Source organism: Geotrypetes seraphini, chromosome 1 (genome assembly GCF_902459505.1).
Source record: "Geotrypetes seraphini chromosome 1, aGeoSer1.1, whole genome shotgun sequence".
Classification (NCBI taxonomy): domain Eukaryota; kingdom Metazoa; phylum Chordata; class Amphibia; order Gymnophiona; family Dermophiidae; genus Geotrypetes; species Geotrypetes seraphini.
The window spans coordinates 205,242,753-205,386,931 of NC_047084.1; the positions used below are offsets into that span (position 1 = coordinate 205,242,753).

Genomic DNA, 144,179 nt, shown 5'->3' on the forward strand with positions numbered 1-144,179 from the left:
GAATATTATAAGCAGTCTTTGAGGTGTAATTTAATGTAGTGCACTGATGTGAAATGAGCTAAACTAATGGAAGTACAGGTTTTATCCTCAATTGAATAGTCATTAAAACATAGAATATTAGACTCAATGGGAAGCCAACACATTCAAAGACTCGTACTGTTTCAGGATATAATAACAACAAAAAGTTTAAATCCCTATTCCCCTCCTGCTTTCAGGACGATTACTGATTATGTAGGCAGCCAAAGAAAAATAAAATCAACCTTAAAATCTCATTTACTTATACTACTACTACTATTAATTATTTCTATAGTATTACCAGACACACGCAGCGCTGCACAGTCACAAAGAAGAAGAAAACAGTCCTTGCTCGAAAGAGCTTACAATCTAAACAGCCAAGACAGACAAACAGGATGTCATGGATACAGTTAAGGGGAACGGTTAATCAGCTGGCTGGGTTGGAGGGCAGAGGAGTAGGGTTAAGGAATGAAGGCTATATCAAAAAGGTGGGTTTTCAGTCTGCTTTTAAACAAGGGAAGGGGCTTGACGGACAAACTTGGGTAATTTATTCCAGGCATAGGGGGCAGTTAGATGAAAGGAACAAAGTCTGGAATTGGCAGTGGAGGAGAAGGGTAAAGCTAAGAGTGGTTTATCTGAGGAACTGAGTTCTCTGGGAGATGTATGAGAGAGAAGTGAGGAGAGATATTAAGGGGCAGCAGAATGAGCATACTTGTAGGTCAGCAATAAAATATTGAACTTTATGCGATGGCAGATAGGGAGCCAGTGAAGTGACTTAAGGAGAGGGGTGACATGAGCATAGCGAGGTTGGTAGAAGATGAGTCGTGCAGCAAATTTTTGCACAGTTTGCAAGAAGAAGATGCAACATTGCAGGATAGCAATTGGAAGTAGATTGCAGTAATCTAAGCGTGAGATTACGAGAGGTTGAACAAGGTCTGGGCAGTGTGCTTAGAGAGGAAGGGGCGAATTTTGGTGATATTGAAGAGATAGAAGCAACAGGTCTTAGCAGCTTGTTGGATGTGCGTAGAAAATGAGAGGTCGGAATCGAAGACCACTCCAAGGTTACGAGCAAAGGAGATTGGAACAATTACAGTATTATTTATTGAGATGGAGAAAGGAGGAGCAGAGGGTTTAGGAGGAAATAGGAGCAGCTCAGTCTTGGCCATATTTAGTTTCAGGACATACTTATCTGCCTAAACATAGGCATGGGGAATGGGGTAGATCTTGGGTGGGATCTGGTACAAGCTGATGTTTGGGGAGGAAAAGATCCCATGCCTTGGTGGCAGGGCCGCCATCAGAAATTTCTGGGCCTCTTACTGAGCAATCCTATTGGGCCCCCACGCACCTCTTCCCCCCCCCCGACCCCCCCTTCTTCCAGGGGCCGAATACATACATACTTTTCTCTGTCGCCGCACTCTTTGACCAAAAGATTTGTAAGCCTGCAACCACTTCAAGGTAGACTCTTTCAGCAGGGCCCTAACTTAACCTAAACTAATCTATACCTATCTATTCTAAACTAGCATATGTCTAATACTGAACTAATAACAAACTAACAAACATCTGCATAATAAATAACTAATAAATAATAGTGCTAGTAGCTATAATTCACTTTTGAATGTAAAATCTCAGTTAAGAATTTCTTTTGACCTTTGTAGGCCAGAAGTAGATCACAATTGCACAATATTTTTTGTAACAAGTATTAAATGTGTTTTTATAAATACTGTAAGCTTAATAAATATATCAGAAAAAACTACACATCTGAGCGCATATCTGAACATACACATCTGTATGATCCCATCCTCCTCTGCTTGCCTATAGCTGCATCATGCATGTTAAAAATGTACGATATGTTGATATGTGCACCTTCCTTCCTTCCCATCCATCCTCCTCAGCCTGTCCTTACACATCCACAGCTGCATGTTAATGATGATGTATATGTTATGATGATAAATAAGTGCATATGAGCACATCATTAACATGCAGCTATGGATGAATATAAAAAAGAAACAATATTCTTTACAATTGTCAATTTATAAATCAGCGTCTTCTCCCCATTCTCTCTTCCCCATTTCCCTTCAGCGTCCTCAGCCCACTCTCTCTCCACTTTCCTTCAGCACACGCACATAAAAACAAGCAAGTAATTTATATAATTTTCATTCTATTCATTCATAGAAATTAAAGTCTAAATAATGCCAGTCACATAACAAAACATGATTTTACAAAAATAATTCCCTGCACAGTCAAGCCTTCAAGGATTACTAGATGTCTTTCAGCAGTTCCCCTCCCTCCCCCCCCCCTTACCTTTGCGGCCAAGTCAAAATGATTTACCAACAATAAAATTTTAAAAACACAAAGCACGCTGTACGCAGAGAAAATGTTAATTATCATTTATATTCCGCGGGTTTTCAGAGGTCAAGGCAGATGACTTTATGCAATGTCACCTCAATAACAATTATACAAAAATAGACAAATATTCCCCCTCCCTTTTTACTAAAACGCGATAGCGGTTTTTAGCGCAGGGAGCTGCGCTGAATGCCCCACGCTGCTCTCAACGCTCATAGGCTCCCTGCGCTAAAAAACGCTATTGCGGTTTAGTAAAAGGGGGCCATAGTGCAAAATATAGACAGCATATATAAATTCTCAAAGCAGACACATTTTGATCACTAAATTGAAAATAAAACCATTTTTCCTACCTTTGGTAATTTCATCAGTGTCTGGTTGCACTTTATTCTTCTGACTGTGCATCCAATATTTCTTCCCTTCTTTCAGCCTCCTGTATGCTTCCTCTCCTCCAGACCTCATTCCCTCCCCAAACTTTTTCTTTGTTTCACCCTGCCCCTTCTTTCTTTTTCTCTCTCTCCATACCCCCTTTCTTTCTGTATGTCTGTCTTTCTCTCTCTCTCTTTCCGTGCCCCATTTTTCTTTGTTTCACCCTGCCCCCTTTCTTTCTTTCTGGCTTCCTGTCCCCCCTTTCTTTCTTCTCCCTGTCCTCCCCTATGCCACCACCATTGGGAAAATGCTGCCACCGCCACTGGGGAATAGGCTGCCACTGCCACCATCGGGAACAGGCCGGCGCTGAGTTCGCCATGTTTCTCTTCCCCGCGGGGCCGACCAACTCTCGCCTCCCGACGTCAATTCTAAAGTCGGAGAGGACGTTCTAGGCCAGCCAGGCAGTGATTGGATGGCCCAGAACATCTTCTCCGACGTCAGAATTGACGCGAGTGGCGAGAGTTGGCCGGCCCCACAGGGAAAAGCAGGGAGAACTTGGCGCCAGCCTGTTCCCGATGGCGGCGGTGGCACTCAAGTGGCTAAAGAGCCGCAGTTTGCCGGCCTAGGGAGAACACTGGAGGGTGGCCATCTGTGCACCCCCTTGGGACGTTAACCTGGGGCGGGGTGGACCGCCCCCCCCACCCTGGTATGCCACTATCTGTACCTCACTCCCTCCCTATGACCAAAAATTCTCCTTTCTTCTATTCCACGTGTACACAACCATCTCTTTCCCTCCCTTCCTCTCTCCCAAGTCCATGTCTTCTGTGTCCAAAAACCCATTCCCTCCCCCACCTCAGCATCTCTTTCCCTCCCTTCCTCTCTCCCAAGTCCATGCCTTCTGTGTCCAAAAACCCATTCCCTCCCCCACCTCAGCATCTCTTTCCCTTCCTTCCTCTCTCCCAAGTCCATGCCTTCTGTGTCCACAAACCCATTCCCTCCCCCACCTCAGCATCTCTTTCCCTCCCTTCCTCTCTCCCAAGTCCATGCCTTCTGTGTCCAAAAACCCATTCCCTCCCCCACCTCAGCATCTCTTTCCCTCCCTTCCTCTCTCCCAAGTCCATGCCTTCTGTGTACAAAAACCCATTCCCTCCCCCACCTCAGCATCTCTTTCCCTCCCTTCCTCTCTCCCAAGTCCATGCCTTCTGTGTCCAAAAACCCATTCCCTCCCCCACCTCAGCATCTCTTTCCCTCCCTTCCTCTCTTCCAAGTTCATGCCTTGTGTCCAAAACGCACTCCCTCCCCCCTGTTGTGTTCCGCGTTTGCCTCCCAGCCCATCTTTGCAACTTTCTCAGCAAAACGAAGCTCAAGCCGTGAGGCTCGTCTTCTGTTCCTGCCTGCCTGCCACGCACAAATAGCCGACCGGAAGTATTCTCCGATGTTAGCGCTGACGTCGGAGGGCAGGCTTTGCTTAAGCCCTCCCTCCGACGTCAGCGCTGACATCGGGGAACACTTGCGATTGGCTATATGTGAGCGGCAGGGCAGGCAGGAACAGAAGACGAGCCTCGCGGTTCGAGATGTATTGAATTCCGCGGGTCCCCCGTCCAGCTCTCTCCTGTCCACTTGGGGCGGACCGCCCCTCCCCCTAGACTGTGGCCTAGGAACCTGGGGGAGCCCGGGCCCCCTGTCAGCTCCGGGCCCCTGAATGCAGGACTGGTGGTACTGCCCTGATGGCGGCCCTGCTTGGTGGGGGGGAGGGGGGATGGGGGTTGTAATGGTCAAACCCCAAGGAGAGTCACCAGTGTCAAAGTTAGCAAAGACTGGAATTTTGGACTGAGTTGAAAGTTTTTAAAAGGTGTTTTCAAGTGGCAAGAGATTGTGTGGAATGATGGTCTGGCACAGCTGTTTAGTGCTGAACTGAAGCTTCAGAGTAGAGAATGACATGGGGACAAATTTTTACTTGTCCCCGTAGGAATTCATTTTTCTGTCCCATCCCTGTAAATTATTTTCCCCGGAATGCCCATGCATGATTTACATAAAAGTACAATCATTGGGCATGCATATCTTTTACACATGTATATTTATTTATTTGGTTAGTTTTATATTACATTACATTAGGGATTTCTATTCCGTCATTACCTTGCAGTTCAAGGCAGATTACAAAAGAATTATCCAAGATGTATTACAACAAGAACTTACAAAAAAAAAAAAAAATTGGTCATTTTCAAAAAGAGTGAGAAATGGGTAAGGTTATTTGTTTGGGGTAGTTGGCTTTAGTGAGAGGTGGAGTTTGAGACTTGTGGTATTATTTCTTTTTTCAGAGTTTTCTTGAAGAGTATGGTCTTTATTTCTTTTCTAAAAGACTTGTATGGAGGGAATGGAGGGATGCCGTCAGTAGATTGGTGATTTGGTTGTCTAGTTTGGCTGCTTGAGTGGCCAGGAGGCCATCATATAGTTTTTTCTGTTTGACCTCCTTAATTGGGGGGTATGAGAATGGGGTGTGAGTTTTCCTATGTCTGGTTGCGGTGTTGTGGATGAGGCAGTTATTCAGGTAGTTTGGACTGTCTCCGTATAAAGTCTTAAATAGTAGGCAGTAGAATTTAAATTGTATTCTTGCTGGGATCGGAAGCCAGTGCGATTGGAGATATGCTTCTGTAATGTGATCATGTTTCTTTAATGAGTAGATGAATCTTAGTGCTGAGTTTTGGATAGTTTGTAGTTGTTTTGTTATGGTTGTAGAGCATGAGAGGTAGAGGTTATTACAGTAGTCAAGTAGGCCTAGTATTAAGGACTGAACTATGAGCTGGAATTGAGTTTTCTCGAAGAATTTCCGAACTTGTCTTAAGTTTCTCATGACTAAGAATGACTTTTGTATTGTTTTATTGATTTGCGGTTGCATGGTGCAGCATCTGTCGATAATTATTCCTAGCAGTTTTAGGGTGGTTTGTATGGGGTGGTTGATTGCATTGATTTCAATGTTGATTTCAATGTTATGGTTGGTATTTTGTTGTTTTCTAGGAGGATGAATTTCGTTTTATCTGGGTTCAATTTCAGTTTGTGATCTTTCATCCAGGTTGCTATTGATTTTAGTGTTTGGTATATTGTGTTCGTCATGGAGAGTTTAGGTTGATCGAAGGGTATGAGAATGGTAATGTCATCGGCATAGCTGTAGAAGGTTATGCCTTGTTTGTCCAGGTGAGAGCTGAGGGAGGCTGTATAGAGATTGAAGAGAGTCGGGGATAGAGGGGTTTGACCAAGGTTCAGATTTTTGTTTGTCTGATTTTACTCTATAGGTTCTTGATTTAAGGAATCCTTCAAACCATGTGTATACTTTATCTGTGATACCTATTGTATCCAGGATTTGTAGTAGAATGTTATGGTCCACCAAGTCGAATGCAGCGGTAAGGTATGAGCATCATTTTTTTTCCTGTGCTGAGATGTTGTCTGGCTGTGTCCAAGAGAGATCCTAGTAGTGTTTCCATGCCAAATTTGTTCCTGAAGCCGGATTGTGTGGGATGGAGTATGTTATTGGTAATTGGAGTTCTAGGTAATTGGAGAGGAATTTGGCAACTAGTCCTTCTATTATTTTGACATAGAGTGGAATGGAGGCAATGGGTCTGTAGTTGGCTGTTTGGTCTATCGGTCCTTTGGGGTCTTTGAGGATCTGGGTGATGATGATTTTGCTGAGGTTGGTAGGGTAGTGGCCGTTTATTAGCGAGATTTGTATCCAGTTTAGAAGAAGAGCGCGGAATTTTGTGCTGGATGTTTTTAGGAGATATGGTGGACAGTTGTTGAGGTCACAAGATGCATGGCTGTATTTTTTGTAGTATTTGTTGAATTCGGGCCATTGTATGTTGGGGAATTGAGACCATATTCTATCTGCTGCAGTAGAATCTCTATCTATGGGGAGAATTGTGAATTCGTTAGGATGGGTAGAGGTGTCATTGAGGGTAGCTCTTGCATTGGTAATTTTATTTTGGAAGTGTTCTGTTAATAGAGTGGCTGAGAGGGGGGTAGTATTGTTAGTGGTCAGGTAGGGTTTGGTGTCGGTTAGGGTTTTTAGAATTTGGAATAGTTTTTTGGTTTCTTGGGTTTCAGTGCCTATTAGGTTGGTGTAGTGTGCTTTTCTCTTGTCCTTTAATTGTGATTTGTATTGTTTGTTGATTTTTTTCCAGGCGGATTTTGTATGATCCGAGTTCGATTTTCTCCATTTTCTCTCTAGTCGTCTACATTGTCTTTTGAGTTGTAGCAGTTCGGAGTCAAACCATTTATCTGATCTCCTGCTGGGTCTGGATTTGGTTTGCAGTGGGGCTAAATCATCAAGGGTGTTGGAGCAAAGTCTTTCCCAATGTAAGATGAAGTCCTCGGGGTTGTTTTCTAGAATAGTTTCATCTATTTTTGACCAGAATATGGAGGGTTCGATGTGTTTTCGTGAGGTGTATGTTACTTTATTGAGTTTTGGTATAGTTTTTTTTTGTTGTTTTTGGTACAGTTGATGTTGAAAGTGTAGGTGTAGTGGTCTGACCAGATGGATCTGGACCATGTTCCGTTAGATGTATGAATTTCTGTTAAGGATGATTGGTGGGTCATGAAGGCTGCAATATCAAGTTGGTGGCCTTTTTCATGAGTTGTTTGTGGGCTAAAGATTGACATACTTGGAGGGGCATAATAGAAAAAACATCTAAGTCCGATTTTGGCCTAGGCCCTAAACGCCGAAAGTACAAGCAGGAAAAATGTCCATTCAAAAAAAAAACATCCAAAAGGTTTTTTTTGAAAATGGCCTGCCTCTACGTTCAGCTGTTTAAACGCCCAGACCATCACAACGTTTACACTTACCACATATAATCAATGAAAAAAAAGCTTAAGTCCCAATTCCCAACACAAGAGCTTTTAGGCGAAGAAGGAGCCAGTCCTTCTAAAAGCTGGATTCTGTAACCGGTGTCTGCCAAAAAGAACACCGGTTACAGAATCCACCCCCCCCCCCCCGCGCAACAATCGCGGCAGGAGAGATGGCTCATCTACTCTGCTGCGATCTACCCCCCAACACGTCTGGGCAGGAGGGAGCCCAATCCCTCCTGTCCCGGAGACTGGCACCCTCCCCGACATGATTTGGGCAGGAGGGAGCCCAAGCCCTCCTGCCCCGGTGATACCCCCTACCCCCCACCCCCTCAAAAATATGGGCAGGAGGGATCTCAGGCCCTCCAGACCTCATGCACCCCCACAATCGCCCCCTCGAACCCACGCTCAGCCCCCCAAACCCCGCGGATATGTGTACAGTGATGTTGGATATACAGAGAGTCAAGTTTAGCATACAGTTTGGTCATTTTAACTTAAAATACGGTTATTTCCATTTTCAGTTAAGAGTGGATCTAATTCAGTGTACATTAGAATACATATGGTTGGAAAGGAGTGATTGGATTTAGGGGAAGAGGTGAGTTTTTATTGCTTTCCTGAAGTTCAAAAGCCCTTTGAGCGATCTGATGTGAGGAGGAAGTTGATTCCAATAGCTTGGTAGGAAATGGGAGTAAGAATGACATCTGGCACTCTGGAGTTGGAAGGCATGACCAGGGATTTATTTTCAGACGTGTTTCCTCTTGGGAGTGGAGTGGTCTGGGACATATGGAGAAAGTTTGGTTGATATACAGCTAAGTGCCATGTTGTGTAAGGACTTGTATGTTATTACTAGGCCCTTGAAAATACATTTGGTAATGGATAGCCAACAGATTGATGATAGTGCTTCTGAGACGAGGTCACGGGCGTGGAGTCTTCCGTGTTTTGTATGCATTGTAGGTGCTGGAGATTGTTTACTGCCAGCCTGTTGAATAGTGCATTACAGTAGTACATGCAGGACAGGAGAAAGGCATAGAGAAGTTAGGTGGTCAGTTTTGGAGAAGTAGCTTCTTATTTTCCAGAGCTGTCGAAGATAGTAGAATGAGGAGGAGAGTACCTGAGAGATGTGACAGGAGAGTGAAAGGTTTGCGTCAAGTATTCCTAAGCTGTAGTTAGGGTAGTGGTTTCCCAGATGAGAGGGACGGGTGTAGATGCAGTGCTCTTTGTGGATCCAAAAGAGTTCTGTTTTTGAGGTGTTTAATTGCAATTTATTTATAGACATCCAGATATTGATTTCTGTTAGACAGTTAAGGAGTTTCGCAATCTGGGAGTCACGTCTCTTTCCTAAAGGGAGGCATAGCTGGATGTCATCAACGAAGGACTGGATCCGAATTTGGTGTTTGTGCACTATATCTAGGGTTTAAGGTAGAGGTTGAATAAAAGAGGGGACAGTAGGGCTCCCTGTGGCACCCCTGCGATCATTCAATTTTATAAAAGTCTTTTTACACTGATAAGCAGGCTTTATATACTGCAAAAATTTAATAAAATTACTTCATAATAAATTATCTTAACCTCCCTTTTACTAAGCTGCAGTAGAGGTTTCTACTATGGCCCGAAGCACCCTAAATGCACTGATGCTGCTCCAATGCTCATAGAATACTATGAGCATCTGAGCAGTATCAGAGATTTAGCGGCCCGGGCCACGGTAGAAACTTCTACAATGGCTTACTAAAAGAGGGCCTTAATTTGTTCTTATTAATATACTTATCAGACTTATTTCTTAGTTTTTTAAGTAGTCTAGATATTTTCCAATAAATCATGCCTTAAAACTATAAACATTGGCATTTCAGAATTTTTATTGTAGGTACTGTATCTAGAGAGCTGTCAGTATTTGTTCTTTATGTTGCATCTCACAGCACTGTAAGCGAATGCCCTGACACCTTCTTAATAGAAACTCATGATTCTGACAAGATTTTGACATGTTGCATGGCACCTTTTGACCTTGTCACTTTCTCTTTAGAGTCACCGTGGAACAGTGCAGTCTCGTTACAGATGTTGTATAACATCGAACATCCTTGTTTTAAAATTTAATGGGTTTATCCTTTGAAGGCTTCCCTGGCAGAGTTCAGACAAAGTTAAATGTTGAATGATACAAAGCAAAAGAATGAAAATACAATTGCCTGCTTACATTGAAGGGAATTCAGTAAATGGTGCTTAAATTTGTGTAAGTTGTGAGGGAGACTGAGCTGGAGAAAGAGTTAAGAAAAGGAGGCCAACTATCCAAACACTGGAGTGGTTAAAGAATGTGATGAAGAATCAGCTTTCACAAGAAATAAATTTTGATTTGAGTAAGACTGGGGTTGATTCAATGTTTGAAGAGAACTAATAAATGAAAAAGTTGTTTATTATGTAAATAACTAAAAAAATTAGATGATTCTGAGAAAGTCAATAAAGAAGACAGACTGAAGGAGGATTTTATGCCTATGACTGAAGTGTGAAGTTGGCCTGTAAATGTGAGAGGGCCCCGATTCTGAGGCTTTTCCTACCCTGATCTGTGAAGTACATGACACCAGTTTGGACAGTGGGCTTTTTCTGAGAAATGCAATCTCACTCTCTTTTTCCAAGACAAAATGACAGATCAAGATCCAATAGGGATTCACAGACCCTCCACTTGGAACCCCCCGGGCAATTTGGACCCCCACTTAAATGGCATTATTCTATAACATTACACCTAAATTCTGAGAATGCCCCTGATCCACCCACTCTTCCCCCTTTGGAGTTGCGTGCCACAAAATTTAGGCACACATGTTATAGAATATGACACAGTGCAGATCCCCGTGTAACTCCTAATGACTACCAATAACATTGGGACTCATACATTGGCCATTCTCATTTATAATTCACCCACTTTATTGCAGCTTTATTTAACATTATTTCCAATATTAACTTTCATAACATTCTTGTGAATGGAACAATACCTCCAAATTTTAACCTTTCTTGGGATTTACCTTCAAGAGTTAATCAGTGTCGAAACTAGCTCCCTTATCCCCCAATACTTTCTCTTATGACTTCCTGTGATTTACGGTGTCGTCAAGCCACCTGAACTCGTGGTGGTGCCACCCACGAGTATATATTTACAACTCATATCATAGGTATTCCACTCCAATCCATCTCTGACAAATGCTCTGCCCTTAGGTCCCCCACCACCAAGCTGCGACCGACACCCACTAATCCCAAACCGATCCCCCCAACCTTTCTCATAACTCACCACTCCCCCAACCTTAACCACCACTTTGAGTGGGAGGGAGGGAAAAGCTCAAATCCCTCCCAACTCTCCTCACCTGTTCTCTCACCATGCCACTTTGTTTGCCCGCCAAGTTTCTTAACTTCCTTCACCTCTTCATCTTCTCTCCCTTTCTTTTCCCCCAATCCCTTACTTCCAACCACCACCAGTCTTTTCCTTTTCCCCTGTTGCTACCTAACCTCACCCCTCCCCATTCCTTCCCCTTCCCATCTTTTAACCCTTTATGCCTTGCTTTGATGTCACCCAATGTTATTAGCCACCCAATTTAAACTGTGTGGCATTTTTTAAACACCAATTAGGGGCTGTTAACACCTCATTAACTACCATACACTGTATATATAGGATGAGATTTTTGTGCTAAAAAAGTGGCCCAAAAATGGGGATCTCATCCTATTCGGGTCATCACCCAGTGATCACCCGACCCTCTTCCGGACTTGTTACGGGCCTCTGCCGGCCTACCGTATGACCTGGAAGGCCGGGACAGGAGGGATCCCTCCCTTCTTGGCCAATTCTAACAATTTTTTATCCCCCTTCCCGGCGTACCTTTTTTCATCTTTTCTTGAATCCCTGGCTGGTCCAGCATTGTATAGGCAGGAGCGAACTTTCCGCGCTCCTGCCCTGTGCTGAGTCCCTCCCTCCCTGGATGGCTGCCTCAGATCTCACGGCCAGGGGCGCACCTGGCATGCAGGATTGAGCTTTACGAGATCCCGCCTGCCCCTGCACCGCTCCATGAATGGCTGCCGCCAGTTCTCATGGCCATTCAGGGAGCAGATGATCATCATTGAGTGAAGAAGATGGACAAAAGAGTACGGAATAGTAAGAGTTGTTAGATAATGGAAAGGCGTATCCTGTAGGCCTTAAAAATGTCAGTAATTTGAATAGTATTTGCTGTTCAATAGGCAGCTAGTGATGGTTTTGGAATAGCGGGGATACAAATTCTGGGCATGGCGTAACAATCTAATAGCTGACTTACTCTTGGTAGAACTCTGCAAGTGCAGAATTTGTGCATAATTCTTCACACCCTCGAGTTACATAGAATTCTGCGCATACTGTGCAAAATTCAGTGCAGACATGGGCAGTAGAAAAGAAAGTGACCTGCTGCACTAGGTTTGGTGAAACTTGCTATTGGAGCTATCGTAAATCAGGACTCCAAATGGGATCACATCAGCATCAGATTGGGATTCCACACTCTCTCTCTGGCCCTCCACTGACATCATTGCCTAATTGTGGCAGTCAGCATGGAACCCAGTCAGTGAATGTTCACAGACCCTGCCTCCTCTTCCTGACAGGGCTTCTTATAAGATTTGAAATCTATTCACTATATTGGAATCTGTGAGCACACAGAGCCCTCTGCAGACTGCTGCTACTGTTGCCTCCACTGCTGCTACTACAGCTGCTATAGTCACAGTTTGGATAAGTAGGGTAAGGAAGAAGTCAGTGAAAGAGGAGAGCTGCTATTTTGCTTTCATCACTATCTGAGGTAATGTAAATTTTTAAATGCTAAATTCAGGATCATATTGGATAAAAGTTTGGGAAGCAATGCATTAAATCATAATTGGGCGAACAGCTACAAAACTTAAACTGTGATTATGAAGTTTGTAAGAAACCCTGTGAGAATGTAAAAAAAAAAAAAGACGTAGAAAGTTTTCAAATATGATATGTGTACATATAAATTTAAAAGCAGTAAATTTCACAGAGCTGAAACAGACTATGATGAAGGATCCATTTATTCAAGGAGCAAAGAGAAACTTCATAGCATGCAAATCTGCATCTTTTCATCATTCAACAGAATGTTCAAGTAGGCTGGAGACTCGAACATCGAGGCCAAAACAATTGCCAGCATGGATTCTCTTTCCCACATGATTGGGCTAGAGACTCCGTTCTGTGAATTCAAATAACAGATGAGGAAAAGCCATGTAAAAACAAATGTTTATTGACAGAGCTTCCACAGTCTGGGAAGAGCAAGCCCTCGGAATTTCAGTGCTCTTCAAAGAGAGAAAACAAGGCAAACAGATTATACCCTAAGTGACATCATTTGTAATAATTATCATGCTTTAGAATACAATGGTATCCATGATCCAATAAACCTCTTTGAATTTCCCGGTTGGACGTCAGACGTGATGACGTCATCTGTTCTGCAGTTACCAGTGGAGGCATTCTGTCGGGTTCAGCGCCATTTTCTCCTATTCCAATCTGGCAGGTGTTTGAACAAGTTGGACTACAGCTTTCAGCAGTTGGTTCCTGAGGAAGGGGGTCTGTTGTACCCTTGAAACGGAGATCCATTGGACGGACATACGTGGATTAGCCATTTGGCTGCCTAGAGACTTTAACCATAGAGAACTAAGTACTCTTTTCAACTGTTGGCTTATACTCCCAGCCCTTGCCGTGTTGGTTGATTTTGGTCACTCTTACACCCTCGGATGAGGGGTAGAGACACTGTATGTCACTAGTTGATTATTTTTTTGCATGTTTGCACAATTTTTGGTGCACTTATACACTTGTATTCACTTGCGGGTGAGCCTGAGAATGTTTCACAGTTTATGCTCGTTTGGGCACATTGATGTGACAGCTGGAGCATTAGGGGTTGTTTAATCCCCATTGCTCGCTGTGTGACTGAGGACTCCCCGCTTATCACTATTAATCTACACTACATATACTGACTGATACATTTTGTTCCTTCTCGTGGCTACAGTGTCTCTCCCCCACATCCTTTTTGTACGGTTAGGAAAGATTGGTCTTTTTCTTAGAATACAAAGGCACAGTTGATCACATGACTTCCTTTCCAAAAATGCCTTACGTCAATGTTAACATTAAACGTTCATTCTGTTAAGTTTTTAAACCCAGCAGGTGGCAGTGTTTCACTTTTCTTCCTAAATCAGTTTTGATCTTTAACCTTTCCAAGTATCAATCATGTCAGTTACAAAGCCCTACTTCCTGCAGACATATCTTAACTTCTGTATGACCTTCAAAGTGTAGCATTGTATTTTCTAGTCTATAAGAAACAGATTCTCTGTAAAACACCCAAATTTCCTGTTCCTCTGAGAACCTTATCCCCATGGATGTATATGAACAATGGTACATAAATCTAAGTCTCTTAAGAGTCACAAAATCAACCTTCTGAACTTCCTAGCATTAGCTGAAATGTAGAATCAGCAATTTAAACCTTTCAATCCTTAATTACAATTGCCTCAAACTGTGTCACTATAGATCCATCTGAGTCCCAAATCTTTAATAGACACCTTATTTTAATTCATTCTCAACCTCAATTTTCTGAGACACCTTATCCATCGCACCTGTAAATTTCAGAAATTCCTCAAGAAAAAACATTAGGGCAAGAAGATGTATCATATAGAATATTTGAGAATTAAACCAATTCGTCATCTACATCTTCCTTTTTCTTAGACCTCAGGATCCACTCACCAAACAGAAGAAAAGGCTGGTATCAAACACATAGTCACTATGGAGCATCTCGGGGGGGGAGGATTGCCATCTCTCCTGCCGCAATCGTTGCTGGGGTGTGTGTGTGGATTCTGTAACCGTTGTTCTTTTTGACAGACACCGGTTACAGAATTCGTCTAAAAGGTTTGGTTTTGGGCGTTTGGGACTTAGGCTGTTTTTTGGTTGGTAATGTGTTGTAAGTGTAGACGTAGTGGTGGTCTGGGCGTTTAAACAGCTGAATGTAGAGGTAGGCCATTCTCAAAAAAACCCCTCATTTTGGATGTTTTTTTTTTGAGAATGGACATTTTCTCTGCTTCTACTTTCAGCGTTTAGGGCCTAGGCCAAAAGGGGACTTAGCCATTTTTTTTTTATTATGCCCCTCCACGTCTTCAAGGATTGACCATGGATGTAAGCTTAAATGGAAAATGATCACCTGTAATCAATTTGCCATAACCAACAAGCTCTAAAGATGAACAAAAGGTGTCAGCTCCTGGGCTTTTATTGACATCCATTATATATGATCCATTTAAAACTCTTATAGGATTCTATCTTTCTTTTGGACACTGCATTTGAAAGTTTCCAATGCTCAACACTAATAGCGTGCATATGATTTACATACTATTACTACTGAACATTAGAAAATTATTTTTCATTGCTGTTCCTGTGGTATTCTCCTGCGTCATACAGAACAGTGCAAGAGCATCGGCCTATTAGATAGTTAAGTGCTAAATATCAAAACTAGAGAGTGACACAGTAACCGTTACTGTGAGAAATCCACAGTTACCACGGGAATTTCCATGGTAACAGGGAAATGTTGCCAATTTTGCCCGGTATTATCATGCCAATGGTTGACCATTCCATGGTAGTGCTGTGGCAACGGGGACTGCTGTCACAGTAATAGCGCAGCAATGGGGACGCAAGGCACCCTCCCCAAGCATACCTTTTAATGTCCTCAGTGGTCTAGTGGATTCTTCAGGAGCAGGAACGCGCCCAACTGCCCCTGCCAATCGGAAGATTCTGAAAATGGCTGCTGAGATTTTATTGGGCAGCCTCATAAGACTATAATCAAATATTTTTTAAACGGATAAGTTTTTAAGACTTTCCTAAACAATGGATAGCTCTGTATATACAGTAACTGATATTTTGAAGAGATTGTTCCAAATAAAAAGGGCTTGACAGATAAAACTAGCAGGACTAACTTTAGAACTGAAACCTTTGGGAGTTGGAAAAAGAAGCATAGACAGCGATATTTACAAGAAGGTTACTGAATCAATTTGTTCAAATAAAGAAGAGTCAAACCATATAAGATCTTAAATCTATTACTCAGACCTTAAATTGAATCTGGGTTTTTATTAACCCCCCCCCAAAAAAAAACCCCAACCCAGTGTAATCTCAGCAGTAGATGCAAGAAAAATCAGATGAGCTTCTGTGTACTGAATGATTTGGATATTCTAATATAGAATTTCTGACAACCTGCATATATTATCTCCCCCCCCCCCCCGATATTCAGCCAGTGGCGGTCAGCATATTTTAAAGTGCTGATTGTTGCCAATAAATTATCACTGATATTCAGTGCAAGGCCATTTCCAAGCACCGGAACTGAATATTACTGAATAATTATGGGCGATTTGGCTGCCTGGAGTTGTGCAGACCCGACTGAATAACGGAGTCGCCTGCATATGTTTGTTTGTTTTTAGGCAAATTAAAAAAATCCTCCTATTCTCCCCCCCCTCCAAACTTGTCACCTTTGCTCTCCCCTTACTGGCCTCCCCAAACATACTCCTCTGGCCTCCCCCATCAGACCGCGACAAGTTCCCTGAAGATTCCACCCCACCCCCAACTACCTAGGTCAAATTTTAAGAAAATCCCTGACTCCCCCCAAACATGTCTCCTGTGATTTCCCCCTTCCAACCCTTCGAACATGCACTCCCTGTCTTCTCCCCCATTCCCTACTTTCTAGGTAGGTCTTCCCTACCTAAGTACCTGGTGGTCCAGAGGGCAGGAGTACAGCCTCCTTACTCCTGCCCCTTGCAACAGCTCTGCAAAATGAGAGGTTGCAGAAACCCTTTTGCAGACGCCCTGTGGACCACCAGGTACCTAAGGAAGACCTATCTAGAAAGAAAGAGGTGGGGGAATTTTCGGGTGGCTTGTCGTGGTCTGAGGGGAGGGGACAGGGGTGCACGTTTGGGGGGTCAGAAGGGGAAGAGCAAAGGGGCATGTTCGTGGGAGTCGGGTTTTTTAAAAAATTAAAATGAAAACTTATTCAGCCGGTCATCAGGTTGGCCGGTGAGCCCGATATTAAATGGGAGATAGCAGGCTATCTCCCACTGAATATCAGCATATAAACCGGTCAAATGGGACTTAGGGCTAGATTCATCAACCTGCCCGATCGGGCCCGATCCAGGCAGGTCCGATGAATTCTGAAAGATAAAATATGCAGATGGGGGCGATCGGAGGAATGCCCCCATCTGCCTGCACGGATCGCTGTTGTACGATCCACGAGTATGTGCAGACCATCTGTAGATGGTATGCGCATGCACGTCCAAGATGTGAACCTTTTTTTTAAACTTTAAACTTTTTAGTTTTTAGCCCTACGAGCCCGTGGTTTTAACCCGCTTTAAACCCGTGGCTTAAAACCACAGGCTTGCAGGGCAGGGATTGGCAGGAGAGATTCGGGGAAGATCGAGGCAGAGCAGGGAAGCATTCGTGGGGAAGATTGGGACACAGCAGGGTGGTATGCGGGGCGAGCAGCAGGAGACAAAAGAAGCAGAGCAGAGCAGGACAGCATTCGGGGTGAGCAGGCAGGAGAGATTGCAGAGCGGGGCAGAGAGCAGGGCTTCCAGTCAGAAAGATGTTTTTGACTGGTCCCCAGCAGTTGCTTCTTCAGTTGATTGGCCAGCACAGTTGTGAATCACGTCCCTGCCTACTTTGCATGCATTTCACCTCATTTGCATGCACAGATTTCAAGCAGATCGCAGGAGAGGTAAGTGAATCAGGCAGGAAGGAAATTTGCTCGTAAAGGGATCGCAAACCGATCGGTATACGATCGGTTTGCTTTGTGACTCTAGCAATAGGGGAAATTCATAAGTGAGCACCTCCTTTTAGATGTCCTAATACCATGCTGTGAGCGGCGTTTGGGTACCTAGATTTCATTATAGAATACTATTATTATACAGTACCTTCAATTTAGGTGCTCATAGTTACACCTGTCATAAACTGGTGCAACTGCAGGTTCCTAACTGTGGCAAGAGCACATGCAACTTATTGTGTTCTGTAAGTTGCACATGGTAAGTGGTAGCCTCACCTATGCATTAATGCACTACTCATATACTACTTATGTGTGTCCTTACAGAATAGTGTTCCGTTGTGTTGCTTCCACTTCCAAGTGCAGCTATTCCACCTGATTTTCAATGGGACTTAGGCGGCTAGCAATGGTTCCTGGACGGCTAAGTCTCATTTGGCCAGCTATTCACCGATATTCAGCGAGACATAGCTGACTGTCTCCCAATGAATATCTGTCTAGCTGGTCACTGCCAGCTTTCATCAGCGGGCTACGTAAGACATGCAGCCAGATAAACCCATCTGGATCAAAGTTTGGCACCTCACACTTGGCCATCAAAGTCAATTTTCATTGGCTGGATGGCTAATGGCCAAAGATAGACCTGCTTTTTAGGTGGGTTTATCTGGCTGCATGCCTTACGTAGCCAGCTGATGAAAGCTGGCAGTGACCAGCTAGCCAGATATTCAGCTATGTCTCGCTGAATATCGGTGAATAGCTGGCCGAATGAGACTTAGCCAACCGGGAGCCATTGCTAGCCGCCTAAGTCCCATTGAATATCAGGTGGAATAGCTGCACTTGGAAGGGTGCTTGGCTTAAGGTGTCCAATACCCTTGGACAGCCCTATAAAGCTCTGGCCAAAACAAGCAGTGTTCTACAGTCTGTGCATAGCACTAAGCTGGTCTAAAACCCAAGAGGGATATTTTTTCTCTGTGAAATGCAAAATACTTTTGCAGATTTTGCCCTGTTTATGCCCCGACTATACCACACAAATAGTCATCACCTAAATTAGATGTCATATTGCTAGTCATAATTTGCAGTACAATGTGTTGAGTTATCTTGGGAAACCTCCTGGTGCCCCTCCCCCCCCTTAGTTTTCTAGTAAGAATTCTGGAACTTCTCCCAGTAATCCAAATACAAAGAATTTGCTCAAGAATATATTCAGTATTGTTGCATTATCATTTAACAAAGACCATGCCTATATATACACTGAATGGATCATTCAACATTTGTGTTCTGCTTGTTAAAAAGCAGATGTTATCAATGGCTACTTTTTTGCCAGGAACTATAATTATAACTTCCATCTGTTGTGATTCTACAAGTGTATGGTAGGCTTTTCAGGTTTTCTCTAAGCAGTTAATGTATGCAATAGCCTTTTGCTGAAAGAAAAGGAATTGTAATTGCTTTGCTATTTTATATGTAAAATATATAAAAAAGATTTTCTATAATAAGTACAAAAGCCTTTATGTTAGGGTAAAATGTTTATTTAAATACTACACCACAAAATTTACTTATATTGATTCTTACTTCAGGATGTATTATAAGTGCCAAGAACGCCTTTCTATAAATACAGTATTGATCTTAGTTACAATGTACAAAACACAAACTATGGTTCTCTGGGAATACTGTGACTTATCACAAAAAAACAGATGAGCCAACACAATAAACTAGAACAAAATATACTGTAGAATGACTGTAGATACTACCAGGAATAGTTCATCTTCACAGTAAAAAGAAGTTTTATGCCAATCCCAGTTGATTTTATTTAATTAAAAAGCTGAAAAGAAAAGAAAAAAAAAACACCAGTAAATTTTTGGCCTTATAACTTATTTCTAAATAGGGATTTAAGTATGTAAATGATCTTTTACTCCACAATTTGAGAAGCGGTAACTTCTTTCAAAAATATACAGTATGCAACACAAATATGAAACTAAGAATAAACCTAGCATCTTTTCTTCTCATCCACTTTTCTCTGCTATAGAGTTTCTGTTTCTGTCAGCTGGAATGATCGTGTTCATAAATGAAAGAAGAGCCTTGGTAAATTAGGCCCTTAATTGCTCTAAAATGCTATATGCAAACAAAAAGAGGGAAATAATAAAAGGGATAGAAAGAGGTAAAAAGAGTAAAGAGGTAAATAAAAGAATACAATTTTTCAAGCATAAATATTTCTGCATCTAAGTGGAAATTTTGACACATGTGTATATGTGTATGTGTGTGTGTGGGGGGGGGGGGGGAAGTAGTTATTAAGTTAGGAATAATGTATGTAAAATACCCTGTCTCTGCAATCAAGCATCTCTTTCTTCTCACTAGCCTCTCTGGCCTGGGTTTCCTTCTCACAGCCTTTCTTCTCTACTTATTGTTCCAGCATCCATGTCCTGCTGTGAATAGGCTGTTTAAGTCCGACCCTGCCAGGGCCTTCCCTCTGCAGTGTCATCTATAAGAAGTGATGAGGCAGAGGGAAAGCCCTGATGGGGCCAGCTGCAAGCAGCCCATTCACAATGCTGCCACAGTTGGCTGGCTGCCATCACTGCTGCTTCCTTGGGAGGCCCACAGGTATGTCTGATCTCATGGGGAGGGGTGGAGGGTCAATTGGAGAGAAAAAGGTCAGACCCATGTAGGGTGCGCAGTTGCGCAGAATTACACCAGGAGTAAGTATAGCAATATAGCAAGTGCTGCTGTCCAGAAAATTATCAGTGATGATTTTCTTCTGTTGTAGGTCTGTTCAAGTACATATCTTGTTGCATTGAATCTTACGAGGGGCCGCTGAAAAGTTCTCAGCCCAGCCAAGAAGAGAATGATGTGGAACCATGAAACTTACAAATTATTCCACACTTTTCTTAACATAGTAAAAGACAGCAGATAAAGACCCGAATGGTCCATCCAGTCTGCCTAACCGTACCCTCTCTTTAAATTACTGATTTAATGTAAATTGTCCTTTTTCCTAGATATTTCTGGGCCAGAAACCCAGAGTTCTGCCCGGTACTGTGCTTAGGTTCCATCTATTGAAGTCTCGGTCAAAACTCACTCCAGCCCAACTAAACCATCCCAGCTGTTGAAGCCCTTCCCATCCCATCCTCAACCGAATGGCCACATACAGGACACAGACCATGCAAGTCTGCCCAGTACTGGCTTTAGTTCTTCAATATATACCATTATTTTCTGATTAGAGATCCTCTGTGTTCCTCCCATGCTTTTTTGAACTCTATAATTAACATAAAAGGAATCTAATTATAATAGAACAAGGCAGCAGCAGCATGAATAACAAAGAGGACCAAAGCTTTCCTCAATGAAAAATGAATTGTCATGTGAAGGACATGGTTTGGGATGATGCAATTTGTTAGTTGCGGTTACAACTAGAGCTGTATCAAATATTCATATTTTATTTGGTCCCAAATATGTCCTGAATACATCATTCGTGTTTGGCCAAATGGTGATTTAAATTCAAATATAAATAATCCGGGGCTCTAATGTGTTCATTCCTACTGAAATAAACACTTGATCTCTGATTTCACATTGCGTCTTATATTATTTGTCATGTTAAAGCTCAACGCTCATTATTTGTATTCGATATTTGAATTTGGCTGAATAATATATTTTATTATTCATATTTGACTGAACAGTAAAATATGCTATTCGGTACAGCTCTAGTTTACAGCATGACCATTTGATGAATGATCTAAATTTCTTCACCAAATCCAGAAACCATCTGTAAAAGTGACCATACATTTGTCTGCAGCTTTCTTATAATCAAAGGATTCTGCTTTTGCTCTTAAAAGTCTGGCTTAAAGATACTTCATAGTAATATCTTTCTAAGTACAAAGATCTGTAATGTGATATGAGTATATCAGGCTATCTTGATATTCAGTAAGCAAATGTGTTCTCTATAAAAATGACATTGCAGGGTCAATATTCAGCCTGTGGTGGTAAGCAGCTTGTAAACTGCTCACAGTCCCAAACTGCCCAAACTGTGTTAATCCCAGATATTCAATGCTAGGGGAATGTCTAATCTCTGGCACTGAATATCTGAATTAGTGCACCAAGGCAAAATCTAACTGCATACCAGCCAATATTCAGACCGGTGAGCTATTAGCTTGGCAGATAAAGTTAGGGCAGCCTTTCAGCTGTTCTGTCTTTATCCACTCACTTAACCAGTTTGTGGACTGAATATCCCTGTTTTGGTGGTCAGAAGGGATATGCAGCAGCACTATCTGTTTAAGGGTAGCCGAATACCTGGGAATGGTCAGCTCAGCAGGGTTAAACTTCTATGTATTTACAAACTTAAAATGACATACAATCTCTCTTTAGTCCTTAACAGAATATAATTAATTCTACTTGGGAATACTTAATTTAATAAATTTTAGATTCAACATTACCTGTATGGATATCCATGATATTTTGAGCGAAATATAGACAACAGAAAGCTGAAGAAGAAGACCACCAGCCCAAGTCCCACTAGGCAGATTACTGAAAAGTAAAAGGAAAGTGTTGTTACTCGTGAAATTAGCCTAGTGTGTGTGGGAAACTGATGTCATGTATACAAATAAAGGCACTCTAGAGCAGTGGTCCCCAACCTTGTCCTGGAGGACCACCAGGCCAATCGAGTTTTCAGGCTAGCCCTAATGAATATGCATGGAGCAGATTAGCATGCCTGTCACTGCCATTATATGCAAATCTCTCTCATGCATATTCATTAGGGCTAGCCTGAAAACCCGATTGGCCTGGTGGTCCTCCAGGACACGGTTGGGGACCACTGCTCTAGAGAATATGCCCTAATGAAGCTAGCCCTAATGAATATGAATGAGAGAGATTTGCATATAATGGAAGTGGTAGGCATGCAAATCTTCTCCATGCATATTCATTAGGGCTATCCTGAAAACCTGATTGGCCTGGTGGGCCACCTGGACAGGGTTGGGAACCACTGCTCTAGAGAACAAACATACCTAATCACTGGTCCCAAGCTGATAAACCTACTGTTATCTACTGTTAAATGATACAGATTTTCAGGAACACAACAGTAAATATGACACTTTTCAGGGATGATTCTATAAAGGGCGTCTAAAGTTAGGTGCCTAACTCAATTGACAAAATACCCTTAATAGCCTCAATAATTGGTAAAAAAACAAAAAAAATAAAAAAATAATTGGGCAATAGGCGCCTATTCGATTCTATAAAAAATAGGCTCCTATCACATGGTGCTTAGTGGTGTCTAATGCCTAAGTAGGCGTTTTTATGGACGAAGTGTGACTTAGGTGCCACTAAGTGTAATTTTCCACAAAATTAGGAACCTGAAATGTAGACCTTTAGGGCTCCTTTGACAAAGCCACAATAGAGGTTTCTACCACGTGCCCGTGAGGTGAATGCTCCAATGATTACAGTACTCCCCCGAAATTCACGGGGGTTCCGTTCCAGGAACACCCCGCAAATTTTGAAAAACCGCAAATGCGGTTTAGGAGCAGATCGGAGGCAGGAGAGGGCTGCAGGTGCTGAAAATCGGGTGTGGGATCATTCTTAGTATTTTCTGACCACCTCTTCCGGGAACTAAAGTCAGTCTATACCAATCAGGAGCTGCTTTGACACGCTATCTGGCGCATCAAAGCAGCTCCTGATTGGTGTAGCCTGACTTTAGTTCCCGGAAGAGGCGGTCAGAAAATACAGCAGAAGGACTGAGTCTGCGATTTGTGAACCGCGAATTTGCGGGGGTTTACTGTATAGGAATTCTATGAGCTTTGGAGCATTTACCTCGCTGATGTGCAGCAGAAACCTCTCCCACAGCTTTATAAAAGCCAGCGTTATTTAGCAGAACAATAAAAACAAGCACTAGTGAGCACTAAGGTCTAATACAGGTAAGCAAAGACAAGCCCGGCGTTACTTAGTAAAAAACCCACACTTCACTTTCCTGATACTTTCATTCCCATTGGGGTTTAGCTAGCTAGTAATCACAGAATAACCTGTTCAGGGGTGTCTAACCTGCGGCCCCGTGAAGTATTTTGTGCAGCCCCGTTTGAGGGCGATACATTGTTTTCCTCTGCTGCCTCCGGTTGTTTACCGTCTTGCCGGCTCCCTCCTCTGTCTTGCTGCAGCATTTGTATGGCCCCAGAAAATTTTTTTTCAGCCAATGTGGCCCAGGGAAGCCAAAAGGTTGGACACCCCTGCTGTAGATGGAAGTGATGACTTCCCCTTCAGTGGCGGGTGACAAAGTAGCAAGCCTGATCAACAGAGATAGAACTTCGAGGTTATACTTCCAAGGTGGTCTCTCTTCTGTCTAACTGGCTGATCTTTGCATGTCCATATATACTGTTTGTTATCAGTCATGTCCTTCAAGATATGGGTGACTAAGTTTTTGCCAGGTTACGCCTGGCTGGGCCTCCGCGTGAGCGGATCACCGGACTTGATGGACCCAGGGTCTGATCCGGAGATGGCAGTTCTTATGCTCTGATAGCACAGAAAATATGAACTGGCTGGGAGCTTTTCTTGTAGTTCTAGGCTCATTCATAGAGATGTCCCCTGTGCTATTTATAGATACCCCTAATAGTCTGGAACTGACTAAATAACAGGCCTTCTCCAAGGTCTCCTTCATTCTTCATGGCTGATTCTTAGATGAGTTATTGAACATACTGTTCCATCAGGGTCACATTCACTACCCTTTTCTGATGTAAAGCAAGCTACTAGTCTTTAGCATAGAGAATCTATATATCATAGGACTACACCACAACTTGATCTGATCAAATTCTGTATACAAACAATAAATTTTGACAGGGGATATACCCGTTACATATGTTCTTCTAGCAAATAAATCATTAACATGTTTTTTATTCCAAGATGAATGTCTATGATTTATCCTGTGGTATAGCTAATAGTACATTTTCATATATGTTGAAAGGAGTGTAATGTTGATAGAAAATCACTTGGGGGACAAGTCTATAACTCCAGTTAAGTATGCTGATGCTATTTTAGACTACTAGTTTAAACCCAAAATGGCCTGTCAAAATTTACGCTTGACTACGGGCATGCCTTGAGCTTGCACGATGTTATGGGGGAGGAATGCAGTCGGCTTCAATCCTGCACTCAAGCCCACTGTAGACAAAACCTGGGGCGAGCTTACTCTCAAGGGAATGGTCCCTGAGCCTCCAAACTGTTAATGCAAGCCGGCCACACAAGAATCATGCAAAGCATGTGCCTGCGGGCTACAGACCTCTGCCCTCAGAGTCTGTATCTTCTCACAGTTAGAGATGTCTCAGGGGAACTGAGAGCCTCTGCAGCACCACAAGATTCGTTTAAGGGAGAAAACCCCGAGAAACAAAGAAATTAAATGCAAGCAGAACAGAGAAGCTCCTACAATTTCGTTGTAGAGAACAAGACTGAGGAAATCTAGCACAGCTCAGAATGAGAGAAGGAGGAGCAGAAAAATATGTAAATTAAGCTATCTATAGAATTTGTAATAAAAGAGGGACCGCTACCTTACCCTTGAAGCTCACACCGACTTGCTGGTCAGAACTTGCTGTTCAGAAAAAGCTTCTCAACATTGTGGAAATTAAGAACTATCAGAAAATACTTCGATGCTGTCTCATTCTGCTTACTGGTGCAATCCTCCATTCTAAGCTCACTCGACTACTGTAACATCATTTATCTGGGGTCTTTCAAAAAAAAAAAAAAAAAATCACTCAAACTCCGAATCATCCAAAACTCGGCAATCCGATTGATCTTTAGGTTAAAAATCTGGGAACACCTAACTCCCTACTACCAAAAACTCCACTGGCTGCCCCTCGAAGCGAGAGTGGTATTCAAATTTGCCTATCTCTGTTTCAAATCCATTCTAGGTTCGGCCCCCTTGTACTTGGTTCCCCACTTCAACCTAGAATGTCTATCCAGACCCACTCGCAGAGCCCATCTATTCAACCACCCAACCCTGCCATTACAAAAGATACCTGAACAGAACACTTGCCTTCCAAGCAGGTCGATGGAACGATTGGTTGGGTAGCATTTTCACGCACTCCTCTTCCTACCTAAGTTTCAGAAAACTTATAAAAACAAATTTGTTCAACCAATTTGTAACCAAGTCCTCTTAAACATAGAAACATAGAAAATGACGGCAGAAAAGGGCCAAAGCCCATCAAGTTTGCCCACACTAATGACCCACCCCCCTAACTTTACCCTCCTAGATATCCCATAGCCCATCAAGTCTGCCCGCTCTGATTGCCCTCCCCCAATTTACCCTCTTAGAGATCCCACATGTGCATCCCATTTTTTCTTAAAATCTGGCACGCTACTGGCTTCAATCACCTGCATTGGAAGTTCATTCCAATGATCAACCACTCTTTCGGTGAAGAAATACTTTCTTAAGCCCTTCCTCTCCATCTCCAACCGAATTGTTCCCAAGTTCTCTCATGCCTCACCTCTGTATCATGCTCTCCTATATTTTGATGATCTTACATTGTACCTACATTCGCTGATTGTCCAGCTCTTCTTTGTTGTAAACCGTCTTGAACTACCACGGCTTTGGCGGTATATAAGAATAAAATTATTATTATTAAATACCCACTGTTGCAAAAGAAATTAAATACTAGCTAGCTTAAATTTACCTTTAGGTATACTGAGAGTGGTGAAGATATAAGGCCCCCTTTTATCAAGCCGTGTTAGGGTTTTTTATCTTCAGCTGTGGTGGTAAAAGCTCTGATGTTCATAGGAATTCTATGCGCATCGGAGCTTTTACCGCCACGGCCAGCGATAAAAACCCTAACGCAGCTTGATAAAAAGGAGCCTAAGTTAGGAGAAAAAGTCCTTCACTCATAGTACAACATGAAGAAAGAAACTCCTTGCTTTGGAAAAGACTGCCTTCATTATCTTTAAATAAAGAGAAAAGGAGTTCCTGTTGAATATTTATTTGTCAGCTTTTCCCCGTTCTTTGCTTTTACTTATGTTCAGTCCTGAAGAATGTGAACAAACTCATTGTCACTGGCAGGAACATGAAGGAGATCTAATAGGCAATTAAAAATACAGTTCTAATTTTGAGAGGCATTAAGAATGCTCTTGGCTCATCAACTTTTCTTTAAAAGGAAAATTAGCTAATTAGCCTATTTAAAAGAAATGTCCAAATTTTCCATAAAGTGTAGTGCACTAACCGTCCGCATACTAAATGAAAATAATTTGGAGTCCAATTTTCACAGTGACAGTGAATTCTAAGGTATCATTTTTTTTTTTTTTGCATATTAATTCATGCTTCTTACTCCAACCTCAAGGTGTAAAAATAAATAAAAATGTATAACTCAGTAAATGGGTACCGATTGCAGACGGAGAAATGCTCCCAGGTCTTCGCTAGGAAGGTCTGGGGGTCTTTCCTGTGGGTCCATGAAGGGGTTGGTGGTGCCTGTTCAGGGAGGGAGAGGGAATGCTGCCTTTTCTTGTTGGGGGGCGTTTAAGGTATTTTTTTTATTAAAAACAAAAGAAAAAAATTAACATTCAATCATTGCAGGGAGTGTGCAGATGGTGAGGGAATCTTCTGGTTTTGGGGGAGAGGGATGCTGGGCTGATGGCAGTGGTGGCAGAAGCATAGAAGGAGCACTAGTTGGAGGGAAAGTGATAGGAATAGTACTTCGAGGGAAACTCAGATATAAACTGAGACCCCCTGAAGCAATCTGAATAATTGGAGTTCGGATAATCGGCGTTCCACTGTACTAAACCCATTCTGATAGCATTCTTATAAAAGCTGGCTAGAAAACAGAAATCCAGTACTTGTAAAGGCAGACAATCGGCAAATCAGCAAATCCCAAGTCGGGCTCCAGGAACAGAGTGTGGATATACAACAAATAAGATTAGCAACAATCCCACTGTATTCCTGGACTAGTGGGACATGACAGAGCAGTCTGGAGAGTCAGAGTCGGAGAGATGAGCCTGCTGCCAAAACAGAGGAACCAAAAGCAACATCCTGCTTGGCCACCTGTAAAACTTGGTGAATGTATGCAAAGAGGACCAGGTAACAGCAGAATGAGCCCTCACTGTGAGGGGGGACTTCTTTCCAGCCGCTATGTAAGCAGAGGAAATGGCCATACAGATCCATCTGGAAATGGTAGCCTTGGAAGCAATCCTATCCATGCGGGAAGGACCTTCCAGAACAAAGAGATGGTCAGAGAGATGAAAATCGTTCATAACTTTCAGGTACAGCAACAGGATCTTGCGCATGCTTAAGGACCGCAGCACCCGGTCCTGCTCCCTTAAACTGGAGGAGGCAAAAGCAGGAAGCCGGACTTCCTGATTAACGTGGAAAGCTGAGACTACTTTCAGAAGAAAGGAGGGAATAGTGCACAGCACCATGCCAGAATCTGTAATGCGCAGAAAGGGATCACGGCAGGAAAAAGTCTGAAGCTCCGAAGCCCTGCGGGCCATCGGAAAAATAGTCTTGATTGTAAGATCAATTAAGGATGCTTGCTCCAGAGGCTCATATGACGGAGCCGCAGAGCAGAGAATTAGATTCCAAAATGTGACAGGGGAGCAGCAGGGGCCAAAGCCTCAGGGCGCCCCACAGAAACTCGACGACATCCATATGAGAGGCTAAGGAGCATCTCAGGGAATTAGGGCCCCTATAAGAAAGACTAGTAATCTGGACTCAGAGAGAAGCCACCGCCAGGCCTTTCGTTAGGCCATCCTAAAGGAACATGAAACTCTGAAGGGAAGTTGTTAAACCTCCCTTGGAGAAGAGTTCACCTTCCAGTCACTGTAAACTTAACAAGTTTATGGGCACACTCAAAAACTCCAAAGATGTTTGAAAAAACAAGTTTCAAAGTCTTTCTGTTTTATGCAAGAAATGTCTTCATTTGGTAAAAGTTAAAACTGCCACCACTGAGTTACTTAGCTCTGTTTATTGTCTTTGGGGGTCCCATAAACTTGTTAAGTTTGCCCATAAACTTGTTAAGTTTGCAGTGACTGGAACGTGAACTCTTCTCCAAGGGAGGTTTAACAGCCTTCCCTTCAGAGTTTCATATTTCTGAGCAGTTTTTCAAGCCTAATGGGGACACTTCTCAATCACTCCTTTTCTTCTATTGAAGCCAGTTTGTTTTACTATATCCAATCCTCTTTCTGGTTTCCATTTTGTTTGTTACACTTCACCCTGTACCTTTCATCCTAAAGGAACTGCAGAATATGAGGAACCGACTGGAAAGACAGATCCTCATGCTTCTGGATGTATCATACCTGATAGCATCTCCAAGCCCTCGCGTAGGCCACCACTATGGACTTCTTGCTGTGGAGAAGAATAACAACAACAGCAGAATAGCCCCTGATAATTAAGGCCGTATACTCAATAGCCAGGCCATAAGACCAAAGCAGTCCAAATCCTGCAGCACAATTGGGCCCTATATGAGAAGGTGGAAGGGAACAGTTGGCCCTTATCCCGGACACACCTCCACAGAGCCACACATCCTGCGCACAAACCCACATGCGGATGAACCTGGGTTGAGACAGCTCCCAAGGGTAGGGTCCCTGAGCCCCAATCCAAAAGTACAGGCTGTCCAGAGGTTGAACTGTCAGGCAGCCAACCCTCTGGAAACAAACTTTCCCCAAAGTCTGTAATATCCTGCAGCCAGAGCTGTGCCCACAGGGAACCTCTGCAGCACAAGGGTATAATTTGCAAACAAAAAGACTGAATTTAATGAAAATAAACACAAGCAGAAAAGACAAGTTGTTACGATCTGGCTTGTAGGAAAGAAACTGGATTCCTGGGGGGCAGTCCTGATGTAAGACGGGAGGGGGGTCAAGACTCTATGCAATGAGTCTTCCTACAAGCTCTGGCTAGTATGGGAAAATAACTCACTAGTCCAGGAATAGAGTGAGATTTTACAAGGAAGGGAAAATACTTGAAATACCTTTATGTAAACCGCTTTGAATGTGGTTGTAAAAACTACAAAAATGCGGTATACAAATCCCAATCCCTTTGCCCACTATTTTGCAGGTAGTAGAGACTTGTGCATTAAACCTGCACTAACTGGTTAGTATGAGGTCATGCTGATTTACATAGATATGGCAGCTCTGTCCCCAGAGACTTGCCCCATCTGTGAAAAAATATTTTAGCATATAGTTTGTGTGCTCACATTCAAAAATTATCACAGTACAATTCAGCGTGCTTTGCAGTACTCCTTGACTTCTCCCAATCAATTTCCTCCTGGACTGCTATTTCTCTTCCCCTGCTAATGGGTTCTGAGCTAGAAACCCCTGACTTTTCAATCTTTCTCTGAATAACACTCACAAAATAAAGTCCACAAAACACAATCTCTTGGTAATTGGTTGAAACCCTTAAGAACAAAAGAATAGCCTTTCTGGGTCAGACCAATGGTCCATCAAGCCCAGTAGCCTGTTCTCACGGTGGCCAATCCAGGTCCCTAGTACCTGGCCAAAATCCAAGGAGTAACAATATTCCATGCTACCGATCAGGGTAAGTAGTGACTTCCCCCATGTCTTTCTCAATAACAGACTATGGACATTTCCTCCCGGAAATTGTCCAAACTTTTCTTAAAATCAGCTACGCTATCCGCTCTTACCACAACCTCTGGCAACGTGTTCCAGAGCTTAACTATTCTCTGAGTAAAAAAAATATTACCCTGTAACTTCATCGAGTGTCTCCTAGTCTTTGTAATTTTTGATGGAGTGAAAACTCAATTCACTTATATCCGTTCTACTCCACTCGGGATTTTGTAGCCTTCAATCATATTTCCCCTCTCTTTTCCAAGCTGAAGAGCCCTAATGTTTTTAGTCTTTTCTCATACGAGAGGAGTTCCATCCCCTTTATAATCTTGGTCACTCTTCTTTGGACCTTTTACCAGCGCCGCTATATCTTTCGTGAGATAAGGAGACCTGAATTGCATGCAGGTGAGGTTGCACCATGGAGCGATACAGGGACATTATAACATTCTTAGTCTTGTTAACCATCCTTTTTTAAATAATTCCTTGCATCCTGTTTGCTTTTCTGGCCGCCACCACACATTGGGTGGAAGGTTTCATCGTATTGTCTACAATGACATCCAGATCCTTTTCTTGGGTGCTATCCCCAAGGTGGACCCTAGCATCCGGTAACTGTGATTTGGGTTATTCTTCCCAATGTGCATCCCTTTGCATTTGTCCATATTAAATTTAATCAGCCACTTGGTAATCAATCTTCCAATTTCCTAAGGTCTGCCTGCAATTTTTCACAATCCGTATGCATTTTGACAACTTTGAGCAGTTTAGTGCTATCTGCATATTTAATCACCCCACTCGCCATTCCAATTTCCACATAATTTATAAATAGCACCAATCCTAGTACTGATCCCTGTGGCACTCCACTGTGGCACTGTTTACTCTCCTCCATTGAGAAAAATGACCATTTAACCCTGTTTTCTATCCAATAACCAATTCCTAATCCACAACTGAACTTTTCCATCTATCCCATGACTTTACTTTTTTCAGGAGCCTCTCAGAGGAACTTTATCAAAAGCTTTCTGAAAATCTAGATCAACTGGCTCACCTTTATCCACATGTTTATTCACACCTTCAAAGAAGTCAAGCAAATTGGTGAGGCAAGATCTTCCTCGGCTGAATCCATGCTGACCCTGTCTCATTAAATCATGTTTGTCTACGTGTTCCACAATTTTCATTTTTATAATTGTTTCCACCATTTTGCCCGGCACTGAAGTCAGGCTCACCAGTCTGTAATTTCTCAGATCTCCTCTGGAACCCTTTTAAAAAATCATCGTAACATCAGACGCCCTCCAAGCTTAAGGTATTACAGATGATTTTAGCGACAAGTTACAGATCACTAACAGCAGGTCAGCAATTTCATGTTTGAATTCTTTTAGTATCCTGGGATGTATACCATCCGGTCCAGGTGATTTATCACTTTTTAACTTCTCGATTTGGCTTAGTACATCTTCCAGATTCACCAAGATTTCTTTCAGCCCTCTGTATTATCACCCTTGAAAACCATTTCCAGTTCAGGTAGATCTCTTACATCTTCCGTAAAGACCGAAGCAAAGACCGCTATGGCTTTACCCTCCCTGAGAGCCCCTTTTGCTCCTTGATCATCCAACAGTCCCATGGATTCCCTCACTAGTTTTCTGCTTTTGATGTACCTAAAAAAATTGTTATGAGATTTTGCCTTTTTGGCAAGTTTTTCTTCATTTTCTTTATCAATGCTTTGCACCTAACTTGCCAGTGCTTGTCTCTTCTTATTTCCTTAATTTAGATCCTTTTTCCATACTTGAAAGGATTTTTTTTGGGCTCTAATAGCCTCTTTCACTTCACCTTTTAACCATGCTAGCTCTCGTTTCCTCTTCTTTCCACCTTTGCTGATACGTGGAATACATCTGGTCTGGGTTTCCACGATGCTATTTTTAAATAACATCTACGCCTGATTTATAGTCCTAGCCTTTGCAACTGATCCTTTTAGCTTCTTTTTAAGCTAAAAGGATTTTCATTTTATCATGATCGCCCTTTTGAACATTCAATGTCTCTACAGTAGATTTCTTTTGTGATGTCACTCCTGGTATCAGCTCAAATTTGATCACATTATGATCACTGTTTCCCAGCAGACCCAACACAGTTAACTCCTTTGAACAATACACCCTTGGCTGATCTCTTGACATCCTGCCTTCACGACTCCCTCATTGTGTGCTTTCGTTTCGTCGTTGAGGCCTGTCCTTGGCTTCCGATTCAGTGTCTTCACTATACCACCCCCCAGGCTACTACAGGAACCTGGTTGTTGCTCTAGTAGGACTGACCAAAACATCTGAAGCTATCATACAGGCAGGTATGTACTGTTTCATTCATACCTTTGGGGAGGGGGGGTTCAATGACCACTGGGGGAGCATGGGAGGTCATGCTTACATTCCTCCAGTGGTCAGTGTAGGCACCTTTTCGGTACTTATTTGTTGTTAAAACAGACCTAGCCTCAAACATCCAAATTGTGTCCTTGACATATTCTTTAATGTTTATGGCAGAAAAACATCCAAGTCGTACACCTACCCTTACCATGCCTCTAACACATTCCTTTGATATTTAGATGAACTGCATATGAACAGCATAGATATTTGTCTACAAAACAGGTTTCAAAATAGCGAACTGGAAGGGTTTGGAAAAAAACATGTTCATATGCCCCTTTATGCCACTTTTTGGACATTTTTCTTTTTTTGAAAATGAGCTCCATAGCAATTGCAAACAATTTCAAATGTGTTACTCGTGTTTCTCATTTATGGAATTTGCTACTGCTGACAATCCAAAATAAGTGAGTGTCTAAAATATATATTTGAATCAATATTAGAATGAATTTTGTTTAATACCCAGTCTGAACAAGCAGGTCAAGATAGGTTACAAAATTAGTAGCATGTGTAAGCTTGAAATCTTTTGGCGGCTCTCAGAGCCCTGCAACCCTTTACATGAAAAAGATTGGAGGCTACTGCTTTAAGTAATGCTGATGAATTAATTCTGACAACTTCTGAGTATATGTTCAACAACCAATTCAGTATTAGTAAGCGCTAAGATGCATGTTGCTACGTTGGAACAAATAAAGGATTTGTTGGCTAGTTCCAATTAGGCTGTACCACAAAAACAAATGCAAAATATGTTTACACAGTCATTTGATAATACATTTTTTTTCAGATTTCAGCAATAAAATATAAATTAAAAGTGCTAATTAGTTCACTTTCACAGAATGGGTATAGACAAGCATATTTAAAAGAATTTGTGGTGTGAAGTTGAAATAACCAAACTAATGTGATCTTTTTGCTAAATAACAGTAATTGAAAATATTTCATTTTAAATATGATTTTAGCAGAACAACTTACTTCTTCTTTTTCCAACATCTCCTTTGGAGGTTGCAGCTTCATTAAGAAGAACCATTCCCATAGTGATAGCAGCATCTATAGTTGTTGTCAAGGAAACAGGAGCAACATAGATCCCTTAGATTAGCTATAATGTACACGGCTATGGATGTGAATGTTTGGTCCTGCTTGTTGATAATATCCTGTGGTATCCATTAAAGCAGTGGTTCTAAACCCTGTCTTGGAGGACCACCAGCCAGTTGGGTTTTCAGGATAGCCCTAATTGAATATGCATGAGAGAGATTTGCATATAATAGAGGTGACAGACATGCAAATCTGCCCCATGCATATTCATTAGGGCCACCCTGAAAATCTGAGTGGCTGGTGGTTCTCCAGGTCAGGGTTGGGAACTGCTGTCTTAGAAAGTCACAGTAGAGCATTTCAACCCAAGGTTTTCATTTTCTATGAACCAAATGTGTCAAAAAACACTGTTTTCCATGATAAAGAGTTGGCATTTGTAGAATAGTGCTTATGCAATTCTTTTGCATTTACATGTTTATGTGCACATGCATGTATGTATATGCCATCAGGGCTTTTTTTCAGTCAGAATGCACTAGTACAGAGTACTGGCACTTTTTTCCTTCCAAATATGTCCCATCCACCCCATTACATTTGTGACTCAAAATCTCCCAGCTTTTTCTTTTCTACTGGTGCACCAACAAGTCTTAAACATGTGATCCTCAGAATCAGAAGAAGCCACCTTCCAGGTACACCTGTTCTGATTTATATGGCTGTATACACTTCTCCCTCGTCATTCGTGGGGGATACGGGCAGAGCCGGATCACGAATGGTGAAAAATTGCGATTATCCGGCTCTGACCCACCCCCACCTCCCTGCCACCTTCCCGGCCTTACCTGGTGGTCTAGAGGGCTTTCGGGGCAGGAGCAATCTTCCTACGCTCCTGCCCCGTGTAGATTGCCATGAGGAAATGGCTGTAGGGAGTTCCCGACGTAGTCTCAAGAGACTACGGGAACTCCCAGCAGCCATTTCTTCATGGCGATCTGCACGGGGCAGGAGCGTAGGAAGATCGCTCCTGCCCCGAAAGCCCTCTAGACCATCAGGTAAGGCCGGGAAGGCGGCAGGGAAGGAAAAAATATGGGGTTTTTAAAAGTTTAGACTGTTTTTTTTATTTTTCCCCTCCCCAGAAAAAAATCACGATTATCTGAAACCGCAAATGGAGAAACCGCGAATGGGGAGGGGCAAGTGTACACTGAATCAGCTGAAAAAAAAATGCAAGCTCTGGGTAGCCTGAAAAACCTACTAAAGATTATCCAAAGTACATGTACATAACTAATTTTATTGTGTCTATTATTTTATGTCTAAATCATTACACTTCAACTGTTTTTCTAGTTGCATGTTAGTTTTCTTTATTGCATATTTTAGCAACTGTTGTCTTTTCATTTCATTTAACTTTACTGCTGATTCTGTGGTAATGCAGTGACTGACTGAATCACATTTTATACAGTCAGATCATGTTCTTTATCTCTACTTTGAAATTTATTCATTGAAGTTTAGATTTCACATAATTATTTTTCCATTCAGCCACTGCCCTTGACATAGCATTTTAAAAAAGTTCCACAGTTCACTTGAAAGATGAATTAATAAAGTATAACTCACTACAAACTACCTTTCATGCACTTTCAATAACCTAAGGTAGAACTACTTTTTAAATTTAATTTTTATAATATATAATCAGAAAAAAGAAACATTGTGATGATTGAAATACAGAAACTATTATCTCATTAACAGAGAATAAAGGAAAATTCCAAGCCAACAATTTGTCCACAATTTTAAGAGATTCAATACAAAGAAACTTTATAGAGGAAATTTAATTATAATAAAGACATGTCCTTCTAGTCCTTCAGCCTCAATAGATTCTGGAACAGTAACTTACCCCCTCCTTTACAAAGCCACGTTAGCGTTTTTAGCGCCGGCCACCACAGTAACAGCTCCGATGCTCATAGAATTTCTACGAGCATCCGAGTTGTTACTGCCGCAGCCGGCACTAAAAATGCTAGCGTGGCTTTGTAAAGGAGAGAGTTAGAGCCTTAATTCTTCTCTGGCCACTAAAAATTCACACTGGCTTTTAGTAAACCGCGGTAGAATTTATGGATGTTTGGGAACCATTCACTAAATACTGTAAGGATTGATCTCTTTAGATGTACCTTTAAACATACACATCCAGGGTGTGAGGTACATTTTAGAATTGGTTTAAGGGGTATGTATTGATTGTTCTTGAAGATATTTACTGATTTAATATTCTATGTAAGTGTATTAACTATTGTGCACTTCTGTAGTTTAAAAATTGAATAAAGACTTAAAAAAAAGAAGTTTCTACCAAATGCCAGCAAGATAAATGCTCTGACACTCATAGTGTGTCCCGGCTCGAGAAAGTTTGAGACACTGATCTATTCTATGGGATTTGTAGATTCGAGAATGTAACTGCATATTTAATTTTGATGTTTTGGCTGACAGTGGAATATCAAGTAAAATATAATTTTGTTCTGACTCCCCTTTTGTACTGTATGGGGTTCATAATTAAAAGAGAAAAACCGGCCTAAGTTGGCCAAAAACGTCCAAGTGCCGATAATAAAAACGGGTTTTGGATATATTTCTAAACGACCTAGGCCTTCATAGTGCTGCTGAACAACCAAAGCTAAACGGGGCATTTCAGGAGGAGTTGTCGAGGGAGGGAGTTGGCGGGACGTGGGCTGGTTTAGACTTAGTCGTACAGCATGTATAACCGAAAGTTTTACAACAGAGCCTAGACAGAACTTGTAAAACATGGTCTAAGTCATAAAAACCCACCTAAAGTCACCAGATAAGCACTGCAAACACATAAATCAGACCCCCACACACTACCCCAGTGATCATCAACCCCCCCAACCCCAGAAAAATCATAATCACACCTTTAAAATTCAGCCTCCAGACCATCATCACCTGGCAGTCTGGCATAGGAAAGCCTAGTCGTCCAGCACAGAGGCGGCTTAAGCCATCTTGGGGGTGGGTTAGGGACTCATGGAGAGGAGGACCCATGCCCATAAGCCCCTGCATTGATACTTAAACATGTGCACTCCTCTATACACCCCCAAACCCTTTTTTACTGGCATATAAGTGGCTCCTGCAGCCATAAGGGCTATTGGGGTGGTAGATAAATGGGTCTAGGGGATTCTGGAGGTGGTTTGCGGGGCTCACCATGACCTATAAGGGAGCTGTAGTGAGGAGAAGACATGGCAGCCTTTTTGTGAAGTTCACAGCAGTGCCCTGTAAGGTACTCCACTATTTAGGTGCCAGGTCTGGGTGTTCAGTCCATCACTTTGCAGACCCCTCCCACGTCCAACAGGGCTTGTTCTAGGTGTTTTTGACTTGGACGAAAATGTGGTATAAAAATGGACGATTTAATGACTTGGACGATCAGATCGGCAGGACGTATAATTAGACGATTTTCGAAACAAAAAAAATTTTGGATATATTTTTCGAAAATATGTCCTAGGCTGTTTTTTACTTTGGGCGACTTGAGACTTAGATGAAATGGACTTAGATGTTCCTTTCGATTATGCACCTCTGTGTCTGTCATAATTAGATTGTAAGCTCTTCTGAACAGGGACATTCTCTTAAATGTACAATGTGCACAGCTGTGTGTGCCTGGTACCATTGTAGAAATAATAAATTGTTGTTGTTGTGTATTTAAGTTTACATCAACTTCTTCCTGTATACTTGCAGAACTGTATTGTACCATATGCACCTGCTAGGCAATTGTGCTCTGCAGGTCACTTTTCAACATGAAACAATAAGAAAAGTGTTTTTTTTTTCTTGTGCTGGACCTGTGGCGTGGAACAAACTTCCAGTGTCTGGACCAATTTAAGAAACTGTTGAAGCAGCATCTTTTTTGTCAGATGAAATATGCCTCCTGATCTGATTGACTTTTATGGCATTTACTGATATTAAGATCAGCTTCTGCTAGGCGCTCTTCTGTTTCTATACGCAACGGTGTGCAGAGTTACAAAAAGACAGTCCCTGCTCAAACAGCTTACAATCTAAACAGACAAGACAAACAAACAGGATGTCATGGATACAGTTAATGGGAATGGTTAACCTTTTGGCTGGGTTGGAGGGCAGTGGGGAGTGAGGTTATGGATTGAAGGCTATATCAAAAAGGTAGATTTTCAGTCTGCTTTTAAACAAGATAAGGGAAGGGGCTTGGTGGACAAACTCGGGTAATTTATTCCAGGCATAGGGGGCAGCTAGATGAAAGGAATGAAATCTGGAATTGGCAGTGGAGGAGAAGGGTACAGCTAAGAGCAGCTTATCTGAGGAACAGAGCTCTCTGGGAGATGTATAAGGAGAGAGAAGAGAGGATTGATACTGAGGGGCAGCAGAATGAACACACTTGTAGGTCAGCAATAGGAGCTTGAACTGTATACAAAGGAGATAAGAAGCTAGTGAAGTGATTTAAGGAGAGGAGTGACATGGGTGTAGCAAGGTTGGTAGAAGATGAATTGTGCAGCAGAGTTTTGCACAGATTGCAGGGGGGAGAGGCAGAATTGCAGTAATCTAAGCATGAGGCTACAAGAAGATGGACAAGGGTCAGGGTAGTGGGCTTAGAGAAGAAGGGGCAGATTTTGGTGATGTTGTAGAGTTAGAAGCCACACTGTCTATGGAAATACCGTTTGTTCAATCAATTAATCACAAACTGACTGAGAACAAACTCAAAAGAGTTCTTATTACACTCAAGACCTCAAAACACCCAAGATACTATTTATGTTTATTTTTCGTGCCCTTACTGGGGTGAAGTGTTCATCATCGGTCTTGTGCAGGGTTTATTTAACATTTTTATAATTTTTAATTGTGGTGGACATCCCCCTTGTCTTTTCATGGAAGTAATCAGCCATAGTCTGGGGAGAGAGAGAAGAAGGGGTTGGAGGTAGGGGTGCTTTGATGAGGGAGTTCAGTGTGGCAAAGAGACGATGGGGGTTGGAAGAAAGGGAGCTAGTTGGATGTAGTAGTCTTGCTTGACCCATGTAAGCAGAATTAAAGGAGGTCAGCATAAATTTAAAGTGAAGAAAGTCAGTACATGTGTGAGATTTGAGCCAAAGGCACTCAGCACAGAGGGTACAGGAATGTAAGTAACGGATACTGGGAGTGAGCCAAGATAGAAGTTTGGTACGCCAGACAGAATGAGGAACAGATGGAGTAAGGGTGTCCAGAGCAGAGGAGATAATAGAGTTGTACGACGAGACACACTTGGGTAACACAGTGGAGGCAAGGAGAGGTGAAACTGTGGTTGAGAGAATGGAAGGATTGAGGGCTTGTAGATTTTGAAACCTGTTGGAGGTGACTGGGCATGGCTGAGGGGGAGGGGGAGTAATTGTGAAGGTTATCAGATGATGATCTGAGATGGGGAGCAGTGATGTAGAGAAGTTAGAGAGAGAACAGTTGAAGAAAAAGACAAGACCAAGGCACTGGCCAACCCGGTGAGTGGGGGTAGTGCAGCATAAATGGAGGTCAAATGAGGAGGTTAAGGCAAGAAACTTAGAAGCACACGTGTCAGTCAAAGCATACGTGTCAGTCAAAATGAAAGTTAAAATCCCCAAGAATGAGGGAGGAAGAAGATGAATCAAGGGAAGCCCAAAAGCCAGGAGTCAAATTCAGTGAGAAAGGAGGAAAGGGACTTGATGGGGGGACAATGAATGACTGCTTTCCATAGAGGTAGAGGAGTGAATAGGCAGATGGAGTAGACTTCACATGAAGAAAGACTGTGGGATTGAGGAGGGAGAAGAGATTAGAATCTGCCTCTGACTGGCTGACTGTAGCCCCTCCCAAGCTAGCTCTCAGGAAGGACACCAGATTCAACCCTCTATCCCCCATCTCTCTTGTAGTCTTCTTCTAGGCTCTCCCCCGCTGCCTCTGACTGGCTGACTGTAGCCCTTCCTAAGCAAACTCTTAGGATGGATGCTAGATTCATCTCTTTAAATAATAATAAACTATAAACTTTTGCAGGCTTTGCATACCCAGCCTAAGAAGCCCCTATTCTCCTCGGGAAGCGGATCTATTCAGTTGGCTGCAACAGTTGGTTATGCTCCCCTTCAAATTTCTGTAACTAAGGAGAAGATACAAGTGAAGTACCCTCCGATAAAGTGAGCTAACCTATCACCACCTAACTTAATTGCCCCTACCATCACATAACTTAATTGGCGATAAAATGATACAGTTATTGACCGAATTGTTTAAAACCAATTAAAAACTAATTTTAAAAATGTAGGCGCCTGCAAAAACTAATTTAAAAAATGTTGGTGCCTGCATAGCTGCCGGGGCCATCCTCAAACAAAAGAGATAGCCTAGTCAGAGAAACATGTGCCATCAGAAAGGAAAGAAGCAAAAGTAAAGTTTTAAGTAGTACTTAGAGGGCTGACAAATACTATAAAAAGTTCTGAAGAGCTAACTGAGGCCAGGATTCACTAACCTGCCTAATCCAGGTCCGATCCTGGCAGGTCCGATCAATTCAGAAACCAAAAATATGCAGATGGGGCGATTGGAGGAACGCCCCCATCTGCCTGCATGGATCGCGCATGCGCAATCCACGCACATGCGCAGACTATAGGAGCAGCAATCTTTTATTTTTTAACTTTTTTGTTCTTGCGGCAGAACTTCGGGGAGACTGAACCAAACGCCGCCGCCGCCGCCACCACTGACCCCAACCCACGAGGCTCCCAGAAAGCTGCTCCTGCTCTTGACACTGCCTCACTAATAATAAAAAGATAAATGGAGCCCGTGGTTTTAACCCGCTTAGAGCCCGCGGGTTAAAACCACGGGCTTGCACTGTGGGGAAGGGTGGGAGAGTCCAGGCAGGCAGGAAATCATGGCAGTTCGGGGCAGGCAGCAGTTTGGGCAGGCAGGAGAAGAGCATCAGAAAGATGAGCAGCGGGAGATAAGAAGCAGGGCTGAGCAGGGCAGCATTCAGGGTGAGCAGGCAGGAGAGATTGCAGGGCAGAGAGCAGGGTTTCCAATCGGAAAGACATTTTCAAATGGTCCTCAGCAGTCGCTTCTTCAGGTGATTGGCCAGCCCAGTCAGATCAGAGATTTGGTGTAGTAATCGGGTCGCTGTCCAATTTGCATGCACATTTGCATACACAGATTCGAAGGGGATCGCAGGAGAGGTAAGTGAAACAGGCCGGATGGAAATTTGATAGTAAAGGGGTCGCAAACTGATTGGTACACGATCGGTTTGCTTTGTGAATCTAGCCCTGAGACCCTTTGTGCAGACTTCAAACCCAGTGAGGCTGCAGCAGTTTCTATGGTGTGCTCAGGCTATCACACCTTCTCAAATTACTTTCAGTATAGTACTACTTCTTCAATTGGTCCAAGAAACATATTCCTGCCACCTGACTTTATGAATGTATCATTAACCCTCTCTTCCTACATTCCCTAGCTGTCTTTCACACTACTAGTTTTCCTAAATGTCACAATAGCAGGGGATCAAACAGTTTCTGCTAAGCATTGATCTTGACCCTAGAGCAGCACTAATGATACTGCCAGGTACCCCTACGAACGTATCAAAAGTGACTTTGTGGCTCTGGGAGAGAAGGTGAAGCAGCAGGTGTGCAGGTGGTATTCTCGTCTATCCTCCCTGTCGAGGGTAAGGGCCAGGTCAGAGAAGCACACATCCTGGAGATGAATGTGTGGCTACATGGATGGTATCATTGAAAGCGTTTTGACTTCCTGGACCATGGGATGATTTTCCAAGGGCTGTGAACAGGGATGGTATACATCTATCAAAGAAGGGAAGAAGTGTCTTCGGTGGCAGGCTGGCTAATCTACTGAAGAGGGCTTTAAATTAGAAGTGATGATGCAGGGTGATCTAAGCTCTCGGATTAGTATAAACCCTCAGGTAAGTAAATCACTGAATACCTCTACATGGATGGGAAAAGGGGGCAATGTCTGGAAAGCAATATATACTAATACTCGAAGTATGGGAAATAAGATTATTATCATCATTGGTCCCTTTGTGCCTTTTGGGAACATAATCAAAGTATGCTTAGAAAGCAGCAGACAGTAGGAATTTTAAAAAAATACAACTTACATGAGCATGAATATTTTCTGTGCACTTGCAACTTTTGTGAGTCTTTAACTGCAAAAAGCATGCAGTTTAGTCATACATTTCTGAAGACAGTTTAGAGCATGTAAAAGATATATGACTTTTATTTTAGAGGGACATATTTTCTGTAAAAGCATGGTCTGCGGTTTACCCAATCATCAATAAAAAGGATACTCAATAATAGTATAATATGTGATTCTGCAACAAACTGAGCCTGACTGCTTCCATGTATGTAGCTCTGCAAAAAAAAAAAAAAAAAAAATCAAAGATTAATGACTAATATCAACAAAAGAATGGTTTGTTAGCTTTCTAAGCCCTCCTCCCCTTTTATCAAGCTGTGCAAGAGGTTTTTAGTGTGGGCCAGTAAGGTAAGTAAGGGAATTCTATGAGCATTGTATTTTCTGTGCCGGCTCACGCTAAAAACCTCTAGCGCAGCTTGATAAAAGGAGCCCTAAAATAGCAATTGAGAAACATGAAAACAGTAAATTACTCTATGTAAACAAAATAAAACAGTAACAAAAGTTATAGAAGATAATTTTATAAGGAGCTGTGTTGTTTCAGGCTGTGTAAATTCATGCAGGTATTTGAGTCATTTATTCAACTATGTGAATAAAAACACACATAAATTTGGCTATTATTCTGGAGACTGCCTGCAAACGGGTCTTCCTGTTGCCGATTTTTTTGACCCTGCGTTTGTTTTCAGCAAAGTGTCCCCTGAAGAAGGCATCTTATAAACGCTGAAACTGGGATCCTTGTTGGGACCTTTTTGTTTCAAATAAAGACTTGATTATTGGTTGAAAAGACATTCCCCTTGCCTTTTCTTGTTGTTCTGTTTATATATTGTTGCCAACAGACTAAAACCAATCACTCGCCAAAAGCCTCCAAATTACAAAATCATGAAAATTGTAATAAACTAAAAAAATATGTGACAATGAATTTGTCAACCATCCAGTATTAAAAATAATTATCTCGAGAAGGTTAAAAGAAGCATTTATCTTTTTGAGTGAAGATCTCAAAGGGCACATGATTCACACATGGCTTTGTCAGGGGATCAACCAGTGCTTCAAACTAGAGAATGACACGGGGAAGAAATCTGTCCCCGTCACCGGACCACCGTCCCCTTCACCACCCCGTCCCCTCTGTGTGTGTGTGTGTGTGTGTATATGTGTGTGTGTCTGTTAGGGGAGGGTTGAGTTAATTGACCCCTTAACCTTTGTGTCGGGGGGTAAGGATCATGTGTAAAACACTTATAACATGCATAATGATTAGAGGAAAGAAGGTAATGCATTACAGTTGATATAAATGTGCAAAATATTTGCATATTTGGGAAAATTGCAATTTTTACCAAAAATTGTAATTTTTTACCATTTGTGATAAGTATTACAATTTATCATAGATTTTATCATTTAATTGCTGAACAAATTTAAAAATATTTTTACTAACTTGATGGCACTGGCAAAATCTTTCATAAACAAGATCCTAATTAAGTACTGTAAAAGATGAAAAGAGGCTTATTTTTCATTATACAACTAAAAGTCAAATATTGCTGAGTTATTGCTGCAATGGGATCATACTTCAGCACTTCCTTGTATTGTTGAGACATTATGAACAACATTAGATGTAACATAATAAATAATACTACAAATGCCACTACACAAGAGAAATATTTAAAACTGAAATGTCATAGAGCAGAAAACTGCATCCTGTCCTCCTTTCTCTCGGCTATCTTTGCCTATCTTAAACTCTCCTTTCACATAACTTTTTAGAACTAAATTTTTATGAGAATATTTTTTATGAATATTAGGATAACAGGAGGAATGATAAGATAGATGTAAATTATATAAAATGGAAATCAGGGAAATTTGTCTCTCTAAGATGGCTGAAAAGCTTACATGGCAGGCTGGTTGTTTTTCAAACAACCTATGCGTGGATATCGTTTTGAAACTCTGGAAGAGCATTCTTTCGCCTTTACCCGAGCCATTCAGCAACTGAACAAAAACAGTGTCTTGGATGGAATGATGAAGCTTCCTGGATGTTGGGACTCGGTCATTGCAAAGCAGGGAGACTATATTGAAGGATTGCAAAGAAATACTTGAAAACAAAAAACATGTAATTAAAAAAAAAAAAAAAAAATAGTGTGCTTTATTTTTGAAATGATCCTTGTATATAAGGCATCAAGTCAGAGGTAAAGTGGAGATCTACTTCCTCCTTTCCTTTGGGGGAGTTGGCTGCTGTGAAGCTTGAAGTCCAATCTAAAAGAGACACCTCCCCTCACTGTGCACGCCCCTTCCTTTCCCTCTACCTCTTTAACTTTCCCGGCGCAAGCAGCAACTCCAACCTGCTGCTTGCACCGGCCTTGGCTCTCCCTCTGACATCACTTTCTTATTCCGCAACCCAAAGTGACATCAGAGGGAGAGCCGAGGACAGCTTGAGCAGCAGGCTGGAGCTGCTGCTCATGCCATCCAGTACTGGAGGAGGAGAGGTGCCTAGGGCTTGTGCAATCCAGTACTGGGAGGGAAGGGAAGGTGCAAATGCGGGGTGGGAAGGAATGGGGGGTGTAGAGGAGGAGAAGTGCGGCTCTTTAGCCACTTGAGTGCCACCGCCGCCATCGGGAACAGGCTGGCGCCAAGTTCTCCCTGCTTTTCCCTGTGGGGCCGGCCAACTCTCGCCACTCGCGTCAATTCTGACGACGGAGAGGATGTTCTGGGCCATCCAATCGCTGCCTGGCTGGCCTAGAACGTCCTCTCCGACGTTAGAATTCACGTCGGGAGGCGAGAGTTGGTCGGCCCCGTGGGGAAGAGAAACAGGGCGAACTCAGCGCCGACCTGTTCCCGATGGTGGCAGTGGCAGCCTATTCCCCAGTGGCGGTGGCAGCATTTTCCCAATGGTGGTGGCATAGGGGAGGGCAGGGAGAAGAAAGAAAGGGGGGACAGGAAGCCAGAAAGAAAGAAAGGGGGCAGGGTGAAACAAAGAAAAATGGGGCACGGAAAGAGAGAGAGAGAAAGACAGACATACAGAACGAAAGAGGGTGTGGAGAGAGAAAGAAGGGGGCAGGGTGAGAGAGAGAAAACCAGACATACAGAAAGAAAGGGGGTATGGAGAGAGAGAAAAAGAAAGAAGGGGCAGGGTGAAACAAAGAAAAAGTTGGGGGAGAGAATGAGGTCTGGAGGAGAAGAAGCATACAAGAGGCTGAAAGAAGGGAAGAAATATTGGATGCACAGTCAGAAGAAGAAAGTGCAACCAGGGACTCATGAAATCACCAGACAACAAAGGTAGGAAAAATTATTTTATTTTCAATTTAGTGATCAAAATGTGTCCGTTTTGAGAATTTATATCTGCTGTCTATATTTTGCACTATGCTCCCTTTTATTAAACCGCAATAGCGTTTTTTAGCGCAGACAGCCTATGAGGGTCGAGAGCAGCGCGGAGCATTCAGTACAGCTCCTTGCGCTAAAAACTGCTATCGCGGTTTAGTAAATGGGATGGGGTGTATTTGTCTATTTTTGTATGGTTGTTACTGAGGTGACATTTCATAGAGTCATCTGCCTTGACCTCTTTGAAAAAACCCCGGAATATAAATGATAATTAACATTTTCTTTGCGTACAGTGTGCTTTGTGGTTTGTTTTTTTTAATTTTATTGTTGGTAGATCGTTTTGACTTGGTCATTTTAAAAGTAGCTCGCAAGCCCAAAAAGTGTGGGCACCCCTACCCTATTGTATGTATGCAAGAAAAAGTTCCATCATAGAGGAATATGTTGCTGAGCATTATTTAATTAGCAACTATGCCAGAAAGGAAGACATTGGAATATGTTTGGTGATTTGGAATAAAGAACATTTTTATGGAACCTTCTAGAGCCTGTCAGTTTATTGAGGCATAAACAGTGAGATCCCAGAGATCAGATAGACTGGGAAGGAAGGCCTACAAAGAAGTAGGAGTCCACTATTCTGCAGCCAGAAACCTCTAAGCAGCCTTTCTCTTAACAGTAAGTTCTCTCTCAATCAGAGTTGTCCAGCACAATACCGATAAGACTAGTGAAGAGAGGTAAATACATCCCACCCAGGGGGCACCACATCACACTGTATATGTGTACATTGGGAGAGTGAGGCAGCGATGCACCAGTAATTGTAAGGCTAAGAAATACAACTCCTATTCTCCTAGATAACAGAATTTCAGCTGAGGTAGTCTACCTTCTCTAATCATGGTACATGGGCTTGTCATGCCACTGGGGCTTGCACACATCTGTGATGCTGAAAGCTATGCCATTGGTAGTTTCACTACTAGCAGGGCCTCCCAAGGCAAACAGGTTTCAGCGGAGAGATGTCAGGCTAACAATGTACCACCCATTTGGGCAGCAGCAGATGGGCAGTGCTGGAGGTGGAGGAACGCGTTTGATGCAACAATGGTAACATTGAATTTATCCTGCACAGAAGGCCCAGCAATCTACTTAAGTATTCTGCCATGAAAACTTAATGATTTTCATCAAGTTGCTAGGATGCAAACACGAGTTGATAGCACCTAATAAACAGTCCGCCTTAACATTTTCCACCCTTGTGATGCACAGCATTGAGTTTGCCATGAGAAGGGTCTCAGCCCAGACCAAGGAAGTAGGCTCTCCATCCTTGGAGTCTAGCATAGGTGGTCAACATACTCCACTCGATGGTCCAAAGGAAACCCCCTGAGGATGTGGTGGAGATAGACTCACCAATCCAGATTCTGGAACAGATTCTCCAGCAGGGACTGAAATATGGTTTCTGTCTTGGTATCAAAGTGTATGCGTAGGAACTTCATCTCCTGGGAAGAGGGAGCATCAGGTGACTCTACATAATTTCATATTGAAATTGAGATGTCATATAGGGGTGTGCTCTATTCAGTGGTTTACTAAAGGTTCTGCCAAATGTGGAGCCTTTTGTGAAATACATTAAGGATTTGCAGAAGCAAATGTTTTACTGGCACACATAGAAACATAGAATATGATGGCAGAAAAGGGCCGTCGGTCCAACAAGTCTGCCCACTTGAAGAACCCTCCCTCTAAGAATTTCCCGGAGCGAACCTACATGTTTATCCCATCGTCCCTTGAAGTCGAGTGCATTACTGGCCTCAACTCCTGACGTGGAAGACCATTCCATCGATCAACCACTCTTCGGTGAAGAGGTATTTCCTGATGACACCATGAAATCTCCCACCCTTGAGTTTGAGCGGATACCCTCTGGTTGCTGTGGGCCCCGTAAGGAAGAAGATATCTTCCTCCACCTCAATACAGCCTGTAAGATATTTGAATGTTTCTATTGTGTCACCCCTTTCTCTGTGTTCTTCGAGAGAATATAACTGCAGCCTGCTTAGACGTTCTTCATATGGGAGATCCTTAAATCCTGAGACCATCTTAGTGACTATAAGCTGAAACGACTCTATTCTCTTCACATCCTTTTGATAATGTGGCCTCCAAAACTGAACACAGTATTCCAGATGAGGTCTCACCATCAACCTGTACAACGGCATTATGACTTCAGGCTTACGGCTGATAAAACTTCTCCGGATGCAACCTAGCATTTGTCTAGCCTTGGCTGAAGCTTTCTCCACCTAATTGGCAGTTTTCATATCTTCACTAATGATTACACCCAAGTCTCATTCTGCGATGGTTCTTGTTAAGTTTTCACCATTCAGGGTGTATGTTCTGCAGGGGTTATTGCTACCAAGGTGCATCACCTTACACTTTTTGGCATTAAAACTCAGTTGCCAAATATTAGACAATTGTTCCAGTAAAAGTAGGTCCTGCTTCATAGTGTCTGGCACGGTTGCGCTGCCAACAATGTTGCATAGTTTAGCTGTGAGTTCGTAATAGCAGTGTTATGATAAATTACTGAGGTCCTTTTTCTCTGCTTTATAGGTTGATTTGATTTAATTGTTCCCCCCACAGCAGATTTGATTTAATTGTTCTCCCCACAGCAAAAGAGAGAGGGTTTGTTTTGGTATGTGATTGACTACTACACTATCCTATATAGTATTTTACTTTATGTAACTAATTAACATACCATTTTGTAATAATAAGTAGCTATTCTAATGATTTAGAGTTCTACTGGAAATAAATATTAATAAAAAGGTTTTATTACTTGGTAGCTACATTTCAAACTTCTCTGGAGAGCTGGTAAACATCTACATCACCATAAACTTAGAAAGAATAGAACCTTTGTACAATACTATATGAAACTGGAAAAGGGTATTATCAAGATTTTTATAGATGATTAGGGATCTCAGTTCTTTGGCTTCCTCAGATTTTATAATATCTATTTTTGGACTCAAAGTGTTATAACATTTCTTTAACTATTATTATAACCAAGGGATTTGGTAAGAAAAAAGAGTGATACTTCAGTGATACTTCCTTTTCAGAGGAAGTTTGGAGAGCAGAAGTTTTGAAATAAAAGAAAATTTGTGGGATTATTGACAAAATTTGTATCATATTTATTAAAAAGCAAAGCATAGCTATCAATTTGTTAAAGACTAATATTAATTTGCCTTTGTTAAACCTTTGCTGCTATAACCCTAAAACATTAAAATGTAAGTACAGGCACTCGTCGACTTACGACCTATTCATGTTACGAATGTTTGACTTTACAACACGTTTACTACAGTTTCCCCCTCCAGCTGTTAGCAGCCCCAGTCTCCCGCACTCCCAAGTCTCACTACGCAGCAGTAATAATATAAAGAGGAGGAGGTGCCACAACGAATGTTCACCATAAAGGGATTGTGCTGTGCTTGACTTAGAAAGTAAGAAAATGTTGATAAAATATTACTTTAAGATGATTACAATCTCATTAACCAGTCTAATACAGTATTCTTACCTTAGTCTAACATAGGCCGACTTACGTCCCGATCAACTTATGACCTGTCAGTTGGAACCAATTACGGTCGTAAGTCGACGAGTACCTTGTACTAGATTGGTTAAGGATTCTTAAATTAGTTTGATGTAACTGAATTGTACCTGGATTAGTGTTGAGGCCCTTTGGTTAACAGTGACCCTAGCCACAAAATGGTGACAAAGGTCCCAGCTAGTAGACTTCTAACGTAAAAGTGAAATACTTTGAGGGGCATAATCAAACATACGTCTAAGTCCGATTTGTACATATGATGATAAACGCCCAAAGTTGGCACTGGGAAAATGTCCATTCTCGAAAGGTAAATCGCTATATATCCAAAATATATATTTTTTTCAATCGTCTATCTGGATGTCCAGGAGGTTGATCATCCAGACTGCCAGTACATCTATCTTTATAGCAGATTTTTGACCAAAATTTTGGCCAAGTCCCAAACGTCCAGAACAGTGTTCAAGTTCAGATTCATTTGTCTTTTGAGACTCAAGAGTGTTCTAGCATGCTCTACTGTGTGTGTGTGGGGGGGGGGGGTGGCCTATGTGATCTTTTTTCATGAGACACTTAAGGTCCCTTTTACTCTTCTAATGCATAAAGGAACTGGGTCCTAGGTTTGAATATACTCTGCCTCCTCCACTGTTGCCTGCCACTCCTTCAAGCCAGAGCCCACCTAAGCCACTGATTTAGTGCACTCCTGCTAGATATAGTACCCAACACCCACACAGCTCAGATCTAACACCAGTACTGCAACTACACTTCTATGATCACAAGCTCCCCTATTACCATATATTCACATATACAGTACACACATTCATTCAGAGGTATCTAATATAATAAAATGCTAGGCCGCGCATGCGCACTAAAAAACGTGTTCCCTGATCCTGTCGCGAAAACACGACTGCGCATGCGCGCCCCTGGCTCTCACTGTGCACTATGCTCAAGCTGCCGCCACGGCTCCTCTCTCGAACTGCAGCAGGATCGAGAGAGGAGCTGCTGCGGGGGCTTTCAGGACAGAATATGGTTACCATGTTTCTTTACGCAGCCCCGGTTGTTTACTTGGATTCAATGTCAGCATTAGGGTTCGCCGGCCGCCAGCCGTGAGAGCCGGGTGAGGAAGGCCGCCGCAGCCTCGCGGCTAGGTAGGGGGACAACAATCGCGCTTATGCTCAAACCGCCGCTATGACTCCTCTCTCGAACCGCACCAGGATCGAGAAAGGAGCTGCGGCGGGGGCTTGAGCATAAGCGCCATTGTTGTCCCCCTACCTAGCCGCGAGGCTGCGGCGGCCTTCCTCACCCGGCTCACATTGAATCCAAGTAAACAACCGGAGCTGCCTACAGAAACAAAGTTTCACGGTGCTTGGCCCGCCAAACAATTCCTGCCGTTGCCGAAATTTGCCCCACCGTTCCTTCCCTTCTTCCATCAGGTACAGTTCAGCTCCGCCTATGTTAAAAGGAGCTGCTTTGAAATTGGAGCCCTGCCGCCACCGTAACACGTTCCCTCTGCCGCGGTCCCATATGTCAGAGAAGGGGCAGGACCAAGGCAGAGGGGAACGTGCTACGGCAGTGGCAGGCCTCCGATTTCGACGCGGCTCCTTTTAACATTGGTGGATTCACTGCACCTGATGGAGGGAGGGAGGGAAAGGTGGTTGTGCGCTGTTGAGCCCCTCTTTGCCCTCAGACCCTCTCCTAACTGCTCCCCTCCTGTCTCAGACCACTGGGGGGAGGTGCCTGTCTTCAGCTGCAGGGATGGAGGGAGGGAAGAAGAAAGAAGGGGCCCTGGCAAGCAAATTATCAAAAGCCAACCATAGCCTGGGACCCCTACATGGTATGAATAATGACCAGACAACAAAAGGTAAGAAAAATAATTTTATTTTCTGTTTTGTGATTACAATATGTCAGATTTGAAATGTGTCTTGAGGGAGGCTGCCGCGGCGGCTTTGGACAGAGGGCCACCATTTTCGTGGGAGCCGCCCTTCGGAGAGGCTTGGGATGCGGGGACGGATGCGGGAGGGACTGCCGCTGCGAAGGGCTTTGGTGGGGGAGCCAGCCAGACCGCGAGTGTGGGGACGTTGTAAGCGTGGATTGGTCAAGGAGCCGCCGCTGCCGAGGCTTTGAAATTGCTCTCCCACCGTCACTCCCTCCCGCCCCGGCTCTGCCTCTGCCCCTGCCCAGGTTCAAAAGCAGGAGAGGCGGTCATCTAGCACCCGTTAATCTAACGGGCTTAAACACTAGTAGCTATATAAAAACATATCTATGGGCAAACAAAGAACAAGAAGGTAGACATAAGAAATTCCATGTCAAAGGGCCATCAAACACGGAATATTGTTTCCAACATGACCAATCCAGGTAACTAGGAAGTACTTGATAGATCCCAAGAAATAGGCTGATTTCTTGCAGTTCTCTCCGAAGGATGAGTAGTAGCATTCTGAGATCTGATATACCTCTTTTAAACCTTTCTTTGTTAGATGTCTTGACCACATCCTCAGGCAATAAATTCCATATCTTGATTGTAAATAGGATAAAAAAATACTTCTTCAATTTCTTTTAAATCATGGTGTATTTTCTACATTTGTTACAGTTTGTTCCACTCTGTTTATAATGTTGCATACCCTATGGTATCCGTTTTCAGCCATCACTTGTCCAAACTGGAGTCTTAATCTGTTCAAACTTTTTTCACAAGGAAGTTATCCCAGTACCTTTATAGTTTTGATACTCTTTTATTTACTTTGTCCAATTCTGCCATGGTTTTTTTTTCATTTTTATTGGAATTTTATCATAAAGAACAATATAACTGCATTATACATCACAGAACACATAGCCAATATACAAATCCATAGAATGTAATCTACTATAATAAAACGCTAAGGGTGCATGCGCATTCCTACCTGCGTGTTCCGTGATCCGTATGTCTGTGGCAGGCAGGAGTGCACAAGCGTGCTTAGCTGTGCCAGTGGCCGGCAGAGAAATTGTAAAGCGCAGGCCTCCCTGCTCTCCAGCAATCAGTGGGTCCATGATCCGTAGCTCCGTGAAGTACACCGAACATGTGGCATTTTCTGCGTGGCGATTTCCCCAGCGACGGCTGTGTTTTCTGTGCGGTGGTTTCCACTGATGAAAAAGGAGACTGCGGCGGTGGAGGTTTTCACGCCTCATTTTCCCCATCTTATAAAAGGAGCCTACAGCGAGCCTTGCCCCAGCTGCCTCCGAAAGCAAGGGACACTTTGCAGATAAGAGGGGAGGAAGCCGAAGAAGTCAGCTGTTTTCCTGGAATCTTTCCCTTGCCGGCGTGTAGCATCGAAGGCACCGACATTGAAGAAAATGTATTCACAGCCCTAGCAACTGCCGTGTGAGGAGCACACAAGGCAAGCAAAAATAATTGCCGGCTTCCACAAGCAAACCCCTGACAATTACTGATTTAGAAGGTTGGGTTTTTTTGTTTTTTTTACAGCAGTTTGCTAGGCAGGAAAAAATACTTGCGGTTTGTTTTGGGTGAAGGGTGTGTGCTGGGGAAGCTGTGAACTATTGTGCATTGATTTAGGTAAAGGGCAGGGGTGGGTGTGCCCAGGGAGCAATCTTGCTTTCCATTGGGGGGGGGTAAGGGGGTGATTTCTTGGGAACAAGAAACAATATTGCTACTGTTGGACAAGGGGGATCAGGGAAGGGGTGTTGCTGGACAAGGGGGGAGGTAAAAGGAAGGGAGAAGGGCTACTGCTGGACAGGGCGAGCAGGGAAGGGGTGTGATTTCTTGCTTTGCTTTAGGGGGAGGGGTATGATTGGTTGGGGACAGGTAGCATATTGGACAGAGGAAGCAGGGAAGAGAGAAGGAGTACTACTGGACAGGGGGGAGTTAAAAGTAAGGGAGAAAGGCTACTGTTGGACAGGGCGAGCAGGGAAGGGGTGCTGCTGAACATGGGGGAGAGACAGAAAGAAAGAAAGACAGACAGACGGGGTCAGGGAGAAAGAAAGAAAGAAATGCCTAAGTCTACACATCTATTCTAGCACCTGTTAATGTAACAGGCTAAAAAACTAGTACTAAGATAATACTACAATCCTATAACCACCCAACTCATTATCTTCCTCAAAGAACAGAAGAAAATAAAGAAAAAAATCAACTACCCTCTTCCCCATAAGCAATCTTGCCAAAGGACAAGTGAAGGAACTGTTGAAGCTTACCAGCACATAACTAGTACTTATATGTATTTGAATACTCAATCCATGCCCAATAAGCGAAATGCAAACATTAGAGAGAAGGAGTAGCCAAACATCCCCACCAAAGATGAAATAAAATACCAACTGCTCCATATCCCCATCAACATCTGTCGGAACCTAGAGAATTCACTTTAAATATATGAAGCAAGATGAGATGCCAGCAAAACAAGACTTTCACATTGGTCTGAATACTCATAGCTACTGAAAACTTGTAGATACCCATTAGAATATCCTTACATTGCATTTCAGTGTAAACCATGCCTAGGTCCTGCTCCCAAGTCACCATTCAAAACCCTTTGAAGATAAGTAATGCATATATAGATGATATTAAGCTATTAGCACCTTGATGCATCAGCCACAATGTTTCCCACTTATATATTGGCCTGCTCCATATCATAGTCCAATCCTTTTGACTTAATATGACTTCTAAGTCCGAGTTTAGATATTTTGTGAAGAACATCCAAAAATTGGGTAGAGAAAATTGTCATTTCTGAAACCACAAAACGACTGTCTTTTTCTGAAAATTGCCTTTCTAGACATGCTCGCTTTTAGTGCATCTATCTTTTATGACCATTTTTGAAAAAAAAAAAATGTTCTCATAAGAAACACACAAAACAAGCCATTAGGATGTAGGAGAGGCCAACATTTTTAGTAGAATGGTCACACAGACAACCTAGCAGAGCAGTGGGGCACCTTAGGAGGCACTGCAGTGAACTTTCACATCAAAAGGTCCCAGGTACACATCTCACCATAATCCTCTTATGGTATATGGTGAGCTCTCCAAAAACCTACTGGACACAACTGCAAGCATAACTCCTAGATATACCATGACCCGCCCGTGATCATCCCACATTCACTCCCCCTAGATCAGGGATCTCAAAGTCCCTCCTTGAGGGCCGCAATCCAGTTGGGTTTTCAGGATTTTAAGAACATAAGAATTGCCATCTCCGGACCCTGGGTCCATCAAGTCCGGTGATCCCTCATGCGGAGGCCATAGTTTTAGTCCCCATATCACTGTATGCTTCTCAAGGGAGATGTGCATCTAATTTACCCTTACCCGTATCACTCTATGCCACTCTTAAGGAGGTGTGCATCTAGTTTACCCTTAAATCCTAGAACGGTGGATTCTGCAATTACTTCCTCTGAATATGCAGTGAAAGCAGTGCATGCACACAGATCTTATGCATATTCATTGGGGGAATCCTGAAAACCCGACTGGATTGTGGCCCTCAAGGAGGGACTTTGAGATCCCTGCCCTAGAGGTTGTGTACAGTAGAAATTTCATGTGCAATCTGTAGTAGTGTGCATAACTACTAATTGATACCAATTGCCATCAACTGATACCAATAATTGGCTGTTAGCACCAGTTAACAGATAATTATTAAACTAAGTTATGCATGTAACTGACCTTTTTCTGTAAATTATGCATGCTAAGCATAAAGTCGGGCACCAAGATTTATTGAATTTGGGGGTTAGAGTGCAGTAAAGCAGCATGAACTAATCTTGGTACAGTCCTTATTCATTCTCTGTCCATAACCTGCTTACTTCTTGCCCCACATCTTGGCAGGCAGTTAACATAGGATTTTTTTTTTTTAGCACTGGCTCTTTTTAATGCACAGTAGCTGTTGCCATAAGCCCCAACTAACAGCATTTGTTTAAGTAAACAGGTCTCTTAATGTTATGCTACACGTTTTGTGGCACAAATATAAAACAGTAGCTGAACAACAGCAAAGATCATGTAAATTCATAACAATAAAATCACTATCAAAATTGTGAATATAAATAAGTTTGTTTCTTAATTATGAAAGAGGCCATGTTTCCAAAATATTTCATTATATAACCCCAGAAGTACATAATTCTTAAATCTAGAAACTGTTGCAAAAAAAAAAAAAATAAAAAAGACTTACTACTTGTCCATTCTGGGGGTTTTTATGGGCATATGGAGGTCCACGGATATGATTCCACATCTGTCCAGATGTCATAGCAAATACAACACACTAAAAGACAAAATACATTCGCTATTTAACAAGTATTGTGTCAACAATATTGACAACTATAGGGCCAAGTTACACACGATCTGCTATAAATGTTTTATAATGAATGCAATGAAGGAGGCTAATTTTAAAATAAGCACTTACCATTGGAAGTCAAAAATCTAAAGCAGACCCTTGGAAAATTTACTAGGGCTGTGTGATTAAGGGCTCCTTTTATCATGCAGTGGAAGAGCCTTTTGCTGCGGTCCGGCGAGGTAAATGCTCCAACGCTCACAGAAACTGAATTAACTTTATAGTGCATATTGCAACTGTGGTTCATCTTGAGTCTTGGAGGATTCAAACTGGGAATACAGCTACACACTTTTGGAATATTATTTTGATGTGCAAGGTGTGATTTGCTTAGGCCTGCTTTTTTGTTGCTGAAGATAAAATCTAATCATTGGAATGAAGAAGATGATTTCTCCCCCACCACCTCATTTTTACTAAGCTACAATAGAGGCTTCTACCATGGCCTGAAGCTGCTCTGATGCTCATAGAATTCCTATGTTATCACATCAAGTAGAATTTCCAGTTTGATAATGATCTTCTAGTCATTTAATAAGGAAATACCTTGATACCCGATCCTCAGAGGGTTAAATTACCCAATGGTTCAAGTGGACAAATTTCACTGAACCCGATCTTCATAGGATCAAACGTACTTTTTTTTGTCTTTTTATATATAATTTTTTTATCCAATTTATCTTATCCACAAGTCATAAATGTAAGATTTTTACTTAGCTTTTATAATTTTAAAGGGGAGCGCCTCCACCAACATGTCCATGTTTCACACGCTTTCCTCAGGGTCGAGGCTCCCTAATAAATTAACGCACTTAGTAGAATTTGCTCCATTCGATATAATGGTTCCAGTTATAAGCGGTGAATGGCCTTGACTCCGCAGTGAAGGGAGGGAACGCGCACGCCGCCGCCGCTACCCAAGCATCTCCCTCCCTCCTGATCGCCGCCTGAGCTCGATCGCTGCCGCCTGAGCATCTCTGCTACTGGGGAAGGTGGGGTGGGGAGGAACAGACGCTGAAGGGAATTGGGGAAGGTGGGGTAGGGAGGAACAGACGCTGAAGGGAACTGGGGAAGGTGGGGGGTGGAGTAACAGATACTGAAGGGAACTGAGGAAGGTGGGCTAGAGAGGAACAGATGCTGAAGGGAACTGGGGAAGGTGGGGTGTGGAGGAACAGACGCTGAAGGGAAATAGGGAAGAGAGAGATTCCAGATTATGGGGGGAGCGGAGAGAAGAAGATGGGTGGCAGACCAATTGGGGTGGGGGTGGAGGGAGAGGCACAGTAACAGAGCATAAGGAAGAGACAGAGAAGGCAGACAGTGGATGGAAGGAATTGAATGACGAGAAGATGAGGAAAGCAGAAACCAGACAACAAAGATAGAAAAAAAAATTATATTTATTTTATATTTTCTTTTTTGGCTTTAGGATAAAGTAGTATATTAGTTGTGTTGATAAAAATTTATAAACAAAGCCCTGCCAGCTGAACATCTCTTTCTCTAGTTCAGCAGCCAGAACTTTGATTTATAATTGATTTATAAGGAAGGAATAAGCTAAATATTGCAGTATTGAGGCTTGTACGGATGCTACGGGGACGGAGCGGGGACAGTGGTCGTGGGGACAGAGTTGGTGGTTGCGGGGACGGGGACGAATCTTTTCCCCGTGTCATTCTCTAAGTTGAGTATCTCTGCTATAAGTATAGCTGATGCTGGCCGGCAGTCTCTATGTATATTCCTCACCATATGTGCAGTAATGCTGAATGTCTTTAAGTGCTACAGCTGGCATTTATAAAAAGAAAAAAGAAAAACTATTGGCCTCCTCAGCTGAATACTGATCCAACTGTGTTGGAGGTTGTTTTTTTTCTGTGGTCTCATTTTATCGGTTTCTTTTACGGTTGTACATTAGTTTTGAGATCTGTGAAAAGCTATTCATAAATTTAATAAAATGAAAATGAAAAATGAAACTGACATACCAGTGCTGCCATAGCCCAGCCGGTCTTGTTGTAAATAAATTCCAAGTTATTTCTTCTCAGGTACAGTAATCCACCAACAAGAGATACTAGCAGGGCTAAGGCAATTGTGCCCGAGTAATTTGGAGGTCTGAATACCCTAATCTATTGAATAATAAAAAGAAAGAAAAGAGTGATTAGCTTGAATTTTATTTACCCGCTAATTTATTTATTTACCTTAAACTCAATCTTTTCTAGAGGCAATTCAGGAAGTGTTACATTCAGGTATGTTAAGTATTCCACTGTCCCTTAACATAGAAATATGATGGTAGATAAAGGCCAAATGGTCCTTCCAGTCTGCCTATCCGCAGCACCCACTATCTCCTCCTCTCCCTGAGAGATCCCACGTGCCTGCCTCCAGAAACTTCTTATGGAGCCATAACAGATGTCATCCTAATCTGAGGTCATGATATAATGAAGTCCAGACAGATATATCTTTGCTGGTCAAATGGCCTTCTTGGAGACCATCCCAAGGAAACTACGGTATTCATTTTGCCTCTGCTCCTTACCTGGATCTGCACTGCAGTTTCTTGGTTCCTGTCCAGTACCTTAGCCTCTCGATAAAATCGAAGTAAAAAATGTCTTGGACTTCCGAAATATTTAAAAAATGAACATTATTTAAGTAATGTGGACTCAGCTCCGTACATTTTACTTTCCTTACATTACATTACAATAGTGATTTCTATTCTGCCGTTACCTTGAAAACAAGGCAGATTACATAAAGGATCTATCTGGCCATTTCCAGAGGAATTATAGAATAGTTAGATTGGTTCGTAGAGAATAGTTAGATTGGTTTGTAGAGATGAGGTGGTTCTTGTGGCGTTAGGTTGTTTTAGAGAGTAGAGAGGCGTTAGGTTGGTTTCGATTGTTGGGTATCAGGTTTTTTTTTTTTAATAGTATGTTTTTTATTTATTTTCTAAATGTTCTGTAGTCAGGAGTCATTGGTGGTCTAATCTCGCTGCTTGTGTGGCCAGGAGGCCATTATATAGTTTTTTCCGTTTGATTTCTCTGATTGGGGGATATGTGAATGGAGCATGGGTTCTCCTTTGTCTGGTTGAGGTGGTTCAGATTAGACAGTTGTTTAGGTATATTGGGCTGTTGCCATTCATGGTTTTAAATAGAAGACAGTAGAACTTGAATTGTATTCTTGCTTAAATTGGTAGCCAGTGTGAGTGGAGGTATGCCTCGGTGATGTGGTCATGTTTCCTCAAAGAGTAGATGAGTCTCAGGGCTGTGTTCTGGACTGTTTGCAGTTGTTTAATCATGGTCGCGGGGCAGGGGAGATAGAGAATGTTACAATAGTCTAGAAGACCCAGCATTAGGGCTTGGACAAGGATCTGGAATTGAGTTTTGTCGAAGAATTTTCGCACTTGTCTTAGGTTTCTCATGATTGCAAAAGATTTCTGTATTATTTTATTGATTTGTGGTTGCATAGTACAGCATATGTCAATCGTCATTCCCAGTAGTTTTAGAATGGTTTGCATGGGGATTATGGTTGAGTTGATTACTAGGTTTGTAATGGATGGTATCTTATCATTTTCTAGGAGAATGAATTTTGTTTTGTCTGAGTTTAGTTTCCTGATGAAGCAACAGAGGATTGCTCTCTGTGCTTGGGCTTTAGGACCGATTTTAATGCCTGAAGCTTGGTAATCATATTTTGCTTATTGGCCAACCCCCGAAGCAGGCGTTGTACGCTGAAACACAGTCCATGTTAGGTCAACAAAGACAAGCCCCTGTTCATTGAGGTCCTCTTTGCTGCATTATTCAAGTAATACAGACTCAGCTCCGTACCTTTCAGTAAAAAGTGCTTTTTCTCCAAGGGGCTAATATTCATACCACAGGATAAAGCCCAGCTACCTCCCGCAGTTGGCAGTGAATCTTTAAATTCAAAGCCAGGGTTGAATCCAGCCATTGGCATTGAACTTCCAGTTTAAGTGCAGGTGCCATAGACATAGCCAGCAAAACTGATATTCATTGACTTGCTGGCTAAGTCATAGGGGCCAAAGATAAACCTGCTATTTAGGTGGGCTTATCTGGCCACTCAATTTAGGTGGTCAGCCAATGAATATTGGTGTTGACTGGCTATGACACGCAGATGATACCAAAATCTGCAATAGAGTAGACATCCCGGTTGGTGTGAATAACATGAAGAAAGACCTAGCAAAACTAGAAGAATGGACTGAAATTTGGCAGCTAAAATTTAATGCTAAGAAATGCAAAGTCAGGAATTTAGGCTGCAAAATCCTGAAGGAATGGAAAATTTAGGGAGTAAAGAACTATGTGCACAACAGAAAAGCGGGACTTGGGTGTGATTGTATGTGATGATATTAAGGTGGCCAAACAGGTTGAAAAGGTGAAGGTGAAAGCTAAAAGGATGCTAGGGTGCATAGGAAGAGGTATGGTCAGTAGGAAAAATGAGGTATTGATGCCCCTGTATAAGACTCTGGTAAGTACTAATTTAGAATATTGTGTACAATTCTGGAGACTGCACCTTCAAAAAGATATAAAAAAAAGATGGAGTCGGTCCATAGGAAGGCTACTAAAATAGTGTATGGTCTTCATCATAAGGCATATGGGAACAGACTTAAAGATCTCAATATGTATACTTTGGAGGAAAGGAGGGAGAGGGGAGATATGATAGAAATGTTTAAATAACTATGTGGCATAAATGCACATGAGTCGAATCTCTTTTTGAAATGAAGTTCTGGAATGAGAGGGCATTGGATAAAGTTAAGAGGTGATAGGCTCTGAAGTAATCTAAGGAAATACTTTTTTACAGAAAGGGTGGTAGATGCATGGAACAGTCTCCCGGAAGAGGTGGTGGAGACAAAGATTATTTCTGAATTCAAGAAAACGTGGGATAGATCAATATAAAGGTCATCTTTTCCTTATAATGACTGGGGTAGCCATCCATATGATCACTCGAAATTGGAAGAACTGTGATCGTTTAAATTTTTCGTTCAAACTAGCGCAAATCTTTGCTCTAGTTATAGACTTGAAAGAATGAATGCTGAGAATTTGGGGCATGGTAATATACTTAAATTGATATGGGGCCCATTGGCATCTTATGTTACCTCATTATAATTAATTGTTGACTTTGAGTCAGTTTTTTGTTTACTTTGGTACATATCCAGGAAAGGGTGGGAGGGGGTTATTTATGTCATAAATTGATTTTTGAATATTCGCACTTGGGATGGGTGGGAAGATATCATTATTCAGAATAGGGTAAGGTTTTTATGGTAATATATGTTTTTGTGTTTTATTGAATGATTATTGGGTGGGTGGGTGGGGGAAAATGGTTGATTATGAACATGTGAAAGTTGAATGTGCTTTTATTGTATCATTATATGTTGCATTTGCTGTATTGCATTGTTGAAGTTTTTAAAATCAATAAAGAATTAAAAAAAAAGAAAATGTGAGATAGGCACATGGGATCTCTTAAAAGAGAGGAAGAAATAATGATTACTGTGGATGGGCAGACTGGATGGGCCAACTATCTCCCGCTGAATATTAGTGGTTAGCCAGCTTAGCATTATTTAGCTGGCAAGGGGGCCATTCCAAGCTTACTAAAATACCACTGAATATTGGGTGGCATGTATTTAATCTAGATCAAGATGAGTTTTTACCTACTTCTAGCCACTCATTCCTAAAGCCACTTTTGCTGCTCCTAGAGAAGATATGATGGTTCCAGAAAGACATATTGAGGGTTTCTACACAACTGCAAGTCCTTATTTGTCCACACACATATCACTCAGGTATACTCAAAGTGGGGTTTATTATTAATTGAAATTATAAGAATGCTTTGAGATGGATAATCTGAATCGGGCAGATTAATTTATAGTTGCCCCTTCTCAGGCTTTTGGTGAGTCAGCCTGGTTCTAGCTGGCAGAAAGCATCATTATGGGTCTATACTAGGACCAGTAAATAGTGATGAATTCTACCACAGAACTTTCCTATTGGGCTACTGAATTTAACTGGAAAGAGCAAAAAAAAAAACCAAAAATCCAAAATCCAGTCAGTTTTGATGGGGTTTTGCTGCTCACATAAAGGATAAGTGGGCATGACTTGATCCCCTGGCTAATGTGGATGTGCTGCTCATGCTGTATGCTTGCATTGAAAAACACCTAGTGGTGTGAAATCAGGACTGCAGGAGAAAGGTTTCTGGACAAAGAGAACAACAGAGGGCCCTTCAATAGACAACAAGTTCTGGCTGAGCCAGCAGAAGACAAGGGGGAAAATATGCTCCTAACTTCAGGGGATGGTATTTGGGGATATTCTAAATGGAATGCTACTTTGAATCACCCGTGAACAAATCCAGTTTGTCTCTTGTGGAAAGAGCATGAACCACCAACTTTTTTCATGAGTAACTCTGGGGCCTAAGTAAGGTTTATGGTTTATTGAAATGTATTATACTGCTAGGATTACTCAGGTCACAGTGGTTCACAATATAATAAAATAAATAAAACATAAAAGAACCCCATAGTCAATATTTAGCTGGCGGGGATCAGCCATGGGCTGAATTAAGTCTGTATATTCAATGATAGGCCATGTCCATGCACTAACAATGAATATCTAGGTCTGACCAGAAATGTTTTGGCTGCTTGAGTTTATGTAGCTCCTGCTTAGTATTAAGCTGGGCCTGCATCTGGAGATCATTCTTTCGTCTGGCTCTTCCCCTCCCAATTTCAATCTCCCTTCTTACTCACCCTAACAAGGTCTGAGCCCCACAGCATGCCTGAACCCCCCTTCAACATGTAGACCTAAAATGGGCCTTCAACATATAGACCAATCAGGGCCTTAGGTCCCTCCCTGGTGTATCCCAGGATGCATCAGGAAAGGGAAGGCCCACAATTCTGTGAAGGCGGGCCTGCTGGCCGAAGGGAGTAAGCATTCCTCCAGCTGGCCTACAAAAAATAGGTACTGCTGGGGGTCCAGGTGGGCTTGTGGGGGGAGGGTCAGAGTGGAGGCATGTCTTCAGGCGAGGGGGGGTTCTGGCAGGAGGAATTGGGCGTCCATTCTGCCAGTGATCTTCAGGAGGTGATGGGTTTCCGGCAAGAGGGAGTGGGCATCCTGCCGGGGGATGTCTGGGGGGGTGGGTGACAGGAGGGAGTGGGCATCCCTCCTGCCAGTGGATATCTCATGGGGGTGGGGGGGGGGCAGAAGAAGAAATTAGGCACTCCTTCTGCCATGGATATTTGGAGGTGGAGTGGCTCCGGAGGGAGGGCATCTCTCCTGCCGGTCGACGTTGCAGGGGGGATGGGTTCACTGCTGTGGCTGCTAAACTGATCGCTGCAGGGAGATTCCCTTGCGACGATCAGCTCAGCGGCAACGCGATTCTCTAACTGGCGCCTGTGATATGGACACTGGTTAGAGAACTGGGGACAGACATGATTCTATATAGGATGCCTGTATGATTCTCAAAAGCTGCTTAGGCGGCTGCTCAGACCGGGCCTAAATGTCAGCTAGTAACCACTGAAAGTGACGGACTGGGTCAGGAAATGGTTGTGGAAAGCAATAGAGGGTGGTGGTCAATGGAGATCACTCTGAAGAAAGGGATGTTACCAGTGATGTGCTGCAAGTTTCAGTTCCTGAGTCTGATCTTTTTAACATTTTTGTAAACAATATTACTGAAGGGTTGTCAGGTAAGATTTGCCTCTTTGCACATGACACCAAAATCTGCAATAGAGATGTGGATGGTGTAAATAACATGAGGAAGGATCTAGCGCAGCTTGAGGAATGGTCTGGAATTTGGCAGCTAAGATTTAATGCTAAGAAATGCAAGGTCATGATTTGGGCTGCAAAAACCCGAGGGAATAGTACGGTTTAGGGGGTGAAGAACTTGTATGCACGAAAGATGTGATAGTATGTGATGATCTTAAGGAGGCCAAATAGGCTGAAAAGGTGACAGCAAAAGTTAGAAGGATGCTTGAGTGCATAGGGAGAGGAATGGCCAGTAGGAAAAAAAAATGAGGTATTGATGCCCCTGTATAAGAATCTGGTGAGAACTCATTTAAAATATTGATTACAATTCTGGAGACCATACCTTCAAAAAGATGTAAACAGGATAGAGTCAGTCCAGAAGTAGGCTACTAAAATGGTTGATTGTATTCATCAAAAGGCGTATGGGAACAGATTTAAAGATCTCAATATACATTATAACCTTGGTTTACGAGCATAATTTATTCCGAAAACATGCTTGTAATCGAAAACACTCGTATATTAAAGTGAATTTCCCCATAAGAAATAATGGAAATTCAGACAATTCGTTCCACAATCCAAAAACTTTAATACAAAATACTATACGTTCTTGTATTGCAAGACCTCGCTCATATAGAACAGTCACTACAATCCGGAGCGTCAGAGAGAAGAACCATCAACTAAGTGTATACTGTATGTACTCGTATTGCAAGACTTTGCTTGTTTAGAACAGTCACTACACTCTTGCAGTGTCAGAGAAGAACAATCGATTCAGTTGTGATGATGTGATGCGTGTATACTATATGTACTTGTATTGCAAGACCTTTCTTGTATATCAAGTTAAAATTTAATAAAATGTTTTGCTTGTCTTGCATAACACTTGCATACCAAGTTACTTGCAATCCAAGGTTTTACTGTATATACTTTAGAGGAAAAGCGGGAGAGGGGATATATGATAGAGATGTTTAAATAACTATGTGGCATAAATGTGCATGAGGCGAGTCTCTTTCAACTGAAAGGAAGCTCTGGAATTAGGGAGCATAGGATGAAGGTGAAAGGGGATAGATTCAGAAGTAAACTCAGAAAATACTTTTTCATAGAAAGGGTGGTAGATGCTTATAACTGTTCCCACACCCTCACCCCTGGTGAAGGTAGTGGAAACAAAAAGTGTATCTGAATTCAAGAAAGCTTGGGATAAGTACATTGAATCTCTAAAAGAGAGGAGGAGATAGTGGATGGCATGGTTAGGTAGACTAGGAAGGCCATATAGTCTTTATCTGCCTTCATTTTTCTCTATTTCCATTAGCATGTGGCCATTTAAAAAATTAATACGGGAGCACTTTACACCTCCTGTCTAGAATGCAGTAAGGGCTCCCATTTTAGGTCTACATTATTTAGTTACAATAGTTCGTACTAATGTGAGTGTGCTAGCTAATTAGCACAATCATACCCATTCTCCACTCCTGACATGCCCCCTCCAAACAAAAATGATAAAAAAATAATTACCTCACAGTTGGCAAAAGTATTGCAGATGGCAATACTAATGTGGATTTTTTTATGTTTAAATCTGTTTTTATTAACAAGAACAAACCACACACCAACAAATGCAAAATGGCAGACAAGAATTTAAATTAAACAAGACAGGGACTTTTTAATGCATCTCATGATAGGCAATTAGGACCATATTCTATAAATGGTGCCTTAAGTTATAAGCCTAACTTAATTGGTAAAGCCATTTAAAAACAATTTTAAAATCATTAAAAAAATGTAGGCACCTCCGGCACCTAGAAAAATGGCACCTTCATTGTGTCTATGGAGGTGCCTTAGAATGCCTAAGGTCAAAGTAGGTGCATCTGTAGATGCGATTCTCATCAAAGATAGGTGCCGGAAATGTAGGCCTAAATTTCCGGCGCCTACCTTTGACAAAAGCTGCAATTCTGTAAACAGCGCCGTTTTTTAGGTGACTGCCAATAAGAATCCAGTGCTTAACAAAGCTTAGAAAAAGGGCCCATTGTGAGATTTAACAAAGAAAGTGAAGATTAGTTTATGCTCACATCAATTATAGTAGAATATTACATACATGCACATCTGTTCTATCTGCAATCCATTTAGCTAGCTGCTCTGCTGCAAAACCAATGCGCTGAAGGTCAAAGGTGTCTGCTCTCTTGGGTTTCCCTTTAGCTGGGAAATGCATGAATGTTGGAGCAGAGTTCATATTCAGCTAGAAGAAAACAGATAAACCACCATTATGTTATAATAATCTCAAAACTATATTGTATACAAAGTTATCAAGTTTTGCAAACAGAAAGTAAAATATAAAACTTAGAGCAGCATAGAAATCCAAGAGGACTAGTTAGACACAGACCTCTCAAATTTAACTCTCTCATTCAGGAAACCACATTTTGGAATTGTTTTACAATATCAGGCCTCCATTGGGTTAATAATAAGTAGGACTGTACATCGATTAAAATTTTTAATCACACGATGAATCACAATTGTACACTGCAATATATATGCGTATTCCAGTCGGGTTTTCAGGATTTCCCCAATGAATATGCATGAGATCTATTTGCATGCACTGCAAACCCAACTGGAATACGGCTCTCGAGGACCGGAGTTCCCTACCCCTGAGATAGAGGATTACTATACAGGTCCTGGACCTGATGGGCCGCCGCGTGATCGTACTGCTGGGCATGATGGACCTCTGGTCTGATCCAGCAGAGGCACTGCTTATGTTCTTATGTTATGTTAACTCTAACCAACCGGTGTTCATAGATAAACTTTTGATCCCTTATTCATCATCAAGGACCCTACGACCAAATAATCAAAATCTACTCTCCATACCATCAATACGGGAACTATTTTACAATACTACTCGCAAATCCATCTTTTCAGTTACCGTCCTCTCTCTGTGGAATGCGCTCCCATTAGACGTTCGATTAGAGAACTCGCCTGAAAAATTTAAATCCAAACTTAAAATCTTCCTTTTTAAAGATGCCTTTACTATTTAGTATCAGCTGCAGTCTCTCAGTTTCTTGATTCATGTGAAGCTATGAAACATCTAATACTTCTTTTGAAATGATTCCCCTCCCAATGTTTTTCCCACTTCCCATTTCCAGTCCTTTTTTATTAATTTTACTTTGATGTATTTTAAATATCCTTGCCCTCCCCTACTCTCCTTCCGTCTCATGTACGTTAATCTGAATCTGTCTAGTATTTTTTTAATATGATAAAATATTGCTTTTATTTACTTATTTTAACTGTCCCTCATAATCTTTTTATATTGTACACCATCTAGACCAGTGGTCTCAAACTCAAACCCTTTGCAGGGCCACATTTTGGATTTGTAGGTACTTGGAGGGCCGCAGAAAGAATGGTTAATTTCTTCTTATTAAAGAAATGACAATTTTGCATGAGATAAAACACTTTATAGTTTATAAATCTTTCCTTTTGGCTAAGTTTTAATAATAATATTGTAATTTATAGGTAAAGAGACATATGATCAAAACAATTTTATTTTACTTTTGTGATTATGATAAACATACCGAGGGCCTCAAAATAGGACCTGGTGGGCCGCATGTGGCCCCCGGGCCGCAAGTTTGAGACCACTGATCTAGACATTTGTTTTGATATATGGTATATCAACAATAAAGAAACTTGGAACTTGGAACGCTCTGCCGGAGGCTGTTATAGGGGAAAACACCCTCCGGGGATTCAAGACAAAGTTAGACAAGTTCCTGCTGAACCAGAACGTATGCCGGTAAGGCTAGACTCAGGTAGGGCACTGGTTTTTGACCTAAGGGCCGCCGCGGGAGTGGACTGTTGGGCACAATGAACACTGGTCTGACCCAGCAGTGGCAATTCTTATGTTATGTTCTTATGTACCAGGACATTTGAAAAAAATATCCAATTGTGTGGGAAAAACAAATTGAACTGAAAAGAAAAATCGATTCTATAGACCAAATTGACTCCACCCCTGGAAAACCTCTAAAATAGCCAGTTTTGCATTAGGTATTAACTGATCATTTTCAGAGGCAGTAACCAGTTACCATATTTTTCGCTCCGTAAGAGGTGCCTGACCACCCTAGATTTAGAGGAGGAAAACAAGAAATAAAACATTCTGAACCAAATTCTCCTTGCCAGGCTCTGCAACCAACCCCGCACTCCTTTCCAGGCTCTGCACCCTGTCCTCCCTCCCTGCCAGGCTCTGTACCCTGTCCCCCCTCTGGTGGTCTAGTGATAGGTCAGGACAGAGCACAGAGACAGGGCAGGCAAGGACAGGGCACAGGGCAGGCATAATTAGTGACAGGCAGGCAGGCCTAGTGGCAGGCAGGCAGGCCTAGTGGCCTAGTTACAGAAAGGCAGGCCTAGTGGCAGGCAGGGAGGGCCTCCCACCCCAAGGCAAGCAGGCAGGCAGGGCCCACCACCCCCAGGCAGGGCCCACCACCCCGAGGCAAGCAGGCAGGGTCAACCCCCCACCCCCAGTATCTTATTTTAGTTCCTCCGGTGACCCGGCAGTCCTGCACTTCCATCCGGCTGACTCCTAAGCTAGCTAAAACAGCGTCAGAGTGGCACAAAAGGCAGACGTGAGCTTTTCGCGTGCCTGCATTGTCCCACACCGCTCCGTGAATGGCTGCCATCAGATTTTGTGAATCAGATAGGCACGCGAAAAGCTCGCGTCTACCTTTTGCGCTGCTCTGACGCTGCTGCAGCTAGTTCGGAAGTCAGCCGGAGGGAAGGGCAGGACCGCTGGAGGAACTAAAATAAGTTAGGGGGGGGTTTGAGTATTCACTCCCTAAGACACACCCTTATTTCCACCCACTTTTTTGGGGGAAAAAAGTGCGTCTTCTGGAGCGAAAAATACGGTAAGTGCCACTGAATATGACTGATTAGTCTTGATTATGTAATTTAACTGCAGCATTTCTGGCCACTTAAACCACTTTGAATATTGACCCCTAAATGTAAAATTAATAAACACCTAAGAATAGACAAATTAAAATATAATACAGACCATTCTAGGAGGTTCACAAACTTTTTCTCACAGCTGTAAATATGAACATTTTTATAATTACTAACTTTATACTGTACAATAACTGTCATAACATTGGACAAATCTACAAAACCAATGAAATTCAACAATTTAAATATTTTCAAGAGCATAACCTATAATTATTACCTGTTGAAAAACATCTGCCCCTTCATCATAGTCCACTACCGTGAAGAAGAGTTTGTTAGAAAAGGCAGATGAATAACGCCATGAGTTAGCCAGCACCTGATATTCTTCATTAGCTTGTCTATTAAGTACAAGGAGTTAAGTACACATTAGTATGTATAGTTAATAAAGTAAAGCCAATAAAAACAGAGTTATGGTCAAATTTGTTCCTACCTGATAATTTCCTTTCTTTAATTCCTGCTAGACCAGTCCAGACTAGTAGGTTACTCCCCCCCACCCTCTTTCCCTGAAAATCAGCAGATGGTGGCAGAGAACACTGAAATACAGGGCTCCTTTTACGAAGGTGCGCTAGCGTTTTTAGCGCACGCACACGATTAGTGAGCGCTATAGCACGCGCTAGCTGAAAAACTACCACCTGCTTAAAAGGAGGTGGTAGCGACTAGTGTGCGTGGCATTTTAGCGTGTGCTAAGCGCGCTAAAACCGCTAGCACACCCTTGTAAAAGGAGACCACAGTGACATCACTGTCAATATTTATTTATTTAATTTTCTATACTGTTCTCCCAGGAGAGCTCAGAACGGTTTACATGAATTTATTCAGGTGCTTAAGCATTTTTCCCTGTCTGTTCCGGTGGGCTCACAATCTATCTAATGTGCCTGGGGCAATGGGGGATTAAGTGACTTGCCCAGGGTCACAAGGAGCAGCGAACCCACAACCCCAGGGTGCTGAGGCTGTAGCTTTTAACCATTGTGCCAGTAGCTTTTAACCATTGTGCCACACTCTCCCCTATAAATATTGGTTCTGACTAGGCAACAGTGAAACGCAGAGTTCAAAACAACTGAATAAAGAAGTCTATAATGAAATATGTGAGAGTGGGGAGGGCCCTCAGTTTTTACAACTCACAACTGAACAAGAGCGAGCTCCTTACAACAGAGTTGTCACATAATAAACCAAGAGGGAGTAAAATTGTGAAACATACCTGGGCCCTTACCTGTGAAATGTGTAGATGTGTGCTATTACACAATTATAAGTGCAAAGAATCAAAAATATATAATTATAGTAATACTGTTGACCAGTCAAAAAAGGAAACAGCGTCCAAATCACATCACTGCACAAAACAGTGCTTGTTCCAGCGATTTGCTTTCAGTTAAGAGATGATAGGCTCTGGAGTAATCTAAGGAAATACATTTTTTTACAGAAAGAGTGGTAGATGCATGGAATAGTCTCCCAGAAGAGGTGGTGGAGACAGAGACTGTGTCTGAATTCAAAAAGGCCTGGGATAGGCATGCGGGATCTCTCAGAGAGAGAAAGAGATAATGGTTACTGCGGATGGGCAGACTAGATGGGCCATTTGTTTGATACTTAATCTCCTTTACCCTCTCCTCTCTCCCTTTCCCCTTCCTCCTCTCTCCTCTCTTTTTCTCTCCCATTCCTCTCCCTCCTACCTGTCCACCTCCTATTTCTCCCTCCTTTTTCTCTCCCCTCTTACCTCTCTTTACAGTCACCTTGAGCCTGTGTGGGTATGAGCGACATACAAATGGAAGATTAGATTAGATCAGATTAGATCATGTTTCTATGTATGTACCTAGAGGACTTACAATCAAAGTTTCTATCTAAAGCAATGAACGGCTAAGTGATTTGCCCAAGAACATAAGAACAGTCATACTGGGTCAGACCAATAGTCCATCTAGCCCAGATTCCTGTTTCCAAAAGCGACCAATGTAGGGCACAGTACATACTACCAATCGGGAGAAAGCAGTCTCAATAGTAAACTATGGATTTTTCCTCTAGAAATATAAGAATAGCCTTAAAGGGTCAGACCAGTGGCCAATCCAGATCATGAGTACCTGGCAAAACCCAAAATAGTCGCAATATTCCATGCTACCAATCTAGGGCAAGCAGTGGCTTCCCCCATGTAACATAAGTGTGTGGCGCGGTGGTTGGATCTACAGCTTCAGCACTCTGGGGTTGTGGGTTCAAACCCCACATTGCTCTTTGTGACCCTGGGTAAGTCACTCAGTCCTCCGTAGCCCCAGGTACGCTAGATAGATTGTGAGCCAACCAGGACAGATAGGGAAAATGCTTGAGTACCTGACTGTAAAAATCACTTAGATAAACCTTGATAAGTGGTATATAAATTCCTAATAAACTTAATAACATAGTAAATGGCGGCAGATAAAGACCCAAGTGGTCCATCCAGTCTTCCCAACCATACATGCTCCATAAATTTATTTAGTTTAAATGATCCTTTTTCTTAGATATTTCTGGGCCAGAAACTCAGAGCCCTGCCCAAAGTGTGCTTAGGTTCTATCTACTGGAGTCTCCATCAAAGCTCACTCCAGCCCATCTTAACCATCCCAGCCATCAAAACCCTCCCTAGTCTGTCCTCAACTGAATGTCCATATAAGGGACACAGGCTGTCTGTCTCAATAACAGACTATGGACTTTTCCTCCAGGAAATTTTCCAAACCTTTCTTAAAACCAGCTATATAACAGCTCGTACCACATCCTCTGACAATACATTCTAGCGCTTAACTATTCTCTGACTGAAAAAATTATTTCCTCCTATTGGTTTTAAAAATATTTCCCTGAAACTTCATTGAGTGTCTCCTAGTCTTCGTAATTTTTGACAGAGTAAAAAATCAATCCACCTCTACCCATTCTACACTACTCAGGATTTTATAGACTTCAATCATATCTCCCCCTCAGCCATCTCTTTTTCAAGCTGAAGAGCCCCAACTTTTTAAATCTTTCCACATATGGGTGTAGTTCCAACCCCTTTATCATCTTGGTCACTCTTCTTTGAACCTTTACTAGTTCCACTATGTCTGTTTTTAGATAAGGCAACCAGAATTGAACACAGTACTCAAGGTGAGGTTGCAACTTGGAACAATACCAAGGCATTATAAGATTCTTAGTCTTGTTAACTCCTTTTTTATAATAATTCTTAGTAGTGCTGCCCGATTCACGATTCAAATTGGTTCACCGATTTACTTCGGGAGAATCAATTTGAATCGATTAAAAAAAAAAAAAAAATCGGCCTCCCAATTCGGTAACTGACCCTCCCCTCTCGCCCCCTAAAGCAGGAGCGGCAGTGCTGCCTCTTGCTGGCCGGCCACTGCCACTCCTGCTTTAGAGGGCGAGGGGGGAGGGTCAGTCGGGAAGTGCTGGTGCCCGGCTTCCCCCTTGGCCTCCCGCACATCCATTTACCTCATTTAAGCAGCCTGAAGGCCTGCCTGTCCCTCCTGAAGGCCTGAACCAGCACTCCCCCCAAGGACTGCACCCCCCCTCCCCGGAAGGCCTGCGTGTTCCCCCTGACCTACCGCGCATCCATTTACCTCATTTCAGCAACCTGCAGAGAGGATCGCTTGTGCTAGTGATCTCTGCAAGCTGCTATAGGCCTTCGGAGCTGTTTCCTCTACTGTGATCCTGCCTCTGACATCAGAGGAGGGGCGGGACCGCAGCAGAGGGAAGACAGCTCCCAAGACCTATAACAGCTTGCAGAGATCACTAGCACAAGCGATCCTCTCTGCAGGTTGCTGAAATGAGGTAAATGGATGCACGGTAGGTCAGGGGGAACACGCAGGCCTTCAGGGGGGACAGGCCTTCACGGGTGGTGGCACATGCTTTCAGGGATGGTGGCACAGGCCTTCAGGGAGGACAGGCAGGCCTTCAGGGGGAGTGGTGCATTCCTTCAGGGAGGGACAGACCTTCAGGGGATGGGGCCCCGGTGTAGAAGTACATGGAGGGAGGGAGGGAAGGGGGGGGTTCAAAGAAATGTGCATATACTGGACTTTGGGGGGGAAGAAATAATGGGTCTAAAAACAGAGGAGAGGGAAAGATATGGTAGACAATGGGATTTAGGGAGGGAAGGAACAGAAAGGGAGAGAAGTTGGACACAAGGGATGGTGTGGAGGGGGAGATAGAGATACTGGATAGGAGGGTAGTTGGGAAAAGAAAGGGAGAGATGGTGGACCCTGGGGTGGTGGGGAAAGAGGGAGAGATGCTGGATGAAAGGATAGTTGAGAAAAGGTGGATCTGTGGATGGAGATGAAAAAAAGGAAAGATGCCAGACCTCCACAGTAGGGAAGGGAAATGGAAGGGGAGGACAGAGATAGAAGATAGATGGTTAGCACGAAGAAAGAAGGAAAACCCTGGCAAGCAAATTATCAGAATACAACCAGAGCCTGGGACCAACAAGATTTGAATAATGACCAGACAACAAAAGGTAGAAAAAATTATTTTATTTTCTGTTTTGTGATTACAATATGTCAGATTTGAAACATGTATCCTGCTAGAGCTGCAAACGTGAGCTAGGATTTAACAGAGAGAGGAAAAGTCTTTTTTGTTTGTTTATACAACAGCGCCAGTGTGGTTAAGAGAAGGCAAAGGGGGTGAAGAGGCTATAAAAGGGTGAAGAGGATATAAAATAAACCCACCCGAATGTTTGAAAAAACAACAACACCCAATTGGGCAGGAAAATTGAATCGAAAAATCGATTCAATAGGCTGAATCAAATCAAAATTTTTTTTCCTGAATCGGGCAGCACTAATTCTTAGCATCATGTTTGGTTTTTGGCCGCCGCCACACATTGAGCGGAAGGTTTCAGCGTATTATCTACAATGACACCCAGATCTTTTTCTTGGGTGCTAACCCTCAACATTAACCATAGCATCTAGTATCTATGATTTGGGTTATTCTTCCCAATGTATATAACTTAGCATTTGTCCACATTAAAGTTAATCTACCATTTGGACACCAAACCTTTCTTAAATCCAGCTATGCTATCTACTGTAACCACATCCTCTGGCAATGAATTCCAGATCTTAACAATAGTTTAAGTAAAAAAAAATCTCCTCCTATTTCTTTTAACAGTATTCCAATATAATTTCATTGAGTGTTCTCTGGTTTTTGTACTTTATAAAAGGGTTAATAATCAATTCACTCTTACCCTGTTCTACACTATTCAGGATTATGCAGACCTTGATCATGTCCCCCCTCAATTTTCTCTTTTCCAAGATGAAAAGCACTAACATCTTTTGTCTTTCATCATATGAGAGGAGTTCCATCCTCTTTATCATTTTGGTTGCTCTAATTTGAACCTTTTCTAATTCTGTATTTTTTTTCAGATATGGCAACCAGAACTGTGCATAATAATATAGTTGAAGATGCACCATGAAGTTCTAAAGAAGCATTAAAATATTCCTGCACTTATTTACTCCCTTTACTAGCATCCTGATATCTTCCTACTTTTTCAATCAGGGTGAGTGAAAGCCCAAATGATCAATCCATCAAATAAACAGTCTATGACTCAATATTTCCCAGGAACAATGAGAGAAAGTTCTCTTGGGACTGTAAACACTTGTTTACTACTCTTATATCCATGCAACTAGTTGGCTGATTATGTAGATTATGGTCTTTTATGTAGATTTAGTTCACAAGTTCACCCAGAGAATAAGGTCAGACACCTTACTCAGAAGAAAGCTGTCACTTAGGATGTAAGGATACACCTGACTGTCCAAGCATGGAGTCTAAAAGGAGAAATTCATCATCCTCACAGAGCACTTAAAGGTTCTTTACCTTCTACTCCTTTTTCCCTTTGGACTGTGATTCTTAGTTTATGAATCCACTTCCATGTCCAATTCCTGACTCTCTTTTTCTCACCTATCTCCATGGGTGTTTCATGTTATTCACTGGAGTGTTCTCATCTCATTTCATTTTTTTCTTTCCCCTGGGTAAGCTTCACATTCCAGGTCCTTTCTCTAGATCAGGTCCTTTATGAGTTCTACTTTCAGCTCTCAGGGTTCCTTAGAATAGTTACACCTAAAGGGAGGCCCTACATTCCTTGAGATAATGGACTTTCAGTAACTCTTTTGGCCCAAGGCTGGTGTATTGGACAAGAGCGTGGGGATTTGAGGTCTCTAGAAAGAGTTGAGACTTTTTTTCTGTACCTTCTAGGGCAGGGGTGTCCAACTTTTTGGCTTCACTGGGCCGCATTGGCCGAAAAAAATGTTTCTGAGGCCGCACAAACTTTCAAATGCTACAGCAAGACACAGGAGGAAGCCAGCAAGATGCTAAACACCCGGGGGCAGCAGAGGAAAACACTGCATTGCCCTTGACCGGGGCCGCACAAAATACTTCACGGTGCCACATGCGGCCCTCGGGCCGCAGGTTGGACACCCCTGTTCTAGGGATACCCTATCTCCCTTATCACATACCTCACCTCTTAAGATCCTCAACCTCCCACATTCTTTCAGAATCTTATCCTCTGTGGCAGAATACATAAAAAAACAATGTCATCCTAAAAATGTTTCATATTGACAAAGGGGAAAAAAGGACTCAGCTTGCCAAGACCAGGCTGCCAATTCAACACCGATACCTTCTATGGACCTGACCATACTGGAACTGGCTTGGCTTTTTCTGATGCTTGCCATTGATGAGTGGATTGCATCCTGGCTTGGCATGACACTTAAGCTCCAATGGCATCAATGTTGTCTATAGTGTAGCCCCTGCTCATTCTGCAGACCCATTTCCTGTTTGTTGTCTGTGCCTTTATGCCAATAATTGGTTCACTGTCAAGAGTTGGCACCAACAGAGACAGAGCTCCTCTGATGTCCTGGGAAGCTCACCCATGTGCTTGAAGGGACTCCGTTCCTCAGCACTCTCGCCTTGAGTCTGGACAGGAAGCACTGGAAGGAGGCCTAAGACTCCAGTTGGCCCAGGTGCCTAAGGACCCTCCTATGGGAGGGGCCTTAAGCATCTGAGCAAATCAGAGCCTTGGGCCCCTCCCCAGTGCATCCCAGAATGTTATGATCACTATTTCCCAGTGCACCCAACACAGTTACCTCTCATACTATGACATGCATTCCACTAAGGATTAAATATAAAATAGCTGCCCTTCTTGTGGGCTCCTAGACCAAGCTGATTACAAGCTATTCAATAAAAATGTAAATGCAGTATCACTTTAAAAAATAAAATCTGGCAGGAAAGGACTGCATTGCAGATGTTTAGCAAATATATATTCCAAACTTCAACAGGTTTGTGGGTTGCTTTTTATATTATATATTCATTTTGGTATGTTCTCTTCCTTTTTAAATAAACCTCATATTGTTTTCTCAAGAGAGAGGTTATTTTGCTAAGAGAGAAAGTCATGTTTCATATTTAAAGAGCGTCATAACCTTACCTGCATACAGAGCATTGTCTTTGAGGCTGGAGAGCAGTGAACATTACTAACATTGAATAATTGCGAGGTGGTGCCTTCACAAACCTTCTGAATTTATCTCCATTCATACGAATAACAGAGCGCCTTGAACTCCATTCCATCAGTTGTTCCACCTTTTCAGCTAAAAGATTCTGTATACAACAAACAGAAGCAAGATGTAGATTCCAAGTCAAATCAAAAATTAATATTAATATGCTAAAACTAATTGCAAATAGGGTTAAGAAATTATTAATTAATGCTCGGCATGATGGCAAATTACGAACTGGTGTTTAAGCATGAATGAATATAACCTGCACAGAGCAGCAAATGCATGCTTCACTTTGTTAGGCAGACTAGATGGTCCATGCAGGTTTTTATCTGCCATCAATTACTATGCTTGGTAGCTTTTAGGCAACTAAGGGCTAGATTCACAAAGGGCACGGATCGAATCCGATCCGTGTCCGGGGAGCTGATTCACGAATCGCCCTCATGCAAATGAGGGTGATTGGAATCACACCCCCATCCGACTGTCGGGGTCGCTCTCTAGTGATCCCGATGCATGCGCAGACCATCTGTAGGTACACGATCGGTTTGCTTAGTGAATCTAGCCCTTAGGGGTCCTTTTACTGAGCTGTAGTAAGAACTAGTGCCCGCTTACTGCAGCTTAAAAGGGCTTACCTCAGGACATGCTTAGGTGTCCTGTGGTAATTCCCAAATCTACATGTGCTACTTCCGTGTTAAAAATTATTTTTTATTTATTGTTTGAGGGGACATGTCTGGGAAGGACAGGGGGCATTTCTACACTAATCAGTTAGCACATCTATGTTAAAGCATGCAGATTAGCGCAGGATTACCATATGAGCCCTTACCACCAATAAAATGGGTGGTGGTAAGTGCTCACATGATAATTGTTTTTAATGGCTGTGCCATTAATTGAAAAAAAAAAAGAAAATTGACCATTTTAGTGCTGTGGGAACAATGGCTTTAGCAAACAGGAAAAACCCATGTAAAGTACACTAAGGCAGCTTAGTTAAAAAAAGACCTAGTTCCTTCTAAGCCAGGGGTCTCAAAATCCCTCCTTGAGGGCCGCAATCCAGTCAGGTTTTCAGGATTTCCCCAATGAATATGCATGAGATCTATGTGCATGCACTGCTTTTGATGCATATTCATTGGGGAAATCCTGAAAACCCGACTGAATTGCAGCCCTCAAAAAGGGACTTTGAGATCCCTGTTCTAAGCTGAGCAGGAGTCCTCTAACCACATTGCTGCCAGTGAAGGGTATTCCTTCAGTATTGTATTTTCAATTGCTAGGGACACGCATGCCCTTAAGAATCAAGGAGAGATTGACAATCCCTCACTATTGACAATATGAAAGAGCACTCCTCGGTGGCAACAATGCAATTGGAGGACTCCCGCTCAGCTTAGAAGGAACAGTGAAGGAGAGAAAGGAGCAAAGAAACAGTGAGAAAAGAGAGGACCAAGGACTGAGAGATAACCTGTAATTCAGGGAGAAAAAGGATGGAGAAGGAAGGACCATGGATAAGAAGAAGAGTTATGGTGATAGAAAGAGAGCCCATGTTGGAAAGAGAAACAGGGCTGGTTATTAGGAAGAGGTTGAGAAGACACTAGTTAGGAGAGAAGGAGAGAAGATCCAGAATGGAAAAAGGAGGAAGGGGGAGTAGACAAGTAATGGGAAGATATAGGGAGAGAGAGAGAGCAAGGAAAGGAAGAGAAGATTTAGGACCAGGGAAAGAGAGACAGAGAGTGTGGGAGGAATAACCTAGATCAGGGAGGGGAAAAATCCTAGGGGGTAAAAAAGAGAAGGTTTAGAAATAGAATAAATAAAGTAGGATAAAGAGCCGCAACAGAGTGATAAGAGAAGTCAGAAAAAGCAAGAACAGGAGGAACAGACAAGGATGAAAACAAAAAGTGAGAGAATCAACGAAAGAGAGCAGAAACATTAAAGGGAGCACTAAAATATGCATTCTCAAGGCAAGAGACAAAGGAGAAGGAAGAAGTACACCTAAGAGGTGGGAGGCACAAAAAAAGAACAACAAGGCTGTCCTTATTTTATCTGGTTAGTTATATGGGTACAGGGCTGAATATCACCGGTATCCAAATAAATGCTAACGTCCTATTTATACTCAGATTTTCAGTACCAGTATCCAGACATCGCATGGCATAAAAACGGAAAATCCAGGCATGAAACAGCCTGTCATGGCCAGTTTAAAAGCACACTGACCACATGCCACAGACAAAAAAAGAAAACATGCTGATATCATCTGAAATTCTTTAGTGACAATTAGCGAAAGCCTTTGCCTAGTTTTCTAATATAAATTTCAAATACCCTTAACTTCAGCAATTTTGGAAATTTCAAACTGAACTTTATCAACAGTTTTCAATTATTGCACAATGACGATTATTTTAAAGCCAACATAGCCGGATATTGGGAAACGTTTTCAACTACTCAGTTAAACTTCATTGGCTAGGATAATGCCACTGTGCAATGCTAATCCTCACCTTATTTTATCCTCATCTCACTTGTTTTAAACTTTGGGTGACCAATTAGTATTCCCATACAACTCACATATTGAAAGATTAGGCTCTTACCTTTGCTAATCTTCTTTCTTGTAAATCCACACTTTATTCCGGGACCAGTGGGTTATTTCCGTCCACCTGCCAGGACTTTGTAGGAAGCCTCAAACTTCAGAGACGTAAATCCCTCCCACTCATACCTCATCACTGTCACTGGTTTTGTAAACATCAATCAGTAGCAAAGCAGCCAGAAACATCTGTAGAGGACAATAACAATAGAGAGGGAACGGGGACACTCCCTGACAAGCAAGTGTATTCTGATCACAATTAGAAATGCAAAACAGCAACAAGTAAACATAATTGAATCAGGATAGCAAATAGTAGTAACGTGAACAATAATAATAGTGCTATAAGTAGAAACAGCATGCACTGACAGAAGGAGGTGCCCTAACTAGGGACCACCCAAAACTGAGTGTGAAACCCAAACAGATGGCACTCTATAAAGGCTGGTCAGAAAATAGAAATCCAGTTTATCAGTACTTGAAAAGCAGACAATCGGTGAATCAGGAAAATATAGGATGAGTTCCCAGAATAAAGTGTGGATTTACAAGAAAGAAGATTAGCAAAAGTAAGAGCCTAATTTTTCGTTCTTGTACAATCTCACTTTATTCTTGGACCAGTGGAACATAACAGAGCAGTCCTGGAGAATCAAGGTAGGACTGAGGAACCCGCTGCCAAAACAGAGGCACCAAAAGCATTATCCTGCTTGGCCACCAAATCGAGCCTGTAAACTTGTTGAATGTATGCAAAGAAAACATCTCTGGTAGAATGAGCCCACACTGCGAGGGGGGAGGGGTTCTTTCAGGCCATAACGTAAGCCGCAGAAACGGCCATATGGATCCAGCTACAAATGATGGTCTTAGAAGCAGGCCTACCCTTGCCAGCAGGATCCGCTAGAACAGACAGGTGATCAGAGAGAAGAAACTCGGCGACATCCAGATACCACATCAAAAATCTGATGTTTGGGCAGACTGGATCGACCATTCAGGTCTTTATCTGCCGTCACTTGCTATGTTACTATAAGCCAGAGCGGAGAACCAGATTAAGATTACAAGCGGGACAGGGTAGGTGCAGTGGAGGTCTAAGACTCAGAGCACCCCACAGGAAACGAGTCCCATCCCAATGAGCTGTCAATGAGCCCCTCAAAGAGGGGAACAGGATCAAACGCAGGCCAGCCTAAAGGACCACAAGGAAAAACAGAAGGAGTGCCACCGAGTGGTTAGGAGAGCAAAGAGGGAATATGAAGAGAGACTAGCGAGAGAGGCAAAAAATTTCAAATCATTCTTCAGGTACGTAAAGGGAAAGCAACCAGCGAGGGAGGAAGTGGGGCCCTTGGATGATGGGGATAGAAAGGGAGTAGTGAGGGAGGAAAAAGAAATAGCTGACAAGTTAAACATCAGTCTTCACGAGGGAGGACACATCCAACATTCCGGAACCAGAGGAAATAGAAAATGGAGATCAAGATAGCAAGCTGATCCAACTAGAGGTGAGCCAGGAGGATGTCCTCAGGCAGATAGACAAGCTAAAGAGCGACAAGTCGCCAGGTCCAGACAGCATCCACCCAAGGGTGCTCAAGGAATTGAGGAATGAAATAGCAGAGACACTTCAGCAAATATGCAACCTATCCCTAAAAACTGGAGAGATCCCGGAGGACTGGAAAATAGCTAATGTCACACCCATCTTCAAGAAGGGTTCAAGGGGCGACCCGGGAAACTACAGGCTGGTGAGCCTCACATCGGTCCCGGGAAAGATGATGGAGGCACTGATTAAGGACGGCATCTGTGATCATATCGAAAAAAATGGACAGCTAAGGTCGAGCCAGCATGGGTTCAGCAAGGGTAGGTCGTGCCTCACAAACTTGTTATACTTCTTTGAGAGGGTAAACAGCCAGGTGGACAAAGGTGAACCCATAGACATAATTTACCTAGACTTCCAGAAAGCCTTCGATAAGGTACCACATGAGCGATTGCTCAGGAAACTATGGAATCATGGGGTGCGAGGGGAGGTCCACCGATGGATCAAAAACTGGCTGTCAGACAGGAAGCAGAGGGTTGGTGTAAAGGGCCACTACTCGGACTGGCAAGGGGTCACGAGCGGGGTTCCTCAAGGGTCAGTGCTGGGACCGCTCCTGTTTAACATATTCATCGACGATCTGGAGGCGGGAACAAAATGTGAGGTCATCAAATTCGCAGATGATACCAAACTATTCAGCAGGGTTGAAACCACGGTAGATTGCGAGGATCTCCAAAGGGATCTTACGACACTGGAAGAATGGGCGAAAAAGTGGCAAATGAGCTTCAACGTGGGGAAATGCAAGGTCATGCATATAGGGAGAAGGAACCCGATGTTCACTTACAAAATGGGGGGAACAATGCTAGGGGTCAGTAAGCTGGAAAGAGACCTGGGAGTGATGGTAGACACGACATTGAAGGCGTCAGCACAGTGCGCCACAGCCTCGAGGAAAGCAAACCAAATGCTAGGTATCATTAAGAAGGGTATCTCGACCAGAACGAAGGAAGTCATCCTGCCACTGTACCGGGCTATGGTGCGCCCCCATCTGGAATACTGTGTACAGTACTGGTCACCGTACCTCAAAAAGGACATGGCAATGCTTGAGGGAGTCCAGAGAAGAGCAACTAAACTGATTAAGGGTATGGAAAACCTTACATACACTGACAGACTGAAAAGGTTGGGGCTGTTCTCCCTGGAGAAGCGGAGACTCAGAGGAGATATGATAGAGACCTTCAAGATCCTGAGGGGCATCGAAAAGGTTGACAAGGACAGATTTTTCAATTTGAAAGAAACCACAAGAACAAGGGGACACTCGATGAAATTGAAGGGGGACAGGTTTAGAACAAACGCAAGGAAATTTTTTTTCACACAGAGGGTGGTGGACACATGGAACACCCTTCCGGAAGCCGTGATAGGAAATAGCACAGTACAGGGTTTCAAGGAAGACCTGGATAGGTTCCTGGAGGACAAAGGGATTGAGGGGTACAGATAAGAGCAGTGGAAGGTTTAGAGATAAGTGTAGAGGTAGGTATAAAATTAGTCAGGGACTGCTGCTCAGGCAATATGCCTGATGGGCCGCCGCGTGAGCGGACCGCTGGGCAGGATGGACCTCTGGTCTGCCCCGGCGGAGGCGACTACTTATGTTCTTATGTTCTTACATGAAAGACAAGCAATCTGCACCCGGCGCAAAGCTACCACTAGGCTCTTCATCAGACCATCTTGCAGAAACTCCAGGACACGAGGAATCAATGAAACAAACGGGACTACCTGATTCAGGGTGCACCAGACATGGCAACAACTCCAAGCTTTCACATAGGCTGCCCCTGTGGACTTCCATTTCCTGTGAAGCAATGTGTCAATCACTGCCAAAGAATAGCTCCAGCTAATCAAGGCTGCACACTCAAGAGCCATGCCATAAGACCAAAGTGATCCAAATCCTACAGCACAGGAGGTGAGAATAACAAGGTAGGCGGAGTCCCTGATCCTGCTGAAGATGAACCAAGTCAACATACCACGTCCTCCTTGGCTAGTCGGGTATAACCAAGAACACCAGACCTCTGTGGGCCACTATCCGCCTTAACAGATGCCCTATCATGGGCCATGGAGGGAAGAGATAAAGGAAACCTTCCTGTGACCAGGGCTGAACCAGAGCATCCAGGTCTGCGCTACCGGCCTTGGAACAGCAAATGAAGAATCAATCTGCTTTCCTGTTGCCCTGAGACCGAAAGCGGGATACCCCCACTGATCTACTATGCAATCTAACGCTCTTTGAGACAGGGACCACTCTTTGTGGTTCAGCATCAGATGACTGAGAAATTCTGCTTGAATGTTGTCCACTCCCACCACATGCACAACTGACAGCACCATAAGGTGTTTGTCCACTCCACAGAAGAGAAGCTGCACCTCCATGCTCAGGGAGGGACTCCTCGTGCCCCGCTGCCGATTGACGTAAACCACTGCCATGGCATTGTCTGAGAAGACATGGATGGCCCAATGAGGGAGACAACCCTCAAAGTGGAGAAGAGCCAGCCAAAACGCCTGAAGCACCAATTGACCACTTGTGCTCTGAGGGTGCCCACTGGCACTGAACATAGACAGTCATACACACCGCTCCCCAGCCTTTGAGACTTGCATCTGTAGACAGAGTCACCCAATCTGAGATCTGGAGGAGAAAGCCCCTGGAAAGCGAGAAGGGTTGCAGCCACCATGCAAGACTGCTCCTCGCCACAGTCCTCCAGGGCAGGGGTGCATTTAATGGGTCCCACTGGGAATTCCAGCATGAAAGCAGAGCATCCTGCAGCGGACACAGACAGGCACTGACCCAAGGGACCATATAGATTGTTGCCATCATGGTCCCCAGAACCTGGAGGTACTGCCATGCCATTGCGACCGAAGTAGAAACATAGAAACATAGAAAAATGACGGCAGAAAAGGGCCATAGCCCATCTAGTCTGCCCACACTAAAGATCCCCTTCCCCTTGCCTATTCCGATGACTCTCCCCCCACTATTACCCTCTTATCAATCCCATATGCGCATCCCATTTATTCTTAAAATCTGGCATGCTGCTGGCCTTGACAACCTGCACAGGAAGTCTATTCCAATGATCAACCACTCTTTCGGTGAAGAAATACTTCCTGAAGTCGCCATGAAATTTCCTGCCCCTGATTTTTAGCGGATGCCCCCTTGTGGCCGAGGGTCCTTTAAGAAAGAAAATATCATCATCATCCTCGATACGACCGGTGATATACTTAAATGTCTCAATCATGTCTCCCCTCTCCCTACATTCCTCGAGAGAGTACAGCCGCAATTTATTCAGCCTCTCTTCGTATGAGAGATCCTTGAGCCCTGAGACCATCCTGGTGGCCATACGCTGAACCGACTCGACTCTCAGTACATCTTTACGGTAGTGTGGCCTCCAGAATTGCACACAGTGTTCCAGATGAGGTCTTACCATGGTTCTGTACAATGGCATAATGACCTCGGGCTTCCGGCTGACGAATCTTCTACGGATACAGCCCAACATTTGTCTAGCCTTGGATGAAGCCTTCTCCACTTGATTGGCAGCTTTCAGGTCTTCACTAATAATTACTCCTAAATCGCACTCTGCTGTGGTCCTTGCTAAGGTCTCACCATTTAGGGTGTAATTTCTGCACGGATTTCTGCTGCCAAGGTGCATGACCTTACATTTCTTAGCGTTAAAGTTAAGTTGCCAAGTCGAGAACCAGTGTTCCAACAAGAGTAAGTCTTGTGCCATACCGTCGGGCAAAGTGCTATTACCTACTATGTTACACAGTTTGGCGTCATCTGCAAATAATGTTATTTTACCTTGAAGCCCCTGAGCCAGGTCTCCTACGAACATGTTGAAAAGGATCGGGCCCATCACTGAGCCCTGCGGCACTCCACTGGCTACTACCGATGTTTTGGAGAGGGTGCCATTAACCACCACCCTCTGAAGTCTACCACTTAGCCAGTCATTGACCCATGCAGTTAGTGTTTCTCCTAATCCCAGTGATTTCATCTTGCTTAATAACCTACGGTGTGGAACGCTATTAAAAGCTTTACTGAAGTCCAAGTACACGATGTCTAAGGACTCTCCCAAATCCAGTTTTCTGGTGACCCAATCAAAGAAACTAATTAGATTGGATTGGCAGGACCTACCCTTGGTAAATCCGTGTTGGTGGGGATCCCGTAGATTCTCTTTGCTCAGAATCATATCTATTTCATGTTTAATTAGTGTCTCCATGAGTTTACACACTATCGATGTGAGACTCACCGGTCTGTAATTTGCAGCTTCTGTCCTGCAACCCTTTTTGTGCAGTGGAATGACGTTGGCCGTTTTCCAGTCTAAGGGTACTCTTCTCGTACTTAGGGAGAGATTGAAGAGCACGGATAATGGTTCTGCTAGGACAGCACACAACTCTTTGAGCACCCTGGGGTGTAGATTGTCCGGTCCCATGGCCTTGTTCACCTTGAGTTTTGATAATCCATGGTAGACATCGCTGGGTGTAAATTTGAAATTCCGGTACGGGTCGTCCGAGCTTTGCCTTTTCCTCAACTGTGGACCGGACCCCGGTGCCTCGCAGGTGAAGACTGAGCAGAAGTATTCATTTAGAAGTTCTGCTTTATCGGAATCTGATTCAACATAATTCCTTTCTGGTTTTCTAAGGCGTACTATCCCGTCTGTGTTTCTTTTTCTGTCGCTAACATACCTGAAGAAAGATTTGTCTTCTTTCTCAATGTTCTTTGCTAGATTTTCCTCTATTCGAAGTTTGGCCTCTCTGACTGTCGTTTTTACCGCTTTAGATCTGGCTATATACTCTGCTTTAGCCTCCCTTGTCCCATATTGTTTGTAGGAAATAAATGCCTTTTTCTTACTTTTGACGAGGTTCGAGATCTCCGTAGTGAACCATTGGGGTCTGTTGTTTCTTCGTTGTTTGCTCACTGTTTTTATGTAGCGATTCTTTGCTTCGTGTAGGGTAGATTTCAGGGTTGACAACATTGCCTCCACATCCTTGGTTTCAGCTTGGTTTTGCAGTGCCCTGTGGACGAAATCTGCCATAAGTTTGAAGTCAGTGCCCCGGAAGTTGAGTACCTTTGTTGACATGTACGATCTAGTGTGACCTTTCCTGAGGTTGAACCATACCATGTTGTGGTCGCTAGAGGCTAGCGTATTGCCTACCGAGACTTCCGAAACGCTCTCTCCGTTTGTGAGTACTAGGTCCAGTATCGCCCGATTCCTTGTGGGTTCTAATACCATTTGTTTAAGTTGTGCCCCCTTTATGGATGTTAATAGCCTTCTGCTGCTGCTGGTTGTAGCAGAAAGTGTGTTCCAATCTACATCGGGCATGTTGAAGTCCCCTAACAGTACAGTGTCCCCTCGTAAAGTGATGTTCTCTATGTCCTCGATTAATTCCAAGTCCTTGTCTTCCAGTTGTCTTGGAGGCCTGTATACTACACCGAGGTACAGGCATTTTTCGGTACCTCTGGTCAGGTTCACCCAGAGGGATTCTCCGGTGTACTTGACATCTGTGATTCTGGTAGTTTTGATGTCTTCTTTAGTGTATAGCACCACCCCCCCTCCTAACTTGCCCTCTCTGTCTTGACGAAGTAAGTTGTAACCCCATATAACCATATCCCACTCATGAGAGTCCGTGAACCATGTTTCGGAAATCGCCACCACGTCAAGCTCAGCGTTCAGTATTTCCGTCTCCAGTTCCAGAATTGTGTTGCCTAAACTGTGTGCATTAACATACATAGCCCTCCATACTTTACGTTTGCTAAGCCCCGTCTGAGTTATTGTGACTCCTAAAGAATTGTTTGCGATGTGGGTACTTACCTCGGACTCAGAAGTGGAGTCATGACTAACCTCCTCAGGATAGTTACTTATTGCTCTAGTAAGTGAATGGATACCTTCCCCCAACTTACCTAGTTTAAAGCCCTACGAAGTAGGCGGGCTAGTCGATGTCCGAAGACATTCTTACCTCTGCTGGTCAGGTGTAGAATCCGAAGTTCATCTCCCTGCACCCTCCGTGTAGCCACTCGTTAGTCCTCTGGATACGCTCCTCTCTGGCTCTTCCCTTGCCTCTAACTGGGAGGATCGAGGAGAAGACCACCTGCGCTACCGTCCGCCTCAGCTTCTCAGCCAGGGCTCCAAAGTCTTTGGGTATGTCCTCCGGGGTGTTCCTGGCAGTGTCGTTCGTTCCGACGTGGATGAGAAGCATGGGGAAATGGTCTTTGGGTTTGAGAAGTCTATCTAGGCAGGCGGTGATATCTCGGATCCTGGCTCCAGGCAGACAGCAAACCTCCCTTGATTACATATCTGGTCTGCAAACTGGTCCCTCGGTGCCCCTCAGCATGGAGTCTCCAATGACTATTACCCTGCGCTTCTTAGGGGGTAGTGGATCAGATGTCCCCGGAACTGGAGTCGTGTGTTGGGCATCTTCCTGATTCTCGTCAGCCGTTCCTTCCTGTAAGATCTGGAATCTTCCTCAGGGTGAGTTGTGGGGTTGATGTGAAGCTACCCTGTGTACGAGAAAAAGAAGAAGATGAAACTAAATAAGGGGGGGTCTTCTACGCTTGCCTGTGGAGGAGGTTACTAGCTGCCAGGAGTCGGCATCTCCAGCCATCTCCTGTACCCCAATCATTGGTTTCAAAGCTGAAGGTTTGGGCGTCTCGAGGATGGACTTGTCATGCGCCTGCACAGTGATGTGGGACAGCTCCTGGATGACCTCATCGATGAATGCCTCATCCTCTCGGATGCTTCTCAAGCGTTTCACCTCCTCTCTCTAATCTAATCTAATCTAAACCTTAAGTTTATATACCGCATCATCTCAATGAGAATGGAGCTCGACACGGTTTACAAGAACTTAAAATAGTGGGTAGAGAAGAAGAAAAAGGATTACATGAACTTATGTGTAGAAGGGGGGAGAGAAAGGGGGGAAGGATAGAGCTACAATTTGCTGAAAAGCCAGGTTTTCAGTTGTTTGCGGAATAACTGAAGGGAGCTCAGGTTCCGCAGCGGGGTGGTGAGGTCGTTCCAAAGACCTGTGATTTTGAAGAGAAGGGATTTTCCCAGTTTGCCTGAATAGTGGTTGCCGCGTGGAGAGGGGAAGGCTAGTTTAAGCCTTTGGGCAGTTCTGGAGGAGTCGGGACTGGAGGAGTTGAAAGACAGTGGGATAAGAGGAGGCAGGATTCCGTGAATGATCTTGAAAGCCATAGTTCCTGCATGATGTCACCGTCCAGCTGGCCCACCTCCTCTGTCTGCGTAGAGACTGTGGTGTACTGCTGGGGGATGGCCTCGGTCTGCACAGTGACCTTTGTCCACCATCTCGAGTCCTCCTCTGTCTGAGCGCAGGCCATGGCCACCCCCTTCAACCCCTCGGTGAAAGGAATGCTGGTCTTGATGGTAGTCCGTGACAACTTGTCAAAGCTCTCCTGATGGGTCACAGGCAAAAACATTTTGTTCTTTCCCATGTGAAAGCGAACTCCCAGGTATTCCAAATTCTGCATCGGTTCGAGGTGACTCTTCCTGAAGCTGATTGCCCAGCCCAAGCTCTGCAGTAACTGTACCACCTGATGAATAGCCTGACGCTCCTCGGACAGCAAAGGAACTCTGATCAACCAGTTGTCTAGAAGCAGATGAACCAGGACACCCAGAGTGGGAAGATGGGCCACCACCACCACTATCACTTTGGTGAAGGTCCTGGGTTCCATTGCCATTCTAGAGGGCATCACTGCAAACTGGAAATGTTGCCCCAAGATGTGGAGCCACAGATACTTCCAGTGGTATGGGAAAATGGGAATGTGCAGATATGCCTCCGTCAGATCCAGGGAGGCTAGAAACTCCCTCGGTGCCACCAATGCTATCACTGAGCGCATCATCTCCATGCAAAAGCAAAGCACTTTAAGTGCCACATTGACTGCCTTGAGGTCTAGAATCGGTCTCCAATCATCAGATCCTTTCTTTGGAAGAATGAAGTATATTGAGTACCTCCCAGAACCCGAGTTGCGCTTTGGTAGGGGTTCTATGGCTGCAATATCCAGAAGTCTTCGGACTGTGGCCTACACATGAATCACCTTCTTGGGGCAGCCTGCAGGTGAATCCATAAAATACTCAGTCAGAAGACAGAGAAACTCCAGTTTGTAGCCATCCCCGAGAACCTCCAGGACCCAGCGGTTGGAGGTAATGGCCTGCCATTCTGCCAGAAAAGTTGACAACTGCTCCCCAATGTGTGGGGGAGGAGACAATGGCCTGGTGTCAGAACTGTTTCCTTGCAGAAGCCATCGGATGACTCCCCGTGGACGGCTGACACCAAAGCGCAATCTGGAAGATGAAAAGGACAATGGTCCCATGGAAGAGCCCAAGTACGGACAAGAGCACATGAAGAGATGAAAATTAGGATGCCCCGAACCCCTGAAAGGGCAGGATCTAATCACAGACAGTAACTTGGGCCTGCAATCCTACACACTGGCCAAAAAGTCATCCAGACCCTGCCCAAACAGCTATCCCTTAAAGGGCAACCTGTTCAAAGTCGTTTTAGAAGAATCCCCAGACCACTGCTGGATCCAGAGCATCCTGCAAGCCAAAATGGAATAGGCAGAAAGCTTAGCAAAAACTTTCAAGTTTCAAGTTTATTAAAAAAATTTAAGTGGTGTACAAATAAGTACTAATGAGGAACCAAAAATATAGACTAATGAAGAACCAAAAATACAGACTTATATAAATAGATCTCATGATGAGTCACAAGACAAGTAATACACAACATATAAATGAACGGGAGCAAGAGGAAAAAAGGGAGGAGCTACAATAATCTATGTAAAGTTAAATTATTAATAAATTCAGGTTGGTTACTGGAATGGGTTTTAAATGTCAATAAAAGAAAGATTCTATGCTCAATAGGGAGCCAATGAGTTTTGTGAAGAAGGGGTGATACATGATCATATTTTTTTGCATTGAATATGATTTGTAGTTGCCTGATTTCCTTTTTTGTTATGCCCTTAAACAGTGCATTACAGTAATCGATACTAGATATTACTAGGGAGTGAAGCAGAATGTTCAAAGATGCAGGTTCCAGGCATCAGCCATATAATATACTCCCAAGACTAGACAATCCAAATCTCGAAGCACCACAGTGTCAGGATCATGGCACAGCTTGTAATGGCATGCGTGAGCTACAAGGAAGAGGCTGATGCCTCCTGAACACCAGCGGCTGCCCAATCAAACAGACACTTAAGGACAAAAGTGCGCTTGGTGACCATCTTCGGGGAAACAAAGCACTTGTTAAAGGCATTCGCCAGGGAATAAAGCCATGCCATGGTGCCAGCACAGCGCAAGGGATCCTCAGGAGTCTCTTCGATGTCCATAAGAATCCAAACGAGGTCAGGATGATTAGGAAAAGAGGCGGATTGAGGCCTTCAGTCACTCATGAGGGAACACTCTGCAGGAATAGGCAGCTCAGATTGCAGCTTTAATGCCTGTAGAGATTCAGAGATCAAATCCACAATAAATAAGTGCATGCTTGAAAAATCTATGCACATTGAGATCCTCCCACAAATCAGAGGCTCCACAGTGATCTAGATCCTGGACAACCTCCAGATCTGTCACAACTGTGGCTGCCGCTGCGCTTTCCTATGAAAGCAGAGGTATGGAAAGTGAATCTGGCGCAACCACGGACACTACCTGCATACCTGCTGGCACCACCTAGGGGAGGCAAGAGAAAATACCCTGGACCACAGTCGCAGGGGTCCCTGTGCCCGATATAGAGGCCGGCGGAAGGAAGACAGGTAAAGACTTCCCCCACCCCCATTATGCCTGATAAAGCATATCCACAAAATCTGGGGGAAACCCATCCTCCTCAGTGGGAACCAACCCCTGCACTTCAGTTGGGGACTGTTTGGCGGATTTACCAGGTTTATCCCCCAAGAGGCACTTGCATCACTTGCATCACCTGCGCACTCCCCAGAGTCCCCCAACACCAATTTCACCCGAGTCAGGACAGAAGGTGCTAGAAGACCCTCCATGGAGGTCAAAGGCACCAAATCCGAGCAAGCCTTGCACCCCTTGTGAGCTGCATCGCACGTGGAATGCGGCTGTGTATCTGACAGCCATCAGCCGCAAATAAGGCATGAATCCATGACATCCTGCTCTGGGGAGGTCATCTATGTGGTTCTCTTTAAAAAAATGAAGTTGGCAATTATAAAAAATAACTTTAAAATCAAATCTGGAAAAATCCAAGATGGCCACTAAGGGCCTATTTTTACTAAAACAGCCTGGGAAAACCACAGAGAACCCTCAAAAACTGTGATTTCAGGATTTTAGGGGTAGGGTGGGGGAATAGGGCATGCAGGGAAACCACCTAAAAAAAACCTTTTTAAAAGACACCCCCCCAAATCTGATTCAAGCTGTAAGCTTTAACTCACAGAAACATGTGCTGACAGGAAAACACTGCAGATAGAACTAAAACAGCTCACAGGGAGATTCTCTGCTTCAACTTGCTGAAAAGCTGAATTTGGAATCTTCTGACTGCCCCGCCGGCCTGACTTTCTTGGCCGGTCACTTCCGCCACGCTGCGCAGCATGCCTGATGGGAGGAATGCAGTTTGGCTCCAATCCCGGGCGAGCCTCCATGAAACCATGCAGCCTGCACTCGACCCATATGGGGTGAGCAGGCTTCCAAGGAAACGGTCCCTGAGCCCTGATCAAATGTACAGGTTGTTCAGAGGCCTTACTGACAAGGAGGGAATCCCCTAGAAGCAGACTTTTCCCAAAGGTCTGCGATCTCCTGCAGTCAAGAATGTCCCCGCAGGGAACCTCCACAGCACAAAGGTAAAAACTGTGAACACAAAATAGTGAAATTATGCGAAAATAAACACGAGCAGAAAAGATAAGCTCCTACAGCCTGGCTTGTAGGAAGAAAGTCTGATGTTTACAGAACCAGTGACAGTGATGAGGTATGAGGGGGAGGGTTTTAAGTCTGAAGTTTGAGGCTTCCTACAAAGTCCTGGTGGGTGAATGGAAATAACCCATTGGTCCTGGAATAAAGTGAGATTATACAAGAACATTAGATTTCTACACCTGAAAGCAATTTGCCAAATAAAATTCCACAGACAGAAAAAGAAAACATGATATCAACTGAAATGCTTCAGAGACAATTAACCAGAGACTGCACATAGTCCTCTAATATGCAAATTTCACACCCCCTTACTTTTAGCAATTTTGAAATTGAACTTTCTCGGGGGAGGAGTTAAGATGGCGTCTCGCTGACAGCCACGCTGAGGAAGGCTACTATTTGGAACTTATTTTTCCTTTGCTTTACAGCTTTTGAAAAGTATACAAGATGGGTAAGAGAAAGGGGAAAGTAAGGACTTACCCCTCCGAGTCCTCTCCACTTCCCCTTTCCACCATTGAGAAGTTTGTGGTCCGATCAGCGTATATCCCCGGAGTGGGTGCTGGCAAAGGGGCAGCCTTACCCGAGCTCAATGTCACTCTGAGCCCGGAGGAGAGACTTCCACCCTCTGACCCAGGCATGGTGACGTTGCCGGAACAATCGTTGAATCCGCAGGCTGTGTTCAACGCGGCGGTTCTTTCAACGGAGGAGGGCAGTATCTGGAGCGTAAGAGGAGAAACCAGAGAGCTGGGAGGCAATATGGGAGCGGATTCTGAGCTTCACGGTGCTCGAAGGTGCTGTAGGAGGTGTAGAGGAGTTGCACGGAGAGAGCCCCAGGACTGAGAAATTAGGCCATCGGCAGGATATTGGTGAGCAGCCATTTACACCATTGGTTAAACCTCCCCATGTTACTTTAGACTCTATCTGGGATGCTGTAGCCCGCTTGGAGAAGATTTTCATGGGAAACAAGGTTTTGGTGGACAATTCTTTGCAAGAATGCAAAACACGTATTATCACCCAGGAGGCAAAGAATTTTGAGCTCGAAAAAAGAGTAGAGGAAGTTCAACAAAGTCTTAAAGAAATAAAATCTAATACCCTGATCTATGGGCAGGGTATGGCTGGACTGAGGAATAAAGTGGAGAAAATGGAGAATTATACCCGTAGGTTGAATCTGCGTTTTATCCAAGACTGTAGCCCCTATTGAACTGCTTAAGAAAATATCTGATGGTAGTTCTGGGGGTTCCAAAGGAGACTGTGCCTCCATTTTCTCGAGTCTATTCTATGCCTGGGAAGAAACGGCAAACTTCTGCCCAAGAAGAACTATCTATGGACAGTTTGAATGTAACACAAATATTAGAAACATCTTTGGAAGAAGAGTGCATAAGAACAACACTCCTAGTTACATTTGTTTTTGAGTCCGATAAGGACTGGGTGATGAGAATGTTTTTTCGTAACTCTGATAAATTGTTTTTGGGAGGTAAAGTATGGATTTTCCCTGATGTCTGTGTAGATGCACAGGAGAAAAGGAAGCAATTTTTGGCTCTACGTCCTCAGATGCTCATTTCTTTTTACAATTTCCTTGTAAATGTTTAATACTGTTTGAGTCAAATAGGTATCTTTTCTTTGAACCCAAACAATTGGAGGCTTTTCTTGAGAATAAGCGTAAAATACAGGTTCAGATGTCGGGTTTGGGGGAAAGAATTTGAATATTAGGAAAATGGAAGATTATTTTAGTTAATTACTGGCTAGATGTTGTCATTATTGTTATTAAGTTCTTTTTTTTCTTCTGAGATGTGCCTTTTTTTCCTTATCCTCTTCCTCTTTTGTAGCTGAGGACTTATAGAGAAAGATGCTATGAGTACATTTATTTGTTAGATTCCATTCGGAAAATACTTTGTTAATTTTTTTGTTTTCTTTTATAGCATTATGCTTTCTGTTTCTTAATGCATTATCTATGCTGTATGTTGAATTAAAATTGAATAAATAAATAATTAAAAAAAAAAAAAAAAGAAATTGAACTTTCTCAATAGTTTTCAATAATAAAAAAAAAGGCTTGAGGCTGGTACAAATAAACAGAACAATGTGAGAAAACAGACGCAGAGCTGAAAGAGGAAGACTTGGGGCTCCTTTTACAAAGCTGCGCTAGCGGTTTTAAAGCACACACCGGATTAGCGCGCGCTATAGCGCACGTTAGCTGAAAATCTACCACCTGCTGAAAAGGAGGCGGTAGCAGCTAGTGCGCGCAGCAATTTAGCGCACGCTATTCCGCGCATTAAGGCCCTAGCGCGGCTTGGAGCTCCTTTAAAAGGAGCCCTTGGAGCTCCTTTAAAAACATGTCTTTCCCTTTTAGCCTGGTGTTTGTTTCCTCACATTGTTTTGTTTATTTAGTCCAGCCTCTTTTTTAAAATCAACTTTATTAGGGTCACTGCCTGCCAACATTTTTCACATAACAGCTGTCTGTTATCAACTATAAATTTTTATGGCAGAGACTTTTTGTTTGTTTGGTCAATCAGTTTTTCAGCTAATTGCTATTGTTTAAACTTACCCCCCCCCCTCTTCTATTAAACTGCGCTAGCAGTTTTTAGTGCAGGGAGCCACGCTGAATGGCCCGCGCTGCTCCCGATGCTCATAGGAACTCTATGAGTGTCAGGAGCAGCCCGGACCACTCAGTGCGGCTCCCCACGCTAGAAACTGCTAGCGCAGTTTAATAGAAGAGGCCCTTAGGGCTCCTTTTACAAAGGCGCGCTAGTGGTTTTAGCGCACGCTAGCCACTACCCCTCCTCTTGAGCAGGCGGTAGTTTTTCGGGGAGCGCACGCTAATCCGGTGCGTGCGCTAAAAATGCTAGCGCACCTTTGTAAAAAGAGCCCTTAGTTAAACATATGGAAGGAGTAGCTGATTATTAATTATGGTCTTTGCAATATTTCTCTCTCACATATATTTTTTATGGAAACACGTGTTATCTTGGTATAGTTACTTCAGCTTTTGGCACTTTTTAATAGTCATTCTCAGATTTTTAGTTTTATTTCGGATTTTACAAATGTGGACACATTTGTTTTGGAACTGCTTTTCATACAATTGGATTTATTCATTTGGTGGCTCATCCATTTTTAAATAGTACTGCCATCATACATCGGTATGTAAAGTGTCTAAGTATGCCTTTATTTCATTAACGATCTTACTAGTTCCTTTCTCTGCACCAGTTTCATGTCCTCACCTTTTCTTCTCAGTCCTATGAGATTTCACATCTCATTGCATCATTATTCACCAACACACATTTCTTTTCTATCATTCACATTTGGCACTTTACCACATTGCACATACATTTTAACATACTACTATAGCAGCTCACATTAATTTATATATATACAGTATATTTTCATGGGACCCTTGAGGAAGGCTGTTTATAGCTGAAATAGGGACGGCATCCTTTATACAAATTTTTGCATAGAAGCTTAATTGGATTGATATCATTATACATCAGTGTGTTTGTTTCATACATGTGTACATTTTGGATTATATGTACATATTTGTACAAAGCAGCTACCTGTATTTTTAGCCATACTGATTGTTTTTATTATTGATTTATATATTTTTTGTTATAGTAAACTTTGTCTTCAAGAACATCAGTTTCACAGTTCTTTTTTATTTTGGACCATAAGAACATAAGAAGTTGCCTCTGCTGGGTCAGACTGGTGGTCCATCGCGCCCAGCAGTCCGCACCCGCGGCGGCCCATCAGGTCCATGACCTGTATGTGATCCCTTAAAATTCACCTTGATACCCTTTCTATATCCTATCTCTACCCATCATACATCGGTATGTAAAGCATCGGTATTAGCATTCCCTTACAACTCACATAGCATTAGATTTCTACACTTGAAAACAGTATCCCAAGTAAAATGCAACAGACAAGAAAAGAAAACATGTTGATACTGACCTAACATTAGCATTCACACTCCATCACCTGCAACTGAAAGCTAAACACCATCAATCAATAATCACAGAACTCAATGTTATTGGAATAAATATTTAGCCACAGTTTTATTATCTATCTTAATATTATCTCCACTTACAATACAATCCTTGTCAAAAACCAACAAACATCCAATGCATATTTCACGCCCCCCCTCCCCAGGGAGCTATTCGATGTCGAAACTAGCTCCCGTTAAGTCTTTAAACTTATAACATTCCCCCAAACATGTCCCACAGTGACACAAGACAGGCTTCCCCTCGCAACGGCATCGCCTATGAATGTTACATTTATTTATTTATTAACTGCTCATCTCCCAGCTCCAACGGGTCCAAACCCCATTTTCTGCCCCGCCCAAAGCTGCGACAGCCTCCCCCAATCCCAAAAGCTTAACCCAAGTCCACATAAAACCTCTTAACCCCCTCCCCCCCAACACTGACACAAAACATACCACCAGTACACATGGGAGGGAGGGAGTCATAATTTTTTTTTTCTGAAGAGACTACTCTACTGTTCCCATTCCTCACAAACTCCCTCCAACATCTAGCCAATCCCCCATACAATCCTGCCTATCAGTGTCGCTGGTTTTAAAAAATGTTTGGACAAGTTCCTGGAGGAAAAGTCCACAGTCTCTTATTGAGAAAGACATGGGGGAAGCCACTTCTTGCCCTGTATCGGTAGCATGGAATATTGCTACTCCTTGGGTTTTGGCTAAGTACTAGTGACCTGGATTGGCCACCATGAGAACGGGCTACTGGGCTTTATGGACCATTGGTCTGACCCAGTAAGGCTATTCTTATGTTCTTATTTATTAACTAATAATTTAAATAATTAAAAATTAAAATGCAATTATTAAACAGGGAAGGGGGGAGCAGCCATCATCTTCTCATATGAAGTAATCTATAATAATAATATGCTAAGCGCGCATGCACACTCTTATTCCGTGTTCCCTGAGATCTGATCTGTCAGGATATGGCTGGCAGAGTGCGCATGCGCGCGTCGAAGGACCGGCCAGGTAACACACCGCGACTCCCCCTCCTCCCCCTCCCCATCGCTGACCCTACCCGGCACACCACTAACACGCCGTGACTCCTTCCCCCCCCCCCCCCGCCGACTCTACCTGGCACACCAGAAACCCCCGTTGACCCTCCCACCGCTACACGGCTGACAAACCTCGCAGCTCCAGCAGCGTCCCAGGCACACTAAACACGCTGCTTCGGCTCTTCTACTGGCCTAATTTCCTCTGCCGAGTTACTGATGACATCATCAGGGACGTGGCAGAGGAAATTAGGCCAGTAGAAGAGCCGAAGCAGCGTGTTTACTGTGCCTGGGGCGCTGCTGGAGCTGCGAGGTTTGTCGGCCGTGTAGCGGTGGGAGGGTCGGCTGGGAGGGTCAATTGGGGTTTCTGGTGTGCCGGGTAGGGTCGGCGGGGATGGGGGGAGGGGGGTTAAAAACATGCTGTTCAGGGGGATGAGATGCAGGCAGGCAGACTGGCATGGGGGGGGTTTCAATGGAAGGAGGATGGGAGGTAGACAGGCAGGCTGGCATCAGTGGGGGGGGGGGTTCCATGGAAACATGCTGCTCAGGGGATGGGAGGCAGGCAGGCAGGCATCGGGGGGGTGGAGGGGTTTCAATAGAAACATGCTGCTCAGGGGTATGGGAGGCAGGCAGGCTGGCATCGGGGGTGGGGGTGGGACAAAGTCTGGAAGATAATGATGAGGACATAAGGAGGCACTGGGGGCACTAAAGACATAGAAATGGGCACTGAGGGCACTAAGGACATAGGATGCACTGAGGGCACTAAGCAGGACAGAGGCACTGGGGGCACTAAGGACACAGTACAGAGGCACTGGGGGCACTAAGGACATAGGAAGGAGGCACTGGGGGCATTTTGGCACAGAAAGGAGGTAATGGGGACACTAAGGACATAGGAAGAGGTACTAAGGACATGGGAAGGAGGCACTAGGGACACTATGGACATAGGAAGGAGGCACTGAGAGCATTAAGGACATAGGGAGAGACACAGACAGAAAAAATGACAGATAGGCAGCGTGCAAGGAGAGAGAAACATAGAAACATAGAAGATGATGGCAGAAAAGGGCTACAGCCCATCAAGTCTGCCCACTCTGCTTACCCACCCCCTGTCTATGCCCTAATGACCCAATTTCCTTATCTTGGCCCTCGTAGGGATCCCACATGGGTATCCCATTTATTCTTAAAGAAAGAAAAAAAAAACCCAGACAGAGAGACATCTACTCTAGTACCCGTTAATGTAACGGTCTTAAAGACTAGTAAAGACATAAACATTAACAGCTGTTTGTAAGTTTCCCTTACCCTCATTATGCTTTTCCATGTCATATTTAAGACAGGCAGTTTAATTTTAAAAACGCTGTCGGAAAGCAAGTTGCCATTTTAAAGAAAAGCGTTACCTAACCAAGTGCGGCAGAAGGGGCCGCCGCGTCCATGGTAATTTAACGAAAGGCATTCTAAAAGTTTAAATAAGTACAAATAATTGACAATGCCTTGTAGTTTAAAGTATATTATTTAAAGCATATTAGTATTTAAAGTGCATTATTTAAAGTATGCTATACAAAATATATTATATATATATATATATATATATATATATATATATATATATATATATATATATATATATATATAAAAAAGGGGGATATAAATAATTGGGAGTTTTAAGATAAATGAAAGTTTTAAAAAATTGTTTGTGATATAACAGTTAAATAGATTACTGATGTTAGGTATAACCCTAAGTTCTTTCTATAATGGAAGAGGGGTGGGGGTTCTCTTCTCTTTTGCTAGTGCCGGTTGATCAAACTAACATCTTTTGATGATCTCCTGATGAAGCTCAGTTTCGAGTGAAATGGAGACGCTCCATTGAGCCAGTCACTATCTAAACAACCCAGAGCATTAAGCACCAGTCAAGCCATCCAGTCATTTAAGCTGGGAGTTCTAAGCTAGAGAGCTACACAGGAACGGGGACGATGGGAATCTCGCGGGTTCCCCCTTCGGGTCACGGGGATCCCGTGGGGACGCCCCCTAGGGTCGCGGGGATCCCGTGGGGATGCCCCCTAGGGTCGCGGGGTTCCTGCGGGGTTGGATGTACTCTCGAGGCTCGTCTTCTCCTACCTGCCCTGCCGCAGCACACAGCCGATGGAAGTCTTCCACGATGTCAGCGCTGACGTCGGAGGGAGGGCTTAAGCAAAGCCCTCCCTTCCTCCGACGTCACTCAATACTCCAGCTGCTGTAAGAAGGTAATTTAGATTCGCGGCTACAGGGCAGGGAGGTTTGTCGGACCGGGCCTGTTCTGTTGTTGGTCGGGCGGGGAAGCGCCACGAAGATAAGGGGCAGGGAGAGAGAAAGGGAGGAAAAATGGAGTGGAGAGGAAAAGATGCTTAAGGGAAATGAGTAAAACTGAGGGGGGAGAAGGACGCTGAAAGCACTGGGAAAGACAAAGGGGTGGAGAAGGATGCTGAAAGGACATGGGGAAGATGGGGGGGAGAAGGACGCTGAAAGGACATGGGGAAGACAGAGGGGGAGAAGGACATTGAAAGGACATGGGGAAGACGGGGGGAGAAGGACGCTGAAAGGACATAGGGAAGACAGAGGGGGGAGAAGGACACTGAAAGCACATGTGGAAGACAGAAGGGGGAGAAGGACGCTGACAGGACATGGGGAAGATGGGGGGGGAGAAGGGCGCTGAAAGCACATGGGGAAGACGGGGGGGAGAAGGACGTAGAAAAGACATGGGGAAGACAGAGGGGGAGAAGGACGCTGAAAGGACATGGGGAAGACGGGGGGAGAAGGACGCTGAAAGGACATGGGGAAGACAGAGGGGGAGAAGGACGCTGAAAGGACATGGGGAAGACGGGGGGGAGAAGGACGCTGAAAGGACATGGGGAAGACGGGGGAGAGAAGGACGCTGAAAAGACATAAGGAAGACCAAGGGAGGAGAAGGACACTGAAAGCACATGTGGAAGACAGAAGGGGGATAAGGACGCTGACAGGACATGGGGAAGATGGGGGGGAGAAGGACGCTGAGAGGAAATGCGGAAGAGAGAGTGGGGAGAAGACGCTGGCAGGGAAGAAGACAGAGATGCCAGACTATGGGGGGAGCGGATGGAAGAAGATGGGTGCCAGACCAATTTGGAAGGGGGGAGAAAGGGAGAGGCACAGTAACAGAGCAAATGGAAGACGCAGAGAGAAGAGAGATAGTGGATGGAAGGAATTGGATGGAAGGATGGAGAACATGAGAAAAGCAGAAACCAGGCAACAAAGGTAGGAAAAAAATTGTATTTCTTTTTTTTTTCTTCAGGATAAAGTAGTATTTTAGTTGTGTTGATAAAAATTTATAAACATTAGAGGCTCTGGTAGAAACCCGTTTACAAAGTATGTATTCTTCCCAATTAATATTTCCAAATTAATAAAGTCTTTTTGCTTATTTGTAAATTGGTTTGTACCAGAGCCTTTAATTCAGTAGCATAATTAAATGAAATAACTATTTCTGAAGTTTATAGGGACGGGTGGGGGGCGGAGGGGATTCCTCACGGGGACGGGTGGGGATGGGTGGGATTCCTCACGGGGATGGGTGGGGACGGGTGGGACTTTGGCGGGGACGGGTGGGGACGGGTGGGATTTCTGTCCCCGCGCAACTCTCTATTCTAAGCACCAGTGATAAAATTGGGGCATAAAAGCTAAGTATATTTAAGGGCTCCTTTTACAAAGATGCGCTAGCATTTTTAGCGCACACACACGATTAGCGTGTGTTATAGCTTAAAAGGAGGCAGTAGCGGCTAGCGCACGTGGCATTTTAGCATGCGCTAAAACCGCTAGCGCCTTTGTAAAAGGAGCCCTAAATGTTAGAAAGCTTTCCAGTCCAGTAAAAGTGGCCGGTTGGAAATTATTATGATTTTGATATATTGACAAATATTTAATAATGAAAATTTAAGAAAATAAATCACATTAAAAATATTGTCACTATAGGGGGATTTAAGAGATTAATGATAGCTCACAGGAGGCTGTTTTGACAAAGACAAGTTCTAAAAATCAGGCAGCAACGAGTCCTTGCAATCTTTCTATCCCTATATTAATCATAATCATAACAATATAAATAAATTTAAAAAACATTAGCAACAGAAGAAGAAATAAAGAGAAAAGTATTTCCTCAATCCATCATTTTCTACATAAGGGAATTTTATTATTGACATAAATATTGTAGGCAGCAGTGCTTATTTTTTAACCATGAAGGGTCTGTATCAAACCACACGTCAGTTATTCATGAAGAGAAGATTACTTTGTTTTGTATTGTACTTTTATCTGACTCATCCAAATAAACACCTCATCAAGATCATTGTATTCAACAGTCTGTTCTTCTCTTGTATTTATTAACTGCCCATCTCCCATCTTCAACTGGGCCAAACTCAATTTTCCGCTACAAGTGGTAACAGCCTTCAGCTTTTCACCATTCCCTCCCCCCCCCCCAACACACACATAAGCTGCAGCCAAATAAAATTGGCCAAACCTTTGGGGGCATAGTTTCAGGGGGGCATCCCTCCTGCGTGTGGTTTTAGGGGTGGGGGGGTTCTGGCAGGAGGGACTTGGCATCCCTCCTGCCAGTAATCTTGAGGGGGGCTAGCAGGAAGAATTGGGCACTCCTCCTGCTGCGGACATTCGGGGGGGCTTTAGAGGTTCCAGAAGGAGGGAGTGTGTATCCCTCCTGCCAGGAGATGTCTCTAGGTGGTGGCAGCAGGAGGGAGTGGGCATCCCTCCTGTCGGGGGATGTCTCAAGGTGGTGGTCAACTTTGTAGGGGGATGGCTAAACTGATGGCGACAGGAAGATTCCCTTGCTGCCATCGGCTCAGCGGCTGCATCTATTTGAAATGAAGACCAGCATTTTGCTAGCCTACATTTCAGGCACCTATTTCAGGCACCTATTTTAGGCCCTAGGGAGATGCCTAGGGCTGCCTAAGCTTGACTAAGGCCACTTCCAGGTGACACCATGTCCATGCCTAGCCTTGGGCAAGCTTAAGTGGCCCTATGTGCCTCCCTAGGCGCGCAAAAATGCGCAACGGTAGGATGCCCACCACTGGCTACAATTGGGATGCCGTTTATAGAATGTGTCCCTTAGTATTCCTTTACAACTCACAAACCATTCAATTTCTGAAAACAGATTCCCAAGTAAAATGTTATAGAAGGAAAATAAAACATGTTGATATTGACTGAAACGCTTTAGTGAAACTTAATAAAAGCCTGTACTTAGTCTACTAAGACCACACACTATTTTAGTAGCCTTCCTCTGGACCAACTCCATCATTTTTATATCTTTTTGAAAGTGCAGCCTCCAGAACTGTACACAATATTCTAAATGTGGTCTTACAGAGAGGCATCAATACCTCCTTTTTCCTACTGGGCATACCTCTCCCTAAGCAACCTAGCATCCTTCTAGCTTTCACCGTCACCTTTTCAATCGGTCTGGCCACTTTAAGATCATCAGATTTTGTTTCTGCAAATAGGCAATTAACAAATTAAGATAACACTCTTTTCAGCTACAGTGGCAAAATAACTCTGAAAATTTAGGAAGTGGTTTGGCTGGGCTAAGAACTTTTCAGATCTGCATTATTATACCCTCTGTGTACTACTACTAATAATTTCTATAGCGCTAATAGACATACACAGCACTGTACATCAAAAAATAGAAGACAGTGCCTGCCACTGTACTGTTCTTCTGTTATGAACTGTCTTAAATTGTTTATAAAATCTTCTTTACAAATCAATAACATTTCAAGGACAAAAAAGTATTCTAATGGAAATATTTTTCATAGTATGTGCAATGAAAAATGTCAGCTTCTATCTAAAGAGTTTCAAATTTTAATTCAGTTGCAAAATATTATTTTGATAAACAAATTAAATTCCATAGTTTGCCATTAGAAACACTATAAACAAATAAAAACAGCAAAGGCTAGGGGGGGGGGGGGTGTGAAATCTGCCCTATGATTTTGATTGTATAACACAGTCAAGGAGGCCTATAGTTAATTAGAATACCAGGAGCCCGAGCATTCTCCGGATACCTCCAAGCATCCCAGCTCTGGCAGGGAAACGCATCAAGACGGCTCTAATTTCCTGCCCGAAACTGCAAAGCTGCGCCGCTCTACCTCTTTCTTCTTCTGTCCTCCACTGGAGCGCAGACATAGGAGCAGGACCAGCAAACAGCATCCACCACCTATGCACATATTCGCAGACCTGGCCATGTCTGTCGTTGCGGTACCCGCGGCACCTGCGCCGCAGACATCCTGCTCTGTCACTGGCCACGATCCCGACCAATGGTAGCGAGCCATGAGACACGAGGCAGCCTGGGCAACGGAGTCCTCTCTCGCTCGTGGGGGGAGGGGGAGAGGGCGAGGGGAGGAAGGAAAATAGAGGAGCTGGGCGGAGCTCTGCTTTTGATGTTTGACAAAGGAAGGGAAAAGGGAGGAGCTGGCTCTTCCGGCGGCGCCGCTGCCCAAGCTTTTGGCAAGGAAAGTCCAAGACGGGGGAGGGTGTAACTTTTCTTGGGGAGGAGTCGCGGACTTCACTAAGAAGGCGAGCGTAGACGTCTCAGGGACGATCCGCTCTTTACCGTGTTCCTCTTACTTTCATCCTCTCGGAGTGGCTCCCGGGTTTGCGAGCGCCGGCTGAAGCTAGAAAAGACATGGAGGAAGAGGCAAGATAAGCTGAAGGGGTTACGTTAGAGTCGCGCGTTTATATCATTTTCCCGGTCACCATTGAAAGAATAGCTGGCACTGTTGATGCTGTACCTCCGTTGCCACCTCTCAAGGGAAAGAATACTCAGGCATGATAATTTTAGATGTGGTGCCACCATCAAAACGGTAAATGTTGAAGTTAAGCTTAAAAACAGGGTTAATTTATTGAATAAAAAAAGGGGGGCGTTGGGATAAAGGCTAATGGAGATGAAACATCTAGCTCAATGTCACAAAAGCTCCCAAATTCTAGCTTACTGCTCTACCCTTTAATAGTGGGGAAAGTATGGACTCAGTATTCCCCGAAATAAACAGAGAAATACAAAATATAAGTTAGACAGGTCAAATGCATGAGATGGTAACATTTCTGAGGGAAAAATCTCTCGGAAATGTCTCTCCCTTTTGAATAAGGCTGACCCTGATAAATTGTGGCAATATTCTCTGCACTTTACAAATGCCACTCAATGTTTCTATCAAAAACACAAATATCAGTTGACCATGGAAATAAGAATAAAATAAAGGAGTATAACAAGGATTTTGCTTATGGTTAATATTTTAATATATCCTTCCAGAGTTTTTGGCGGGAACTATAACATATGAAGAAGAGAATGATGTGGATATGGTTCTATCAATTAACTGACACAATGTCATAACATAAAATTTTGGTTCTCCAAATTAGCACTTAACAAAGTAAGATAACACTTTTTTTTTAGTTGCAGAGGCAAAATAACGGTCAGAATATAGGAAGCTGGTTGGTTGGGCTGAGAACTTTTCAGCGTCCCCTCATCGTAACATAGTAAATGACTGCAGATAAAGACCTGATTCTGCTTAACAGGTACATAAATGATAAATTCTTGATTAAATTGTTTATTTTATGTGATACTTCTGGGCCATAGACCATAGAAGTCTGCCTGGTACTATCCTTAGGTTCCAACTACTGGAGTTGCTGTCAAAGCTCACTCCAGCCTACAATATCTAAACCATCTCCAAATTACTGGAATTCCCGCAGAAGGCCTCCCCATCCCATCCTAAACCAAATAGCCATGTACAGGACACACACCATTCAAGTCTGCCCCAGTACCAGCCTTAGCTCTTCAACTTACCCTTCATTTTCTGATTAGAAATCCTCGGTGTTCATCACATGCTTTTTTTTGTAATTCCGACACCATTTTCCTCTCCACCATGTCCCTCAGAAGGGCATTCCAGGCATCAACCACCCGCTCCGTGAAAAAGAATAAATTCCTAACATTACTCTTAAGTCTGCCACCCCACAAACTCAATTTGTGCCCTCTAGTATTACCATTTTTTCCTTCTCTGGAAAAGTTTTGGTTCTATATTAATATGAGGATGTGCTGAAAAGTTCTTAGCCCGCCCAACCAACCAGCTTCCTAAATTTTCAGTGTTATTTTTCCACTGTAGTTAAAAAAGAGCGTTAGCTTGTTTTGTTAAGTGCCAATTTGCAGAAACAAAATCTACGTTTTTGACATTGTTTCAGTTCATTGGTTGAACCATATCCACGTCATTCTCTTCTTAGTTGGGCTGAGAACTTGAATTTATTTATTTATATAATTTGCTTTCTATCCCGTTCTCCCAAAGAGCTCAGAACGGGTTCCAGGTTAGCATACATAATATACAGTTAAGAGGTTACAATTTGCCATAGTTACAGTACAGCAATTTTTGATACAAGTTTTATCCTAACTCGACACATACTAGGGATCTACAGAATTTATAGGTTACAATTTACCACAGTCAGTGACATAGTAAGGGGGTGGGGACGGTCCGCCCCAGGCACCATCTTGGTGAGAGTGCAGGCACCGATCATCCTCTGCCCCCTCACTCCTTCCCCACCCCCCACTGCCATGTGTGCACACTATTTCCCTTCCTCCATACCTTTGTAACGTTCCTGACATGAGCAGCAACCCCCAACCTGCTGTTGCGCCAGCATCAGCTCTTCCTCTGACATCATCACTTCCTGGATCCATGCCTAGGAAGTGACTTCAGAGGAAGAGCTGATGCTGGCGTGAAAGCAGGTTGGGAGTTGTTGCTCTCGTCAGGAATATGATAGAGGTACGTGGAAAGGGAAGCGGTGCATGTGTGCGGCAGGAGGGGGCAGGGAAGTGGTGGGGGGCAGAGAAGAGGGCAAGGGAGGGGCGCCATCGCCCCGGGCATCTCTCACCCTCACTACGCCACTGGCCACTGTAACATCGCAAGGTTTTTCAATACAAGTTTTTCCTAACTTGACACATACTAGGGATCTAATACCAATTTACATAATATACAGTTTACAGGATAAATTTGATATAGTTGCAGTGCAAGATTTATAAATATATGTTTTTATTCTAGTGTGACACATACCGAGGATCTAGTACCAATATACATTAATATTTCTTTGTAAACTATTGGCCTTCAGCAGAGGAGTTAGTTGAAGAGGTATGTTTTTGTTTCTTTCTAAAGTTGAGGAGTCCTTTAAGGGATCTGATCTTTGGGGGCAATTGATTCCAGTGGCTTGGTATGAAGTAGGAGTAGGAACGTTGTTTGGCAGTTTGCAGTTGAAAGGCACGGCCAGGGGTGTTTTGAGGCATATTTCATCCTGGGAGCAGAGGGACCTGTTTGGTACTTATGGGGGAAGCTTAGTTGTCATGTAGCCCGGTGCTATGTCGTGCAAGGTTTTGAATGCTAGCATCAGGCCTTTGAAGACACAACATTTGGCTTTGGGCAGCCAGTGAGCCAATGATAGAGCCTTGGAGACAGGGCTGTGGACATGGAGGTTTTTTAGAAGTCTGATTGCCGCATTTTGTACATGCTGGAGACATTGTATGTTCTTCAACATGAGACTGTTGAATAGGGCGTTGCAGTAGTTCATGTGGGAGAGGACTAAGGTATAGAATAGTTGGGTGAAGTCAGACTCAGAAAAGTAGTTCCTTATTTTTCGGAGTTGTCATAGGTAGTAAAATGAGGAAGATACCACCTGAGAAATATGGTTGGAAAGTGATAGGTTGGCATCAAGGAGTATTCCTAGGGTGTGTGCTTGGTCCTTCACAGTTATGGTAGTTGAGTCCCAGTGTAGTGAGGGACAGGCACGGTTGCAGTGTTCTTTGCAGATCCAGAGAAGTTCCATTTTGGAGGCATTTAGTTGTAATTTGTTGATGAACATCCAGTTTGTTTGTTTGTTTATTTCTGAGAGGCATTTTTGGAGATTTGTGATCTGGGTGTCAAGGGTTTCTCCTAGCGATAGGTATAGCTGGATGTCATTTGCGAAAGAGTGAATCTGTATTTGGTATTTGTGGACTATGTCTAGGACTGGTCTAATGTAGAGATTGAATAATAGGGGGCATAATAGAAACACACACCCAACCTAAGGATAAGGGCACAAATATTCAACAACCACCCCAAAATGCACCCTAAGTGGAGCAATCGGGGATCTCTCGGGACACTGCAAGGCCACACAGACACCACTTAACATACCACGAACTGAAAAAAATAGTAAAAAAGAGACACACAACAAGTGTGGAGAAAAAGCCTTAGTTATGGCAAAAAAACTCCACTCTTGTGTCTTAAATGTATTCAGTACATTAGTGGTAAAAAAATGAGGCACAATAGCAGCCCCCCAAAAAACACCCTCCACAGGCACGCCAAAAGTATCATAAAGTCACTGTGTGGAAAACATTTTTGCAAAACTAAGAAACAGTCATAAGCATCGCAACTTGAAGTCCCAGCTGTATCCAATCGTGCTTGATCACAGGCACACACCGCTAAGAACATAAGAATTGTCGCCACTGGGTCAGACCAGTGGTCCATCATGCCCAGAAGTCCGCTCATGCGGCGGCCCTCTGGTCAAAGACCAGTGCCCTAACCGAGACTAGCCCTATCAGTGTACGTCCTAGTTCAGCAGGAACTTGTCTAACTTTGTCTTGAATCCCTGGAGGGTGTCTTCCCCTATGACAGACTCCAGAAGAGCGTTCCAGTTTTCTACCACTCTCTGTGTGAAGAAGAACTTCAAGGCCAGTCAGCCCACCTGATGGGGAAATCTCTGTTTCACTTCTGCTGCATCAGGGGTGTAATCTTCCAACATCAAAGGCAATCCAAAACGACCCTCCAGGCAAAAACACTCACATCATCCACAATCAATGTAATACTGGTGAGTGTTTTTGCCTGGAGGGTTGTGTTGGTATACTGTAGCATTTGCTTTTTGATTTTGATGCTGAATGGATCCTGTGAATGAAACACTATATGGACATTGTGATAGATCGGCAGTAAACACTGCTGTGGAGGTTTTTTTTTTTTTTTGAGCCCATGAAGCATTAACTGAGGCTTTTTCCTCCACATATTTAAATGCTGTGTTTAGCTAAGTGCAAAATACTGCGTTTCTCTCTCACCCTATATTGTACTGCATAGTGGTCAGTGGAGTGATCATTATTGTGTCAAACATAATTTTTGCTTTTTCTTTGATAATTGAATTATGCTCTATTGAATTATATAGTAATTGAAATCACTCATTATTATAGTGTTTCCCATTTCTCCAGTTTTCCTGATCTCTGAAAACATTTCCAGACTAGCACAAAACAATTTCTTTTTAGATTCGCAATTCATCAAGTTGTTAGGACTCGAGCACGAGTTGATAGCACCTAACAACAACCTTGTAGTATGTCCCTAAATGTGACTGCTCCCATGTGTGCCCATCTTTCAAAAACTCCTCTTTCCTGCCCCGCCTCAAATTTGGGTTCCCCTCTAATGGAAGCCTGCATTGATACTACTCCCTTCTGCTCCCATTTACCTCCTTAAATTTCCTCATAGCCATATCAAGTACGCCACAAAGGGGTTTGATAAATCTCATAATCTATCCCCCCAAATAGAAGAGGTCCACAACCAGGATTTCAACAGATGTGATCCAACATAAAACTGCTCCAACTGTATATCCAGTTTAGCTTCTGCAATAGTCCAGTCTAACAAAACCCACAATTGAGCTGCCTGAAAATACCAAAATAAATTGGGGATGGTTTATCTTTGTTTTTTTGCATGTGTGTCCATAGTGAGCTATCCTTCTAGAATATGGTTTCTGTAGCAAAAACAGTTAGGAGAGTCCAGACTGTACTTGGGGAAACAATATTCAGGCTATGTAACCTAACAGACCTTCCTTTTCTTACAAGGAATATAAACAATCCAGGATGGTTGCCTAGAGAACATTGTCAGGCTGTGCAATGATGTGAAACGGATATTTCTAATCTAGCAGTGAACACTTTGGTAGTATAAGAAACATTACAGGAAAAAGGGTATTTACTGGAACCTGCAGCTCTATTTGTCTGTGAAGATTTACAGATTTCTGGCTTTATGTTGGAAGAGGGTTCTAAGGGAGTTAACATTTCATTAGCAGTTCTTAGCCCTGTCTGTGTAAAGACTTGCAAGTAGCTATTATCACTTGACAAATCTTTTACTTACTGCTCTCCTGGCAGACAATTCAAGATTTTATTTTGGGGGGAAAACTTGAAGAGCCATGTGTTTTTCAAGCAGTTTCCAGAAGTTTCACAGAACTGCTAGTTCAGGGCTTCCCAAACTGTGGGTCACAAGCACAAATGGAGTCGTAAAACCCATATTTGAAGTCACAACCTAGATGGGATGTACAATGAAATATCATGGGCTCGCACCTTCAAGAGTTGCGTGCTTTCTGTGGGTTTTCCAAAGTCCATCTTAATAATGGCTTACAGACTTTTAGGAAATTATCCAAACCTTTTTTAAACCATGCTAAGCTAAATGCTTTCACCATATTCTCTGGCAACGAAATCCAGAGTTTAATTAAATGTTTAGTGAAGAAATATTTTCTCTTGTTTGTTTAAAATTTGCTACTCAGTAGCTTCATTGTATGCCCCTTGGTCTGAGTATTTTTGGAAAGCGTAAACAAACAATTCACATCTAACCATTCTACTCCACTCTATATTTTATAGACCTCTATCATATTTCCCCGAGCTGTCTCCTCCAAGCTGAAGAGTCCTAGCAGCTTTAGCCTTCTCTTATAGGGAAATCATCCCATCCCCTTAATCCTTTTTATCGCCTCTCTCTATGCCTTTTCTAATTTCGCTATATCTTTTTTGATATGCAGTGACCGGAATTGCATAAAGTATTTGAGGTGCAGTCACATCATAGAGTGAAACAAAAACATTATAGCTTTTGTTTTCCATTCTTTTCCCAAGAATTCCTAACATTCTGTTTGCTTTCATATTTACCACTGCACACTGAGCAGAGCATTTTAACCTATCATCAGTGATGACTCTTACCCCCTCTTCTACTGAACCGCGCTAGTGGTTTTAGCATGGGGAGCCGTGCTGAATGGCCCGCGCTGCTCCGGACACTCATAGAGTTCTTATGAATGTCGGGAGCAGTGCGGGCCATTCAGCACGGCTCCCGGCGCTAAAATCGCTAGCGCAGTTTAGTAGAAGAGGCCCTTAGATTCTTTTTTCTGGGTGGTGACTCCTATTTTGGCACACAATACAAAGGAAAAAATCACAATCCCACGTGCAGGATATGATAACGAAAAAGGAGTAGAGGAAGGAACAAAAAGTCAAACCGCTGTAAGGACAATTAATTTATTAAAACATCATATATCCACATCATACATATATCATGTACATAAAATAGGACATTCAAATAATTATTGAGGCTATTATTTCTAAGTGAAGCAATAAAAACAATTCATTTCAAAGTATCTCCACTTTGCATATAAATTCAACTAGACATTCAACGTTTATAGAAATAATATTCAGTTGTCCCTCGAATATCTTCTTTTACTTAATTCAAGAAACTATTTCAATACAGAGTTTAGAGAAATTCATTTATAGGGAGAAAAAGACCTCAGTGGCTACAACCTAACTAACATATTTCATTCTAGTTCAGAGCATATGTAGCTAGCCTCCTCATCGGTCATTATCTCAACCTCCTACCAAATCTATTAATTTTAATTTTTTTCAGGCATAAAAATACTTTGAGGCTCATAAACAAATAAAAAAAGTCTAAAAGTGGCCTAAATGGGTACTTGGACGATCAAAAAGCCTGATCGCCCAAGTACTCATAACCAAAGCTGGTTTTAGACGTATCTAAAACCAGCTTAGGCCTTTCCCCTGCCTCTAAACGCATAGAGCGAAAAAATACATTTTTAGAGGAGGGGAAAGGGCGGGAGGTGGGCCGACTGACACTTAGTTGTACAGCAGGTATAACCAAACCTTTTGACAGGTTGCCTAGTCGGCACTTATACGTTTTGACTTAGACCAAGTCAAAACAGGTATAAGTGCTGAAAAAGGGCCCGCTGAGCTGATGGCGGCTGGCGCGATCAGCTCAGCGGCCCAGCAACCTACCCACCCCCCACTGTAACCATTGCGGCAGGAGAGATGGCTCATCTCCCCTGCCGTGATGGCGATCACCCCTCTACCCAAACTGCCATGACCCGTGGCAGGAGAGATGCCCAATCTCTCCTGCCGCAGTTTGTGGTAGTTTGAGTAGAGGGGAGATCGCTATTGCGGCAGGGGAGATAGCCAATCTCTCCTGCCACAATAACAATCCCGAAGTGCCGTCAACCGCAGCACTTCGGATCACTATTGCAGCAGGAGAGATAGTTAATCTCTCCTGCCATGATGCATCACCCCCTCCCCCCCCCCCTTAATAAGAACGGGCAGGAGGGAGCCCAAGCCCTCCTGCCCCGGCGACCCCCACCCTGCAGATCATGATCGGGCCAGGAAGGAGCCCAAGCCCTCCTGGCCAAGGCGACCTCCACCCTGCCGACTACGATCTGGGCAGAACATAAAAATTGCCACCGCTGGGTCAGACCAGTGGTCCATCGTGCCCAGCAGTCCGCTCATGCAGCGACTCTCTGATCAAAGATCAGTGCCCTAACTGAGACTAGCCCTACCTGAGCATGTTCAGGTTCAGCAGGAACTTGTCTAACTTTGTCTTGAATCCCTGGAGGGTGTTTTCCCCTATGACAGACTCCAGAAGAGCGTTCCAGTTTTCTACCACTCTCTGGGTGAAGAAGAACTTCCTTACGTTCGTACGGAATCTATCCCCTTTCAATTTTAGAGAGTGCCCTCTCGTTCTCCCTAAATTGGAGAGGGTAAACAACCTATCCTTATCTACTAAGTCTATTCCCATCAGTACCTTGAATGTTTCGATCATGTCTTCTCTCAATCTCCTCTGTTCGAGGGAGAAAAGGCCCAGTTTCTCTAATCTTTAACTGTACGGCAACTCCTCCAGTCCCTTAACAATCTTAGTCACTGTACTCTGGACCCTTTCAAGTAGTACCGTGTCCTTCTTCATGTACGGCGACCCGTACTGGACGCAGTACTCCAGGTGAGGGCACACCATGGCCCGGTACAGCGGCATGATAACCTTCTCTGATCTGTTCGTGATCCCCTTCTTTATCATTCCTAGCATTCTGTTCGCCCTTTTTGCCACCGCCGCACATTGCGTGGACGGCTTCATCGACTTGTTGATCATAACTCCCAAGTCTCTTTCTTGGGAGGTCTCTCCAAGTACCGCCCCGAACATCCTGTATTCATGCATGAGATTTTTGTTACCTACATGCATCACTTTACACTTATCCATATTAAACCTCATCTGCCATGTTGATGCCCATTCCTCAAGCCTGATTATGTCACATTGCAGATCTTCACAATCCCCCTGTGTCTTCACTACTCTGAATAACTTTGTATTGTCCGCAAATTTAATCACCTCACTTGTCGTATCAATGTCCAGATCATTTATAAAGATGTTGAAGAGCACTGGTGATGCTCTTCCAATCCGAGTATTGTCCATTTACCCCCACTCTTTGTTTCCTATGTTCCAGTCAGTTTATAATCCACATGAGTATTTCACCATTGATTCCGTGGCTCGCAGTTTTACTAAGTAGTCATTCATGTGGAACCTTGTCAAATGCCTTCTGAAAATCCAGATATACAATGTTGACCGGGTCGCCCTGTCTGTTTATTCCCTCAAAGAAGTGCAGCAAATTCATCAAACATGATCTGCCTTTGCTAAAATTATGCTGACTGATCCTCATCAGCTCGTGTCCATCAATGATGCGGTTCTTTATCAGCGACTCTACCATCTTTCCCGGTACCAAAGTCAGACTCACTGGTCTATAGTTTCCCGGATCTCCCCTCGAACCTTTCTTGAAGATCGACGTAACATTTGCCATCTTTCAGTCTTCTGGAATCTTTCCCGATTTGATCGACAGATTGGCTGTTAGTTGAAGCAGTTCAACTATGGTCCCCTTCAGTTCCTTGATGACCGTCGGATGGATGCCATCTGGTCCCGGGGATTTATCTCTCTTAAGCCTATCAATCTGCCTACACACCTCCTCTAGACTGACCGTCAATCCTGTCAGCTTTCCATCTTTGTTTCCAGCATATAGCCTGATGGTTTCCGGTATGCTGTGTAGATCTTCTTCAGTAAATATAGACGCAAAAAAATGTGTTCAATTTGTCGGCGATTGCTTTGTCCTCCTTTAGCGCTCCCTTTATTCCATGGTCACCCAGTGGTCCCACTGCTTCCTTTGTGGGTCGTTTCCCCATAATATATCGAAAGAATGGCTTAAAGTTCTTTGCCTCCTTGGCTATTTTTTCCTCGTAGTCTCTTTTGGACCCTTTTACCGCCTTATGGCACCTGATTTGTTGTTTGTGCTTGTTCCAGTTTTCGTCCGTTTTTGACCTTTTCAATTCCTTAAACAAACTTTTCTTGTCTCTAATCGCTTCCTTCACCTCTACAGTGAGCCATGCCGGTTCTTTGTTCTTTTTCCTCTTTGATCCCTTGTTGATACACGGTATATATAGATTTTGTGCCTTTGTGACCATGTCCTTAAAAAGGGACCATGCTTGCTCTAGCGTTTTTACAGTACTTATCCTCTTCTTAATCTTCTTCCTACCATGAGTCTCATCCCTTCATATTCGGCCCAGGCGACCCCCACCCCGCTGACTACGTTCAGGCCAGGAGGGAGTCCAAGCCCTCCTGGCCTGGCAACCCACCCACTCCTCCGACTACGATACGGGCAGGAGGGATCCCAGGCCCTCCTGCCCTTGGCGCACCCCCCTCCCATGATCACACCCCCGAACCCTCGATCGGCCCCTCACCCACCGACCCCCCCTGCTGATCCCTCAACCCTCCCATCCCTAACCCCCCTCCCCGTACCTGTAAAAAAGTTGGAGAGAAGTATGTAGAATATTTCATAGAAATTCCTAACTTTACAGATAGGAGCACCATCTATGTAAATGATAGCTAAATGAATTAAAGGAATATGTAAAAAGGAATAGAAGGGAGGAGCCATTAAACAATAGAATTCAGTTAATAAAATAAAAAGAACAGGGGTAAAAACAATGGAATAAAATTTAAAATAATTCATAAACTGGAAGAAAAATATTGAAAAACAAAAACAAATAACTCTGGCAGAAATCCAATTTCCTGAAGCAGCTCTGTTGCCTCAGCATATCTATATAATAAAACCGTAGGCGACGCATGCGCAGTCTTATCGGCGTGCTTCCGTGATCCGTATGTCCGTGGCCGCCAAGACTGCAGCATGCCCCGCGCTTACTACGGCCCCACGCGAAGCTGACAAATTCCAACTACCCCCTCCTCTCCCGCAACAACCACTACCGCTCATACACTCCTGCAGGAAAAAAAAACTCACTGCTTGCTCACACATTCAAAACAAAATTGACTACGGCGCTGCAGAAGTCAGCTCTTTGCAACGGCCCCACACTCGCGGTCTCGCTGGGGTTTTTCGCGGTGGCGGCTCCTCTTGCGTCCGGCCCTGTGTACTTACTAGACTCCCCCCTTCCCGCAAAAAACGTTACCGCTCCTGTTCAAAGCGGCCTGCTGAGGTTCGCGGCCGGCTGTAACGAACCTCGCAGGCCGCTCTCCACATGGTAGCACGTTCCCTCTGACGTAATCGCGTCTGAGGGAACATGCTACCAAGTTGGAGAGCGGCCTGCGAGGTTCGTTACAGCCGGCCGCGAACCTCAGCAGGCCGCTTTGAACAGGAGGAACTGCCACCACGGGGATCGTGAGAAGAGCCGCCGAAAAAAAACCTTCAGCCACAGCAGGCCAGCACGCTGGAAAGGAAGTGGGAGGGGCCGAACGGAGCAGGGCAGCTCACGGTAAGAGAAGGGAATGGGGTGTGGGGGAAAATGCTTCTACTGCTTCAGCAGGGACCTGGAGGGGAAGGGAAATACCGCTGCTGCTTCTGCAAAGGAAAGTGGGGGAGGGGGGAAGAGAAGGGAATGGGGTGGTGGTGGGGGGAAATGCTGCTACTACTACACAGGGATTTGGAGGGGAAGGGAAATATCACTGCTGCTTCTGCAAAGGAAAGTGGGGGGGGGAGGGGAGAGACAGAAAAAAATACAGACAGATAAAGGAGGCTAGGGAAAAATTGCAGGAGGGAGAGAGACAGAAAGAAAGGAAGAAAGAGACAGGAGCAGGGAGAGAGACATAAATAAAGACAGACAGCCAGTCATATATTCTAGGACCCCGTTAATGTAACGGGCTTAAACACTAGTTTTAAATAATCCCAATGGCAAAAGTTTAGACGGGACAGATATCAGCTCAGTCTTTCCAGCTGCTGCAGCCCTGACTCATCGCTTGCAGGCAGAAGATGCACAGAGATAGAACAATCCAGAGCCGGGCCACACTGCTCTCGGTGGGTGACGGATGCTCATGGGCAGCTCCTGAAGAATACAACACTCTTCCTCCATCAGACAACTGGGAGGAGGATTCCACAGCACAGTCCCACTCCACGGATTCGGAGACACCACCAGCTCCTCCCCAATGAAAGAGCAGACGCCGCCCCATCCTAGGCAACAACCAGCAGCGATCAACCATACCTCCACTGGTCCCGCCTCCAGCAACGATCTCCCCGCAGCAATCTCCAGTCACCACACGCAGGTAGGAAGGGCCACTGTTGGAAACAGAACACTGGTCTTGATGGACCTATGGTTTGTCCCAGTATGGCAACTCATAGGTTCTTATGTTCTTATTCCCCTTAGTTTGTTACTCCTCTGAAAACTTCTAGTGGGAATATGTGATTTTCTGACAGGTGAAGGAAACAGCGAGTTTACATAAAGGATACAGAAGAACTTGTGCCAAGATGTCTATCAGCTCAGTGAAAAGGGACCTAGAGAAGACTGCTGTTGCAAAATGTCAAGGCTGCATAGGCCAGCAATGGAAACACTAGCATTGAATGAACAGTCCACAGCATTGAGAGTTCAGACAGCACAAACTGCTGTTGACATTCTCATGATGTTACATTTATTTAATATGTTTTTGCATGCAGAAACTATACACTTTGACATTCTTTGAGCTCTGTTTTTCTTTTGTTTGCAGTGACTCATGTTTTTCAAATCTTCCTCTTGCATAGAGATTTTCAACTGCCGTGCTGTGCCTTCCTGATGAAACCTCTTGGCAAAACACAGCCTTATAGGAATGCTGAACCAATGGTTATTTTCTTCTATGCTTGCTTTTGAATTTTGAAGAAATCCTTTTTAATGTGCTAAGCTTAAATGGACATGTTTATTGTCATGTGATGATTATCGCTTCGCTAGGTGTTTACCGAGTTAGGCGCCATTTATAGAATCTAGCTGTACTGTCTATAAAATAGTTGGCCGTATAAGGATTCACACACTAATGGTTACACACTAATAGGGAAATTAGCGCATGGCCATAATTTAAAAAATTAAAAAAATCTACCTTTTACTGGCAGCATCAAATTGGTCTCAGTATTTGGGAAAGATCCACATTGGACCTACCACAGGCCACTTTTAAGTGGCGCTTGGTAAAAGGGTCCCTAAATGAGACTGGCATTGCTGGGGTTGTTTTAAACTGGTTTAACAAATTTCTTTACAACCAAAGATATTGGGGCCAATATTTAGACCATAGGAGGCAACACAAGTATATGTATATGTGTGTATTATGTTTTGCTGTTATTTGTTTCCCTATTGTACTTTTCCTTTAATGAATTGTATTTCAAACCCCTATCTTACCTTGTGTAATGAGAATAATGTATTAGTCTTTTACCCAATGTTATTATTTAAAGTTTGTATTGTTTTGTCTCTCATTGAATGTATTTTAAATTGTTCATCGCTTAGAATTTGATTAAGCGATTAATCAAGAGAAATATTAAACTTGAAACTTGTATGCATATATGCGTATGTGTTTTTTGATAGATTGTGAATCTGCCTGGAAAGACAGGGAAAAATGCTTGAGTACCTGAATAAATTCATGTAAACCATTCTGAGCTCTCCAGGAAGAACGGTATAGAAAATTGAATGAATAAATAAATGATTGTCTCTGAAAACAGCTCTTAATCTATTATGAGCATGCTCTTTTCATCTGAAAAAAAATACTTGTCTGTTAATCTCTCTACAACTGTTCTGTGATTGCTAGAGAATTTGCTCTGTTAATTAATTTGATAGGATTGCATTCTTGGATGTGCAACAGATGCCCCCACCAAAAAGGCCTAACAGTACATTCTGTCAAGCTGAAGACTTGTTTACCTTTCTACTTGATTGTCTATTTGCTTGCTCATTGATGATTTGAGTTGTCAGCAGGAAGAAGGGAGCAGTGGTTTCTCATGCTGTGACACTGCTGCTTGCTTCCTGATTCTACTATCGTAGATCAGTAGTGGTGAGGAAGGCATGAACTGGAAGGTAGGGCTGGGGCGTGATGAAGTTCTGAGACATTGAGAAGAGGATTGGTGTGAATGGTGAGGAGGAACTAGGAGATGAAAGGGGGACTGGCTGAGAGAGTAGTAAGGAGGAGCTCGGAGAAGAGAAAAAGATGATTGTCTGGAAGGGTTGAGAGACATGATTGATTTATGTTCTGCATATGTCAGAGAGGGAGTAGTGTATGTGTGAAACAGATTGGGGAAGATTGATGAGGGGTATGCCAAGAATGTCTTTGGAAATATGGTATACCCTCTAGGGCAGTGGTTCTTAACCTGGGTTTGACCGAACCCCAGGGGTTCGGTGAGTCAGTCTCGCGGGTTCGGCGGAGGTCAAAACACACCTCATATATCTATCAGTTATTCAGTGATTTTGATCAAGACTGATCATGTACTCGGTTTCTTGATCTATCAATCTGTAACTAACGCCTTATATACATCAATCAATTCCTGATCAAAATTTGTGATTTAACTGATAGATGATTAAACGTGACCGAAGCGCTTATGATTCGTGATGATACGCCACGCTTGTCCATAATTGGCTGCAGGTGATCACGCAACATCGCTTGGCCTATCTGTGCTGCAGGGGATTTGATGCGCACAGTAGTCGAATTGTAACTGTTGTGATGGTACGTCGTGTGATACCTATCTTAATATTTTAATCCCTTACTAACTATGTCGAGCAAAATACGAAAGTGGTCGGACGAATATGTACAATATGGATTCACATGTATAATGGAACGTGATGGGAGTCAGCGTCCTAATTGCATGATTTGCAATGCCAAGTTGAGTAATTCTAGTCTAGCTCTGGCAAAACTAAGGGAATAAAGAAGGGTTCGGTGAACACGCATATGAAACTGATGGGGTTCAGTACCTCCAACAAGGTTAAGAACCACTGCTCTAGGGAGTAGAATTCTTCTGCTATTATTTGATCTAGTCAGTGTTTCATAACTTTTAAGTGCCTTATTAACCCCCCCCCCACACACACACACACACCACTTTTATGAAGCCACGTTAGGCGTTATCACCAGCTGTGGCAGTAAAAGCTCTGATGCTCATAGAATTCCTATAAGCATCAGAGCTAATACCACTGCGGCCAGTGATTTTTTTAAAAAAGCATAATGTGGCTTCATAAAAGGGAGCCTAAATTCATGGTTACCCCCAAATCTACCCCAACTGATATTTTTTCAGAGGACTAAATCATTTGTACACTGTAGTAGTGCAGAAGATTCTTCTTTCACATATGGCCCTGATTTGCATCTTGGTTTTTTTTTTAGATCTTTATTAATTTTCAAAACTAATACAAAGTGCCATAAATTATACATACATTTGTTACAAAATAAGCACTTAAATTCCATCAATAACAAAGAAGATAATAAATATCCCTCCCCTCCCATCCAACAATTTGAGCAAGAAATGAACCAAAAAATATATCCACCCCGACCTGGACATGTATAAAAATAAAGAAAAGATTTGAAAACCAAGAAACTATGTTGAATTAACAAAGATTGTCAACAGGCCCTATATCAAATTAAATACTTTGCTATGCCCCAGTATATCTGCATTCATCTTTTCGTATTTGTACCCTAAACATAAACTGGCCCACCAAAATGGAAAGTTGAGCCGATCACAATTCTTCCAATTGAGGGTTATTAACTGCATATCTATCCCTGCCATAATCAAGAAGAGCCTGCATTTGTAGCAATGTTACCTTCAATAATATAAGAAAGACACTATTTAAAAACACCAAAATCTAAAGAGGAGAGAAATGGCCTATAAAACAAAGCCTAATATTACAAGCTACAATTTCAACATGGTCTAACAATTAAATTAAGGTGACAGGCCTTACATCAGCAAGTGCATGCATCACTGAGATCCTAATATATAAAGTAAAATATGAAATAATTGAATGGGTTTAATAAACTCATATTATATAAGTAATCACATTTCTGAAATTGTTATTCTGTTTTCATATTACAAAAAAAAAACCCAAACCCACCTAAACCTGAGATGGAATTTTAGCTTTATCATTCTTATGGTTCAACAAATATTTCCAAGTACATGGTGGGGAAAAATGTAATTTTATGCTAGATCTTTGTTAAGTAAAAGAAAAGAAGCTAAAATTGAATTGTCTCAACCAATTTAGAGCAGAACATCGAAAAATGTACCATCTGATCTTTTCATGCATGATAGTTTAGTGGTGTATTGCTATTTCAGTATACTATTACTCCTGTTATTCTCAATAAACAGAGATGATGTGGAAGGAAGAAAATCTCATTCTCATGCCTTAATGGTAATGCCTCTACACATTTTGCATTTGGTTCCAGATGAGATGCAATGTTCACAGTTAAAATGGGAAAGTTAAAAGATCTCTTTCATTATTTCTTTTGTGCATGCATGTGTGTGTTTCATAGATGTCACAGTGATTGTGGTCTCGTTAGTGAAGAAAGTATTTCGATGCCATTTATAGAACATCAAGCAGAACTGGGACTTTTAAGGAATGTAGCAACTCTGCGACCATGGCTCTGCAGATTTTTTTATGGCTCTCATAAAAATTACTTGAGATCTTGTTTGTTTTTTTACTTTTTATTTTGCCATTTTTTAATAGTATATTATGTTTGCTGCAGCTAGTCCTGATTTTGTCATAGTTTCTACTAATTTTCCTGTAATTATTTTTACATTCATTCTGTTGGAGTCAGCAACTTTCTTGACCATTATACAATGAAACAAACATCAGAACTGTTGACAATTTTAATATATCAATATATAAAATCCTTAAACATAGAGATATAATCCAGTAATGCATCACAAATCTAGACTAATAAATCAAAAGTTAGTCTGAATAACAGCCACTGAATTAATATTCAAATGCACTTATCCAGATAGCAGCATATGATATCCATATATTGTCACAGGGTAGACTGAGCCGGGTAGTGAAAGGACGCCTATGCCTAGGGCTTGGCAAGGAAAAATACTTTCCCAAATAAATAAAACACTATCCACACCAACACCTCAGCTCAGAACTACAACCAGACCAGGAAGGTTCAGTGAAGAGCAAGGAATGTTTTCGCTGGAATTAGAAAAGGGAGAACAACGGGTAAGGGTAACTAAAGTACTCGGGATATTGTTCCTAGGGGGAGGATGCACCACACATCTCCTAACAGTCATGGTAGACACAATACCAGGCAACATCAGGAACATTCCAGTCCTCAATTTAGTCAGGAACAAGTCACACCTGTTGCTCATTATCCTGAGGCTTTTAGGGACCAGCAGCAGTGCTCAGAAAGGAGGCAGCCACTGAACCAACCCACACTGGAGAGGAGACAGGAGACCAGTTCCCAGGACACATAGCAGCGTACCTCAGCCTAACACCCAGGTCATATCAAACTTTATGGAAGCTGAAATGTTAGATGAATTCATGAGGGAAACTTCAGATAATGAAGACTTTTTAGGCCATGAAGAAGCTATGGACTTCAAAGAGGACAATGTTGATTCTGACCACTGGGATATGGAAACCGATGGGGTTTAAAGGAAGTTAGGCTGAGCCTGGTTGTGCTAATTAAGGGGCTGGTTGTCTCTGTAACCTTAAGGCAAAAGAAAGGTTACTGAAAGTCTTAGCGGCTTGGGAGGGTTCCTTGCATTCCTTTTGGGCAAGAACCACAGAGTCTCTAGGCTGTGGCAATTAGCACTGCACAGCCTTGACAGTAGTTTGGAGACCTTTTCCCTTTTGGTTTTTTTTTGTGTCACGGACTGGATTGTGGGTCCTAGTTTGGGAGGGACCACAGCCAACGGTCATTGTGGGAGGAGATCCCTTCGGCCCTGAGCTCTGCATTCAAGGAGTTCAGTGGCCAGATCCAGTCTAAAGCTGCCAGAAGTGATTGCCAACAAGAGACTGTATCAAACGGCATGAAGGTATTTTGAAAGTAGTTGGGAATCTATGGACTATTGTACTGAGGTAAAGAAGAGTTATTTTTGGACTCTAACTGGGAAATAGTTTTTTCCTTTTTGAATGTGAATGCAATTGTGGGTTTTGAAAGCTGAAGTTCCTATTGGAATAAAGACTTTTGTGTTGGAAGCAAAACTGGGTGTTTTTTTTACTTGATCCACCAACTCCAATTAGTACTGATAATCCACTCGGCCTGGTGATACACGGTAACAATATATATGGCACTGGATCAGATAGGGAATGGTAGTTTTACTGTGCACTAGCGGCATGCCTTTGGCTTGTTTCTTCATATCGTCTCTTCAAGATTTGAATAACTAGTTCTACATTTGCATATCCAATCAATACTTCCTTATTGAATCCTTGAGGAAGGCTTGTTTGCTGAAACACGGCCCATGTCGGGTCCGTTGAATATCAATGTGGATCAATTTTTAACATTGTTTGAAGATTTATGCAAGAAATAAAAGAAAAGTCAAGAACATAAAAATCTCCATTTCCTGTGGAACATTGAGTCTTCTTTTTTCCTCTTTGCTCACATTGATTCAGACAGTGCATCTATATAAGTATGCTTGTAAACAGCTTCAGCACTATCCAGATTGAACAAGGACGGGACACGAGTAAAGGGCAGCACCAGAAATCTGAATAGCAGGATTTTCAACCTGCTATCTCAATAAAGGGACTCTTTTATTAAAGTTTAACATGCACTAATGGACATTAGTATGCACTAATCCTCAAATTAACCAACTAGTACAGTACCAATTGAGATCTTAATAAGCAATTATTGGCACTAATTGAATTTAATTAATATATATGTGCATATATTTAGATGTAGGATCCATGTCTAAATTTTACATATTAGCTCAAAAAGAGGGTATGAAAATGGATGTGTGTAGTTATAAAATAATTTATGTGTGAGGATTTTCATTACATTTCTGTTAGTGTACATGGCCATGCCTAAACTGAGGCATGATTCCTGGTGCTAAGGGCTATCCTGTAAATGGTGTGTAAGTTTGAGTATCATTTATAGAGTAGTACTCAGTGTTTTTCAGTGCCAATTTTGTAGGCACGATACAAAAATCTAGTCCTATGTGCTATATTTTGTGTTTTTAATTGTTTTATACTATAAGGCTCATAATCAAAAAAACATAGAAGTCCAAAAAAGCATCCTAAATCAGCACTTGGACGTACTAATCACCAGGACGTCCAAGTGCCGATAATTGAAATTGTCTTTCTGTACATCTAGTGAGGTATTCCAACCTTTCTATATTTAGAGCATAATCACTCAAATAATTGGGATCATAACACTAAATTACCAATAGCTCCAATCATATCAATTACTAAAATATCAAAGAAGCTATTGCGAAACAACTTTTTAATTAACTTTTAAAAATTTAATCAGATAATATCTTTTATCAATTGTGCTCTTTCTATACATAAAATATCAGATCACATAAACGTAGAACATTCCAATAATCATATGGTCAACAAACACCACACAGCCATAAATAATCAATAATTATCATGAATATATATTCTAAAATATGTGTCCATTTGGTCGCTGTTCATTATACCAAACAGATGAACAATTCAACTTGCGTTCCACTTGATATCCTTGCCGGATCACATGGAGACAGCCCTTCTCTCTTCCTTACGACTCTTTTTGTTGAAAGCAAGCAGCTCACATGTCTTTCAGATGTAGATTAAGCAGCCCATTTCAGAGCATGAGATGGGCGTGGTGGAGGTGTGTTATGGGGTGCTTTGGGTGGTCTCAAGGGCGAGTTAGACATGGATGTCTTGCAGTGATAATCAAACATTTTACAAGACATCCTGGATGGAGCTTAGACATTTGGAACTAGACCTGTTTAGAAGGGTCTAAGTGCCACAAAGGTGCCCAAACTGACGAGATGACCACTGCATGCATCAAGGTAAGACACCTCCACATTCTCCCAGTGCTCACTGACCCCCTTCCACCACACAAAAATGTCTCTAAAACAGCAGTATCTGGTATGGGTAAGCCTAGTAGAGCTGCACACAGGTGTCTTAAGTAGCCTAGTGGGTGGGCTAATGAACCATAGAGAGGAGGACCCAGGGCCATAAGCCACTTTAACTACTACATTTACAGTAGAACATGTGAGCCCACCAAAAATCTACTATACTGCCATATAGGTGCCACCTGCAGCCATATGTGCTATTGGGATAGTATATAAACACCTAAAGATATCCTATATGATAAAACCTTACCTGCGCATGCGCTTTTAAAACTGCGTGATCCCTGCCGCTGTGATTTCTGATCCGTGGACGTGTTCCATTTTAGAACACGGCGGCAGGGATCACTCTAGCCACTCCCCTCCTCCCACTCTCACTCACCAACCGCTGGAGGAAGCGCAGGCAAGCTCTCTCCCTGCCCGCGTCCTCGCCGCACTGATTGGTGCTGGCGGCGGCTGCTGGGAGGAGGCTTCATGGAGCGCCGCCGCCCGCCAACACCTTCACAGTCTCCTGAGCCGCGTCCTCGCAACCCCGACTGCCGGCGCTCAGGGTGAAACTGCTTCCGACGTCTTCACGCTTCTGGCAATGCAGGCATGTCGGTGGTGACGAAGGAGGGTGTCGTACGACGCAGGCGGGGATCAGAAAGGGTAAGGGAGCCGGCCAGAAATGAGTCAGCGGAGGTTGGGCTGGGAGGGGAGAGAAGCGGTCTGCCTCGGGTGCTTCAAGGCCTGGCTTCTTCGGGCAGCAGCAGCGTTTACAATTCGCTGCTGTTGCCAGCTTCAGGCCTTCCTCTCTGGTGGGTCCTGCCTACTTTCTGTTTTCATGAAGACCCGACAGAGAGGAAGACCTGAAGCCAGCAACAGCAATGAATTGTGAATGCTACTGCTGCCCGATGAAGTTCAAGGAGGAAAGGGAGCAGTGGGGGAGAGAATGGCTTGGAGGGAAGAAGAGATGGCAGGGCATGGAGGGAAGGAAGAATGTATGCCAGACCAAGGGAAAAGGAAGGGGGAAAGGAAGGAGGAGATGCCATATGGAACAGAGAGAGAGAGGGCGGATACTGGATGGAAAGAGAAGAGAGGGCAGTGAATGGAAGGGGCAAGACAGAGGGTGAACAGTAAATAGAAGGGGTAGAGAGAGGGAGACAGACACTGATTGGAAGTGTGGAGGAGAGGAGGGACAGCCGCTTTTCCTCTCTCTGTTAAATCTTAGCTCACATTTGTGGTCTAACACCAGTTCTAGCAGGATACACATTTCAAATCTGACATATTGTAATCACAAAACAGAAAATAAAATTATTTTTTCTACCTTTTGTTGTCTGGCCATTATTCAAATCATGTTGGTCACAGGCTCTGATTGTCTTCTGATCAGGGTCTCCTTCTTTCTTCTTTCTCCATGCTAACCATCCATCTTCCATCTTTGTCCTCCCCTTCTGTTTCCCTTCCCTCCCCCTGAGGTCTGGCATCTTTCCTTTTTTTCATTTCCATCCCTGCAGCTGTAGCGATGGACCCCACTATCCCCAGATCCACCATCTCTCCTTTTCTCAACTACCCTTCATCCAGCATATCTCCCTCTTTCCCCAACACCCCAGGTTTACCAGTTCTCCATTTCTCTTCCCAAATACCCTCTAATCTAGTATCTCTATCCCCCTTCCACACCATCCCTTGTGTCCAACTTCTCCCCCTTTCTGTTCCTTACCTCCCTAAATCCCATTGTCCACCATCTCTCTCCCTCTCCTCTGTTTTTAGACCCATAATTTCTTCTCCCCTCACTCCCCCCCATTCCGGTATATGCATGTCTCTTTGAACCTTTCCTTCCTTCCCTCTGTGTATTTCTACACCAGGGCCCCCCTCCCCTGAAGGCCTGCATGTTCCCCCAGCTTCCCCTGAAGGCCTGCCCAACTTGAAGGTCTGCCCCCCCCCCAAAGGCCTGCATGTTCCTCCAGCTTCCCCTAAAGGCCTGGCCCCCCTGAAGGCCTGCATGTTTCCCAAGCTCCCTCTGAAGGCCTGCCCCCCCAAAGACCTGGACCCCCCTGAAGGCCTGCATGTTACCCCAGCTTCCCCACTCTTACCTTAAAATAATATGGCAGCCTGCAGGATCACAGGTGCTGTAGTGATCCTTGCAGCTGCCATCGTTATCAGCGGCAGTTCCCTCTGCCGCGATCCTGCAGGCTGCCATATTATCTTATGGTAGGAGCAGGGAAGATGGGGGAACATGCAGGCCTTCCCGACTGATCCTCCCCCCTCACCCCCTAAAGCAGGAGTGGCAGCAGCAGTGGATGGCCAGCAAGAGGTAGCACTGCCACTCCTGTTTTAGGAAGGCACAGAGAGAAGGGTCAGTCACCAAATCGGGATTTAGATTTGTTAGGAACTGGGCAACGTCTAAGATAGAGGGAGCCTCTTCTGAAATGATGGATTCCACTATACCTGAGATGGAATCAGGCTTCTGTCACTAATATTTAAAAAGGAGATAGAGAAATTTTTAAAGTAAGATGGTGGAGAAAAGCTGACAGTCGCCCAGGGGCGGATGGTTCACTGTGAAGTATCCTTGAAGGATATTAAAAACAGAATATTTAGAGAATCCCAATAGAGAGCTTTCAATAATAGTGAAAGAAAAAAAACAAAGGAAATAAGGTAATACCTTTTCATTGGACTTAATCCATTTTATGAAAAGCTTTTGAAGGTAACCCTTCTTTAGTACAGAAATAAGCAATTGTTGACAAATATCAGTATGAACCGCAAAGTAATGGCGGAATTGAAATCTCTAATGTAATGTAATATATAAGGAAAACATGAAAGCATTTCAATGATAGGGTAAGTAGGCGACAGAGAGATGAGAAAGCAGTTTTGAATTTCTTTGTAGTGTGAAAGAAAGCTCAGATCTTTGTTAAGTCCTATCTGGTAGGTGTCAAAATATTTCATCATTTTAATTTCAAAGGTCTAACGTTCTTGGATTGTCTTAAAATTTCCTTTTAATGGTCTCAAAATACCAACAGGAGAATCACCCTCACAAGATGATAACAAACAAGAAAACAGTGGAGATGTCCAACAAAATGATATGCTTTATTCGTTATTGGACTCAACTGTGTTTCGGCCAACTAGGTCTGTATGTTTATACTATAGGAGTCTACAAATAGTTGACACACAAATATATTAAATAACATGCTACTAAAAACATGCTTAAATACAGCTAAAACATAATAAACAAAACATAAAACATAAATACATAATAAATGTTAGTCTAAAACCACACTAAAAACATCTGAAATTAAAATAATATCATTAAATATAAATGAACTTTAAAATTCATCACATCAATATACATATAATATTAGCCTTTTAACAACAATAATGTTAATAACATATAAAATTAACATCAAAATTAAGACTGTACCTCGATAGGACTCATGGGATAATAAAATTAATAATGTTAATAATATGAAAAATGTAAAGACTATACCTTGGCTTAGTCCAACAGTGTGTGCAACACAATCTATCACTACTTGGAACGTCAATAAGAACCCTAAAGCAGGGCACTTTGAGAATGAAAGTAATAAACCATAAGACTCGATCAAATATAATGGATATGAGCCATAAGATTCAAATATAAAGGGTATTAAAGAGTACCCATAAGTGCTCTTAACAGAATAAAAGTAAAAAATCCAATACAGTATGGAACTAACCCCACATTATAGGAAAGGAAGCAAGTCTCAAACGTTACCAAAGTGCTATACTTACATTAGATGCCTTAAAAAGGTTCCCTATTGTAGAAAGTTTACTGAAACTATAAGGGACATTACCATCAACCACTTTTGAAAAGAGGTGATATCCAAAACACAATTATGTATTGTGAGTACAAATGGACTCACGAATGTCACTGTCAAGTGAAAGTGAAAGATCCAGTGCTACATAAAAAGATACGATGCTAAACCCACATTATAACATGGAATGCCGATCTCAAGCATTACAAAGACACTATTCTTACATTATATACCACAAAGACTTCCTATTGTTAAAGGCTTACCAAAGCCATATGTGACATTACCATGAAATGCTTTTCAAAAGGCCTTATCATTTAAAAAAGTTACATTTCATAACTGCAAATGAATCATAGACATTGGCTTTAACACTAAAACAATGTTTGACATTAAAAAATGGTTCTATGGCTTTGATTCATTTCCCCCCCCCCTTTTTTTTTAGAAAAATGTATAAGGCATAAAAGATTTTTTGTTGAATAGTTCATAAGACCACTCTGTTCTTACCTTGCCATGAAATATTAACACCCATCTATAGCTTGTTAATATACGGGTACTACTTGTATAAATCAGGAGAAATGTACTTATTAGAAAGACATGTGAAAAAACATATGATGCAACTTATGCTGTATTTAAAAAGGCAATATTCTTTTAGGAGATTAAAGCTTTAAACCTCAACACTTTTTAAAAGGTCTCACCTATTGAAGTGTGCAGGGTCAGAAAAGCATATAAAAACATTAACCTTTATATTTCAAAAAACATACTTACCATTTTAATTTTAAAGCAATAAAGAAAATGATCAGCAACATACTGTAAGGCATAATGTTGAAGATTAGAATGATGCTTTTACATAAGGACTCTGAAACACCTGTATGTGTGATTGACATACATAGACACTTGGTTAAATAGTTCTATAAGGTGCTTATAAACTTTTTTTGGGGGGATTAGTCAATTCTGAATTTGATTGTAGGATGGTATATATTTAAAGAATTGTAAAATTGTTTGATAGTCTCTTCTCTCTCAGTCCAAATCATAAAAATGGCATCAATATATTGGTGGTATTTCAAGTGTTTTGTATGATTATATATCTAGAAATGTCTCTAAAGGAGAAATCAAAATGGTGACGGCGTGCTAACAGCTAGTCTGAAGTGTTCCGTCTTACCTTGCAAAACTTTTTACCTTAGCGGTTCACTTCTTCGGGGAAATATGCCTCACACTAAGCACAAGGGTTTGCTCCGGATGGACTCTTCTACATCCAGACAAGCAATAATGGAACGCTTTTTAGCTAGCTCCCCATCTGTTCCGGGCATAGAGTTGCCTGCATTTGCCTCTAAGGAAGGAGCCTCTGAGGTTACAGGGCTGGAAATATCATTATCTCCTCCTGCTGCCCGTCTGCCACTTCAATCAGCACTGGAAAATGTCAAGAGCACGACTGCCGAAGCCCGGATGTGCATGATGCAGCCACATAGTGGGGGGCTCTCATGGAACAGGACGCCAAAATTTTGACTAACTTGAGCGCAGGTGAATCCCGCTACTCGAAGTTGACATTAGAAGCAATATGAACTACTCCCCAAAGGCTTGAAACAATTGTTAATAAGTCTTCTGAAGAATTATCAACAATAGTGAGTAAACTTGACAATTTATCACTATGGGGCTCATAATCAAAAGAGAAAAACATCCAAAACCCGGCCTAAGTCGGCACTTGGACGAACATTTCTCAAAACGTCCAAGTGCCGATAATAAAAACGGGTTTTTGGACGTATTTCTAAATGACCTAGGCCTTCATAGTGCCGCTTAACGACCAAAGCTAAACGAGGCATTTTGGGAGGCGTGTCAAGGGCGGGAGTTGGGCGGGACATGGGCCGGCTTAGACTTAGACGTACAGCATGTATAACCGAAAGTTTTACAACAGAGCCTAGACGGAACTTGGACGTTGGACTTAGACCATGTAAAAGTCACCAGATAAGCACTGCAAACACAAAACAGACCCACCCCCCACCCCCATAAAAATTTTAATCATAACTTTAAAATTCAGCCTCCAGACCATCATCACCTGGCCGCCTGGCATAGGAAAGCCTAGTCGTCCAGCCCAGAGGCAGCTTAAGTCATTTTGGGGTGGGTTAGGAACTCATGGAGAGGAGGACCCATGCCCATAAGCCCCTGTAATCACTGCATTGATACTTAAACATATGCACTCCCCTGTACACCCCAAAACCCTTTTGTTCTGGCATATATATGGCTCCTGCAGCCATAAGGGCTATTGGGATGGTAGATAAGTGGGTCTACGGGATTCTGGAGGTGGTTTGGGAGGCTCACTGTAACCTATAAGGGAGCTGTAGGGAGGAGAAGACATGGCACCCTTTTTGTGAAGTTCACAGCAGTGCCCTGTAAGGTACCCCACTATTTAGATGGCATGTCTGGGTGTGCAGTCCATCACTTTGCAGACCCTTCCCATGTCCAACAGGGCTTGTTCTAGGCGTTTTGGACTTGGATGGAAAGTTGGATGAAAATGTGGTATAAAGATAGACGATTTTGTGGCTTGGACGATCAAATCGGCAGGACGTATTATTAAACGATTTTTGAAACGAAAAAAAGTTGGACATATCTTTTGAAAATGTGCCTTAAGCTGTTTTTTTTACTTTGGACGACTTGCGAGATGGACGTAAATGGACTTGGACGTCCTTTTTGATTATGCCCCTCCACCTGTTCAAGCTATAAAGACTGAAACTCATACTAAATTTGAACAAGGAACTGGCTACATCACCAAACCTAATGGGTAATTCGTAAAAGACAAGATTATCTACCAGAAAAATTTGAACAAATTGAGAACCATAATAGAAGATTCAATCTGCGAATACTTAATTTTCCTAAATCATCAGGTGTCACGTCTATTGATATGTTAAAAAAATACTTGATGGAGAACTTGAAATATACCTCTGAAGCAATACCTCCTCTAAATTGAGTCTTCTACTTACTCAAAAAATTAGAAATACTTACTGAAATAAATCAAGGGGATAATCCCCAAATGATAGATTTAAACAACATAACAGAAATTCTTGAAAATTCTGAGATTCAAATTGACTCTAGATCAGGACTGTCCAAGTTCGGTCCTCTAGATCTATTGGCAGACCAGGTTTTCAGGATATCCACAATGAATATGCATGAGAGAGAGATTTGCATACCAAGAAGGCAGTACAGGTAAATCTCTCTCTCATGCATATTCATTGTGGATATCCTGAAAACCTGGCCTGCCAGTTAGATCTCAAGGATCGGACTTGGGCAGCCCTGCTTTAAATGCACAATGTTAATATCCTTCGTTTTTGAGCAGGACTTAAATGCTGTCATAAGAATGTTTTTTTCGCTTTTCACAGTCTTTATTCTATGATCAAAGAGTATGGATATTTCATGATGTTGCCAAAATAACTCAAGAATGAAGAAAACTATTTCTTAGTATGAGACAAGAAGTAAAAAAATCTGGGTGCTAGTTTCTTGTTAAGCTACCCATGTAAATTCTTGATCAGATATGTTGGGATAAAATATGTCTTTTTTGCTCCTGAGCAGCTGCAGTAGCTTTTTGGACACTAACCCCCTCTTCTATTAAACTGCGCTAGCTTTTTGTAGCGCGGTGAGCGCCTATGAGCGTTGAGAGCAGCGCGGGCCATTCAGCGTGGCTCTCTGCGCTAAAAACTGCTAGCGCAATTTAATAGATGAGGGGGTAAAACCGTACTCTATAATGTAGAGGGCAGTTTATAATTTTTAAGATGGTTGATCTCGCTAAGTCTTTTCTTATGTTAAAGGTTTGCATTTAGATCTCCTTATCTTTTTTCTTTTCTTGATTCTCTACAGCAGGGGTGCCCACACTTTTTTGACTCGCGAGCTATTTTAAAATGACCAAGTCAAAATGATCTACCAACAATAAAATAAAATAAAAAACCAACGCACACTGTACGCATAGAATTGTTAATTATCATTCCTATTCCAGGGTTTTTTTAAAGAGGTCAAAGCAGATGACTCTATGCACTGTCACCTCAGTAACAACCATACAAAAATAGACAAATACCCACCCCCCTCCCTTTTTACTAAACCACAATAGCAGTTTTTAGCACAGGGAGCTGCGCTGAATGCCCAGCGCTGCTCTCGACACTCATAGGCTCCCTGCGCTAAAAAACACTATTGCGGTTTAGTAAAAGGGGACCATATTGTAAAATATAGACAGCAGATATAAATTCAGACACATTTTGATCACTAAATTTAAAATAAAATCATTTTTCCTACCTTGTCTGGTGATTTCATGAGTCTCTGGTTGCACTTTCTTCTTCTGACTGTGCATCCAATCTTTCTTTCAGCCTGTATGCTTCCTCTCCTCCACACCTCATTCCCTCCCCCAACTTTTTCTTCCTCTCTCCCTGACCTTTCTTTCTTTCTCTCTTCATGCCCCTTTTTTTTCTTTCTCTTCTTTCCTTCTGTTTCCCTGCCTGCCCCCTTTCTTTCTTTCTCCCTGCCCTTCCCCAAGCCACTGCCACTGCCATCGGGGAACAGGATCCAAACCGCCACCAAAGGATAACAGGCCCCAAAGCTGACGCCGCCGATGCCCCATGCTCTCCCTGCTTCGGGCTGACCAGCATTCCTCTCCCCGACGTCAATTCTGCCGTTGGAGAGGAAGTTCTGCCCAGCCAGGCAGCGATTGGCTGGCCCGAACTTCCTCTCTGACGGCAGAATTGACATTGGGGAGAGGAAGACTGATCGGCCCGATAGATCGCCAAGGCAAAGTGAGTCCTGGGTGATCGACTCACTTTGCTTTGGCGAGCTACCCGTCGATCGCGATCGACCTATTGGGCACCCCTGCTCTACAGTATAATTTATGGTCTAAGGAAGAGAATTAATGGTTTTCACTTGTGGTTTTATCTGGTTGTTGTATTTTTTCTGCGCTTTCTTAATACTAGCTGTGTGTGCCCTTTACAATTGCTAATAAAGATAATAATAATAATTAAAAAAAAGAATAGATTACTTGATTTTATATTTCTTTGACTGTATTTCTGTTAACAAGTGGATGCTTGTGGATTTATTTGAAAACGCAAATCAATAAATAATACTAAAAAAAAGAAATGTCTCATGTAGTTCTGCCATGCTGACTCTTGTTCCATTAAACCATGTTTGTCTATGTTTTCCATAATTTTATCCCAGCCCATCCAGTCTGAGGATACTGGATTAAAGAAGACTCCTTCCTGCAAAGACAGTGGCTTCAGTTCAACAACTTCAATTGTAAATGCTCATTTGTAGCTTATCAGCATTAAAGTACATTAGAGCTAGGAGTCGAGTCCTTGAGGTAGTATTAAGATACTGGTTTAATTCCTTGCTAGTCATTGTGCTGGGCATCTTTGTGTAGGAAAGTAAAAAAAAAAAACAACAAAACAACCCAGCAATGGAAAAGCATTGGATTTTCCTTTAGCAACCTTTCAAGCAAGTAAAGCTTATAGTTTAGTTGTGAGAGACATTTTCTCAAAGAGTCATTTATTTGATGTCAGAGAAATGCTAACATCAGTTAAGGAGCAGATTCAGTGTGGATTTCAGTCAGGGAAACTGAGAGAAATTGCATTTGCCTAGAGAAAGTACTTATCTTGTGAATATAACTCTTAAGAACTGTGAAAGCTTGTCAGAATGAACTGTGCAAGAGTCAGACAGTATGCATAGCCATTCATGGGACGGAACTAGCTGCACCCAGAAGAAGATTGTTACAATTTGATATAGTTCTCAGCACTTCTTAGCTCCTGAAAAAGTTGTAAATACATTGCTATAGAGTCTACCTCTTCAAACTAGAAGCTTCAGATCTAGGATGTAGAAATTTATTTGTTAACCCTGCCAAGTTCTACGTAACTTTAGTTCAGAGCCAACCACTGCAGAGAGCTCTGTGCCTGCAGTCTTAGCATAACGGCATGCTCTGTCTGATACAAGGTTAAGCCTCAGCTCTTGCATAATTATAAAGGGACTGTATATTGACTCAGTGCCAGCCTCTGTAACCAGCTGGTAGACAATTAGGAGCAAATTCTATAAACGGCATCCCAATTTTAGGCATCCAACCTCTACCTAAAAGCCAACCGGGATGCACGTATTTGAAAAAAAATAAAAAAAACTTCTAAGAAAGGCCATCTAAATTGTAGGCACCTCCGGAAACCTAGTGAGGCGCATAGGGCCATCTAACCTTGCTTAAGGCTAGGCGAGGACGTGGTTTCGCCCAGAAGTGGCCTAAGGCAAGCCTAGGTGCCTCCCTAGGCCAGTGGAAGGTGCCTGAAATGTTTGCATAGTGTGGTGCTATCCTGGTGCTCATAGCAGTGCCTATAATATGCAGCTAGATATCATTATTAGAGCAGAAATAGTGAGTTAGAATGAATTTGATTAATGGTGTATTAGCTTCTGGAGAGTATTGATGGACCAGGGTAGATGTTTTTAGGAATTTTTCACATGCAGCAATGTCATCTGCATGGGGGATGTTACTGTATAGTGATTCTTGCACTGAGTGGTAACTTCTTGATATTATTTAATTTGTTCAGGAAGACCAAAATCATACTCTTATCATAGGCATAAAAAAAACACAAAACCCTCCACAGTATTTATTTTATTTAAAAAATTCTACCCCACTTAAACCTAAGTGGTTTACAAAATACAAACATAATCATCATATAACTTACATCTTTCAACTCCTAACTCTTCTCCTTGGGTTCTGAGCAGGGACTGTCTATTTAATGTCAAAGTGTACAGCACTGCATATGCCCTTCGGTGCTATAGAAGTGTTAAATAGTTTATAGTTTATTGGCTTATATCTCGCTTTATACAAAGCGGGTTCCAGGACTTACATAATATTATCACACCACATACAATATAACCAAATCAAACAACATATATCGGCAGCCAGCGCTTACACTTATTATAAAACTTCAGTTCCCATATTTCATCTTACAAAACAAATACTTTTTCAGTTATTTCTTAATAATTGTGCAAATTTCCCTTGCTACAGGATGTATAGAAGAATCTCATTCCATGCCTAGTAGTATAAACATGCAGATAAACTCATCTAAAACACTCATAATATCACAGTTCACTCAGTTAAAAGCTTCCACAAAGTTGTTTTCATTACTTTCTTAAATCCATACTAGAATACAGTTGCTTAATTCATCAAAATATCAAAAAAATGCCTAGTTCATAAATTCAATCCAAATTCTCAGTGTCATTCACAAAATTATCAGCCATCTGCAATGTAAAAAAAAACCCAAACAAAAAAACATATCATCTTTAATGTCTCTCCAAAAATGCTGCAGTATCGGCCTCTTTTACAAAGCCACACTAGCGGCTGCTGCGCGGCAACAGCCCCAAAGCCCTTTAAATCTCTATGGGCTTCGGGGCCGTTAGCGCAGCGCAGCCGCTAGCGCGGCTATGTAAAAGAGGCCATATATGTTTTCATTACACCCAACAGAGATCTTGTTTAGCAATTCAATATTGCTGCATCAGGGGAGAGTTGCAGCAGAACCTCCATATGGCTCTATAAATTTGAACGGTAATGTTTATTCCATCTTACCGACTATAAAAATCATGGGAGTCTACCTTGATTGTAAATTATCCTTTGATTTTCATATTACTTTTTTAGTTAAAAAAATCTTACTTCCTTTTATGGAAATTGAGAACGATTAAGCCATATTTTGATTTTTTTTTCTCATTTAGGGCTCCTTTTACTAAGGTGCGCTAGCGTTTTTAGCGCACACAGCATTTTAGAGCGTGTTAAACCCACGCTACGCTTCTAGAACTAATGCCAACTCAATGCTGGCATTAAGGTCTTGCGCACATGGCAATTTAGCGTGCGCTATTCCACGCGTTAAGGCCCTAACGTACCTTTGTAAAAGGAGCCCTTAGATTGTTGGTACAATCTCTTTTCTTGAGTATTGGATTACTTTGTAATGTAACCAATTCGCTGATTGTCCAGCATCTCTTATTGTAAACTACCTCAAACTATTATGGCTTTCGCGGTATATAAAAAAATAAATTATTATTATTATTGCAATATTCTTTATCTTTCAATTTCTAAGAACAATATAAAAAGGTTGCAGATCATTCAAAATACTGTGGTACGGTTGATTTACAAATTGAAAAGAACTGATCACATATCGCAGTATTATCACAGATTGCATTGGCTAATAATGGAAGCTAGAGTAATTTTCAAGTTAGCTTATATATGTTTTAAAGCTTTGAATGAACTTTTACCCAGTTATTTTCTTGACCATTTCAAATTTGCAAACAGAAAACATTTACATGAAGTACAATTCTTTGAATTTCCATCAATAAAGGTATGTGTTTATAGACCATTCCTTGGTAAAATGGTAGCTTACCAGGCAGCTATGTGGAATAAATAAGTTAGTGCTCACATATCGCTTTCTACTTCTTACTTGGCCTTTAGAAAGTTGTTAAACATATTTGTTCGGCAAATATTTTGGTTAATTGGTGTGATCATACTATGATTGATTAGTATTTCTTGGTTTGTTAACTGTACTGAAACGTGAAGCTGCGGTATATAAGAATATTGACTAGATAAATGTTATATCAGGGACAGTGGCGTACCTAGGGTATGTGGCCCATCACTTTTTGACACCCCCACATCTATATGAAAAATATGATTTTTAGTAACAATCCACATATCGCACAACAAGAGTGTACCTAGGAAAAGGCAGCATCTTAAACACTGCAGTGAGCACTAGAACACCAACACATACATTGTAAAACTAAACAAGCCAGATCCCGCACAGTCAATTGATCCTGTAGTCAATGCCAACTGAAAACTATGTTCTTTTCATACACACAGAACAGAGATACACCCTCGCCCAATATGGAATAATCACAAACTAAAAATAGAAATATGTAGACAAAAGTTAAACTGAACCTCTAAGAAACCAGACCCTAGATACAATGCAACACCACAAAAACAGTAACACATGTCCTCTAATACAGTGCAAAATACAGTGCAAAATATAAAGACAGTAGATGTAAATTTGAAAAAACTGATACATAACAATCACCACTTTACAAATTAACAATTAAAAATAAAACAAATAATGAGAAATAAAAAATACCATTTTATTGGACTAATCCCTATAAGCTCAGTCCCCATCCCCGCAAACCACCTGATTCCATACACACAAGCCTTGAATTGTTTATATTAAAGTATAAAAAGAAACAATATTATGTACAATTGTCAATTTATAAATCAGCGTCTTCTCCCCACTCTCTCTTCCCCATTTCCCTTCAGCGTCCTCAGCCCACTCTCTCTCCACTTTCCTTCAGCGCACGCACATAAAAACAAGCAAGTAATTTATATCATTTTCATTCTATTCATTCATAGAAATTAAAGTCTAAATAATGCCAGTCACATAACAAAACATGATTTTACAAAAATAATTCCCTGCACAATCAAGCCTGCAAGGATTACTAGATGTCTTTCAGCAGCTCCCCTCCCTCCCTCCCCCTTACCTTTGTGGCCAAGTCAAAATGATCTACCAACAATAAAATTTTAAAAACATAAAGCACGCTGTATGCAGAGAAAATGTTAATTATCATTTATATTCCGCAGGTTTTCAAAGAGGTCAAGGCAGATGACTTTATGCAATGTCACCTCAGTAACAACTATATAAAAATAGAAAAATATTCCCCCTCCCTTTTTACTAAAACGCGATAGCAGTTTTTAGCGCAGGGAGCTGCGCTGAATGCCCCACGCAGCTCTCAATGCTCATAGGCTCCCTGTGCTAAAAAACGCTATTGCGGTTTAGTAAAAGGGGGCCATAGTGCAAAATATAGACAGCATATATAAATTCTCAAAGCAGACACATTTTGATCACTAAATTGAAAATAAAATCATTTTTCCTACCTTTGGTAATTTCATCAGTCTCTGGTTGCACTTTATTCTTCTGACTGTGCATCCAATATTTCTTCCCTTCTTTCAGCCTCCTGTATGCTTCCTCTCCTCCAGACCCCCAAACTTTTTCTTTGTTTCACCCTGCCCCTTCTTTCTTTTTCTCTCTCTCCATACCCCCTTTCTTTCTGTATGTCTGTTTTTCTCTTCTCTCCATGCCCCATTTCTTTCTTTGTTTCACCCTATCTTTCTCTCCATACCCTCTTTCGTTCTGTATGTCTGTCTTTCTCTCTCTCTCCGTGCCCCATTTTTCTTTGTTTCACCCTGCCCCCTTTCTTTCTTTCTGGCTCCCTGTCCCCCCTTTCTTTCTTTCTCCCTGCCCTTCCCTATGCCACCACCATTGGGAAAATGCTGCCACCACCACTGGGGAATAGGCTGCCACTGCCGCCATCGGGAACAGGCCGGCGCCGAGTTCGCCCTGCTTCTCTTCCCCGCGGGGCCGACCAACTCTCGCCACCCGACGTCAATTCTAACGTCGGAGAGGACGTTCTAGGCCAGCCAGGCATGATAGAAACCTTCAAGATCATGAAGGGCATAGAAAGAGTAGACAAGGACAGATTTTTCAAATTACAGGGAACCACAAGTACAAGGGGGCACTCAGAGAAATTGAAAGGGGAAAGGTTTAGAACAAACGCCAGGAAGTTCTTTTTCACTCAGAGGGTGGTGGATACATGGAACGCGCTACCGGAGGATGTGATAAGCAGAAGCACGCTACAGGGCTTCAAAGAGGGTCTGGACAGGTACCTGGAGGACAAAGGGATCGAGGGGTACAGATAAGAGTAGAGGTAGGTAAATAGGGATAGGATTAGAGGATTAGATGATGCACAGTCAGAAGAAGAAAGTGCAACCAGAGACTCATGAAATCACCAGACAAGGTAGGAAAAATGATTTTATTTTCAATTTAGTGATCAAAATGTGTCTAAATTTATATCTGCTGTCTATATTTTGCACTATGGCCCCCCTTTTACTAAACCACAATAGCGGTTTTTAGCGCAGAGAGCCTATGAGCGTCGAGAGCAGCCCTGGGCATTCAGCGCAGCTCACTGAGTTTTGTAAAAGGGGGAAGGGTTAGTTTGTGATGACATATTCCATATTAGGAAAAGGTGTTTTCTGTGTTCTGTGTGTTCGAAAGACATGGTTTTCTGTTAGGATTGACGGTGTAGGATTGATCTGTACTAGTCTGGCTTGTTTAGTTTTACAATGGGTGTATTGATGTTGTACTGCTCACTGCAGTATGTAAGATGCTGTCTTTTCCTAGGTACTCATGTGTGACATGTGGCTTGTTACTAAAAATCATGTTTTTCATGCAGATGCGGGGGGGGGGGAGGATGCCAAAAAATGATGAGCCCCGGGTATCACATATGCTAGGTACGCCACTGGTGTAAATTGCAGAGTGCTAAATCTAACAAGAGCAAAGAGGAGTGAAAGAAGTACCTATCTTAAGACTATGAAGGAGGATCCTAAACAAAAAAGAACCAGTAGAGCGCGTTACATATAGTGACACTGAGTTGAGTCCTTCCACCACATTGCTGCCAGTGGAGGGTGCTGCTTCAATATACTGTATTTTCAATTGCTAGGGATCGGCATGTCCTCTAAAATCCTGCAAAATTTGACTATCCCTCAATATTGAAGAGGTGATACTGAAAGAGCACCCTCATTTGTAGCTCAGTTTAGAGGAAATAGTTTAGAGAGTATGAATGATATCTGGGAGGTTATATGTTTGTACAATGGCTGTGCTAGCATTATTTGCTATTGCTTCTCACTTCTCAACCTTGTGGCTGAAATCAACTGTAGTATCTGTTCTTTTCAAATGTATTAGAAACAGAAACATGAGGCAGATAAAGGCTAAATGGCCCATCTAGTTTGCCTATCCGCAGTAACCATTATCTCTTTCTCTCTCTCTCTCTGAGAGATCCCACGTGCCTATCCCAGGCCCTCTTGAATTCAGACACAGTCTCTGTTTCCACCACCTATTCCGGGAGACTGTTCCACGCATCTACCACCCTTTCTGTAAAAAAGTATTTCCTCAGATTATTCCAGAGCCTATCACCTCTTAACTTCATCCTATGTCCTCTCATTGCAGAGTTTCCTTTCAAATGAAAGAGACTCGACTCATCCACATTTATATTATGTAGGTATTTAAACATCTCTATCATATCTCCCCTCTCCCGCTTTTCCTCCAAAGTATACAGATTGAGATCTTTAAGTCTGTTCCCATACGCCTTATCACGAAGACCACACACTATTTTTAGTAGCCTCCTCTGGACCGACTCCATCCATTTTATATCTTTTTGAAGGAGCAGCCTCCAGAATTGTACATAATTTTCTACATGAGGTCTCACCAGAGTCTTATACAGAGGCATCAATACCTCCTTTTTCCTACTGGCCGTACCTCTTCCTATGCAACCTAGCATCCTTCTAGCTTTTGCTGTCACCTTTTCAACCTGTTTATCTACCTTAAGATCATCACATAAAATCACACCCAAGTTCCGCTCTTCTGTCGTGCACATAAGTTCTTCACCCCCTAAAATGTACCGTTCCCTCTGGTTTTTGCAGCGCAAATTTCTTAGCATTAAATTTTAGCTGCCAAATTACATTCTTCAAGCTTCGCCTGGTCTTTTTTCATGTTATTCACACCATCCGGCATGTCTACTCTATTGCAGATTTTGGTATCATCTGCAAAGAGGCAAATCTTACCTGACAACCCTTCAGCAATATCATATACAGTACTCCCCAGAAATTCATGGGGTTTCGTTCCAGGAACCCCCGCAAATTTAAAAAAAACGCAAATATGGGTTTTAGATAGGGGAGACAGGAGAGGTCACGCAGCTCCTGATTGGTAAGGCCCAACTTTAGTTCAGGAAGAGACGATCAAAGCATACAGTGAGTGATTTCCTTCACTCACCTGCGCTCCGGCTTCCTTCTCCTACCTGGGCATTCGCGGTCAAAAATACCGCGAATGACCGGGACCGCGAACCGCCAACCGTGAACTTGCAGAGGAGCACTGAATATTCAAAACTATTTATTGGTCAAAAAAACAAACAAAACCCACAATGACAACAAAGCTGCACAGACCAAATTTTCATAAACCAAAGAAACCACCCCCTGCCCCCACCCAAAAAAAAGGGATAAGAAGGCAGGGAGCAGCATGAGAGCAAGTACCACAGATACTACAAGGAAATAACAACTATACAGTCAAATATTCAGTACATGGCTATGAGCATACCTTGTCAAAGAGGCCCAAAAGGCTCCCAAGTAAGTTGTTTTTGACGGCCCTTAACCGAGTCCTTCTCAGGAACAGCAATATCATATAAGAACATAAGAAACGCCCTCGCCGGATCAGACCGAGGTCCATCTAGTTCAGCGATCCGCACCCGCGGCGGCCCATTTAAGTACTCCTTTTTGGAGACCCATAATTACCATATCCCTCAATATGATATGCAAGTAGGTGTGCATCCAACTTGCACTTGAATCCCAGTACAGTAGTCTCCTCCACAACCTCCCCGGGGAGTGCATTCCAAGCACCCACCATGCGTTGCTCGAAACAGAACTTCCCGACATTTGTCCTGAACCTACTGCCACTCAGTTTCAGGCTATGACCTCTAGTCCGTGTCACATTTGAGAATGTTAGTAATGCTGTATCTTGGTCCATTTTATCAAATCCTTTTAATATTTTAAAAGTCTCTATCATATCCCCCCTCAGTATTCTCTTCTCGAGGGTAAACAGTCCCAGTTTCCTGAGTCGATCTTTGTAATCCAAATGCTCCATCCCTTTGACTAATTTTGTGGCTCGCCTCTGCACTCTCTCCAGCAGAGTTATATCTTTCTTAAGGTATGGAGACCAGTGTTGAACACAGTATTCTAAATGCGGTCTGACCATTGTTCTGTAAAGTGGCATTATGACCTCTTCCGATCTACTCGTAATCCCCTTCTTAATTATGCCCAACATCCTGTTAGCTTTCTTTGCCGCTGCCGCACATTGTACCGATGGTTTAAGGGTACTGTCAATCAGTACCCCCAAATCCCTTTATTGTGTGCATTTTGCTAACTTCACCCCCATCATCATATACTCATGTTCTTTATTTTTCTTTCCTAGGTGCATCACCTTGCATTTGTTTATGTTAAAGTTCATCTGCCATTTGTTCGCCCAAGTTTCCAGCTGGTTCAGATCCTTTTGAAGGTCCTCACAGTCCCTTTGAGTGCCAACCGCCCGACATAGTTTTGTATCATCAGCAAACTTAATTATATTGGATGATGTTTCCTCCTCCAGGTCGTTTATAAAAATATTGAACAATATAGGTCCAAGAACCGAGCCCTGGGGCACGCCGCTAGTCACTTTCTCCCAGTCCGAGTATTTCCCATTTATGCAAACCCTCTGCCTTCTGTTTTCTAGCCATTTTCCGATCCATCTGTGCACTTCTCCCCCTATTCCATGGCATAGTAGTTTCTTCATGAGCCTTGCATGTGGGACCTTGTCAAATGCTTTCTGAAAGTCCAGGTAAATTATATCCACTGGATCGCCACTATCCATTTGTTTGTTCACTTTGTCAAAGAATTGCAGTAAATTTGTCAAACATGACTTTCCTTTCCTGAAGCCATGCTGACTAGCCCTTAATAGATTATGATCCTCCAAGTGTTGTACAATGTTTTCTTTAATTAGTGTTTCAATCATCTTCCCTGGAACCAATGTGAGGCTCACAGGTCGGTAGTTTCCTGGATCCCCTCTTGATCCTTTCTTGAAAATTGGGATGACGTTCGCTATCCTCCAGTCTTCTGGTATTTGCCCAGTTCTAATTGACATGTTAGCTATGGATTGCAATAGTTCACCAATTTCCTCCTTAAGTTCCTTTAATACCCTCGGGTGAATTCCATCTGGTCCTGGGGATTTGTCGCTTTTAAGTTTGTCAATCTGAACGTAAATCATTTCCAACATTTACTGGTTGTGAGGCTTTCCTCTATCTCCCCGGTGAATATTCTCCCTGTGGCTGGCATTGTTGAAGTGTCTTCATTTGTGAAGACTGAGGCAAAGAATGAATTCAACCTATTGGCAACCTGTTTGTCCTCTTTTATTGACCCTTTCCTTTCTAGATCGTCGAGAGGGCCCACTGCCTCTTGCTGGTTTCTTTCCTTTTATATATCTAAAAAGGCTTGAAGTTTTTGGCTTCCTGCGCTATCTTCTCCTCGTAGACTTTCTTGGCATCTCTTACCACCTTATGGCACTTTTTTTGATTGATTTTGTGACTGTTCCAGGCTTCCGTCGTTTTTTCTCGTTTCCATTTTTTGAACGAGTTCCTCTTTTCCCTCACTGCATCTTTTACCTCTTTGGATAACCAAGCTGGTTCTCCTTTGTTCTTTTTTCGCCTTCCTTTGGATATCTTCGGAATGTGTAAATTCTGTGCTTCTATGATGGTATTTTTCAGTAGAGACCATGCTTGTTCAACTGTTCGGAGATCTGCTATGTCCTTCCTTAGTCGTTTTCTAACCATAGTTCTCATGCTGTCGTAATTGCCTTTTTTAAAGTTAAAGATCGTAGTTTCAGTCTTGATTGGTTTTCGCTTTCGGGTGCCCAAGGTAAAATTGACCATATTACACCCTCAGTGACATTGGCCAATATCCACAATTGGGCCACCCCACCAGACCGGTGCTGACACAAACTGGTCACCTTCAGCGGAAAACCTGAACCTCCAATCCAGACAGACCTACGCATCTATCAACCCAGGCATTTCCAGACAAATACTGTTTTGTTTTTCTCCCTATCACCCTCCCTCTCCCTAATCTCACCCACCTTCCCCCTAGAACCCTCCACGCCTCTTCCTCTTAATCAAGATAATCCCCTCCTCTCCACCGGAGATCTGAGCCATGGCTCTACCAAACTCCCACCAATGCGCACTGTTGCTCCTACTCTATCTTGTCTGCATCAGAATTTGTACAGCCAACCCACTACACACATCTCCAATACCAATTCACTACACTTCACACCGCGAGGCCAAGCCCAAGTTCCCACCATTCCCACCATATAAACCATACAACCACCCAGAGGTAGGTCCACTTCCTATCCCAACACCACCGGCCCCCCACACTCCTTCCAAGCCCCGCACTACAAAACAACGGTCACTAAAACAACTAACCTACTCCCACTACTTTCCAAACGAAGTCACCACCCACCAGAACCTACGAGGCTTCTACCTAAACATAAGATCGATGAGGAACAAATCCATCTTGATCAAGGATTGGCTGAACGAAATTAACCCGGACTTTTTTCTACTCACATAAACCTGGCTACTGTCAGATAGCGACATTATTATCAAAGATTGTCTTCCCCCAGGCTTCAAGATTCTAACTCTAGCCAGAACCTGGGGAAGGGGAGGAGGATTAGCAATAATCTACAGAGATTACTTAAATTGCACCGTTCTTAACTCTGAATCCTCGCCCAACTTAGAGATATTATCAATATCGCTAACCTCAAAATCCCTAACGGCCTCCCTGGCAACAATTCTGTTCTATGTCCCACCAAAAAAATGGAACCTAGCCAAGGAGGACTTCGCGGAATTTTTAACAACCAACTCACTAGCAAGCCCATACAACTTACTATGTGGTGATATCAATATTCACCTAGAGCAAACAGACCAACCAGAAATATCAGATTTTTGGTCACTCATCTCTCAATTAGGCTACTTCATACCACCCCCAACCAAAACCCATCAAAAAGGTCATCAGTTAGACCTGGTGACTTTCTCCTCTAAAGAACCAATCAACCCCAAACTCTACTGGAAAGAAGATAACTGGTCAGATTCCCTATGGTCTGACCATAGACTATGTAACTTCACTATTGACTGCCAGCAAAGACCTAACATAAACAATAAAACAAGAACTAATAAAACCCACACTTCCAGAGGGAAGATCGACCCACTAGAATTCTGGTCCCACTATGAGAACATCACTATTCAGAATGCAGAAACAGATCAATTCATGTCCTCATGGACTAAAGACAGCACTAACATTCTAAACAAAATCGCCCCCTTAAAAACCCGCAGAATTAGAAACACAAATCTAGAGGGATGGTTTGATTCTGAGCTACTACTGCTAAAGAGAGACCTAAGAAAGTCAGAAAGATTATGGTCTAAATCTGGTACTCAGGAGCACAGGGTTGTGTGGAGATCAAAAGTAAAAATCTACAAAAACCTCACTAAGGAAAAACGAAAAAATTTCTACGCCCAAAAAATAGGAAACATGACAAACAACAGTAGAAACCTTTTCAACCTGGTCAACGACCTCTACAACCTCGAGACACTCACTGACACCCGGGAGGAATCCACTTTAACAGCCAGCACCCTAGCAGACTTCTTCAATTCCAAAATACAAAAATTAAGATCATCAATAACGCCCCCTGCCAATCCCCACGAGTACTTTCCTATCCTCAATGACACAAACACATCCAACTGTGATCTAGGGTCCAGAACCAACCTAAGTTGGAACCATTTCACAGCCATAGACTGGCAATTCTTCAACAAATACTACAACAAATACAATAACTCCTACTGCAGACTGGATACATGCCCCCCAAATGTCATGAAAACTGCCCCAATCCACTTCAAAGCCAACATGCTGACATGGGTCAACGCTCTACTATCCACCGGAAACTTCCCAGCAGAGCAAGGCCACATCTTGATAACTCAAATTATAAAAAACTCAAAAGAACCTCCCAACATCCCATCTAATTACAGACCTATCGCCAGCATCCCGCTAGTCACCAAAATAACCGAAGGGGCAGTAAATGCTGAACTCACCACATACCTGGACAAATTCGACATCTTACACAACAACCAATCAGGCTTTCGCTCTGGCCACAGCACCGAAACCATCATAGCCTCTCTACTCGACTATCTGCATTCACTCTTCACCCAGGGTTCCAGTGCCCTAATCTTGCAACTTGACCTAAGCAGTGCTTTCGACCTAGTCGACCACACCACTCTCCTAAACTCCCTTGCGCACATCGGCATCTCCGGACAGGTTCTCAGCTGGTTCAACGGGTTTCTAAAAAACAGATCTTACAGAGTGATCAAGAACGACTCTTTCTCCCACAGTTGGGACAATTCTTGTGGTGTTCCCCAGGGCTCACCACTTTCCCCCACCCTATTCAACATCTATCTCGACTCCCTGGGAAACCTCCTGCACAGCTTCAAGCTCAAATTCTTCAACTATGCAGACGACATCACAATAATCATCCCACTAACCAGTTTCACCCTAGAGCTGCTCAACTCTATATCACACTTACTCAGGCAGATAGAATTATGGATGCTATCCTATAGATTAAAACTAAACCCTGACAAAACTAAATTCCTCCTGGCCTCCCCCAACGATAAAATCAAAGATACCTCAATTCAAGTGAATGGATCGGACTTCCCCCTAGTACAAACCCTAAAAATATTAGGAGTCACCCTAGACAAACACCTTTCCCTTGAGAAGTACACTGATCTTACCGTCAGGAAAAGCTTCTCGGCGCTCTGGAAACTCCGCACCATAAAAAAATACTTTGATGACAACTCATTCCGACTGTTAGTACAATCCTCCATTCTCAGCATTCTCGATTACTGCAACATCATTTACCTAGGCTCCACGAAGAAAACCACCAGGAGACTAAAACTGATTCAGAACACGGCCGTTCGCCTTATATTTGGCCTAAACAAATGGGAACATATCACCCCTTACTACCATAAACTGCACTGGCTACCATTTGAATCCAGAGTACTATTCAAGTTCGCATGCCTCAGCTACAAAACGGTGTTTGGTCTATCCCCAAGCTACCTCATCCCCCACTTTAAATTAGATCACAACAATAAGAAACTCTCGCAGAATTCATCTATTCGCCTTCCCCTCCCTAAAACTATGTCAACTCAAACGATTCGTCGACAAAACCTTCTCCTTCCAGGTGGCCAAACTAAACTCATGGCTTGCCCAAATTATACTTGATGCCCCCACTTACCTGGACTTCAGAAAAAAACTCAAAACTCACTTATTCCATGGACAGAATCCCTAACACTCCCACTCACTCCTTCTACTCCCTTCAATACACATGAACCTCCACCTTCCCCCCCCTAATGTACCCTCCAAACCAACTAACTTCACTGACCGGTATTTTTCCCTCCTATTGTACACTCTTGTATATTCCTATTGTACTCCATTGGATATTCTGTCAACTTCATTGACCCGTACACCCCAAAAAATGTTAATTCTTGTCAACTTAAATGACATGTTCATTCCAAAAAAATGTTAATTCCCAATGTTATCTTCTTTTGTAACATTATTAATTGCTGTGAACCGCCTAGAACTCTCTGGGTATGGCGGTATACAAAATAAAGTTATTATTATTATTATTATTATATTATGATCACTTGTCCCTAGCGGGGCCGAAACTTCCATATCTGCTGCCCTTCCAGTAATGCCATTTATGACCAAGTCTAGGATTGCATTTCCTCTTGTCGGTTCTCCTACCATTTGTTCAAGGAAGCAATCTCCTAACATTTCAAGGAATTTTAATTCCCTGCCGCAGTTTGACGTTGCCAATTTCCAGTTGATCCCTGGAAAGTTGAAGTCCCCCATGATAGTTGTATTTCCCGATTTACTACTTCGAATAATTTCCTCCATCAATTCAATGTCTGTTTCCTCCG

At 42.9% G+C, this 144,179-nt stretch overlaps 1 protein-coding gene across 4 annotated transcripts; it reads right to left on the reverse strand.

The window, feature by feature from the left end:
* Window positions 1-18,828: 18,828 nt before the first annotated feature.
* On the reverse strand, window positions 18,829-100,886 carry TUSC3 (tumor suppressor candidate 3). Of its 4 annotated transcripts, none has more exons than XM_033960816.1 (10): window positions 100,608-100,882; window positions 74,459-74,628; window positions 67,280-67,397; window positions 64,184-64,324; window positions 56,371-56,511; window positions 54,263-54,352; window positions 41,460-41,523; window positions 33,155-33,229; window positions 21,725-21,815; window positions 18,829-19,128 (listed from the first exon to the last, which is right to left on the reverse strand). In XM_033960816.1, exons 1-10 carry the CDS (start codon window positions 100,788-100,790, stop codon window positions 19,113-19,115), a joined length of 1,089 nt encoding a protein of 362 aa, XP_033816707.1. In that variant the 5' UTR covers window positions 100,791-100,882; the 3' UTR covers window positions 18,829-19,112. The 4 variants fall into 4 exon arrangements, with proteins under 4 accessions (XP_033816707.1, XP_033819052.1, XP_033817526.1 ...); XM_033963161.1 differs by having other exon boundaries at window positions 100,524-100,608; XM_033961635.1 differs by lacking the exon at window positions 100,608-100,882 and adding an exon at window positions 100,498-100,585.
* Between the last annotated feature and the right edge of the window lie 43,293 nt (window positions 100,887-144,179).

Excerpts from the sequence above, each read along its gene's own strand:
- TUSC3 (XM_033960816.1), bottom strand. The coding sequence starts at position 100,790 with ATGGCTCGCTACCATTGGTCGGGATCGTGGCCAGTGACAGAGCAGGAT. Across the intron at positions 54,353-56,370 it reads GCTGGGCTATGGCAGCACTG|TGTGTTGTATTTGCTATGAC; the intron begins GTATGTCAGTTT and ends TTTGTCTTTTAG. Across the intron at positions 41,524-54,262 it reads ACCCCCAGAATGGACAAGTA|AGCTACATACATGGAAGCAG; the intron begins GTAAGTCTTTTT and ends TTTTTTTTGCAG.